This window comes from Chelonia mydas, chromosome 5 (genome assembly GCF_015237465.2).
Source record: "Chelonia mydas isolate rCheMyd1 chromosome 5, rCheMyd1.pri.v2, whole genome shotgun sequence".
In the NCBI taxonomy this organism is placed as follows: domain Eukaryota; kingdom Metazoa; phylum Chordata; order Testudines; family Cheloniidae; genus Chelonia; species Chelonia mydas.
This window is the reverse complement of record NC_051245.2, coordinates 106,314,451-106,458,629: the sequence shown is the minus strand read 5'-3', so window position 1 is coordinate 106,458,629 and position 144,179 is coordinate 106,314,451. Positions and strand designations below refer to the sequence as shown.

The 144,179-nt window shown below is 40.6% G+C and overlaps 2 protein-coding genes across 8 annotated transcripts; both read left to right on the top strand.

Moving 5' to 3' along the window:
- Positions 1-34,738: 34,738 nt before the first annotated feature.
- Positions 34,739-132,218, top strand: FREM1 (FRAS1 related extracellular matrix 1). Of its 7 annotated transcripts, XM_043547220.1 has the most exons (39): positions 34,747-35,152; positions 40,602-40,738; positions 45,487-45,611; positions 48,726-49,232; positions 54,111-54,205; positions 56,803-57,104; positions 57,621-57,817; positions 59,325-59,648; positions 61,795-61,903; positions 63,706-63,837; positions 67,085-67,429; positions 68,056-68,198; positions 69,543-69,739; positions 71,250-71,340; positions 73,707-73,874; positions 74,181-74,389; positions 74,922-75,015; positions 77,984-78,236; positions 79,994-80,191; positions 81,346-81,531; positions 84,203-84,399; positions 85,606-85,831; positions 87,916-88,060; positions 90,965-91,106; positions 92,784-92,979; positions 93,646-93,910; positions 100,063-100,477; positions 101,728-101,929; positions 102,549-102,693; positions 106,354-106,483; positions 108,455-108,527; positions 113,006-113,155; positions 115,356-115,594; positions 116,767-116,814; positions 117,100-117,279; positions 117,878-118,006; positions 122,476-122,591; positions 127,999-128,084; positions 129,180-132,218. In XM_043547220.1, the coding sequence occupies exons 4-39, from the start codon at positions 49,002-49,004 to the stop codon at positions 129,377-129,379; spliced, it is 6,558 nt and encodes a 2,185-aa protein (XP_043403155.1). In that variant the 5' UTR covers positions 34,747-35,152; positions 40,602-40,738; positions 45,487-45,611; positions 48,726-49,001; the 3' UTR covers positions 129,380-132,218. The 7 variants fall into 7 exon arrangements, 6 of the variants coding, with proteins under 6 accessions (XP_037757918.1, XP_037757917.1, XP_043403155.1 ...); XM_007053431.4 differs by lacking the exons at positions 40,602-40,738; positions 45,487-45,611; XM_037901990.2 differs by lacking the exons at positions 40,602-40,738; positions 45,487-45,611; positions 101,728-101,929; ... (9 more) ...; positions 127,999-128,084; positions 129,180-132,218 and having other exon boundaries at positions 34,742-35,152; positions 100,013-100,152.
- Positions 132,219-138,166: 5,948 nt separating this feature from the next.
- On the top strand, positions 138,167-140,018 carry CER1 (cerberus 1, DAN family BMP antagonist). Its single transcript, XM_007053430.3, has 2 exons — positions 138,167-138,700; positions 139,715-140,018. The coding sequence occupies exons 1-2, from the start codon at positions 138,167-138,169 to the stop codon at positions 140,006-140,008; spliced, it is 828 nt and encodes a 275-aa protein (XP_007053492.2). The 3' UTR covers positions 140,009-140,018.
- Positions 140,019-144,179: the final 4,161 nt, after the last annotated feature.

Sequence of the window (144,179 nt, the reverse complement as noted above, 5' to 3'; positions counted from 1 at the left end):
GCATCTCTGACAGGTATGGCATGCATCTCTTTGTAAAAGTGGCAGGTCTGAGGCTTGGCACCAGATCAACTTGGCCTTCCCTGACTTTCTGATATGCCTGCCACAGTTCCCTATCCCTTCTCCTGCATCCCCCGTGCAATCTGTTTGTAGATGTCTATGTTTCTATGGCTGGTGCCTCTTCACCCCTCAGGCCCAGGCAACCTAACGTCTCCTGTCTACTCCAGGCCGGAGTGTGTCTGGAGCATGTAGCTGGCATGGTCATGGTCATGGTCATCTGGGCAGTTGCACACAACAATGGAGAGAAGAAAGAGGCGTGCTCATCAAGACGGATAATCAGGAAAACTCATTTAAAAAATGTGTGGGGTTTTAAAGGGGGAACGTGATTTCTGATCTCCGCGATGCCTGGACAATGGAGTTCATAGTTGTGACCAGAGCGGTCAGTGTCAGACATTGTGGGACAGCTGCTGGAGGACTGTTAGAGTCAACAAAGGTAATGTAATGTCTACATTTGTGCTGCGTGGACCTTAGTATATTCACCATGGTTCAACACCGCTCCGGAAGCCAGTGTTACTATGTTGGTGTAATGGAGAGTAATCGGTGGCTGACAAATTTAAATGTAAACACATACACAACAAGGTCAACGCAAGGGAACTTACATTGACCAAACTTTGTAGTGTAGAACAATACTTTGCACATTTATTGAATTTCATCTTGTTAATTTCAGACCGATTTTATCAAGGTAAATTCAAATACGGTTCTCCAAAGTACTAGCAGTGCCTCCTAGCTTGGTGTCATCTGCAAATTTTATCCAAGTCCACTCCTTTATCTAAGTCATTAAAGAAAGTATTGAATAGTACTGAACCTAGGACAGACCCCCGTGGGACCTCACTAGATCCATCCTCGCAGTTTGACAGCAACCATTGATAACTACACTTTGAGTATGGTCTTTCAACCACTTTTGCATCCACCTTATAGTAATTTCATGTGTTGTGTGGTGTGTCAAAAGTCTTACTAAAATCAAGATATGTCTAAGCTTCCCTCCTATTGACTAAGCCAGTAACTCCATCAAAGAAGGAAATGAGGTTGGTTTGGCATGATTTGTTCTTGACAAATCTATTTTGACTATTACTTATAATCCTGTTATCCTCTACGTGCTTACAAACTAATTGTTTAATAATTTACTCCGGTATCTTTCCAGATATCAAAGTTATAAACGATAATATGAAGATGACTGATAATTTTTACTTCAATGCAAGTTTTGCTTAAATAACAACTGCTGGATTGTGCAAAAAGTTAGGAAAAGTGTAGCCACTTAAATGACTAACATTAAGAAAAAATTAGGGTTAAGACGGACTTTTCATGTTGTCCCTAAGCTCACGAGAGCTGTGAGTAAGTGTGGCACTATTTATATAGTTACCCCTTTGTCCACCACAGCCCAGATTTGTGAATCTTCTGAGCCTGCTGCAAAGCTTATCCTTTCGCCCTCTCTATTAAGGTTGTTTAGGAGGGTTTGGATTGAGGTGGATGTATTTATGCGCAGTCTCTGTTTATGTTGTCATTTGCAATGTATGGGATAGGTACCCTGAGCACTGGATGGGCTGCTAGAGATGTATGTTAAAAAGGTAAAGAAATTAATAGTAAAATAAAAATAAATATTTCCATTGTCTCACTTTCCTGGGGGAAAAAAGGGATGAGCCATACATCTCCTAACTGCATAATGAGGAAGGGATTACTGGCATGATTATGAGCCATGATTTGAGGTCATGTGTGCCTTCCCCGTAGCCCCTTTTTAAAAATATTTTTCAAACTCTATATCACATTGTTCTCAGATGACAAATGTCTCATGTTTTAAAAGGAAATTAATAAACCAGCATTAATCAGCGGTAATATACCTAATGAGCAAGTGTCAAATGAAGGTTGGCAGTGGCCACCTCAGGGGACGGATCATTAACTAACTCTGATCTTTTGGGGGACTTTAATGGGCGGCTGGCCTCAAGGGCAGCCCTTCTTGTCTCCTTTTCTATTTCAGAATGGTTTTGAGGCTGTCTTGTTTCTCTAATGTCTTCCTTTTATGCTAGGCTCTTCTGCTTTTCTTCTGGGAGAGTATAGGCCACATCCTTCGGTGTATTTTGCTTCTTAAGCCAGCCCAGGAAGTAACATCCCACTGGAATGGGGATTCTCTGGTAGTGTAGAGTCAACATAATGGCTCTTATGCCACTTGGTCTATATGCTTCTGGCATAGTAGGGGAAAGTGGCATGGCTGGAGGAAAAGGGACATGCACAGGATACCCCTGGGTTACACTGATCATCAGCTCCCACTGGCTGTTGCAACTCTCAGGCTGCTCTAATACAGGTGACCAGCCTGCACAATCACAGGGAAAGGTGAGATGAAGCCATTTTTGTGACCCCCACAACCCCTGACTTGTGCTCTGCTTACCTTAGACTCATCCCAGGATCTGAGTCAATAAATTGACATTGTTGCTTGTTGTATTTGGACAGCATTTGCCTTGCTTATCCACCAGTGTTCAGTTTCCTCATGTCTCAATTTCATTTCCAAGTAATCAATCATACCTGAGTCAGTAGACAAGACATGGGGTGCCCTTTTGCAGCTCTCATTCCCTTTGCCTTCACTTATAGGGTGACCAGACAGCAAGTGTGAAAAATTGGGACAGGGAGTGGGGGGCAATAGGCACCTATATAAGACAAAGTCCCAAGTATCGGGACTGTCTCTATAAATCTGGACATCTGGTCATCCTACTCACTGAGGTTCTGCCAGTTATTTAAAATGTATGTTTTGGTTTGCATAGTGAGAGGAAGAGGGTCACAGAAGTATTAACTTTTCATTAGTGTGTGAATGTAATATCCTCTTGCATATTTTGCCAATATTGTTATTACAAGAAACATCTACTATAGGAGTTCTCTCTTTGGTTGAGTATTCTAAATCTTATTGCATTATGTTGATCTCTCCCTCTAGGTATAATGCTGCAGTTGAACTGGGATTATTTTTTTTATTTGAGTAATGTTTTAGCGAAGGAGGTCTGTATAGTGCATAGTTTATGCTCTGTACATTAGCTTCTTGATACAGATATTTTGGCAGAAACTGTTACGATGCATCTCAAAATTCATGGCATCTGCAAACCAAGACAAACATTTTAATAATCCATCCCACATAAAATATAATTTTTATTATTGATAAGGGAACCTCAAACATTTCAGTGTACAGACAGCATCCAAAAGTCATTGAGATACTTCAAAATATCCCAGAGTCTTATGTTTTTAAAATCAGGCTCAAATTCTCATGAGAACAGGATATCTAGCAAAATTTCCAGTTGCTCATACTTCCTGCTGTGCAAGTAATACTTTGAGAACAGACTCTTTCTGGAGGCATTTCAGCTTTTACTATTATTCATGTCCTCGCTGGTACTAGCCTTGTGAAAAAGTCCTGTAGAACTTAATAGAAAGTGAGAACCTTTCTATATCACTGCTACAGAATGCCAGGTTCATTTAAAATTTAATAGAAAGGATATAATCTCTACTAAATTCCACAGGTTTTTAGAGCAATTATTATCAAACCTATTTAAGGTTTTGACGGACCCATATCTAAGTGAGCAGGTAGTGGAGACCTTTCCTTTCCCCTTGTGTGAGAACCTCACAATTGCAGTCTTTGTGTTTGGTGACACACTGCAGTAACAGTTCGAGTACTTCATCTATAGTTACATTTTATCTGTGTTTATACTGTATCACCTCACTTTATCTATAACTGTGTTATTCTGGCAAGTGTTATGGTGCTAATAGGACCCAGAAATATAGTCATTAACCATGAAGCCAAACAGACCCATTAAAAGTAAAGGAGAAATGAAGAGAGGAAAGGAAAAAAGAAAAAGTTGTTAATCTCCAGATCCTGCCACTGTCTAATAGCTATCAGAACAGGAGTGAGTGGAAGATCACTGCCAAAGGCAGCTGCACTTTACATAGTTCTGCTGTGATTTGTTTGTGTTAAGTGTTTCGTTTCAGAGTTTAGGGGAGGAGGATCGGTTTCTAATTGTTGTGATGGGGATTTCACTGCAGCTGTTATGCTTTGTTTATGCTGCATGAGTTCTATTGCTTTCCTTCTGGAGAGAGATTTCTGAAGTGACACAAAGTAAAATGTCTGCATGAAATTTCAAACATTAACTTAGGGAAAAGGCTGGCATGTTGACTTTTAGTTGGTAACACATCTTTTCTGGAGTATAAGAAAACCTGGCTTCCTTTTAATAAAAGAAAGCTAAATCCTTTTCACTAAATGCTTCTTTTTTGCTGTATCTCTTGAGATCTCCTTTGGTGAGGAAATCAGACTTTATGTTCTCTTTGTAAATAAAAGAGATTGTATCAAAGGTACCAGACTCCATCATCAATTTTTCCTCCCAGTCGGCACAACCTACAAGACCCCAGCTTTTGGCTAGCTGATTGGGTCAAAAGGGGTAACAATACAAAGATAAATAATAATCCTGGGGTCCTGGCAAACCATCTGTTCTCTTTTAAAGGTTGAGCAAGCGGAATTGCCAAGTCACATCATGGCTGCTGCATTTACCTCTGCTCTCATTGCCCTACTAGGATCTAACTAATCATTGTTCTGTCATGTGCTCTGGGAAGCTTGGAGTACAAAAGGCCCTATGTAAAATCAAGTTTTAATTTTAGATATGTAGCACAGCTGCCAGAGTGAGGCAACAAGATAAAACTACTAATCTGAACCAGGGTTTGTGGCGCACCTTAGGATATAAATTCTGTACAGCATTATAACTCATTGCAAGTGATTTAATGTTCTGTGCCTCACTTTAAAGTCAGCGCAGCTTTCTGATGAAGCATGGCTAAGTTTACCTTTTAAATAAATGTAATTGCTTTCACATGGTCACAGTAAAACCATTCAGTATGGCCTAAAGAGAGTAAGAAGGAGCAAGGAATTTTAACCTGACTGGAGACAGTTTTAGAACTGTTACGATTTCACTTGAGATTGTCTTGGGGCAGTAGGGTCCCAGAGAGCAGTGTATGTGGACAGATCTTTGTCACTGGTGCCCCAAGATTCCTGAAGCTGGAGTCTGATTTCTGCACAGATGCTCTGAGCTGATGGCCATGACATGCCCCTCAAAAGGCTGCAAACCTCTTGCCATATGGGGGAAACTCTGTGGAGGTTTTACTTTTTAAACAGTTTTCCTCTTGTGGGGTTTTCCATAGAGAAGAGCATCAGGCCCATTACAGTTACATTACTTCCTGTATCATCTGATCAAGTAATAACTTTTGGGGTGATTTTAACTGTTGCCATTTAAGATATTCCCTATTCCCCACTCAACCTTTCAGTTACTGAAATTGCTTGAGCTTTTCAGAAATTTTTACAGCAAAAGCTGCATGTTCTCAGTCATGTAGAAGCAGCTAGCCAGACTAAGTGAATTGCCACAAATGCCCTGGAGTATAGCTCTGTGAGGTGCTGTGTCAGCTGTGTGTCTAAAGACATTTCCCTTTTTCTTCTTCTCCACACCTCCACTGCCATTCCTGAGACTATTTTGGGGGGATTAGAAGGCGGGCTGATTTTATAATTTACAGATGAGTCCATGAAAAAGATATAACAGAGCTGGTATTTCATCTTCAACTGCTCAAGAAATAAATCAAGTCCCAGAGGCTTCTTTATCGGTGAGATGTCATGCATGCTGTTACTGACACAGAACAAATTGCTTTACCACTAAGCCAGATAAACTGTGGGCAGTGATGTGAACCTGATATGCGCTTCCACCGTTCATGCTTGAACTCTCTTGTGACTCTTTTGTATATAGAGATTCATCTGGTTGCAGAAGAAAAGAGAGCAAAGTGTCTCATGACATTTATACGGTTAGGTTCCTTTCTGTGTTAGAGTTGTATTTAAAGATTTGGAAAAAACAACAGACTGGAGAATGAAATGCATCAGTTCACATGATTTCTTCACTGATCTTTGTGATCTTCTGAAATAATAGAGGTAATAAATAATTTCTTACATTTATAGAGAAGGGTCCCAAAGTACTTTGCAAAATATGGGCTGTGATCCTGCAGTGCAATCCACTAGTATTCGTCACTGTGTCTGCACTTGAATGTAAGCCCAGGGTTAGTGGGACTTAAAAGTTCAGGGTCCACAGATTCAAGCCCAGAGCTTGAGTGACCACACTTGTTGGTGACCTGAGGACCCCAAATCTGGGCACCAGCTTCCACATTGCAGTACACAGACCCAGGTCAAACCACCGTATCCCAGGCTTCCTAGTCCCTAGCCCTTGGTTTGTGGTGCATTGTGGGAAAACTTGACTGTCCACCCTGGACATTAAAGGAAGTTGTTGCAGCCTGCCAACAATCTTTTGCATCTGCATGCTCCCAGCAACCAGAGCCAGCAAGATGGACGTGTTGCCATTTGAAGAGCTTCTCTTGCTTGGGCTTTCACTCTTGTTTCAGGAAATGGGCAGAGCCTCTGGGAACTGCTGCTGGACATTCTGGCAGCATTTTCTGACCTACCAAAGGCACCTGTTAGAGGAGGAGGATGATACAGACATGCAAGACATGAACTAACTGGCTGCTGCTCATGACTCTTGGTATAACTGCTGATGCCCCCTATGGACTCTGATGCTTCTGGAGCAGGGCCTCAAGCACTGCCTGGTAGGATCACATCATCATGCGGGCCCGGGGTCACGAGCAGTGGGTCCAGAACTTTCTCATGAAGAAAGCTACATGTTTTGGAGCTTTCTGAGCAGCTTGCCCCAACCGTCCAGTGTCACGACACATGCATGAGGGCAGCCACACTAGTCCAGAAGAGAGCTGGAATAACTGTCTGTAAGCTGGCTACCCCAGACTGTTACAGGTCTGTTGCTAACCAGTTTGGCATTGGGAAGTCAACTGCGGGTAAGGCAATCAAGCATGTGATTTACCCTAAAGTGATGGGCATATACAATATCCTTGAAGTAACTGCTGTTTTTGAAAGAATGAGGTTTTCAGACTGCACTGGGGCCATTGATGGGACTCATGTGTCCATAGTTTACCCTCCTCAAGAAGTACGTGAATATATAAACTGAAAAGGGTACTACTCCATTGTTAGGCAGACTCTTTTGTGGACCACAGAGGCCAGCTTATGGGCTTAACGTGGTCTGCACTGGAAAAGTTCATGATGTCAAACTTTCTCACCGATTAGGAGTCTACATTCGTGGCCAGACTGGGACACCATTCCCTTCTAATGACATTGTCATAAATAGACCTACTGTCCTTATTGTTATTCTAGGGGACCCTATATCCCTTTTTGCCTTGGCTTATGAAATCATATCTTGATCTCAGAGGCCTTGGCAAAAGAAGGTTTAATTAACCTCTTAGCAAGCTTACAACGGTGGTTGAATGTGCATTGTGCAGATTGAAATACCGCAGGTGCTGTCTACAGGCACATTTGGATTCCTGTGTCATCAGTGCTCTCTGCATTATTATGGCTTGCTATGCTCTTCACAATCTTTATGAAGTCAAAGGTGACCCATTTCCGTCTGAATAGACCTATGACAGGAATGTTTCCAGCAATGGAACCAATAGACTTAACCAGAAAGTGCACTTATCACCGTGGGAGCAGGATGCACCTGGGCAACACAAATCAGGGATGCTCTGTTCTCCCCCGTTTTGGACTTGCACAAGCCAATGCAAGACAAAGAATAGTATTATAGTGTGTGTACAACATTTACAATATATGGGGTACAGTCACATCATGCAATCTAATGTGGGAGGGTGGCAGTTGATTGCCATGCATTGTACTTATAGGTGACATAACTCCTTATGAAACGGGGAAGGGAGTGTGTGGCAGGAACTGTGGATTTACAGTATGGATTGATGTTGATAAAAGTATTGAGAAATTGTGTTTGGATACAACTGTGATGGTTTGGACCCCTTGGAAGTCATCTGATATGCTGAGATACCTCTGAGTCTACCTGTTCTGCCAGCATGGGCCCCTTTTAACCTGGCTTACTGAGCCAGGCTCTTAAAACCTCCTCTAACACACACACAGGCAGGGCCACCCCCAGCTGCAGATCAGATCTGGGAAGACTCAGTTTAAGGGACTTGCTCCAGCACTCAGATGTCCACCTCGATTGGAGTACAGTCCCAAAGATTTATTATATTCGCCTCTCCCCTTGATGTGGAAGAGGGTATGCACAATTTCTCGCCCCCCCCCCCAGTTAGAAATCATATAAATTGGGTTATATTATAAACCAGAAATAAATGTATTAACTATAACAGGTGTATTTTAAGTAGTTAAGGAGGTAACAGACAGAACAAGGCGGATTACTAAGAAAATAAAACAGAGTATACAAACTAAGCTTAATACACTAAAGAAACTGGTTACATGTGAATTCTCATCCTAAATGTGGTTCTAATAATCTTCTTCACAGGCCAGACGCCCTTCCAGTCTGGCCCAGTTTTTCCCCCCACCCTTTCAGTTACTGTCCTTTTGTTTTCAAGTATCCCTTTGGGATGGGGAGCAGAGGTGAAGCAAGCTGAAGACAATCATTGTTTTTCTTCCCTGTCTTATATAGAATTTCCATAAGGCGGGAATCCTTTGTTTGATTCCCCACGCCTCCATGGAAAAGTACATCAGACCAAGCAGTTGGTTAGTATCAGGTGACCAGATCATCCGACCCCATGAGTCAGTAGCATTATGGAATGTCCACAGGAAGGCCAAGTCTTTTCACAGTCCATTGTCCTCGCTGATGGGCCATTAGCCATGTCTGACTTTTCCATTGTAGTCCTTGAAGTGTCAGGAGTGGGAGTGACCCAAAGCAGCAAATACGAAATACAGATACACAGGTCAATATTACTAACTTCAGATACAAAAATGATACATGCATACAAATTGGATAATCACATTCAGTAAATCATAACCTTTCCAATGGTACCTTACGTGAGCCATCTTGCGTAAAGTATAGCTCAGTTATGGCATATTCTTATCATAAGCATATTTTCATAAAGCATATGGGATGCCACATCACAACAACTTCCCAGTTGTACCTTGCCATGTGTTTATCTTTATTATTTGAAATACACATTAGATGATGTGATGGTAATAAACATTCTTAATAAAATAAGCCTTTATTTGTGACTGTGGATGAATTATCCCCCCAAAAGAGAAAAAAGGTATAAGAAAAAATAATATTAGACCGTTGACAGGCAGGCCAGCTACCATTAGCACACTAAAACACCAGAAATAAACCAACATCAAAACTATTAATAAAACAAAGTGCATAAACCAAACATTGAACAGTGCAAACAGTGAAAGCAGTGCCAACAAGAAAGTCCCCTAACGTTGTGTGTCTCATGTTCTCCTTTCCCTTCCTCACCTGTTTAGCATGCACTTGGGGCTGTTGCATGTGGGTGGGGTCTGCAATGGCGTGGAGGACTGCCTGGGGTAGATTTGCCCTGTCCAGATGCTAAGTTCTGATTGCAAGGGCCATGCAACTATGGAATTGCACAAAGTGTTCCAGGTGTGCAGCATATAATTTTAGCCTTGGGTGGTGGGGCTCGTGCTTCAGCCCCAGGCCCCAGTAAGTCTAACACCAGCCCTTTAAAATGGGGTCGTGAGCCACTTTGGGGTCTCAACCCACAGTTTGAGAACCACTTATCTATGGTATTTCTAACAAGTTTACCATAGGTATCTAAACACCAACAGTACTGTAAGATAGTACTTTGGACTATTGCTGTATTATATTGTATTTTGTTTCTGAAGGAAGGGCCTGGTGTATGAACGTGAACATCAGCTGTCAGTTATGGCAGGAGCAATTGCAAGCTTGCAGTTTTCTCTTTTATTGCTTGTGGCTTGTTTTTAACAAAGTAGTTTGACATTAACATCAATCTGTCAGTGATGTTATTCTACAAGTCAGTCAAATATTTACTTGTGTTCATTTTAATCAGTATTGGCTCTGCAATCTCATTAACGTTGGATTAACGATCAAACTAATGCTAACCGTTTAATGATCAATTGATAGAACAGTACGTATTTTATTTTAGTAACTGTTGGCCCTTTGTTCAGCTTTGTATTCTGTGTAAAACTCAAAATAAATGGCATTAGGACTTGTTAAAAAACACACAGTGTTCTTTAAAGCACTTAAATGTGTTGCCTGTCAAATGTAGACCTTTAATTAAAGTGCAGTGCACTGGAAATGATTAATGTTTTCTGTGCCTTGCTCAATATACATTTCTGGGGCTATTTCAGGAGATTATGTGGCTGTGAAGGAAAATAAAATTAATCTATTTCCTTAGTCTTTTAATCCTCACATACTGAAATTTTATTCAAGAGTGGGTAAGTGATTGCTGAGTGGTGGAATTTCACTGTTATTGAATGCATACTTTTGAGGTTGTGAAGAGTGGTACCATAGGTGAAAGTGGTAACTGCGTACAGAGAGCAAAAGTCAGTGCGAGATAAGTGCCTGTCACAGACTGGCTGGCCCTTGTGCGGAAGCTGGGCTCAGCCTGGCCTGTGACCTAGTAACCCAGTGATAATTGGTGATCCCAGCTGACGATGTCAGGGAGGTTTAATTATAATAACTGACCTCAGCAGTGAGGAAGGAATCAGGAAGGACTATATAAACAGGACTGAGCACCTACAGAATCATTGAAGGTCAAGTATGAGGGGGGTGCAACTGGAAATAGCTGAACCAGTTAGAGAGCTGGTTGAGCTGGGCCTGTGCTCTTGAGAGAAGCAGTCTGGTATACCTTTAAGGAATGGATGAAAATCTAGAGAGAAACTGCAGTCCTAGAAAACTGTCCCTGGGAACCCTGTGACTTTAAGTGGGAGAGAGCAGAGAGGGCAGTCAGAGGTCTGTGGTTTATGTTTGGCTGAGGACAATTGAAGACAGATCTCAGGGAGGAGGAACGGTTTGCCTGGTGGGAGGCTGGGAAAAGAAAGACAAGGATTGAAATGACAGAGACCCAGACCTCAGAAAGGAAGAACTGTGACCCAGTGAGAGATGAGAAAGAGAGATTGTGTTTGTTATTATATGGCAGTAAGCCAGCCCTTGAGAAGGTGTGTACTATAGGACTCCAGTCTTGGTCAAGTATTGAAGAACCCCGACTCTGGGAAGGGAAACAGAGATCAGATGCTGCTGAGCAGCCAGAGACCAGTAGGAGGCATAGGAGCAGGTGTATGTATTTACAGTGCCTAACTCTTCAGTGCTTTGGAAAATTCCACCTCATTTCATCTATATAAAAAGTAACTTCTTTATAGGGCTTTTGTCTTCACTGGAAAATTGGGCCATATTAAAACACAATTGTGAGCAGTTGTGCTAGCTAGCATGTCGTTAAACCTGACTTTAGCAGTCAGGGTAGACAGGGCCAGATAGCGGTTAACATCCTGTCAGCTGGTTGTGGCTAACCCATGTTTCTAATAGGGTTTACTCATGACCAGCTCTCCTTGTCTGTGCTGACCACCGAATCATTTCTAACACAATATTAGGAAACATGATTCCTCAAGGTTGCTGTGACACTGCACCCCATATTCTTCATAGTGATATTAGTATGATATGATTATATCATAATTATGATGTATTTTATGCACAATAAGTCATGTGAGTATCATTGGAAAGGTTATGATTGGCTGAATATGATTATCCTATTTGTATGCATGTATCATTTTTTGTTTCTGAAGTTATGAATATTGACTATGTATCTATTTCATGCATAGCTATTCCTGGGCAACGTCCACTAGGCAAAATGCTGTCAGTCTAGATGTCTGGCTGGGAAGGCCCCATTCAGTTTAATGAGCCATTAGGAAGAAACAATAGGCCTTAGGAGAAGCTTAGCTCCCACCTGGTGAGCCTTCCTGTGAACACTCTAAACAGCCCATGCGGGATGGTTCCTGTAACTCTACAGGGATTATGTGAACAGGTCACCTGGTTCTGGACTCCATCTTGGGATGTCAGTTTTCTTCCACTCGCTGGCATGGGAACCAAGCTTTGAAACAAAGGGTTCCCGCCATATGCAAGAGCTATATAAGGCAGGGGAATGACATCATCTTGGTTCTTTACTCCCCACGCAAGAAGACTCCTGAAAACACCTGAGGAACAAAGACTGAACTGGGGGAAGTGCTGGATTCAGGCTAAAGGGATGTTTAGCTTGTGAATGGACCACCTGGGGATTCCAAGCTGTAAGCAAGTGCAGCCTACTTAAGAATCTGCAGCCTACTTGTATCGTCACTTAAGGTGAGGATCTGGTATTCATATCCAATCTTTTTAGTATATTAAGCTTAGTTTGTGTTTTTTTGTTGTTTTTTTTTTTGCTAGGTAATCTGCTTTGATCTGTTTGCTATCCCTTATAATCATTTACAATCATCTTTTGTAGTCGATAATGCAAAAACAAAATTTATTTAAACCAGTGCGTGGAAATCATAACTTGGGCAGAAAATGGTTGCATATTCCTCTCCACATGGGGCAGGGGGGAATTTTATGAGCTTACGCTGTACAGTTCCCTGTGCAGCGCATGATGGTATAATATTCAGTTTATACTCCAGAGGGGGTGTGTACCTGAGGAGCTAGGAGGTGCCCTAGCTGAAGCCTTCCCATGCAGGGGCTGGTCAAAGAGCCTGCCTGCATATAACTGCAGCTGGGTGTGTCCCTGCCTGTATGTACGCTGGTGAAAGTGCAGGCTGAAGCCTGGAGGGCTTGGCAGCTTGTCACAGCAGTATAGTGTACAAGAGAGCCCAGGCTGGTAGGTGAGGGGGGCTCAGTGGTACCCCAGTTCCAGGTGGCACCCTGGGGGGAACCCGTCAGTTGCATTATAACACAACCTAAATGTCTGGTGAAGACAATCCGTTACATGTTTACATATCTTTCTACGTTAGAGATGTCGAAGCAGAGACTTCAGAGGCCTAGACATGGACATCATCCCAGCAAGCCCAAGCTCTTGAGCCAGCAACCCAGTAGATGCTTGTCTTTTTGACATCGGATTAGCAAGCTATGATGTTAAACTGGGAATTTTCTTTTTCACTATAGGGGTCTTATGTTGTGGTCACATCTGACATGGCAAATGAAGTGGAAAACACAAGAATGAATGATGTCTCGGCAGATGAAATACAAACAGTAACATATGCGCTCTCTCACCTCTGAACGTACAGACTTCCCTCCTTGCCTGTTGGATTCTGAACTCCAGAACTATTTTAGGAATTTATTTAATGAACCTGATGACCTGCTCCAGTTGCAAGACATTATACAATTTTCTTTAGAGGATTTTTATTTACAATTAATAAACATACAACTCTTTGAACTTAATGGAATCTCCAGGAATTGCAGGGTTGGGAGGCTTAGTGCACTTCATCTGACCTGTTGCCAAGCCCCTCCCTACCCCTCTCCCACTTGTGAGGACACTGTAGAGGAAACTATGTGAACCTTGGAGTTTTCTTCTCCCCGTTCCATGAGAGAGGCAATCTGGCCCTTGGTCAGGGATCTAGAGGGGAGACTTTAGGACACATTGGTCATCACCCAAACAAAAGAATTATAACGATCTTTGGAAGGATCAGACAGAAATCAAAACGTCACATCATTAGTCTATAGCCTCACTGATCTTAACCACCACAAACAGCTCCAAATTATGTAAGCTTATTGTATATTTGTGATTGGAGCAAGACTGTTCCTGTCACACACTAGTGAATGGACTTTACATGGAGAAATTAGAGTAGTAAATAATTATCCTTTCATTCTGTTTGTAGATCAAAAGCTTTCATTCTGTCAGCACTGAAATATTTTGAGAAGGACTTAAAAGTGACCTGTAAAGTACTTTTTTTAAAATTGGGTATGTCCTTTTTTTTTTTTTTTTAATTCCTTGTGATATAGAGAAGGCCTGAAAGGTGTGTTAATTTTCATTTGTATTTTCTTCCTCCTTTAAAAAGCTTCTGCTTGTTGTTGCATTAGAAATATCAGGAATGTCAAGTCTGGTCTGCTCTTGTTGGGGTGGGGGCACAAACATTTATTGTAAGCTCTTACACCTTAATTGACAGGGAGGTGTGTTAACAAAGATATCCTTTCAACCAAGTGTTTACTCGAGGGAAAAGCCGAAGGATTTTAAACAGTCTGATTCAAAATCCCTTCCCCTCTGAGTTGCTGAGCTTGCAATCTTAATTTTATAAGTGTATAACTTCACTAGTTTTCCACTTGTCATAAAATCTTCCAGAGTAGACAAGACCTAGAATGAAGTAGAAAAAACTCCCTCCTACACGCACACTCTTTTAGGCTTTTTTTTCTTTAAGGAAGCATAAAAAGTGAAAATCCCACTACCCTTCCTTTTTCCATGTCACTTTAAGGAAATGAGGAACAAAGAAAATAGTTTTTTAAACCTTGGAAAGTCAGTATTTCCAGCTTGGCCATCCATCCTATAATTAAGAGAGGACTTGTGCCGCAAAGCAGCATATAGACATTCCAATAACAAAAAAATCTCTGGGCCTGATCCTCAGCCCTTTGTCTGGGTGCTTCACTTTGCAGAGGCAGTGCAAAGTAGTCAGAACCCTTTCCTAAAGCGGCAGCCAAGAGTTCCCAATACAGGTTAATGCTTGGGTGGCATAGAGCCAACAAAGGGGTTGTCAGAGTTGGGGCCACTTAGCTCTCAGTGTCTAATCCGCAGCTGGTATAGCACCAAGTGTCATATATCCAGTTTGTGCTTGTGTTTCAAAAGGGGTCTATTTGAAATTGCTAAGGAAAGGTATTGATTTTTGGGTCGAAGTTGAGGTTGTATGTTATGAAGGCATATGTGTTTCTTTACATTCAATATTAATATGTAATGAGGTTCTAAAAGAACTTCCTTGCTGTTAAGTGCTTGGTTCTTGTCAATGATGTGCTGTCACTCAGCAATATCAGATGTTTGCAAGGAGTTTTGCTTTTGGAATGGTGAACGATCTCATTTTTTAGAAAGGTTGAAAAGGGCACAGCAAATAGCCATACAGATCTAATTCAATAAGGCCTCCTAAACTTTCATTATGAAATGCTTGCTGTACAGTGAGGAGAAGCTCTTATTTATAGATACAAAATATATGGTCAACCAGTTAGGCAGGCTGGATGCTATCTATTGTTTTGTTGAGAGCAATCTACACATAGATGCTATATTGCTCACTGTGCATGGTTCTGTTGCTGTCAGGAATTAGTTTGGTTAATCCATCAGAATTAAAACTAGAGGCCCCAATTAACTCTGAGTGTAACTGTTTGAACACCCAGCTTCAGGAGAGGAACTCTGAAAGAATCACGGGTCCTTTAAGAAATATTTAAAAAGACATCTCTTATATGCAATTTACTTGTGTTTACAGGTGATGTTATCCAGTGTATGTTAAGAATGTAAAAATCGGTGTTCATTTGTGCTTACTGGTAAAAGCATAATTATAACAATCTGTCATAAAATAAAAGTAAAAAATGAGCTGATCTCTCTGGCTTTCAGATTTCTGCCTGAGCTTGGTTTAACAAAACTTGCAAGTCCTGGAAGTGTTATGTTGCAGCGAGTTCTTGATATCATTGACTTCTAAACATGACAATATAAATGTAGATATTTCTGCCCAACAGAGGATATAGCTACAATGTTGCACCATTATACCTGTTTACTTTAACAAGACTAAAAATCCTTTGGAGGGATTTTTTTGAAAGCAGATTGGAAATACTACTGATGCAAGTCCCCTGATGAATCCCAAACAGGCAGGGCCCTAATGACTTCCAAAGGACTCAGTGGGAGTGCAAGGATCTGCCCATTTGGTGAACTAACTCCTTGTGGGCAGATTCTTGGGATGGGCATGGCCCCCTGGCTCCCCGCTTTGCTGGTGCCAAAGAATTGTACCAGCAGCAGGCTGTTTAAGGCATTGCTTTTCAACTGCTTTCTGTTAACAGGCTTACAGCAGTGTTGCAAAATGTTGTCTTGGCCAGCTAAGCCAGATTCTTATTAAGCACAAAACAAACAAAAAAAGGAGAGGGATAGGAAAGAGAAGAAATAAGATGGAAATGGGTTGCTTGATCTATAGGTTATAACATCATAGAATTGTAGGACTGGAAAGGACCTCAAGAGGTCATCTAGTCCAGCCTCCTGTACTTATGGCAGGACTAAGTATTATCTAGACCATCCCTGACAGGTGTTTGGAGATTTTTTAAGAGCAGGTTAAACAATGGCAGACTCCACAACCTCCCTCAGCAATTTATTCCAGTTTTTAACTACCGTGACAGGAAGTTTTTCCTAATGTCCAATCTAAACTTCCCTTGCTTCAATTTAAGACCATTGCTTCTTGTCCTATCCTCAGAGGTTAAGGAGAACATATTTTCTCCCTCCTCCTTGTAACAACCTTTTATGTACTTGAAAACTGTGAACTTGTCCCCTCTTAGTCTTCTGCAGACTAAACAAACCCATTTTTTTCAATCTTCCCTCATAGATCATGTTTTCTAGACCTTTAATCATTTTTGTTGCTCTTCTCTGGACGTCCTCCAATTGTCCACATGGTTCCTGAAATGTGGTGCCCAGAACTGGATGCAATACTTCAGTTGAGGCCTAATTAGCACAGAGTAGAGTGGAAGAATTACTTCTTGTGTCTTGCTTACAACTCTCCTGCTAATACATCTCAGAATGATGTTCACATTTTTTTTATTTTTATTTTTTATTGCAGTAGCGTTACACTGTACTCATATTTAGCTTGTGATCCACTATGACCTCCAGAACTCTTTCCGCAGTACTCCTCCCTAGGCAGTCATTTCCCATTTTGTATGTGTGCAACTGATTGTTCCCTCCTAAATGGAGTACTTCGCATTTGTTCTTATTGAATTTCATCCTATTTATTTCAGACCATTTTTCTAGTTTGTCCAGCTCATTTTGAATTTTAATCCTATCGTCCAAAGCACTTGCAACCTCTCCCAGCTTGGTATCATCTGCAAACTTTATAACTGTACTCTCGATGCCATTATCTAAATCACTGATGAAGATGTTTAAGAAACCCAGAACTGATCCCTGTGGGACCCCACTTGACTTGACTCCCTCTTCCAGCTTGACTGTGTACCACTGACTCTCCAGGAACTACTCTCTAGGAACAGTTTTCCAACCAGTTATGCACCAACCTTATAGTAGCTCCATCTAGGTTGTATTTCCCTAGTTTGTTTATGAGTGACTGTATCAAAAGCCTTACTGAAGTCAAGATATACCACATCTACTGCTTCCCCCCTATCCACAAGGCTCGTTACCCTGTCAGTGAAAGCTGTGAGGCTGGTTTGACATGATTTGTTCTTGACAAATCCATGCTGACTTATCACCTTATTATCTTCTAGGTCTCTACCAATTATTTGCTTTATTATCTTTCTGGGTACTGAAGTTAAAATGACTGGTCTGTAATTCCTTGGCTTGTCCTTATTCTCCTTTTAAAAGATGGGCACTATATTTCCCACTTTCCAGTCCTCTGTAATCTCTCCCGTCTTCCGTGACTTTTCAAAGATAATCGCTAATGGCCCAGATCTTCTCAGTCAGCTTCTTGAGTATACGAGGATGTATTTTATCATGTCCTGGTGTCTTGAAGACATGTATCTTGTATAAGTAATATTTAACTTGTTCATTTCCCTATTTCAGCCTCTGATCCTACCTCATTTTCACTGGCATTCACTGTTAGATGTCCAGTGGCTACTAACCTTCTTGGTAAAAACTGAAACCAAGTCATTTAACCTTTCTGCCATTTCCACATTTTCTGTTATTGTTTCTCTCCCATCCCCAGTGAGTAATTGGCCTACCCTGTCCTTGGTCTTCCTTTTGCTTATAATGTAGAATGTTTTCTTGTTACCCTTTGTCTTACCCTTTATGTCTGTAGCTAATTTAATCTCATTTTGTGCCTTGGATTTTCTAATTTTGTTCCTCATACTTGTGGTGTTTATATTCATCCTTTGTAATTTGACCTAGTTTCCACTTTTTGTAGGACTTGATTGATTGATTTTATTCATTAATGCTAGCTGCAGATAATTGAAGAGCTCCTCGTTAAGCCAGGGTGGTCTCTTGGCATACTTCCTATCTTTCCTTTGCAGTGGGATAGTTTGTTCTTGTTGTCTTAATAATGTTGAAAAACTGCCAACTCTCTTGAACTGTTTTTCCCCTTAGGCTTGCTTTCCATGGGAACTTAGCTACCAAAATCCACTGTCTTTATTGTGCTGTTTTCCTGCTACTATTCCTTAGAATCTGAACTCACATTTCATGATCACTTTCACCCAAGCTGCCTTCCACTTTCAAATTCTCAACCAGTTCCTCCCTATTTGTCCAAATCAAATCTAGAACAGCCTCTCCCCTAGTAGCTTTCTCCACCTTCTGAAATAAATATAAAAAAAAGGGTCTCCAATACATTCCAAGAACTGGTTGGATAATCTGGGCCCTGCTGTTTTGATTTCCCAACTGATGCTGTGTTGTTTTCCCAACAGACAGTCGAAGTCCTCCATCACCCCTAAATCCTGGGCTTTGCATGATTTTGTTAGTAGTTTTAGAAGAAGGCTCATCCACCTCTTCTTCTTCTTCCTGGTTAGATGGTAGTAGACCCATGCCATGACATCACCCTTGCTGATTTAGTTTCTGCAATTAGCACTCTGAAATTTGGTAGGTTCTTATCCCAGAATCAGACCGAGCATTATCAAAATTACGGTTGGGTTGGAAGCTCTGATGTGCACGGTTGCAACATTCTCACTTAGGAAATCACACTATATTTAGAATAGTTTTATTAACAAAGTTAGCAAATTCACTAACACTCTAACCCAGCAAGACAGGTAGAGAGAATACAGAATGAGCTGAGCATCCATATACTTACACCACCCCTTGCAAAATAACCTGTAGTGTTAATTATCTTCCCCTTCACCATCATCACCAGGTTGTCATCCTGGCATCTCCCAAGGACTACATCTATCTCTCTCAAAGCACAGTGGCTGGGATACAACTTTTATAATGCGTTACGCTGATGCTACTATGTCTAATGCATATTCAGTAGGGATTTCTACCCCTTTTCTTTATTTGTAGTTCCTCACCCTAATAATGTTGGGGTGCTCTTCTCCCACAGGTTATTAATCCTTTTAAGTCAAGCTTATTAGCATATACGTCAATTAATAACCATGGCATTCTTGTGGTCAAACATCAGCTGAAGTCTCTAACTTAAAAATATCCCAAGCTAGTATAAACTAGCATCTTGTGAAGTCATTACAGCATACTGTCTTCTGACATCTTATGCTCTAGGGTTACTCTAGGATAGATATTTATGCTTAAGGCTTTATGCCATAATTAGTTTGGCTCAGCTATTGTTTTACAGGCCTTGAGGCTTGTCGGCTTATTGCATTATTGCCTTAACTTATACCTATGCTTCACCTAGCACATATCTATAGGCTACAGAAGGAAAAGAACACACTTGGCCAGGGGAAATGGGGAAGCATAGGGGACTGACAGCAGGAACTGAAGTTTCTCATCCCCAGGTGGTGTTTGGGATTTATCCAATGTGAGTGGGGGTGGCAGTGACATTGGGGTCCCTCACTCTGGTCCAATCTGTTCAGGACATTGCTCAGGTTCAGGACAGCAAAGGTATCACATTGGATCCTGCAAAAAGAACAGGAGTACTTGTGGCACCTTAGAGACTAACAAATTTATTTGAGCATAAGCTTTCGTGAGCAAATTTGTTAGTCTCTAAGGTGCCACAAGTACTCCTGTTCTTTTTGCGGATACAGACTAACACGGCTGCTACTCTGAAACCTGACATTGGATCCTGGGCTCCCAAGAAGGGATAAGGATGGTAGCCATGATGGTGAAGCTTGCTCCTTGTAGTTCACCTGTCTCCCAGCCGGCAATTACTGCCATTCCCCCCACCCAGTTTTTCTTCCGCAAGTCTTTTAAGAACCCCAAAAGGGAGTGATGGGTAGAATAGCCCATCCCCTCATTATTTTGGTCATCAATCTTGTTCACCAGTTGCTTCACAAACTAATTTCTGATCCACCAATTTTGGTTCATTGATTTCCAGTCCCACACTTCTCTTGTTTACCAGGCATGATTTTAACAGAGTCCTTGAATTATATCAGTAGGCCTTTGCATTTGGATTAACTCCAGTCTTCTTTCAGAGTAGCAGCCATGTTAGTCTATATCCGCAAAAAGAAAAGGAGTACTTGTGGCACCTTAGAGACTAACAAATTTATCTGAGCATAAGCTTTCGTGAGCTTCAGCTCACTTCATCAGATGCATCCGATGAAGTGAGCGGAAGCTCACGAAAGCTTATGCTCAAATAAATTTGTTAGTCTCTAAGGTGCCACAAGTACTCCTTTTCTTTTTTCCAGTCTTCTTGTCTCCCTTTTGGACTTTTTCCTATCAAAATTGTTCTCGCTTATTGTGACATTTTTATGAACTTTCACTCATTCCTTACCGTTGAGCTCACAATTAAGGTAAATTGGTAGGCTCAATTATGACAAGATACCTACACCCAGATCCCCATAGGGACGAAATCCTAGATTTAGGCACTTCTGCATTCCACAAAACTCCCACTTAGCTGGTGCCTAACCCCAAAAGAAAAAAATTCTGTGTGCACACAAAGTTGTAATGGTATGGTGATCTTCTTGTAATATGGTTCTGGTAATAGTTTTTCCTTTACACTTGTTTATTTAGAAGTGGATGCAGCAGATAGGGATGGGCTAGCAACTGTGGAAATTTCTATCCAGTGACCAAAGGCCTGATTTGTTATACCCTATCAATAAAATTACATAGAATAATTTTAAAAAGCAGAGTTATCTTGGGTTGTGTATTCAGTCTCTCATTCACTTTAATTAAATTTTTTAAAGCATTTTCTCTTCCTTCTTTTAGGATGAAAGAGCAATTAATAGAACACTAGGGACTAGAAACAGTGAAACTTGGTATGTTACAAATGGGCTTGTGAGCCAAGATCATATCAATCACCACAGTTAAGAGGTCTTTGATACTTTCTATGTAATTCCCTTCTGTGTAATTACATACATGACTTGAGTCTGAATTTAAAGGATCAAACTACAGTCTTTGGCTAGACTCTTAATAGAGTATTTGTTGTTTTCTAGATCAGATTGAGTTTATAAAATTACTGGCTTGAAGACTGAATAGTTCAGTAAATTCCATTAGTGATTTTTTTTCACTTGTTTTGGTACAAGCTTTGAACATTAATGAAGAGAACTGGGCACACCTTACTTTTACTCTGGGGGCTCATTTGATGCATATGTAGGTTTTATGTTTCCTCTCTCCCAAGTACAAGCCACCTGTTTATTACACTGGTTCCATCGTCTTTTTTAATCTATTGTGTGCTTGGCAAACTTTCTGCTATTGTTTCAAAAAAGATAGTGTGCCATGTTGGGAAGGTCACTTAAATGCCGGGAGATGTTTCTGGAGGTACCAGCGGGATTAAAGTTTTTGAGTTATAGCAGCCTATATTGACTTTTGTGGGATAAATGATCGCTTTCTTCATAAACTCTCCAGGCACAAGTCCACTACACATACTTTGTTAATGAAGAGGAACTCAATTAGTTTGGTGTTCTGTGTGAAACCATGGGAAGGGGATTTATCAAAGCCCTTAAAAGAATCCCAGTAGCAGAACAGATTACAGGATGTTAGAAATGCTTCTGTAGCATTCTGTATTGGATGCCCCCAAGATTGCCAAAGATAAAACATCTTATCCTCTGATATTTGTTGGCACTGTAACAAAGAAAGCCGGAACACTGCCGCATATGCCGCGGGTTTGGGTGGGCCTGGCTAGCAACTGGGGAACTGTGGCAAGAGGAGCGCACAAGAGTTAAAGCAGTGCTTGGCTTCAGCAGCCGAACCTCGGCCAGAAATTCAATCCTAGGTGATTGACCTGTGAAGCTGGGTTTAACTCTGCCACAAAGACTTTAGTTCTTAAGGGCTGCAATGGTCACCCAGTGCCTGATTTTACAAAAATGGAAGAGTCATTTTACGGTGAGAATAAAGCAGTGGTAATCGGACGTGTCTAAGTTAGCAGCCAAAGGAAGAGCTTATCGCCATAGAGAGCAATTCTATGAATTCAAAAAAATTTGGATCCAGTCTCTAGATACAGTTGGATTTAAAAAAAAAAAAAGTCGTGATGACTCAAAGAATGCCAGACCTCCATACTACGTAACCTCTCTTCTTTTCCCTGAGGATGAGAAAGGGATGAGAAATCATCACTGTCCACACTCCTTCCCCTCCTGCCCCTTTTGGTAGCAGGACCAGAATGGGAAGAAACTAGTGGTCTAATCCCTCCTTTTAACAACTTGCAGGGTCTTTATTGCTTCCTCACAAATGGTAAGGATAGACCTACTATGCAGCATTATTTGGCTCCAAAAGAAGTCCCTCCCCGTTCCCGTCAGGCAGAAGGATGGCAGCTATAGTTCAGTTTATTTTTTTTAAGTGAAACATTTTAAAGTCTTGCTTCAATGTTTAGGTGAAATTATAAAACTAACTGTGCATCCTGGTGGAAAACTAACCAACACGTGGTACAAGGCCTTGGGAGACCAAGAGCAAAAGGAAATAGGAAAATCCTCATGCACTCCAGGGAGCAAGCAGTGTCTTTTTGTACCATCAGGTCCTGCCCTGACATTTTGGAGCCCTCAAATCATTGGTGGGCTTGCAGGCGTTCCTTTAAATCTCTTTCATCCAGTATGGCCTGCTTTGAGTAGGAGGAGCTTTGGCTCTGTCCCCTTACTTACTGATCGGTATAGCTAAGCTCACTAATCACATGGCAGGGTATCAGATGTGCCTCAGAAAGGGGTGAAGTAACTTACTCCCCATCAAAGTAAGAATCACAATTCCATTCCAGAGCTCTTCTGGTGTGGTGCAACTATGTACTGCCCCTAACTCTGGGTTTAGCTAAATGGCTTAAGCTAGTCCTTAGGTAGTAAGACATGGCAGGGATTAAGGCACCAAAAGCTTCCCCCCTCCAGACCCTTTGTAAAATATCTCTTTAGAGAAGAAAATATCCTTAGCAACATAGTAAGGAAAAATTGTGGGGGGGCAGGGAGGAGGGATAAGTTTGGTGCATTTCATGTTCAGCAGGTTCCCTTTGGATTGCAGGGTAGCTTTGTAGTTTTGCTGGGGAAATCTTAAGTGTATCTGAAATTCATCGTGTTTTTTGGTACAGTACAATTTTCTGACTTCTTTTAGTATTTGAATATATATTGACTAAAAGGAGAAATGGGGGCAGGGGCTTATTGCACATTCTTTGAAGATCAAATTTTATGTTTACCAGTTTGATTTGGAATTTCACCCTTATAAAAGCGTGTACTGTCTAACCCATAGCCATGGAAACCACACATTCTATAATCCTCCCTTTAAATACACTCAAGCCAAATGCTTTAATCTTCCCATAGATATTGACGTTTAGTGTTGAAAGATCACTGACATAACAACATTTCTTGTGATTGAAAAAATGATAACCTTGATCCCTAAATAGGCCCACCATTATGTTTAAACTGCACATTTGCAGAAGACTGCATCTTGTAAAGCAACCAAATGTTTATAGTTCTCTCTGAATTGATAAGGCCTTCAGGCAATGGAGCTTTACATGCATGTTTGAGTTAAAGATAAGGTATTATTTAGAAGTTCTTTTAATTATCTTTTGAGCTATTAAAGCTGTTTACAGCTATAGTCTGCAGTGAGTATGTTGGGAAACATTTGCAAGCTTACTGCACTTCTCTTGCATACTACGCTGCTATTCCTGCATCTCTGCACATTTTCCTTTGACAATAAAACAAAACAGTTAGTTTGGTCTTTAAAATGGTTTTGCAGAGCTTGATGTGTAGTGGTAACAGGAGCACCTCCATACAATGAACAAAGCAAGTACATAGATAGAACTTTAGTATTCAGAAGCCTTAACCAGGATCAAGGTCTCTGTGTGGCAAGTGTTGTACAAACCCATAATAAAATACGGTCCCTGCCCCAAAGAGCCTACAATTCCCAACAACTGTGGGGAAGCTCCTCAGATGGTGTGATTTGTCATAGCTCCATTGATTTCAGTTCAAGTACATTTAATGGAGCTATGACAATTTATAGCAGCTGAGGCTGTACAAAGCGTGCAAATGGAGGAGTAAAAAGATGCGATGTAGATGCAAATTGGTCAGGGTGACTACAATTTCACATTTTGGTTAATCCCAAAGACACTAGTGTTTTTATTTAAGTGATGTTATATATGTGCAAGTCCTAGTTAATTTTTCTAAAATGATTTTGAAACTTGTCTTTATTTCTCACATCTTACAGCACGGAAACTTTATGGTTTAGACGTGATTTATTCACCTAAATGTACTTTCTTCGTATTTTACAACTATTCTACCTTCCTCCTTTTAAATTAATAGTGATAGTGTAAAGTTCCTAAAGTTTTATCAGCTTGCTGGCTGGCTGCTTGGTTTTACACATTGTGTGGGCATATTGGTGAAGATGGTTTGTTCCTTAGGAAGCAGCTGGTCTTTACTGAAAAGTCAACCTTAATTTAAAAAAAACTTTTTTTTCCCTATTCAGGCTTATGTTTTAAAACTTTCTGTACTCACCTTTTCTGAAATTGGGCCCTACAGGAATGATCCTGGGCTTTTTTTGATCTGATGGCCTTTGGTAGAGTGATCACAGAGAGAGACCAAGAACAACCTATTTTAAAGATGCTGGAGAGGAGTCGAGCCAAAGATTGTAAACATAGTTGTGGGCAAATCAGTGTGGGACAATGATTCTTCCCACTATTTTCAGGTTTCCAAAACTGGATGAGTTTTTGGAATATTTCACTTTTTCCTCTAACTTTTAACAGTAAGTAATTTTTGACCTCTTTTTCCATCCCGTATTAAGCATTTTCAAGAGGGGACCAGCACTACACAAGTTGCAGTCTCTTTTCATCTTTTGCTCTGGTCATTTCACACCTCTCTCTAATTATTTCATTGCCTCCTGCCTCCTACTGCATCAAATTCATGATTTTTGTATGCACTTTCAAGGGCCAGTTTAAGTCTAAATTGTCAACTCTAATAAGCACCCAGCATGGCTCAATAGGGGATTACAAAATGACTTTTGCACTCCTTTAATCCTGGGCCAGCTGTAGGCCCGACCAGTCCCCCAGTATAAGTTAGAGCAGCCAAAAGTTATGTCTGCTGTCAACAGCCTTGTGATAGGACAGTCAGGCATAGGAAAAACCTTGGCCTTTTCCTTTTCCTCTAGCCATGCAGTCCTTTATGCCAAAAGCAGGCAAGAAGGAGGGGCAGGAGACTCTCTTCCAAAGAGTCTTCATAGATGCAGGAAGCACAAGAACAGGTACCAATCACCTCTTATATTTAAAGTTACATCATGATGATTAAACACCCAAACTCCCCTTTTTTTCTTTACAGAGGAGTTTCCATGTGAGAAGACTGGCCAGGCACCAGTATTTCCCTTTCCTGCAGAGACATTACCCATTCATGACATTCTGATTCTGTGAGGTACTTGAAAATAGACAAAACACGAGGCCAGCTTTTGGCCTGGACTGCACTCCCTTAGCCCCACTCTCGCAGTGCACTAGGACTGTGAAACTGCCCTAAGCAAGCAGCTGGGGAATCCCAAGCTGGCATACAGCCCCTCTCAAGCCCCCAGTAGAAGGGGTATGGCTGTAACACTCTGTTTTGGTGATTTCCCCCTGGCATGACCTTTCAGGGATCACTGAACAAGATGGTATAATTTAGAGCCCAAAGGGTGCTCTAAATTAAGTCAGAGCAAAGTAGCCCCAGCAGCCCTAGGGACTGTGGGCGTGCAGCTTTTTTAAACTCCCTTTACTTCTCAGCCAAATCAAGTGAAGCTCTGTACAGCTGAGGGTCTAGCCCAAGATCTATTAGTAATTTCAGAATTATAGACAGGATTAAAAATAACAGCCTGGCAGCAAGATATAGATATTTCATTTGATTGAAGTCAGCCAGTCATTTTATAAGGTGAAGAAACATTTACTTGCCCCAATCTATATAAATCTTTTTTGTCAAAAAGATGTGTTCAGACACCCCTGCCAGTACTACTCTGCACAAGCAGGTTTTGTTTTGTTTTGTTTGTTTTTTGCATCTGCTTACTGTCAAGGGAATGCTTTTATGGAACTCTTGCCAGGAGATCTAGAATGAACCTTGATGCTTCAACATGCCATTCTTAACCTGAAATTAGTAGCATTGTTAAAAGTAGTGACTTATTTTTTTTTATAATGTGACTGTTGATGTACAAGGAGTGTGTTTTCCAGTAGAAAAGCTTTGGAGGAGAGACTGTATTTGATCTCCTCAAAGAGTGTGTTTTCTTTAAACCTTTTGGGAGGATAAATTATGAATAATATAAATTTATGGATAACAGCAATCCATATTTTCAGTCCGCAGGCCAGATCTTCAGCTGCAATGAATTGGCATTACTCCATTGACTTCAACAGAGCTACACTGCTTTACAGCTGCTGAGGATCTGGCCAGTAATTGTTTCCTGTATTTCTTTTCCTGATCTTACACATATTTTTTTAGAAGATTAAAATATATTAAATAAAACCTTGGAAGAGAAATTTTCTAAGAAAAAATATAAATCGACTCTGAATATGGACACTGGCATTGGATAAAGAGACACATTTGGTTTTCTGTGCAGGGGAACAGTTATAACTAAGTCCACAACATGCTTAGTTAAAGCAATTGTCATGGATACTGTGACTCACTGTGCATGTTTATAGTACTAAAACAACAAATCAACAACAGAAAGTGCTGAAGGATTTAAAGTTCTAAGTGAGGGCTTGATTCTGCCATCCTTAATTTCCTACTGCTTGAGTAAGCGAGGAGCCACACTGAAATAAATGGATCATTCTCCAGAGAATCCAAAGTTGAAGTCATTCTAATGAGATCTGGAACATGTAGTTTTGGCTACTAGAAGTCAATGCTCAAGTCATTTGTGCCAGAGGACTAGTGTCCTAGAAAAACAAAGGGAATGGTCTCTTACCCAAGTCACATAGCATCTAAAACATAACGAAATACACAGTATCGTGAGTCTTCCAGAGACCAGATATTCATTGTAAACTTGGCCATATCATTGACTTACATTGATATTGACCCAATCTTCCCTCTTCCTGTTGATTTAGGAGAAAGCATAGTTGTGTAGGGTTGCCTGGTGCATAATTACAGACCAGTTTTTGCAGAAGCAAATACCGTGTCCTCGTTTAACCCTGCACCACTTACTGTAAGGATGAGTTCTGTGCAGGCGTGTTAATTGTGACCATATTTGTGGAATCATTCTATTGTATTCCTCTGTTTCCTGACAAAAAATAGAAGCCATGTGCTTTTCCTCTCCATCTACTATGCTCGTCTTCCATTCGGTAAAATCCTCCCAGACTCACAAAGTGAATGTTATACTTCATACAACATCTATTTATATATTGTTTTTTCACATTAATGTTGCTATAGTTAAGTGTAAAGAGCTGTAATGTTAGTCAGCCATGTTTGTGGTGAGGTGAAGGATCCATGCAAATATAGAGTTCTATATAGCATGTTTTCCTTTTCACACCATAACAGCTAATGCTGCTGACTTGTGCAGAAGAGAGTTGGGGCCCTCCTGCACCATCCCAATAGTGTTACATACCCCTGGTCTATAAGCACAAGGACTACAGTCACACAATTAGGAACAATTTACCAAGGGTCATGGTGCATTCTCCATCACTGGCAAGTTTTTAAATCAAAATTTGGTGTGGTGTGTGTGGGTGGAGGTGGTGTTGTTGGTGGGTTTTTTTGTTTTTTTTTAAAGATGTTATGCTCTAGTTCAAAAGGAATTATTTGGAGAACAGTCTATGTTCTGTGTTATACAGGAGGTCAGACTAGATGATCACAATAGTCCCTTCTGGCCTTCAAATCTATGAATAACTAATAAATCCCTTATTTCTGTTGCGACCAACTGCCTTCCTTTGCTCCTGCCTGCAACACTGTGCCGTTCTGTCATTAGAGGGTACAGTGATACCCTGGTCTCTTGAGCAGCCGCATATTACTTGCATCAGATATAAAAGCAAGGTGGTGACAATCTCCCGTGTGAAAATTTTCTCTATAGTAATATAACAAAATTCTAGGTATTTATATTCTTGAATGAGATGGTGTGATATAGCCTGGTTATTCCTTATGGACTTTGTAGAGCTGGGTGAATTATTTTCAGTGAATGATTTATTTGACAAATCTAGCTGTTTTTTCTGCTTCTGTATGTGAATTCTTCATAGGCAGGCTTTGATATTTATTATTTTGTTACGTGACAAGTGGGTAACAAATATATTAATTCTGTTGATTGCTCTTAAACTATCCACTTCAACTATTATATTGAGTATTCACCATTAGTACTGTGCAATTAGCCAGTGCAGTCACTCCCTAATTAGATGACTCCAAAAGATATGCACAGCTTTCAAGGAGACTAGGTGAATCTTCCCATCATGACTTCTCATGTGAATTAGCATTTACCACACATTCTAGTGAACAAATATTTGCTCATTGGAATGAAGGCTAGTAGAAAATAGCGCTTTTGAATACCAACAAAACAAGCTTTTGGTTTTTATTCAAAAGAATATTTGTAACTTTGTTCTTTTTGCAGTGTTTGCCCTGCTTTAGTGAACGGGGTGGTTTCCTGATCGGCTCACAGTATAAAATTTCTACCTTCTTAGGGTCAACAATAAGCAAAAGGAATGCCAAAAAGGACTTCAAAATGACATTCATGCTATGTCCATTGGCAAAAGCAAAAAGATACAGGTTCTCTCTCTCTCCCACCTCCTAGTAACAGAGGTAAGATGTTATTTGCAAGTATAATTTTTAACTTTACAGTGAAGATTTACCAACAACTTTTTTTAGAACTCTTGTTTTAAAAACACCTTTCTTTTGTTTGCTGTAAAAGAAGGCAAAAGCATCTTGCTTCAGTTTTCCCCACTTTAGTTTAACTTCCAGTTCTTTTGCAAAAGAACAATTTTAACGAATAAAGCTTCTTACTCAGTAAACATAACTAAATCATTTTGAATTTCTCATGGGATTTTGAGATCCAATAACACTTTGCTCTCCTCTTGTATCTGAGGATCTCAAAGCACTTTGCAAATATAGAGCCCCCGTTTGGCAATCAAGCACATGAATGGCTTTGAAACCTATTGTATCTGTAACGTTACCAACTGATTTGGAGAATTGGGACTGTAGTGGGTCAGATTCTGTCCTTAATTATATTGGTGTAAATCCATTGAAGCCAATGAGATTGTACAAGTGAGATGAAGGTAGAATATTGCTCCTATGAATTAAGTTTTTTAGCACACCTGGAGGGTGGGTAAACATCATTGTCCCTATTTGATAGGGAAACTAAGATGCAGAGAGGTTCTGATTTGCCCAAAAAACTTGCACAGAAGTTTATATAAGACCTGGCACTAGTACCCAAAACTCCTGACTCCAATACTGTGCTTTACTTGAAGACCATCGTTCCTCCCTTGCTTTGCTTTCTGCTAGGAGCTCCAAATATTACCTGTTACCCATTAAAAACAAAGTTCTCATTGAAATCAAAGGAGTTATGCCTGCACAGATTTTGGGCCAAACGCTCTACACAGCAATACTTCCTCTGCTGGTTTGAAATTTGCACTGGGGGTTAAAAATCATCTTGCTAACATTGATAATTAGCTGTTATCAGTAGCTGTATCACAGGTAACTTCCTTCATTCCCTAAAGAGTAAAAGCATGCCTTTCTATCACACTAATGGAAATGCACCCTCATTAAAACTCACTTTAGGTCACAGTTACATGCTTTTCTTGTTTCAGACAACACAGCAAAGTCATGGCTCATAAATTAAGAGGTCAATTGTTTGTCACTGAAGCTGAAAATATATCCTGAAGGTTAGGCACCTGAGAGATCCTTTAAAATGTTGTCAGGTTTCTACGACAGTAGTCCTTTGAAAAGAATGTTTTTTGATACTTATCAAGGAAGAAACTTCAACAGTTGCCTTGATCACCACTGATTGGAACTCATTAGCTTGGAAACCTTTACCACTGTACTCAAATGCAAGTGGCACATATCAGTGATACTTTTTTTGTTGAAGAGTTGAAGTTAAACTCTTCTATTATGTGGTGTAAAGCTCAACAGCACTAACACACATAGCTCCAGAGGTTCTGAGGTTATGACTCTCCATGGCATAATAGTCAGAATTGGGTTAGTTATTAAACCATTATCCCCATTTGACAGCTGGGGAACTGAATCACAGAGAGATTCAGTGATTTGGCCAAGGTGTCACAGGGTACATCTACGCTGCAAAAACAAAAAAATCTGCACCCCTGCGTGACATTATTATACTGACCTCATGCCCCCCTTAGTCAGCGCTATGTCAGTGAGAGAGCTTCTCCCACCAACGTAACTGCCACCTCTCAGGGAGGTGGATTAACTAGGTTGATGGGAGAGTGTTTTCCTGTTGGTGTAGAGCATCTTCTTTAAAGAACTACAATGGCGCAGCTGTAGGCACCGTTTCAAGTGTGCACGTGCCCTTAGTGAAACAAAGGGTGTCCTTTGGGCATTTGTAAGCTTATGGGAAGTATCAAGCATGTGCCTCTAATCTGTGTCGTGAATTCTGCTCTCCAGCACTCAGTATCCTGTGAGGAGGCAGAGGGTACTTGATGTGCAAGAAGCCTGTAACCTTATCTTGTGCTGTGTTGGAAACTTGGCTTTATCGTTCACTTGTTTGGCCATCTCTGAGTGGGGAATGTGAAAACCAGTGGCTTCTTCCTAGCATGCTAGCTTAAGAAACCAAAGAACAGGTTGTATTTTATATAGCTTGCTGGATAATGCTCCAGAAAACCCATTCTAATGTGAAAAGAGAGCAAACTAACCTGCCAATAGATTCACTACAGGTGAAACTATTTTCACCCATGTAAGATCTTAGGAGTCTGGCTTTATATGAAGAGGAGGGACTGGGGAGACAAAATTCACCACCCACGTGGGAGACAGGACACAGTGCTTCAGTGAAATTGCTCCGGTTTCTGGTACTATGATGCAGTAGCACATTCTCACCTTGTTTCATCGTTAAGGGGACCTGTTCTCTTTGACATTAACTCTCATCAAAGTCCTGTCAGGTTTCAGAAATGCCTGGGCCTAATGTTGCAGGGTGCTGTGTGACTTGGAAGTCTGTCAGAGCCGAGGGCACTCAGCAACTTGCTGGATCAGGAACTCTGTCAGCATACCCACCTTCTGCAGCTCCCCACTTAGGCTGACCTGCACCTCTGAAATCCATGGGAGTTTTGCACTTGACTTCAATGGGAGTTGGATCAGTCTCTTAGTCTGCATTGCTGAACTTCATTGCTGAAGTGATGAGGACTGGAATAATCCAGTGCAGACAGGATGGGCCTGGTTTCCTGTGTTTACATAATTATCAGGAAGACCCTGGGTTTTTAGGGATGAACAAAGTGTGGGCTAGGGAAGGGCAGATCTAATGGATCCATTTAGCTGTGGATCATCTAGTCTTCTCCCACTTCCCACTCACCCTGTAGGCACTGCATAGACTTAAAATATGTTTGTAGTGATGGTCACAGACAGGGCCATCCTTAGGTATATGCAGCATACGAGGCTCCGTAGGGCACCTGAAAATTTGGGGCACCCCTGGGTCTTAGTGTCCACCCTTCCACCTCTTCCTATCCCTGTTCTGACCTTTCCTGCAGCCTCCCACCACAGCTAGCTGCTGCAGCCTGGTGAGTCTTCCTCCAGAAAATGGTCAGAGAGAGAGTAGTCTGAATTGAGGATCTCACCTCAGCCCGTTGAACTCAGTGCTGCCAGCCATGAGTCTGTCCCAAACCCTTGTGAGGGGGCTGGGCATCCACTAGGGGGCTTCCTCTAGCTTCTCCTGCCCAATTCGCCCCACACCCAAGGCCCAACATAGCTGGTAACTCTAGTCCTTAAAAGTGAAAAAGCCTTCCAGACCTATTAGCACAACATTGAAACTGTTAAAGAGCCATTCAAGTGGTAATGAAGCCATTTAACAGGCATTTGGCAACCCCCAGATATATACTGTCAGTTTCTGAATTTACTGACAAAGCCAGTTGTGCATTACTGTACTGTCTCCTCACTGTATTTTCCACTGAATGCATCCGATGAAGTGAGCTGTAGCTCACGAAAGCTTATGCTCAAATAAATTGGTTAGTCTCTAAGGTGCCACTAATACTCCTTTTCTTTTTACTCAGAACATTTTAGTCTGGAGTTTAAAATATGCTTTAAAAATATGTCATTAGTGTGTTGCTGAAGATTATAAAATCACAACTCCAAAAAAATCCTTGCATAGATTTTTAGATGCACAATCTGAGTATTCATCTTTAGCCTCAAATGCTTGGATCTTCAGACATACAGTTTTTTTTAAATAAATCCTTCAAAAGTCCACCCTTATATAAAATACACATGCGAGCCCAGGCTGCCGTCAGGCATAGGGGGCACCAGTTTAATAATACTGCATAGGGCCCCATAAATCCTAAGGACAGCCCTGGTCACAGAGCAACTTTGATGCCACTTTCAGCCAAAGGAGAGGATCTTTTCTCTGCAGAACTTGCCGCACACAGCCCAGCTTCTCGGATCGTGTGGATTTTGTCATTAAAGAACAGCATCTCTCCTTGAATAGAACGTGAAAATTAGTGTATTGTTTGACGCTTCACCTTACGATTGCTTAGGCCATTGTTTAACACTTGAAATTGAAACTCAGACATAGAATAGTAAAAAAAAATTCTTTATTGTGCATCAGGTGCATTTTTTTCTTTTACAAATAAAATCGAGGGATGAAAACAACTGATCATTATGATGATCGTCATGTTTAAAGAAAGCGTCTGGAAAACACGCTGGCTGTTCACATTTGCACCAGCATTCTAAGTCATGAAGCTAATTATTAACGAGAGAGAGATACCTTGTATATAAGTAGCAGAGTAGGTCTTCCTTCATGTAAACTGATACAGCCCATTCCCTTTACCATTTAGGCAAATATTGAAATGAAAATGGTCCGTGTGTGTACACATGTATATCTACACGATGTACATTCCCCCCTCAATGTTCTGGCATTTGTAGATAAAAGGGATTCAAAACCTCACAGACTACAGTAAGGTGCAAGACCCCAAATTCACATCTGGTGTACACAGGAAGTCTACATTGACTTGAAAGGAATTGCCTCTACTTATGCTGGAGGTGATTTTGGCCAGAGATGATAATGTTACTCCTTAAAAACATACTTGTTAGGAAACTTGCATTTTTGGTCAGCATACCTGTATCGCAGTTCTGTGGATACTAACCAGACCACAGACATGGGCATTGTGCAACGCAGAGAGACCATCCATCACAATGAATTAGAAGTAAAATATTAGTGAGCAGACATGTTCAGCAGCTGAAGCAAATTAACTGAAACCATTTATGGGATTCATAAGAGAAAGATATTCGTTCCAAATTTTACTGCAAAGTGATAAAATCTGAAGGTTTATCCAGTTCTGAAAACCAGGACATTTTCCCACGAGGACACAAGGGTGAAGTTTGAAGTTTAAAAACTTGTTACCTAGCATTTTTCCTAAAACAATTTGAGCAAAAATTGTATCATATTACAATCCACTTGGCAGGGCTTTTTCAGTCCCTTTTAATTTTTAACACTATTTTCTTCATCTGTCTCTGAGTTGTGCCTCTTCAGCAACAAGAACATCTGTGGAAGCTTTTCTTTCACAACAGTTTTAGGGTTTTTAATGTTTACAATATGTTGATCACTTTTGTTGTGTGTATTTAATGTGCTTTTTTACATGGGGGCTAAATTCAGCCTGAAGTAAATGGGGGGCAAATACATGGCCTGAAGTAAATGGGGGGCAAATACATGGTAGTTAGTGGGGTTACAGCAGAGATGAATTTGACCCTCAGCTTGTTTACTGTGAATCCTGGAGCCATAAGTCTTCTGTTTATCCATGGCATGGGTGTAGCCGAGGAAATGCATGTACCCCATATAGCTCTTCTACTGGATTTCAGCTCTGGTTTAGAGGAACACCCTGCACTGTGAACTGAGAGTATTTCAGTCTCCATGCTCTCTTAGTGCTTGGCTTCTCTGCTGAGGCTGACAACACGGTGTGATAGTGGTGGCTTTGTAACAATGGACCCTTATCCACTAGAAACAGGAGTTAGACCACTAAACTCATTTGTCGTGGGGCACCAAAAAGCCATCACATGGCAAGAACCTTTTAGTCCTCTCTGACTTGGATGGGATTCTAACTGTAAGCCTAGAGATGAAAGGTTAAGGGAACATCGATCCCAGGCCCTTTAGGCATTAAGCGCCTCAACACCTTGCCAGATTTGGCCCAGTGAGCATATCCTTCTTCCATTTCTTGTAGTTTCATATATGGGCAGTGGGAGGGGAGAGAACCTGAACTCATTACTGATCTTTATTTGATTGTAATTTGGAAGAATATTTGCAACAAACATGTTTTAATTTTAATATTTGGACTGAAATATGAATTTCACTCTCAGCCTGTTGAAATATTTCAACTGGTGGAAAGAATCTATTTTGTAGTAATCTAAACACATTACAATAGTAATGTACTTGATTTTAATTTTACTAGCCATCCTGACATGAGCTGAAGAGCTGACTGGTTATCCTTTTATGGAGGCTATGTTCTTATCTGTATTTGAATAAAGACTTTTTCTTTTAGTAGTGGAGAAGGGGTTAGGGTGGAGAGGTTTCTAGCACAGCCATTTGCTATCAAGCTTTAGCACATAACTGATAGTGGAAAAACAAAATAGTCTAACAGAACCGGAGGTGGGGGGAGGGAAATGAGCAGCCAAGAGCTCAGTTTTTAGTTCCAGCAGACTCAGCTAGCAGAAGGGAAAGATCTGGGGCTCATTGCCAGAGAAACATTTCTTAGTGTAAACATTTGAAGGCATCTTTAGAATGCCCTTATCATAGGAAGCCCGAAGCTTTTGTACTCTGGAAGTTTTCAAGTCGGCAGCAGCTTGGCAGGCAACTCCGGCAAAGAGACTTTTTAATGTGGATTTTTAGTACAAAGAAAACTAAAACCAAGCTGACCAGAAAGACTGGAATTTCAGCTCTCTCTCTCTCTCGCCCCCTCATAGGATTTTTCTCTCTCTCTTTCTGCAAGCCCTTTAAATCAGAGATTACTGGGTCAGTGACTTTCATTATCCCTCTTATAGCAGTATCCTCTTGTCTTCAAGCTCCTGAAGAAATATTGCTACCTGTAAGTATGGTTTCTGTGTCCTCCCTCTCCGATTGAATATATTGTTGTATGAATTGAATGCTGTAGCGTTTATACCAGTAGTATTATTTAGTGCCTTTATTGAATGTTGCAACAAGGCATACAGACAATATTTACAGTATTTGGGATGAAAGATTCATTCTAATTTCATATGGAAAAGAGGCACTAAGTATTACCAGTGGGTTTACCACTACCTTTAAAGATTAGAAGTGAAAGATTCCAAGTAAATCATATTCTCTTAAAATGCAATTTTTTTACTAATTGATATGTATTTCTAAACTGTCTTTATTCCACCACCAGTACGCTAATAAAGCTTTATAATTTTATATTTTGTTACTTCCCTCTTTAAACTTAAGGGTTTGAATGTGTTAGCAAGGCTTCTTTGAATTTTCTTGTAAGTGAAACACAGTGAAAGAGAGAGATGTGTTACCAAAACCCGAATATGCCTTTAATATTAATAGAAGGTAGAGTAAAGCCCTTCAGATAGATCTATTTGCTTTAGCTGGGAGACTCTGGGTTTTTAAAGCATATTTTAAGGATATATATTTTATCTTGCAGAAGAAATCTGAGTTAAGTTTTTTAACATTTTTTTTGTTTGTATTCAGATAGCTGCCTTCTCTTGACCTGAATTCTACAGACATTGATTTGTAATATTTTAAGGAAGTGCTTTGCTCTGCTCTTTCTTTGCATAGATACAGAACTAATCTCCAAAACTCAGCTTTCTGGTTGTGTCTTGTTCAGCTTCATTCCGTGTCGTGTTGAGATGCATTAATAAGCCGAGCTGCTGCTGCTAATTATACAGTACATCCTGAAAGGAGTATTCAAAAAGCTTTTTGGTATTTATGATCTGGGGAAGTCTATTCAGTGAGCCAATTAACTGATTCAGTGCTGCATAATCTGCTAGGTACAATGAGCAACATGCATCTCCAGTGCTACTATGTACCTAGTATGTCCCATACGAAGCGCGGGCACTTGACTGCTGCTGCCACTGTGCTTAAGTAGTGAACGAGCTCATGGTCTAAATTCACTTGTCCTCTTTCTTCTCCCTTTTTCTAACAGTGTCCACTAACATCCATTGTCGTTAAGCGTCTGTCCGCATCTCCATTATAATCCTTCCCTAACATTTTTAAGGGTTTACGATGGGGATGTTTTCACCCAGTACTCCAACACAGAATAAAAGCCTAGGCTCTAAATTCTTCTTGTGATCTTAAGCAAAACCTTGCTTAGAAGTTAATTGAGTGCTTTGTGATTTAATACCAACTATATGAAAAAGTTGGTGGGCGCATGATCTCCACATGAAGACTGTAAAGCTGTTTAATTGCTTCCCTCCCCTGCCTATGCAAAAATAGCAACCCCTCTCTTAAGGATAAACTGTAAAACAAGTAGCTTAGAAACTGATTACTTTCTTTTATGGAATGAATTTCTGCTGGGATAAGGGAGATATTCTTGATGCTCAGGGAACTTTCTCAGAAAATGAATTCCCCACACTATTATCCCCATTAGCTGTCTATAGTGTATGGAATAACTGTATGCTGATGATATACAGAGTTGTGGAGTCTTGGTTTGGATTTTAATCCTATATCTGAGGCCTTTCAGCTTTGAGACTTTTTTCTACTGCGGGGATTTCTGTTCTATGCAGAAATAGGCAAATAATGCTGCAAAAAGTATCCATGGGTATTAGTTTATTTTTAAATGAATATGCCTAAGTTGTGTTCACTTTCCGCAGCAATTCAAGCGATCCGGTTTAATAGTACACACATTCACGGTAAGTGAATTTTAGCATTTACACCAGATGTGAGCTCATCCAGTGAGGGGAAAAGGAAACATTTGATCTGACCAATCACATCTAAGCAATACATTTAAAATACTCATGATCAAATGGTCATTATTAGTTGAATAATGAATAAACTAAAGAAATTGTGCTCTGCTTGTGGATATCCCATGAGCAGAAAGAGAAGTTAAATTGTTCACTGAGCATTATTGACTCAGCTCTATTTACCACGATCAGTGATCCTGCAATAGCCTAATTTGCACAAGGATAACCTGCTCTCCTATATATGGTTGTCTGTGGAACCAGTTATTGTAGGTAGGTGGTCTGTGCAGAACTGGATGGCAGCAGCTCCTTCACAGTTTGTAACATGAGATCCTACGAACAATTCATCTGCCTTTTATGCACCTAGGTGAAAAACCTGACTAGGAATAATGAAATGTTTTATTTTGTCTATAGCTGCCATTATTGTGATGCCTGCAGCAGCGTTTCAAAGGGCTCTAAAAGCTGGCTTTGAAAATAAACTGCAGCTGTATTCCATCTGATTTTCATATAAAAGTATTATTCTCCAGCTGCCTAGAGCCATCGTGTGAATACATGAAGTTGGCATAGTGGAGATACACTATGCAAACATCTTGAACAATGAAGAAATTAATTAATTTATTTATTTATATAAAAGATAGATACATTGCTAAAGAATGATGCATTACACTTTTTTGTTCCAAAATTACCACATTTACCAGCCTGGAATAATTCTGATGAGAGACACCTTCCAAAAAAGATCAGCTTTAGAATGCTTGAGTGTTAACAGTAGTGAGTATCCTGTAGGCAGTGTCGTCTAGTGGTTTGACCAGGAAGTGAGCAAACCTGGGCTCTATTCCTGACTTTTCTACTGACTTACTGTGTGACCTTCAAGCAAGTAACTGCTCTGTGCTTCATTTTCCCCCACCCATGGAGTAGGAATAACAACACTTAAGTTTCTTTGCAAACAATCTGAGGTTCTCAAATGAAAGATGCTGTATACATGCATAGTATTGTTGTTAATTGCAAATTCTGATTGACCTACAGAGGTGAATGCATTATTTTAAACAATTATTTAGTGTCTCTCATTAGAATTACTTGTTTGAAGGTCACACAGTAAGCACATAGCATGATTGTAAAAACCCAGAGTGCCTAGTATCCCTCCCTCTTTCTAAGAATTGCCAGCTTTACACAAAAGGAAGTGAGGGATCACACAAGCTCCAGGATTTCGTAATCCTTTAGCATGTTGTAAGGAAGTTCCAGAGTGTCACATAGTTCTAAAACAGGGAAACCAGCAAGACCAGTGGAGGGGCTACTTGCTTTTGTCACCAAAAGTGAGGCATGGCCCACTCCTTGATGATGGGAGCCAGAATAAGGCAAAATGAAGATCCTACCCCATTTTTCCCTAGGTTACTCTTTTACCTCTTACAAGAGGACCTATAATTACATACAAGATGTAGCTGGGGAGAGAGTAGTTAGTGGGAGGTTTTAACTGATTTTCAAACTTTCCAAAAAGTTTGGTGTGTGATCGGGAAATGGGCAAAGATTTGCAAAGATTCCTATTTCTCCCAAACTGATTTGCCCATCCCTACAAATAACCATCCACAATAACATTATGCTCCCATTTGAGGGCAGAGGAATTCAGTCAGTGTATAATTCCACAGGAATTAAAAAGGAGGAAGGAAGGATAATGTAGAAAGTAATATTTTACTGGTGACACAATCAAGTTCTACCAGAAGCTGGAACATATAGTTTCCTTCAGACAGCTGTCAAGAAGATAACGCTATATATTTGTGTATGGTTTTAACATTAAGGAGCCCTGGATTCCTAATGAATATATGTACCATGGGGGTGTGAATGTTTAGAGAGTGTTGCTTTCTAGATGTGTAATATTCTGAAAAAACACCCAGGGAACCTGAGTAAGACAAGAGCCCCAGTAAAATGGATTCATCTTTACATTCCCAGCTTCTTGTGGGTAAGCTGTTTCTCTGGGGTTAAATAAGAAGAGGACAGAGACCTCCTAGTTACCTTCTTATGTGGAAAATATTTACAGTATTCATGCAGTGCAATCCAGCAGCTAGAAATTAACTGTAGGGAGTCAAATGTATTAAAATGCAAAAGGAAGAGCTGATTTTAACTGTTGGTCTCTCCAATTATCTTCAGCATAATTGTCTCTTTTTAACACTGCAACCTCTATATCTAAGTTTTAAAACTCTCTAACAGTATGAACAAATAAATGTAACACTTTAAAGAGAAGCAATGCACTAAAAGGAGCTGTGTGGAAGACGAAGTTTTGAGGGGAGGCAGCAATGGGTGTAACAAGCTTGTTAGTCTGTCAGAAACTATGACCTACTTAATCACAATGCCCTTTTAACAATGCACTGTTCACTGTATGGGATGCTGTGTGGGGTTTTGTTTTTTTTTTTCTTTAAAGAGGGCTGGGTTGTTTAGATAAGTTTAAAGTATCTGTTCCTAATTTAGAGAAATCTCATCCCTCTTCATTTTTCTTTCTATGTCTACCTTTTACAAAGTTCCAGGAGCTCTATTTGATGATGAAGAAATGGAGCACTGCTCTCTTAGGAAGAGTCCCATCCAGTCCTTGGAATTTCTCATTGTTGTAGTGGTAGAAATACAGGGCTTTCAGGGTTTGCCTACACAGGGAAAAACTGGTATAGAATACTTATTGCTCAATCGCTATTCCATGTTAGATCCCTGCCTGGATGCTCTTATTCTGCTCTTGGTGTGCTTTGAGAGGTTTCAGTTAATCCACTTCCGAAGCGGACTGTGCACTTTTAGTGCAGAATAAAAGTGACCATACACTTGTGGAATAGCTATTGAGCTTTAAATTCACACTTTCGCTATTTTGCAATACCTTCCCCGTGAATTCCCCATTTAGACCAGCCATTAGGCTTCAACAAGGGACATTGAGGTGGCTACTGGAAAATACAGCCTTTCTTTCAAATTGTGTGATCTCTTCCTCTTTCCTTTCCTGTTACTATTTTCCCCCATGCTCTCTCGCTCTCGTGCTCTCTCTCTCTCTCCCTGCCCCTCTTCCCCCCCGCCCCTGCATTCTGTTCTTCAGTTATGTATATATATACTCTCCAGTATTGACAATGCTGCTTTCTTGGTAGAGCTGTCACCCCAGGCCCAGCAGGTTGTGGGTTTGAGTTCAACAATGGGATTTAAGCTCATGTGCTTATGACTGACATTACAGTGCAATAATACAAGGCTCAGCTATGCTTCAAATATGATAAGTCCAAGTGGTCCCCATTGCTGTCTGGTAGAACTTTAAAATTCCTATGATGCTATGTATAACTTAAGTGTTCAGGCCAACGTTTCTTCTCTTGAACAGTCTAATGTCTTAGGCTTGTGTGAACTATTGCTGACTACATAACAGTTGTGGTATTATGTTGAGAACAATCAAGTCTGAAAATTAGTGACATGAGAATTAATGCTGTCTGATGATTTCCCAATAAAAAATAAACTCAGGATGCATTTTTAAACACTCCCCAGTGGAGATGCTTAAAAAAGTTCCCGTTGCTTTAGAAATGCAATTACTATTTGTAGTTGGATGTCCTCAGTCACTGCTAGGATCAGGGAATTCCACAAACAATGAAGCAACCATATCTGTGTTTATCTTAGGGAAAATGGCAAGTTTTTAAGGGCAGCCGCCGTACATCTAACTTTCATTAAACCCATGAAGAGAGTGTGAGAGAGACTTTAATTGAAATGCGTTTGCCTCCCACTAGGACTACACATTATAAAACAAACAAACCCAGGTAAGTATAATAGACTATAACTGGCAATCTGCTTGGGGAGAGGCCCAGAACCGAGCTATTATGGAAAGCAAATTCAGTTTCATCCTCAAATAGTATAACTTTGTGATGCACAATTTTTGTTCAGGAGACATTTTCATGGCATTATGATATTAAGTAAATTGAGTTTTCCACTGAATGCATCCAGTGAAGTGAGCTGTAGCTCACGAAAGCTTATGCTCAACTAAATTTGTTAGTCTCTAAGGTGCCACAAGTACTCCTTTTCTTTAAGTAAATTGAGTAATTCAACAAACATAAAACAAGTTAAGTGTGGATGAAACAGGGAATCATTGGCATTTTTGGTGTTGCCTGTCGTCATAACCAGCCTCATACTGGTAAGCTGTAGCGCAAAAAGGGCAGGTCCTTTCCAGCTCGAGGTTCTGTGATCTAGCTCAGAGTGGCAGTGGAGGGATATACGAGGAAGACCTGGATCTATCTGATACAGTTTTCTGTCTGAGGGCTATTTTCCCTGACTGAGAAAAAAGATTGCTGTGAAATAATAATTGAAGCATCATGCACCGAAATACTTATTGTCCTTTGATTTTAGCTATGTCAAGTAACATACAGGAGCTACATACACAGATAAGGGCTATTTGAAAAGGGGGAAAAAAGAGGGGTATTGTTCTCTTGCATCACAAAATGCAGCGGAAAAGCTATGCTAAGTGTCTGGTTTCTGTATGGCCTCTAATCTGTGTTTTGTGGTGAATGGGACTAGAACATTAAACAACAACTGGCCAGAACCGATTTTGTGTTAATTGCATGCTCTAAGGTGACAGCTACATAATTTAGAAGCTCAGAGTTCCTGCCTTTGCCCCTGGCTAAGTTTTAACTAAGCTAATAATCTTTTTCTTTCTTAAAGGAATTTTAGAACTTATTTTGTTTTTTAAATTTCTTTGTTTTTTCCAATGTGTTTTTTTCTACTGCACATTAATCTTTCTTAATATTGTTTGTTACAAATAAACCAAACCTACTTTCACCCCACATTAGTCACCCCCTCCCCACTGTCCCTCTCCCTTTAAAAAATGCAATTGCTAAGTGAAAACTCCCAGGCACCCAGAGCCACACACAGTGCAGATCTTATGGCCTGATCCAACTCCCACTGATTTCAGTCCTCAGCAATTAAAGTTCTTTTGTAGGGTATTCTGTACTGTAATTGGGAGCTATTGGGCCTATTTCTGATGTTATTTATGGTGATTTTACACCAGTATAAATCCACTGAAGTCAATGGAGTTACTCCTGATTTACATCAGATTAATTGTGATTAGAATCAGGCTCATAGCATGCACAAAGATTTCTGTACCATTCACAAGTTCTAAATAAGTAAGATCATGCTGGAATATTTCCTACAGATTCTTTTAAATTGCATATTGGTTATTTAAAGACTGTCTTAAATCCTGCTGTTTGATTGTGGATTTAAGACATTTTTGGGCCAAAGTCTTCCCTCAGAACAGGTGGTCAGCTCCTGTAGTCTTCAGTGAGAGTTGCACAGGTGTATCTGATGGAAAGACTGAGCCTTATTAAGTTTCCATAACACACAAGTATGGAAGGATACTATGATATTTCAGGTACGCTTTTGTAGTGCCTGGAATGTATATTTCTAGCAAAGCAACACCTGGTTTAAAAATGGCACAAATTTTTAAAAAGGAGCAGACTGTTTCAAAATAATGTTTGTGCTCCTGTTGATGTGAGACAAGGCATCCTGCTTTGAGATGATTTTATCCACTGATTGCTTGAATGACTTGCAGTAATAATTCCCAGATTTAAAATTGGCCTTATTCTGAATGGAGAACGTCATGCTCAAGGCTCTCACTTTCATATCTTTCATTTTCATGCTTTGGTATAACGGAAAAGGATCCCTTATGTCCTTTCATTTTGCAGCCACAGTGTGACTGAAAAAAACAAGGTTATCATTCTTAAAGACTTAAAGAGACAGCATTGTAATGAACAAAAGGGAGACAATGGCAGGAACATATGGCGTGTATGTGTGCACTGATATAACAGCACTGCCTGTGTAACCCACACACCTTCTAGGTGTGGTGTTGTTTCCCATCTAGTGGCACTGAGGCCACTTAGAGAGAGATATAAAATGAGTCTGCTCTACAGCCTGAGCTAACAGGCAGTTGGCTTTTAGCTCATGTGGTAGAGGCTCATGCACTAAGCTTCAGAGGCCCCAGGTTCGATCCCACCCCCCCTCCCCCCGCCCCCGACGACCAGGGTCTGTTAGTGTTACACCTTCAGGCACAATTGATTAAAACAAGCCTATGACAGACAGTGACAACAGGACAATAGGTCTATCATCCAGCATTTCAAAGAGAAGAAGCTTCCCACGCCATGCCCCTCCACATACTCTGCCCCCCACCCTCCCATAAAAAAAGCCAAGTTCTTCACTCATGTTTTCCAGGGGTAATGAGAGAAAACTGCCTAATTCTGATTAACCCTCTTCCTGCACACACACATCCCTTACTATTTGACACAGGGCAACTAGTTCTGCATGAGAGCACATAAGAATGGCCATACTGGGTCAGACCAAAGGTCCGTCTAGCCCAGTATCCTGTCGCCTGACAGTGGCCAATGCCTGGTGCTTCAGAACAGAACAGATAATCAGCAAGTGATCCATGCCCTATTGTCCATTCGCAGCTTCTGGCATATTTACCTATGTCATTGCCCTGAGTTTATGGAACAGTGTCCAGGAGCACAGAAAACAGATCAGCTCACTCTTAGTCAGAGTCAAGAAATACATGTAAGTATGATGTGGGTGAAAGCAGCATTATGACCCAGACCCTGGAAATGCTTCTTATCTGAATAGACAGTAGGGCTCTTCACTTTTTCAGGCACACAGGCAGCACATAAAGTAAACAATAATGTTCCCAAGCAATATCAATTTTTAACTAGTTCTCATCCTGCAGTCACACTGCCCAGACTCTGATTCCATCATGTCTTGCAAGCTAAATAGTGTTGGGTTCTGTTAATAATACTTCAGGGGACACACCTATCAGTTCATCCCTGTATCTGATTGTATCTTGTCTGTGGATTAAAAGAAAAGTTTTCAGTGTGAACCAATGACCCTGTTAGAGAGCTCTGAACTACTGGAGATGCCATCAGTTGGGTCAGATGTAAACCTGAGGGCCTGACCCCTTGCAATCATTGACAAAGTGCTACAGGATAGTTAATGTTCTAGTCAAACCCAAAAATCAGTAGTCATGCTCTTCCTACCTAAACACCCACTGTGTCTTAAGAAATTGGCATCTTATCTGTAACTGGTCAAAGGTTTAGAAGGTGAGAAGCAGTCCCCGTTCTATGGTAGCTGTGCCTCATTCATTCTGCATTGGCTTGCATAGGTGAAAATGTTATGCATCTAATCCACAGTCATTCTGTCTTTTGGCACTCAAAGCACAGCTTTAAATGTTGCAGCGTGGCAGCACTCATGAATTGTCAAAAGTGCGGTAGGAAAGGCCATGCTAGAGCTAGCATTATCTCTTCAACTCCCTCTACAGACTCTGTCTTCAGCCTAGAAGTTTCTCCTCAAGACTGAAGCCAGGGAGTTATCTCATTCCACTTCTTGACCTACCCCTCCCACTGCTAATGTCCTCCAGCAAAGAGAGGGTCTGGCAATAGGGAAGACCCCTAACAGTCTCCACTATAGATATGTTTAGAGGCTGGGATGAGGTGTCATTCTAAGGATACCAGGATTACAGCTGATATACTCTAATAATTGGCACTGCAAGATACATGCCAAACTTCAACAACAGGTATCCCGATTCAATTGTTAGTTATATCCATTACCCATCTGTGTAGGGTAATTTAATGCCTAATCCTGCAGCCCCTTACTCAGGTGAGTTATCCCATTAAGGGTTTGAATGACTGGGCTCCTGGGCTGTAATTTCTTAGCTGTGGAGACTTTGTCTCCTTTTGTTTTTCCATAAAGCACCATGTACTGCAGAAACAATTCAGATTAGTAAATAAATTGAAATCCAAAAAAGATGTCGAGGTGGATTAAGTAGCTGTTTAAATAAACTGCAAGTAAGTACATTTGGAGGGGTTTTTTCCTTCAGAACAAGTTACAAATGTACATAGTTATGAACAGAGAGAATATATTTCTATTCATTCCTGAATAATTGCACTTATTATGGTGATTTATTTTTGTCCTGGGTTCCCCTTGTTTGTATGTGTTAGGAAATGCTGATTTGGAAACACCACATGTAGGAACTGCAGACGGGAACTCAGGAAGTGAAACAAGTCATCTACAATGCTAGCTGGCTACCCATGATTAAATAAAATGTTATATGGATTTTTTTCTTGAAGAGAAAAGAAAACATATTTTACAACATATAAACCAATCAGGAACTTGAGTGTGAATCAAAGCACTTTGCCCTACTTGCCATCCTATAATTCAAGACATCCCAGAGCTTTCAAAGGAAATTTTTGTTTCAGCTGCCATCTTGGTGGGTGGTATGACAGTCTTTTGAGGAGTTGTGTCTACCTGCCTCTGCTATGGGTGAAATTACAAGGAAGCTAGTAATGTAGACTATTGCATCCATGGTTTTAACAGAGTAACTTGCTCATTCACTGCGATCATTCATAAATCTTCACTGTATATATTTACATTCTATAAGTCAGGTGGGCCAGAATACATTACTGCAATGTGCTTTTGGTTTTGGTCTTTCTCAGAGTTAAGTATTAGTTCACATTTGTAAAATCTGTTGTTTCCAAAGTTTTTGAAGATATTTTTCATGAAACTGTTAATCCTGTAATGATGTAACATGTGAAGAAAACCCTTCTAAGAAAAGGAGGATACTTGATTGATTTGCACTTATTGGGACACAAGGATAGAAAAAAGGTAGAGTCATATGCCAAGTCATTTTCAGTGCCAGTATATAAAAGCTTGACCGTGTCATTCTTAATGGACAGCACAGATGAAATGCAGACTATTTAAAAATACTTTGCAACAACATAAATCAATTTGTTCTCTAATCAGCTCAGCAAATTACTCGCCTTCTTGGAGTCAAATCCGGACCAACTGTGAGTGAGTCCAATTCTGGGGAAGCCAGTGGAGCTGTACTTACACCTGGTCTGAATTTGATGTGGTAGTGATTTCTTATAACACCGTTTTTAATCCAGAAAGATGCCAACACACTTTATAAATGAATGCTGTAACAAATCTTTGCCACCTAAATTTTCACAATTATCGTATGTTGGATACCACAGTCACTTGGAACTTCGCATCAATGTGGGCGTAGGATCATAGTAGGATCCTCCTACTATGAAAGCACAGAATTCCACCTCTTGAACTAAAGAAGTATTTCCATGAATTGCTAGCTATGACACACAGCTGAGCAGTGTAATTCCGTCCAGTTAAGGACAGTACACATTAGCTACACATTAGCTAATTACTGGCAATGTACCTACTGCACCACTGATGGGACTCAGCAGGCAAATACTGCAGAGCACACTGGATGCAATGTTTGAAGTACACTAGGAGGAGGAGGCTCATCAGGTCGTTAGCTGTTATCATGGGTCTCACTGTTATGTGGTGAGATGGTTCTGAACCATATTGTGGTGAAGGGACACAGCGGAGAAGAAATATATTTGGAATGTGTTTCAGGCAGGTCCGCAGCCAGTCACATATTTGTATACAAGCTTAGCTTTGCATCGGTTATGGAGGTGGGTAGGGGCAATCCTTGGTGCTCCCTACCCACATTCTTATTCAGACTTGACCAGGTTGGAGAATTTGTGGGGTTGGAATACAAAATGGGGAAGGGGTAGAAGGACCTGATGCTATATCTTTCCACTTAGAGGATTTTAAGGCACTCCAAAAGATAGATGGGAGTTTGTATAAAATCTGTTTCCTACTGTTCAACAGTCTGTTCTCCAAGACAGTAGAAGTAGCTGCTGGTGATGTGATTGGTATCTTTTCTCCAGGGATTTAGCAGGGGGTGACTGCTGATTTATTTAAGTTAGTTTTCAAGCTGGAAAACTTCCCTAAAAAGCAGATCTCATACCTGACAGAGAGAATTTCGAGGAGAGGTGAAGTGTATAAGCAGGTTGTTAGCCAAGAGTGAAAGCTTATGTTCATGGCTGGCACTTTTAACTTCTTCAGTAAATGAAGATGATCAAAGGGCAATGGCTAGGGGCGCAGTGACCAATGCATACAATTATGGGACTAATGAAAAACTCTGACAGGTTGCTGTTGCAAGTTTAAAGGACTCTGGTTGTACGTTCTTAGCCAGTTCTGTCAGAGTTGGATTTTGCTGAAATAGTCTGACCCATGCATATAATTTGAGACCAAAAGTGAAAGCTTCTAGGGTTTCAAATATATATTAAAACAAACAAACAAAACCCCACCACCCTAGGAAATAGTCAACTGTTTTCTCTGAGTTGAAGTTTAGAGGGCCCAAGTACTTAATCATGTGCTTAAGATTAAGAATGTGAGTAGTTCCATTGAGGTCACATGCTTAAAGCTAGGTACATGCTTAAGTGCCTTGCTGAATTGAGCCCAAAGTGAGTGGTTCAGTCTTGTGGTATTGTAGGAGGTAAATAATGTTTAACAATTTCCTACAACTACTGTTGGCTGCTCAATAAAATATAAAGTCAGACTGATCAGTATTGTAGGGAGCAGTGGGGCCAGTCTACTGGGAAACACTTTAGCAAGGACTTAACTGTTGCCATTAAGGAAGGGAGGCAATGAGAGGTCGGCAGTTCTGGATTTTTATCATTTTGGGGGAAAGACAACTGGTGGCAGTACAACTTTCATTAGTTTGGACATTCTGTATAAATAGGGAGTGAGAATAAATTTCTCATAGAAACTTAAGGAATGTCTGTCAGAACCTGTAGCTTTCCCATCGTGGAGATGTTTAAGAGCTTATCAGATTTAATTAAAATACAGTCATTCTCTAAACTTTGTGAAACATCTTTGATTAGTTTGGGAAATTTTAAATTCTGCTTTCAGGTGTTAAGGAGATGAGCGTCAACTAAACACCTAGCTAGCTAGGTGGACTTTTTGACATTAGAAAGACTGTTTTTCCTGAGAAGAGTACAGCTGCTTTTTAAAAAGGTCCTTCATTTATAAACATGTCATTCAAAGAACCACAGGCAAAATAAACTTACTGGTACTCAGTTTATCCACCTCAGAAGGATGAAGGTTAACTCTAACTAAGAGCTATAAGAGACATCAAGTCATTTTTATTTCCTATTGTTTTCACTGACATATTTGAAAATAATTCATTTTCCCTACAAATATTTCCCTTTTCCATTGATCGATTGGTTGCATCAGCCTCTTCTCAGGTTGCATCAGCCTCTTCTCAGCTTTGACAGGAGCAGCAACAACAATTTTAATGTTGTAGTGCAACATCATGCCATACACTTATGTTCGTGCTCCAGTTAACCTGCTACGGCAGAGCCAGTGGAGGGAGAATAAAGGATTGGGTCTTGGTAAGGTCCATTAAATTGGAGGCTAGTGATTTTTTTTCAACGTATCATTGCAATGCAGTGGTAGATTTAACAAACAGACAGCTGCTCCACTCCCCTTCATTCAGCTATACTGAGTCTGGAGAACTATTTCTATTTCCATTTGGAACCTACTTAGCTATTGTCTTGATACACCAATCAGACTAGAATCCAGTTCAGTCTCTCCTAGCTGTGTTGTCACCGCAGTGCTACCAGTAGTAAAAAGTAGTTGTATATAGGATTCTATATGTACTCCAGATTTAGTGTGTGTGTATGTATACTTCAAGTCAGCGGGAACAACTCGGAATTCATATAAGGAGCAGATCTGTTGAGTGAGATGGTGCCATTTTTAAATTATCCATTTTCTGACCACTTAATGTTGCCTAGAGGTCAAGTTAGTTTACTATTTGACATGACCTGCAGTTGTGGGACTGATGACAGATCTCTTTGCCTGTCTTTTCAATAGATGTTCACTGCTTCATGCCATTTTTTCCTCTATCTTTTGCAGGATTAGCAGACATTTAAAGCACGCTGAAAGCACATCCATCATTTTTGTCACGATTGATCAACGAGTTTTATTAAAGCCCAAAAAGACTTTGAAAGGCGCCCTTGTCCAAATTTCAATCACAAGGGCATATCTTAATAGAAAACATACAGTACGTTATTGCCTGAGACTAAAGTCGTTCCCCTTGGTTATATGGTGAAACTCTGCTGGAGAACGAAGAGAAGACCTCTTTTGTTTAGGACTTTTACTAGTTGACGGGAACTGGATTTCCCTAATAATATGAAGCCTTTTGAGAATAGCAGTTTGTTTCCACTGCTCGCTGTTATCCTGAGATGCGTCTGCTCCTCCTTTATCAGTGTCAACCTTGGGGTGAAAGTGATGAAGGGCCAGTCTGTCTTCCTGTCAGAAGATGACCTGCAGTTTTCCATTCCCAGAGAGAAAGATGCTTGCAAAGTGGAAGTTGTGATGAATGAGCCAATAACACAGAGGGTTGGGAAACTAACTCCACAGGTATGTAGGATCAGAATTTTACTGCACTGTTGTCTCTTGGGTAGGGTGTGTGTGTGCCTTAAAGGCCATGAAATAGTTTTATTGTAAGGAACAGTCATCTGAAAGGGTGGGGTAATAATGAACAAGCATAGAAATACACCACCTTTGTGAGTGAGATTTAATTTTTTATTAAAAATAGCTGGTTGGATGAGAATTATATCCCTAGTGCTGAAAACATTTTGTTCATGAATACAGTAACACCTGCACATGAAGGTGGAGTTGACCAGTATCTGGTTTCCACTGTGATGAACTAAATCAGCAGCTCTTTCAAAACTTTCTGTTAGGAGCCAGTGTGTAGCCTACCAGCTGCTTGTTTGTGTTTAGTGAGGATAACCAGTGTCCCTAGGGTAATGCATAGAAGGCTAAAACTCTTTACATTTTAGTCATGCAGTCACTACATTGGGAGCAATTAAAAAATAATCATCAGATACATTAAGCACATTGCATACAGTGTTATTTGTTTTGCTTCTCAACCACCAGATTACTAACAGATGGGAAATATATAAAAGGATTTTGTTATCTCTTTACATTTCTAATATGTAGCAACATCAAAGTGTACTTTCATCTAATCTTTCTGGTAAATTCCACCATCTGAGTTTATTAGAAAGAAGCTATTAGTAGTAATAAGCATGGACAAACTGGCACTGATAAAAGATGAATAGACGCAAAACAAACCATAATCAAACAGTATTTCCCCCCAAGATTGGAAAAGGTAGGGTTAACTTTAATATATGCAGTCTAATATATGCATAATCTTCTCCTTGCTTCCTGGTTTTGCAAGCAGAAGTATCAAACTACCCAGAGTAAATCTCTTTCTTGAAGTATTTGTGGTCTGGATAACAATTTTTTCACACCAGAGTTGCTTATCTAAACTGAACCAAAACTTTGAGAGTTACATTTTGCCTCTGTGCATGTGCAGACTGTAAGGGCAAGGGGAGAAGGCTGGAGTAGTGGTGCTGGGGTATCAGTCCTCTACATGCTGCTCCCACTACAGCTTCTTTGTGCCACTCAGGTGACTCAAAGGAGTTGTAGAAATGGTTTAACTGCTCAGGGAGGATTCTCCCAGTGTGTAAAAATCCTTGTGTGGTTCAGAGACCCTGAATTAGCTTCTACATGCCCCTCCTTTTGGACCCTTTAATGCTGGGGGCATGTATAGGAGAAAAGAGGGGAGTGGCCAGGACTTCTCTATGCCCTAGTGAATCCCCCAGGGCTGGAGTGGCTCCTTGAGAAACAGGCAGCTGGGCGAAAGTTAGAGCAGACCTAAAGATGTTGTAACTTACTTTGGGGGCTGCCTGAGTCCATTGGCTCCAGGGAGTGAAGGCAACATAATGCAACCCTGATCTGCATTCCTACCCTGAGCTGTGCCAAGCACTAGATTGGAGCCACTTCTCCAGGAGCACTGGGAATGTGTATTCACCACAACCTTACTTCTTGGACACCTGGAAAACAGAGCCAGCAGCTGTCCTCTCACCCTCACCTCCTCCTCTTCCTTCAGTCACCAGGACCCTACTCATAAGGCCTTCTCTTCCAGGGAGGTGGCAGGGGGGCCCTGTACTACCTTGGCTACTTGGAGGAGGCAACAACCAAAGCAATGAGCCTTCCTCTCCAATCCCCCAGCATCCAGAGGAGCTGGGAGGGCACCCTCTTGGACTGGTGAAGGTGGTCCTCCTTATCAACAAGCAGCAGGGTGGCACCCTCGGGTAGTAGCAGCACCAACGGGGCCACCAGGGTCTAGTCTGGTATGAATGGGCCTGCTCTGCTTTGCTGTTGGGTTTGGAGTCACATGGCTTCATCCTTGACTCTAGCCTCTGCTGCTCTTCCTTTTGCTGGAGGCTGTCTGCAGACTCAGGCAGATGTCACTGCAACACTTCCACTCAGCTCATGTTTTCGATCTATTATTTGCAACCATCAGGGCTAGAAACTTTTTTTGAAATGAAAGCTTTTAATCTAATCACATGACTTTGGGAGGCAGAGTCCTAGGCACTGGCCTAAAGTGTTAACCTAACCTTTACTCTGGTATTAAGCTAGCCCATGGTTGGTGCTGAGCATGCTCTGTCAACCAGTAAATGCTGCAGTCAGAAACTGTCTCTAGTCTGATATGGTTTATTGTCATTAAAGTGAGTAATGTAACAGGAATGTGTGACAATTTAATTATAAATTGTAATTGAAAAGCTGTTGAAGTGGAAAAAATAAAGCTAGACAGTAATTAGGAAAAGATTTAGCTCTCCTTTGTTTTACTTAGGAAATTTATAGACAATTACAGTTGCCTGTTCGTATAAAAGGAGAACATATTAGGAAACATAAAACAGATGTTTCTTTTAGCAAAGCAGATTGTGCCTTTATTTTATAATCACTATCTATCAATGGTAGGAGGCTTATGTAGAAAGGTTCTTCATTTTTTAAAAAATCTCCCTTGTTATCAGTTAAGAACAAGAACTAATGATGTCTTGTAAAAATGTTTATTCATAAGATAAACCTTATCCTCTGGTGGATCACACAGCCTAAACCAGAGATGCATGATGAAAACTGAGTTCTCAGACTGAGGCCAGATGCTCAACCTGTGTTGATCAGTGTAATGCCCTGGATTCTGAAGGAGCTACATTGATTTACACCAGCTTCGAAGCTGACCCTTAAAGTGCAACATTGAACTGTGGAGATCTAGCATGCAGGAAGGGTTTTTTAAAATTATACACTGTGCATATTTGTTGTTTAGGCAAATGGTCCTAACTTCAGCTGCGTATTCTTTCTTAACATCATGATTTGAGAACTTCAATTAACACTTTCTAGTTCGCTAATTAAAATAATATTTAAATATCATTCTACTCTATAATAGAGAACATGCATTTCACAATACTTTGATTAATGTTTGTATGTTAACCAAAGTCATCACTAAAAAGAAAAGAGAAAGGCAGGTTAAGGCTGATAAAGTTGTTCACTGTTATGCTATGGACTGAAAAATCACAAGGCACCCTTTTAGGGGTTGCTTAGTTTTTCTTAGACATAGAAGAGAGATTCAAAAGAACAAGAGATTGAAACAGTAGCATAACCACCACATTTCTCACAAGCTACTTCCACACAAGTAAAAGCTAGAACATTTGTTGCAACAATGAATCTGGTTTGATTATTTCCAGGATACTGTAGCCAGTTAAGTCTATCTTAACCCTCCTGTATCTGCTTGGAGAACAAATTAACTCTTTAGTTACTGGATTACAATATTATCTGCTGTGCACCTATTTATAAAATTAAAGTCAGGGGATATATTTGAAGACCCCCAGAAACAAATGACAATTACCACCTGGCTTCAAGTTGATATTCACATTATATTTTTAAATGTTGACAACCTGTTGCAATGTAAATACTTTCATAATATAAAAATAATGTAAATTCTAGTTTTGTGGAATTTACTGAAAGAAACAAAAGGCAGTATTTTCATCCAGCATTAGTTAATGACTATTCTATTATCTAAGGGTTGACCGATTGCTGAATACTGAAGAGCTGCTGCTTTTGATTATGGAAGGCCCAATACTTTTAGGGGAGAGTTGCCTCCTGTGATGATACACTGATGACATGCATCTTTGTCTTCACATCCAGCATTAATTCAACAAAGCATTTGAGTATGTGCGCGAACCCATCATTATTCTGCAAACCTCTCAAGCACGTCCCGTCAATGGAACTTAAGTGCGTGCTGCTCTGACTGAAAGTAACGTGTAGTTATTCTTTTTAAAATTGTAGAATACCAGTAGCCCCTTGGTGCCCAATATATCTCTGATTCTTTTGCTAACTCTGTACCACAGTTCAGGGCAACTGCACCTGTATTTCCTTTAGTAGTCCAGCCAGGGCACCCTCTTTCAGGCTTCCAGCTCCCCAGTCATTGCCTTTCTGTGTAGAGACACGTGTCTCTCCTTTCTGACTGGTGTATTTCCAGGCTGCACAGTTCCCTGCCTTCACTGTGTATTTCCCAGCACAGACAGGTTGCCCAAGGACACCTGCTTGCTTTTCCTTCAGAAATGGTTAACGGATGTAATTGCTACAGTTATAAAGAACCACACAATACTTCCTATGCAAGCCTACTTCATTCTTAAGCTAATATATACAAGAAACACTCTGATAACATATTTGTTGACTTTACTAAAAAATTACAGAGAAAACATATTAAAAAATAATAAATGAACCAGCATGCATGCTAATGAGCTTACCAGAATTAACCCCAACCCTAACATGGATTCTGGCAGAAGCAGTCCTCCAACCTTCCACCCAAGGGGAGTTCTTGGGATTACCAGTTCATCATAGTTTCAGCTCAAATGCATTATGCTCACAACATGTTTAACTCACACTTTATACAGTTTGGGGATCTTTGAGAACAGATAGCTCCTACACAATGGGTATCTTCAAAAGGTTGGCTTTGGAGGGGAGAATTTGCATTCCCCTCACCCCAAGATATTTCCTAGGAAATCCACTTCACACTTATTATTCCAAAAAAGACCCTGGATGTTCCTAATATCTTCCAGAGATTGCATTAATCTTGTCTTCCTGATAAAGTTCCATACAATCTCACAATGGTACATAACCCTTTGTATTTCTAATACAATGACCTGCAAAGATGGTCAACTTAATTCAGTGCAGTTTAACTTTTATTCAGTGAAGTTGGTTCAGGAAGTGGATAGTCTGTCACACACTGAACAACCAAAGTCTGACTCCTGTTTTGTAGAAACAAAATACAGATTAAAAAGTATCTTTGTTCTAAGAGCACTTCTCTGACAATCAGAGAACAGAAGAAGGAAATGCTGGAACCTGACATTCTTGACAGCATTTACTTATCTATTCTTTCCATCTCAATAGGTATTTGACTGTCATTTCCTTCCTAATGAAGTCAAGTATACTCATAATGGCTGTCCAATTTTGGATGAAGACATGGTCGTGCTTAGGCTGTACAGGTAAGCAGCACTGAAGCATTATGCATTATTATCACTAGTAAAACAACTGTTTTTCATGAAGAAAAAGCAGTCCATTTTTCAGGCAAATAAAAATTCTTCCATTTATATCTGCAGTAACTACTTATGTACACTGGAAGGCATCATTAACCAATAACCCACGCTGCTATCTATTTATAGTATTATCTGTCAAAATACATACAAGAAACACTCTGATAACATATTTGTTGACATTACTAAACATTGGTTTGTTTGTATACTACAGGTTTCAGAGTAGCAGCTGTGTTGGTCTGTATCCGCAACAAGAAAAGGAGTACTTGTGGCACCTTAGAGACTAACAAATATATTTGAGCATAAGCTTTCTTGAGCTACAGCTCACTTCGTCGGATGCATCTGATGAAGTGAGCTGTAGCTCACGAAAGCTTATGCTCAAATAAATTTGTTAGTCTCTAAGGTGCCACAAGTACTCCTTTTCTTTTTGTATACTACAGAAACTGACTGATTCTTCCTGTTACTGTTAATACTGACAACAGCACTTGCAAAATGCATCACATTCTGAAAGTGCTGCACAGACATTAAGGGTCAGATTCAGCTACCCTTGCTCCCACTGAGCAATGCTTTCCTCCACAAGTAATCCTTTTGACATCAATGGGATTTCTTGTGGAGTAAGGTACCATTCAACGTAAGCGAGGAAATGACAATCAGGCCATAAATAATTCTCATGATCCCTCTTTAGATATCATTTTCCTGGATGAGAAACAAGAACATATTATCTTAAGAGTTTATGCCCACTGGATTCTGCTGTATCAGGGCCTGAAATAGTCTCTGGTATAAATTAGAGCAGCCCCTTTCTGCTTTAACAGCTGTTCAGTTCCAGGCACAGAATCCTCATTGTGCCATGCACAACAGTTCTATCCCTGTCCTTTCCACTGGGGCTTTAAATAATTTGTTCTCTTTTTTTTTTAAAGGAGTATATCAAACTTGCCTTCTGCCACTCTACCACATTCTCTCTATTTATGGCAGTAGGTTCTCAGATATGATGATAATTGGAGCAACATAAGTTTTTAACGTATTTATCCTCACAACATCACTATGAGATAGTACAGTACTATTAACCCCCATTTGACAGCTGGAGAACTGAGGCACAGAGAGGCTAAGTGACTTTCCAAAGGTCACATGGGAAAGTCTTCAGCACAGCAGAACCTTCCAAGACCTTAGTCCCCTAATCATTGGACCATCCTTCTTGTCTATGCCTGAAAGGAATGGTATATAGGAATTGGAGCGGATTAAAGTGCCAAGATTGGGGGATAGAATGTTTCCCTTGATGGAATCTGTAGCATGTCAGGGTTCAATATAGGCTCTGTCTTTTACCACCTCTCTCTTTGCTTGTTACTTTCTCTTCCTTGGGTGACCTCCACTGATCTTCTCCTCCCATCTTCCCTGAGATTCAAGTCTTTTAGAATCCTGTGTCCATTTTGATGTTAAACGTGTAACACTGTTTATCACATCAGATGTGCAGGTCTAACTTTCATAAACATGTGAACAGTGTAATGTTAGATCACATGATCCATCTGAGAGAAAGACAGATCAATAAGAGGATGATACAGGGTTTCTAATTGATCTCATTAGCATGTACAGAGGAGGTACAGGAAGGCACAGCCAGATGGCAAGAGCTACAAAGAAGAAGATTTGTGGATCAGCAATAGTAAGGATGTGTGAAGAAACAGAGCAGAAGCCAGTTTTGGAAGAGGAGGAAACTGGAATAGTGGTGTAGGAGTGGGGAAGAGAGAGAGAAATCAGGTCCATAAGATAAGTGGAACAAGTTCTTGGGGAGTTTTTTAAAACAAGGAGAACAATTTTGAACTGGATTCTGAAATAAATAGGGAGTCAGTGGAGGCTGACCATGAGGGTGGCGTGATCACATTTTTTTAATACGTGTGAAAAGGTAGGATGCAATATTCTGCACCTTCTGGAGTCTGGAGATCTAAGATTTGGAGATGCCTCAGAGAAGGGAATTGAAATAATCAAGGTGAGAAGACACTGATAAATTTCAGCTGTGATAAATCTGAAGAAATGGCATACACTGGCATTGTCATAGAAATGGCATGTAAGTAGATAGCATTCCTACCCTGTGTTTCCTAGCATAGTGTATATACAATGGATAGGGTGCAAACTCACTCATGTATTTCTGGGAACACCTTTATAGCTCACCTACATGACAGCTGCCATAAAATTCCCTGAACTTGGTTGTTCCCACCGTTGTTTCCTGAGACCCCTATGTCCCTGCCCTAAATTCTATATGCTTTATAAGACAATCAAATCCTTTATTATCCTGGATTCAAACAAATAAGAAAGACCTGGTTTGGGATGAGTCCATGAAAATAACTCTGCACCTCCAAGCCAGAGCCCTCAATATCAGGGTGAGTCAGGAGAAAAGTCCTGCATCTCTATCAGGGTCATAGAACTTGACCACCTAGTTATGTGGTGACAAGGAGATGTGCAGAAATGGGGAATTTCAGAGTTGAGGATCATGCTGAATTCACAGCCAATGGAGGGAAGTTGTAATGACATATTACTAATTATTTTTTTATCCTCGACAGATTTACAGAAACAGAAACATTCACAGAAATGTTCATCCTTCAAGTTCAATTACTTGAGCCAGATTGTAATATCATCAAAATGAGCACCAATGTGCTGGAGGTCCCTGAGTTTTATGGCCTGTCCAGGGAGATTGACAAGAATGTGCTCACTTTTGACTATGACAAGAAGACAAACCTGGAGTGTACCATCAGACTTGCCTCTTTAGAAACTCTTCTACCAGCCCATGGTCAACTTGTCATTGGAGAACCTCAGCAAGAAGAGCCTCGTGGAGATCAACCTCATAGCTTCTTCCCTAGATCCAGTATGATATGCTTTAATTGTTTGTATTAACAACATTTACAAAGAGAGTGGGCAGAATACCTGCCACAATAGTTTCCTTCATATGCATTGCTAAGATCTGTTACTTAAAATGGATGTGGTGATGCAACTAAGAGTCAGAGAGAGTAGGAGGATATTAGGGATAAAATGGAAGTTAAAATGGAGGTGCTCAGTCCTCCAAAATTGGCTATGTCTTTGTCTGAAGATCTACGATAAAGCTTCTAGGCTTTGGGCATGGTGTTGTTGGATTAATATCTGAGCAAGAATGAAAGGCTAACTTGACCAGAAAGACAACAAAGAAACTGAAGTTAGAGCTGGGAAATGTCAGTCAGCCCAACACACTTGTTATTTAGGGAGAGAGAGGAGGGAAAGGAGTCCTATGCTATGTTACATTGACCTTTTACTGCACTTTTAGCTGAGCTAAATTGAGCTTTTCTGTACTGTTTATCAAGTTTATTGTTTAAACAAATATTTTACTACAGCTTCTATTGGATTATAGAGCACAGAACAAGTCAAAGGTGCGCGAGTGGGAACTGTGTTCCAGAACTGAAGGTGATTCAGAACACCAAAATGAGCTGTGAGGAATTTTTGCTGATGGGAATTAGATATCAGCATCTTGACCCTCCTTCACCCAACATTGATTATATTCCTATCAGGCTGGACCTCACAGACAGCAGAAGCAAAACTCTGCACAAGGTAGAGTTTTATACAGCTGTGTAGTTTCTGATATTCTGTCATGTTCATGATTTTATTTGTGTGAGTAGACAACGGCCAAATTAATGGGTGCCATAATTCCACTGAAGTAAATGGAGTTACACTGGGGGCAAATGCTACCCAGTAACTTGAATACTCAGAGAAGCAACCACTAAGTATAAAAAGGGGCAGGGAGGGAAGGAGTGGGATGGTGAGGAACAGGAAAAATGATTATGCATGACATCACAACCATTATCAGTAACTGAATTGCTTTGTGTAATAACCTCATAGTGAGAGCCTGTGTAGTGATTAAAGTATAGGACTCAAGGTTAAGGCTTCTAGTCTTAGCCCTGCTACTAATGTGACCTTCCTGACCAAATCACTTAAGACCAGTTTTTCAAAAGTAGACAGTAATTTTGGAAGCCCAACTTAAGATATTGAAGAACTGATTTGCAGGGGCCGTGAGACCCACAATTTTAGCTGAAGTCAATAGGAGCTGCAGATGCTCAGCACCTGTGAAAATCAGGCCCTTGGAATCTCAAGTTGAGCACCCAAAAACAGAATCACCCCAAATTAGAATTTGTCTTTAACATCTTTGTTAGTCAGTGTCCCTATTTGTACACTGCAGATAATACCACCTCTGCAACCTACATCACAGTAGGGCAGTGAGCATTAGTTAATGTCAGCATAACTACTCTGAGATGCTGTCATGGATCTGTTCTGGGCAGAGCACCCCTTTCTGGAGCTAAATGGGGAGCACAGGTGAGTGGCTCTAATTGCCCACACCCCTGCAGGTGTTGTGGGGCATGTCAGTCTAGAAGGGCCAGTGCTCAACCCTCCAGCCAAGGCCTTCTGGCTGTTTCTTCCCCTCTCAGGATAGCAGGTGAAACAAACAAAACTGTCCACAGTCAGGAACCAAAGTTAAATAAAAGCAAAAACGAAAAGCAAGAAACCCGTAGGCCGCTTCAGTGAGGGTATCAGCCTCTCTCACTTCAGAGAGCCTTGGAAATATCACAGTCTGCCCCAGAGTCCACTGGGTCTCCAGTATAAGTCTCAGTCTCTTCCCACTTAGCCCAGGGGATCTGTGTCCTCCTTTCTGCAAGAGCAGAGGCACTATTGGCTGGCAGATCTCTCCTGGGGAACAGGGAGCTCAACAGCCTGTTACCTTCCCAGGGTTCCCACCATCTGAGTGGAGTTTCCTTCCTTTTAACTCCTCCTCCAATCATGGCATGATTTGCAGCTTCAGGGGGCGGGGCCAAAGCAGCTCCTTAATAGTTTATAGGTTCTCAATGTGAGGGTCATGATTATCCTGCCCTTCCCATAAAATGGCAGGGGGAACCCAACATAAAAAAAGTTGAAAACCAGTGGGTTAGTTCTTTAGGACTCAGTTCAACAAAGGAAATAAACATGTGCTTAACCTTAGGCATACAGTATGCTTAAATACCACTGGAGTACTCATATAAAATCTTACTTGAACTATATTTTACCCTGATTCTTCTTCCTTTCATAGACAGAGCATGCATGGCTCCCTGTCCGAATCAAAGGTGCCATTCCCAACCAAAACCCCAGAGCTGCCTTCATGGCTATGTTCATCCTGGAGGTGGACCAGTTTATTTTGAGCCCCATGACAACAACAACAGTGGATGCTGAAGACAGTGAAACACCCAAATCCCTGCTAGTGTTCAACATTACCAAGCCACCCCCACAAGGCTACATCACTCATCTGTTAGACCATACCAAGCCTATCACTTCCTTCACGTGGAAAGATCTCAGTGAGATGCTTATAGCATATCAGCCTCCAAACAACAGCCATACAGAGAGGAGGAATTATGAGGTAACAATGGGACATACAGAGCCTCTTATTTTTCCCCCGCTCTAGCATTCAGTAAGTTGTCGATAGAGGTGTTCATTTGTACTAGGTATCTATGAGCAAAATGAATCTTTCTATTGATTGGGAACATACCTCACTAAAATGTGAGGTATATTTTTATTACATTTTTCTTTGAAGTCTGCTGCTGTTACTGCTGGGAATCACATGAAAGAGAATCCTGTGACTCTGGTGAGCTACCATAGACCCTCTAAAATGTCCCCTCAGTCTACTGTAGAGCTCAACCTTGACTGACCAAAATGTATCACTTAAGGGATCTTATCTCTTTACATCCCTGCCCATCATCTGTTGAGCACTGACTTCCTTTCACACATTTTCATACATTCTTACCTCTGGTACTACCAGAGTCACATTCTCTGTGTCGACTCAGCACTATTTACTGCAAATCACCTCTGCAACCTAGTGGCAAATTCTTTGTATTATATACAGACAATAGGCCTGATTCCAATCTCATTGATGTGTTTAACATCTGCTAAGTCCACCGACTTCAGTGGAGTTACTCAAGTTTCTTGCTGGTGTAAGTGAGATCAGAATCAAGCCCTATGTATATTTTATTATTTCTTTTGAATCTTAAATGGTAGTGTCTGCTGAGTATACTGCCCAGCTGTACTTCATTATGAGGTGTGTCACTAATTCTGACCCATCAGTTTACCTCAGTCTAACACAAATCAGTTGTTCTTTTGCTGTTCACTACTTATTTAGGCCAGGTCTACACTACACATTTACATCAATATAACTACATTGCTCAGGGGTGTGAAAAATCCACACCCCTGGGCAATTGACCTAACCCCTGGTGTAGACAGTGCTCTGTCGATGGGAGGGCTTCTCCTGTTGACTCAGCTACCGCCTCTTGCTGAGGTGAATTAGCTATGCCCATGGGAGAAGCTCTTTCATCAGTGTAGTAATGTCTTCACTGAAGTGCTACAGAGATGCAACTATGCCGCTGCAGCTTTTTAAATGTTGACCTGCCCTCGATCTATTGTCGTCAGAAACGCCAAATTGTGAGACTAAGATTACAGAAATATTTTAAATCCTAAAGAAATGAATTGCACATCTTTTCCAACGCTGCCCATAACAGTGTTTAGTTGTGTTCCTCACATCAGTTCTGTGCCACTGGGTTTTACTTATTTTTGTATGATGTTTTCCTCAATATTTTATTCTTGATATAAATATTTTGCTGCGTTAAGTGTTACAGCATTTAATAATAGTACACTGTGGAAGGAGAAAGAAGAGGTGAGGTAGGACAGAGTATTTTCAGAAGCAGTTTGATGAGAGAAAGAGTCCAGGAAGAGATCCAGGTAGATAGTTGGAGGTGTCAGGAGATGCGGAAAGGAGTTCATTCTAACAGTGGCGAGATATGTGAAGAGACAGGAAGTCAGAAGCAAGGCAAAGGGATGAAGAAGGAATAGGCAGGGAAATAGAGTGACAAGGTCTATGCAGTAGAATACTGTGGTACCTGAGTCTGATCCCAGTAGGCTGACAGGGCATGTCTATTTTAGTTCAGCAGGGTCATGGGACCCTCACAGGAATTCAAGCAGTAATAGCATCTGTCTGAGGAAACTCTAATTAAAAATCTGCCTGATGGGGTCACCTTCCAGAATCCCTGGGAAGTGTTTATGTTTTTAAAAACTTATTTTTATTTTTTGTACAACTTGTACTTAATTTTCCTCACATTTTTATTTACCAGCATCTGATAGATTTAAAAAGCAGAAGCTGAGCAAGGAAATGTACCCCAAAGCTATTTACTGTTGCAAAACCCCTGTGTGAGTTTAGTCCACCCTAGTGAAAATTAAAATGTGTATCTTTCCTGTTAATTTATATAAATTTACAACTATATTTAATCTTATTTTCCCTGTGTTAACTGTAAAGATTGCAACACAGGAAAACAGAGCTATAAGGTGATACAGAAAACTAGGGGTTCTAATAACATACTGAACATACTGATAACTATGGTTATCACAGTATCCAAATCCCTTGAAGTTTAGAGAGCCTAATATTTCAGTTATCTGCATGCTGCATATACTTTGTACACACCTAGACAAAGATATTTCAACCTGTTTTTTCAACAAAGGTATGTTTTTTTATATAACAGGTGGAGTTAGAGGTTCATGACTTCTACTTTGAAAGGAGTTCACCAATCACTGTGCATATTTCCATCAGAACAACAGATACAAATGCTCCTCGGGTGTCATGGAATACAGGTGAGATTGAATTTCGCTACAAAATGTATGTTGATGCAGAGATTGATTGAAGGTACAACGTTCAGGTCTGGATGCACAGTCTGACCAGCTCAAAGTTCAGGGTGTGTGGGTGGGTGTGTGGGTGTTTTGTGTTTGTTTGTTTGTTTCTCCTTCTTTGTTTTGGTGTGACCCAGTCATAGAAGCTAGAACAAATGTCAGAATGAAGCAGAATGAAAATGCAGAGTAACAGAAGCAGGAAATGGGGGTATGAGAAAATCAAGATATTCTGTATCTTAATTAAATACAGTAATGATATTTTACTTTCTGCCACTTTTTTAAAAAATACCTTCCTTCCTATTTTGTTTCCCATATAATTCCCTCTGCTCCTTGTATATTAATCTGCACAACCTATGCTCTCCTGCTGTTCAGAGGTCAGTCCTAAAGAAGTTACAGACTTGTTGTAGGAATCACTTGGAAAAATGCTATGTTCTGTGTTATGCAGCAGATCAAACTAGATGATCATAATGGTCCCTTTTGGCCTTAAAATCTGAGAGTGTGGGTTTAGCTAATCCAGGAGAATCTTTGAAGTTATTTATTGAGAGGTTGCTGTGTTGTCTTAAATCAGGCCAATGGATTCTGTTGGAGAGGGAGTTAAAAGTGGTGTTGTGTGGCTTTTCTAGCCTTATCTGCTGTTTTGACAATATTAATGTATTAATTTATGTTAATATTTATAAATTTGCATTAGTCTCAAAAACCTATGGGCACATGTATACTACTATTAAAAACATAAACTGAAAACACATCATGGACAAAATTCATGCCAGTGCTATTCCTTTGAAATCAAGCAATAAGTTTGATCTCTGAGATAGACAGCATCAGTGGCCAACCCATCTCTAACACCTGAAGATGACCGTAGCAGCAGTGTTGTCATGATAGAAGGGAGGATTGAGAAGAAGAGTCCTCAGCCTACCCTTAGAGAAAAGTACCCACGTATCTAACCCATCCTGAAATGGATGCTTAAGTAAAAAGTTGGGCCATGCACTGTGCCTTGAAGGTCAACCAACTTTGGGCTCTAGTGCATTGACAAAGGAAGTGAATACCAGAACCAAAGGCACTCCACTAACTCCAGCCTCCCATCTCCTGGACATTCAAGTCTATGAGCTCTCAATAGGAATACCTTAGCTGATTTACTGAGGCAGGAAGTTGGTCTGTTAGATAGCTGGGAACCAAACTGTTTAATTCCTCTGTAACAGAGGTCTGAGGGACATTGACTAAAATAATTAGTCTGGTGCCTGGAATGAAAGCTGATAGTAAGGCTTTAAGTTATTTTTGAAATGCCTATTTGCAGGTGTCAGGGTTCCTTCCCCACTCTGAACTCTAGGGTACAGATGTGGGAACCCACATGAAAGACCCCTTAAGCTTATTCTTACCAGCTTAGGTTAAAAACTTCCCCAAGGTAGAAACTTTGCCTTGTCCTTGAACAGTATGCTGCCACCACCAAGTGTTTTATACAAAGAACAGGGAAAGAGCCCACTTGGAGACGTCTTCCCCCAAAATATTCCCCCAAACCCTACACACCCCCTTTCCTGGGGAGGCTTGGGAACAATATTCTAACTAATTGGTTACAAAATCATCAAAGACCCATATATATATGATATATATGATATGATATATATGATAGCAGGCAATTATGTTGGTGGAATTTAATTTGTTCTTTCTCCTGACCATTTGCACAAAGCACTACAATAGGTACACTTGATAGCCTTGAATGCCATCCAGTTATAAACACACGCTTTGCTGAACCTATTCTCTGTTCTTTGTAGGCCTCGATCTCCTGGAAGGGCAGTCCCGACCAATCACGTGGCAACAGTTTCAAATAGTGGACAATGACAACATCAGGGGTGTTCGCCTGGTTACAGTTGACGGCTTACAGCATGGACGGCTCACTGTAAGAGGTAAATTGCCATTTCCTCTTTAGGGATTGGAAACAAATTATTGTATTCGATCCCCTAAAGTGGAATGCACAAAGATAGTTAGGTCCCTAGCTCTCATTGAAATCAATGAAAGTTAGATGCCTAAATACCATTGAAGTCTATGGAGTTACACCAATGTAAAACCAATATCTCTGGGAGGACAGTAAGGCCCCAAATGTCTTTATACTGGTCTATGCTGTTTGTAGAGAAGAGCAAAACTGGAGGTATTTTTACTTTTGCAAAACTCCGTATACATTAGCAAAACCAAAACCATGGTTAGTCTGGATCCAAATCTCATATGGTTTGAGCCCCACCGGTGGAAAAGATGGATGGAAAGGCCCAATCTTTATTTCTTCTTCTTCTTTATTTTGTATAAACAATTGTTGACATTTATTTCCTTCGCTGACTCTGTGTGTGTGTGTGTGTGTGTGTGTGTGTTGTGTTATATACTACAAATACACTGAACAGAAAAACTTTGTAGCTGGTTAACTGATAGGCACAAAGATCTAAATGACTGAACGGTATCTGATTTAAAAGATTTTGAAACTATGTTCTATACAGGATTTCAGTTAACACTAAGATGGCCAGCATTTGAACAGAGGGAGCAAAAACCTAGTACTGCTCTGCACGGATTTATTCCTTCCCTCTTTATCAAAAGCACCTGGACTATGTCTTTAGTTACATTAATGCTATTTTAGGAGCAGTTTTGTTTGTTACCTAATAGTTTTGCTCCCTCTGCTGTCTGGCTACTTCTACTGCTATTGAATAATAATAAAGTAGAGGGAAGTATTAAGACTGGGTATTTTTTTAAAAAATCCTCTAAAAAGAGGTGAATTTAAGGAAATAAACTATATCTCAATAAACTATTCACTCAATTTGAGTAAATGTGACCTAACTCAAATGTAATTATTTTCCTTTGCCACTAATGTGTTAAAGATGAGGCTAAAGAATAGTGGAGCTTGCTAACTGAGGAAAGCTTCTAAGTAAATATAGGTATTATTTAGAATCTGGATCTTATTCTCCAGCGGATTATAGACGTTTTTATAAATAGATCAAATTTTGGACCTAAACTCCTTTACAATATTGCTGTAAATCAAGTCCAAACTTGGCTTTTCAGGGTGCTAATCTTTGATGTAGTGAATGTTATTGCACCCCATTACAACATTCTTAACCATTCCTTATATCAGTAAGTGCAGAGGAATAGTTTTATTACTTTAAAAACATATGGGCCTAATTCTCTGTGCCATTAACACCATTTTTACATTAGTGTAGCTCCACAGATGAATATGATCAGAGTGAGGTTCCAGGAATCTGTTAATGTAGTTTCTTTGGAGCAAAAAGAAAAACTATCAATATAAAAATCATACACTTAAAAATCCTTTCTTCTTTTATTAATAGCTTTGATTATAAAACTGAAAGAATTTTAAAGATCTAAGTGATTTTTCTCTATTTAAATGTTTAAGTAAAAGAAATCCATCCTGTGGTTGAAATAAAAGAAAAATCATTAAACTTTTTAAAATGTTATTGAATTTTCAGATATGCAAAAATATAAATGAGTTCTAAACACATGTGTGCAAGACAATAAAGTAAATATTAAAAAAGGAAAATAAAAGGAAGAGGCAATACATAAGCTATCCAAAAGGATATATGTCTTATATTCCAGCAAGATGTTGTCTGGAGTCTTCCATCATAGTTGTGTATTGTTGTCATTTTACAAATAATTACTTCACAGAATTCCCTGTAATATATAAATTCAGGACTGGGCTGTGGATTTACCATTAGCCATGAATAAGGCAAGTGCAGCTGTACTGCCCCAGCAGCTAAACAGAAAACTGGGACTCAGAAACACAATCTGGGCCCTGGTTCCCTCCTTGCTTTGGGGGGAGGTGTTCTGATTCAGCCCTTTAACTGGAGCAGATTACATCTCCCTGTATACTGCAGATGCACCAGCTGGCATGTTGGGAGGTAGAGTCAATGCTCTTCCCATATTCCGGTCCTTTCCCTCCCACTCCCCACACACCTGTGCAGCCAGATGTATCTGGCTCACAGAAGTTGCTTTCCCAGCAATGCTAGTAACTCCATTCCATGGGCACACAGGGCAATCCACAACCTTGCCCTCAATAAACTTTTCAGCCATATATCTTATTTTTTGGTCTGTACAGGTCAATTAGATATCCAAACCTTCAAGGAAAACCTGGAGTTTAGCATGCCAGTTAAGCATAACTAGTTTGATAGAGATTACTAATAAAGGCAATGCCCATTGAAACTAATGAAAAGACTCTTGTTAACCTCAGTGGGCATTGAACTAGGCTCAAAATTTCTACCAACTATTTAGTATGCCATGTTATATTATTTGTCAATGCTAAGTGCCAAATCAAGGGCCTGTTTATGGACCAAAGAAGGCTTCTGAAGCCAGGGAAGTGCTATGGTGCTAAGGCATGGCAGCTGGGATAACTGTTGAAAGAGAGGCTCCATAGGGGAACTTTGCTCCTGTTGTGCACTGTAAAGTAATGTTGTATGCAACTCTCTCTGTGCCACCACACAAGGAGTTTTTTGTGGGGCATTGTGTGTGTGTGCAACCACTGGATCCACAGCTATGGTGGAAACCCTCCTCCAGTAGGGAATATCAGGGTCTGGAAATACTATTGCAGCTGGAGATGGCTGTGCTGGTGCTCCGTAGCCTTGAAGTGGGAGAGTATTCAGCCCTTGTGCCCATGAAGAGATCCCCTGCTCTAGAGACAGAATTTGACCCTCAAGGCATTTTACCTAAAGGAACAGTTGTGTGTGAGCATATAGTGCTGAGTACAATGGAGGTCCTATCCCTGTCTGGGACCTCTAGGTACAAACAAATAATAATAATTATTAATAATGGATGTTACTTTTTGCCTACAATGAAATATTGATCTGTAATCAGACAGCATATACTCTTTGGGCTTAAAATAAATTGTGAGTGATACTTTAAGGAACCGTGATAGATAGCAAACACTGATGTCTTCAAATGGTCTATATGACAGAATGGACGTTGTGGGGAGTTTTGTTTGCCACCACAGTTGTGTAACGATTAGCAAAGTACATAGCTTAGTAACTATGCTGGACCATGTTAATACTTTCTGTTTAGATAGGTTTTGAATAAGCTTTTCTAACTCAGACATGTATTTCCCCTCTTAATAAAATTCATACTGAGGCTGAATTACACATCTTCGAAATGTTTCTTTCATTGTTTTGACAGGAGGGAAAGGATTCATGTTCACGGTCTCTGACCTTAGGGCTGGGGCTGTTCGCTACCACCATGATGACAGTGACTCTACAAAGGATTTTGTGGTATTTAGGATCTTTGATGGCCACCACAGTATTCGCCATAAGTTTCCAATCAATATCCTGCCTAAAGATGACAGCCCCCCTTTCCTTATCAGCAATGTTGTAATTGAACTGTATGAAGGGCAGACCATTCTGATCCAGGGCTACATGCTTCAAGCTTCTGACATGGACTCCAGTGATGACTACATACTCTTTAATGTTACCAAACCACCACAGGCTGGAGAAATCATGAAGAAACCAGGGCCGAACCTTATAGGTAATCTAAGAAATCCACAGCAAGATGAACTTTCTTTTGTGGGGGCCAAACTATGCTCGTGGTTACCTTGGTGTAAATCCTTTGAGTTGAATGGAGTTATTCTGGATTTACATTGGTGTAATTGAGAGCAGAATTTAACCCAGAGTCACCTCAATCTATGAATATTTTTCTGTTGTACTTTCTTAGCTAGAGGAATTTGGGTGGTCAAGAGACTTTCTTGCTGCAATGATTCCTACCAAGCTGAAAATTAGAGGTTGGCACGGATGGTGCTAAATAGAGGGTGGGGGTGGGGGTTCTTTTATTCCATACCTGAACACAGAATCTCTTTGCTAGATTTGTTAGATAGTTATTTTTGTTTGTATAAATTCACCTTTTTCCCTCATCACTGGGCTTCAGAGACGTCACTGGGAATGCTTTTACTTCATATTGAACAATTATGAAGTTTTATCAAAGTTTCTGATATAAAGATGGAGTTTTCAATCTCTTTCAGTGGATGCACTGGACAAAGAAGAAAAACCTTATAACAAGTCTCTTCTTTATGAGGATCAAGATGACCAAATTTACCAGTGATTAAAATTATAAACAGCTCTATGAAATGTGCTTTCTTTTATTCTTTGATTCAACAGGGTATCCTGTCGCTGGCTTCCTTCAGAGAGATCTGTTTAATGGACTAATTTACTACCGTCACTTGGGAGGAGAAATATTTGAGGATTCCCTTGAGTTTGTCCTGTGTGATAGCCATGACCCTCCCAATCTCTCAGAGCCACAGGTATTAGGTCTGAGGATTTCTTGCAGAGTGTGGAGTTAATGTCAGGACACCAACCTACCTTCCTACAGTGGATTGTTGAAAACCCTGTGATTTTTCCCTCTTTCTAACTTCCAGTCCTAAAAGCACAGCCTAGCATGTGAAAACCAAGCTGCGTCCTTTTCCGTGTGCACATTATTACCAATAATAAAATTCTCCAGACCAAATTCTCCCCTCATTTATAACTCAGCAATCCTAGTTTCTTTAATGTTTGTCTGACGGGAGAATATTGTCAGGTCTCAAAAGCGTTAATGGAGATTGTACCAGGTGTTAAAATGAAAGGCCAAATTCATTCTAAGGGCTAGATCCTCAGCTAGTACTGTCAGTAGCCACTTTGAAGTAAATAGATTTGCACCCATTTATACCACCTGAGGATTGAGCTGACTGAATTTAATATTTCTTTGACTTTAGAGACACACTGCCAAGGTTTGTGGATTTAAAATGTGCCCTCCTGTATATTTCTGTTATATATTATACATTAGTCCATCAGTTATTTTTCTGTGTGGATATTTTTAAAAAAAAACAACAGTTCAGTGCCCTCCTGTCTTTAAGAAATATTTGACAACCAGTGCTTATGCACAACACTACAGTAACAAAACAGTGTAAATTGTAAGTAGAGCTGGTCAGAATTTTTTCTCAAAATGTGCTTTTGATGGAAAATTTTACTTTTATCTAAATTGAAACATTTTGAAAAATATGACCATTTTGAATTCTTGCAAAGAAGTTATTTGTTTCAAAACAAAAAAATCATTTTGGAATTTCATTTCCGATTTCCAAATTTTCATTTCAGAATTTTAAAATGTTAGGATTTTTTTAAAAGATTTTTACTTTTATATTTATTTTTATTATTTTTACATTATTTCATGATAATGTAATAGTTTAAAAATAAAATAAAAATAACAGAATATATAAAATCATTAAGGACAGCTGCTACTTACTACTGGTTGAAATATCTTGTCTTCTGTTTCTGTTCTGCAGGAAATTTCAAAAATATTTGTTTTAGTTCCAAATGAGAATGAAAAAAACTTTTGAAATGTCAAAATTTCCTATGAAACAGAAATTCTGAGTTTTAACCAGTAAGGCCCTCAAACAAATAATAACGAAGAATAACCAATATTACAATTGTATGCATGATGGAGGAAAAATTAAATTAAAAAATGTAGTTCCATTTTAAAAGATTTGTTCAAATATTTTAAATATGAACTAAATAAACTCTGGTGGTTTCCTTTAAACATGATTCTAAGAGCATTTAGTGTGTTTCCAACATTCTACCAACCCTATGATATTTTTCTGTATTCTTTACTCCAGGTGGTGATAGTGCACATTATTCCTGTGGATGATCAGCTTCCAAAAGAAGCTTCTGGGGTTACCCGCCACCTCACTATCGAGGAAACTAAGATAGCTCATCTAACTAAGAAACATCTCCATTTCATAGACATGGAAGCACAAGAGAGGGAACTCATCTACACAGTAACCACCTCCCCATTTTTCTCTTCTACTCATGGGTATGTGAGAGTGAATGTACACTGCTCATCACAGGAGATGGCAGGCACCAAGTGGCAGGGAAAGTGTTGGTGGCAAAGTAAGGCTGTTGCCTGTGTGCACACACTAAGTTCCCAATCCTGCATGCATGGGCCTACCTGTGAGGAGCTAGCTGCAGGATCAGGACCTAGTGTGTTAATAATCATGTGGGTCAAAGCTAAAGCAACAGGACGTGAGGGGCAACATCAAGTGGTTAAAAGAGAGTGAGTTCAGCACCAGTACCCTCTCCAATTTACCAAGAGGAAAGAGTTTTGCTTACTACCAATGTGTAGCTAAGGCTGGGGATCAACACTTTTCTGTTTTGGGCCAGACCAGCAGAGAGTCAGTCTGTAACTTAGTGGTATGGTTATCTGTCAGGTGGGCACATGGTTAATAGCCTTGAACAAGCCTGTGGGCTAATCAGAAGAACTGCAGCTGAAGCCTATAGTGAGCAGGAGAGAACTCAGAAGCCAGGTGTTGAGGATAACAGAAGGGAGATGGGCCTTTTAATATGCATGTGTGATATGAAGTTGATGTACTCAAGACCGAAAAAAGTGGGTCCAAACTGTTCCGTAAGGTGTGAATGAGATCCTTCTAATAACTATAAGAATGTGAAGAGCTTAGATCATCTTAGTAAAATGGTGACTTTGGAGTGGATCAAGTATTTTTAAAGGCCTTGCAAAGAAAATGGCGGAAGTTGTTTGCAAGAGGTTAAACAGAATAGCCTGTAGGGATCATGCTGAAGCTCCCAAAGCAAATAAATGGTCTCTTTCGAGGGGCTTTTTGTGTGTATATAAAAATTAAAATAAGAGATTTGTAATTTTGATGCAAATTGTTTGGCAAAGGCTCAGTATTCGAAAATTATGTTTCAATGTTATCAATTATTTTTGCTGTGTGATTTGTCTTCAATACACGGGACAAGTTATTTTGAAAAAATAAATGGGTTGCCTTTGCCTTTCGTTGTGCCAAGAGATTGGTTCTTAGGAGTTGAAAAAGTTCTTGTGTATCACTTTTAAAAGACTAGAAAGCTGAGTTATCAGAAATTGCTTCACATGAGCCTCTTATTTATAAGATTAGTGAAAATTTTTAAGAATTTGATGTAATATAGAATTTCTTTTATCCAAAGAAAAATGCAAATATCAAGTGATAGGTATGTGAAGGGCCAGATTCTTAGCCAGTGTAAATCATCATAGTGCCTGAGATGTGTGGGGACACTTTGGTGTGAAAGTTCAGGACTTTGTTCATTGTAAAGTAGGTGTTACTTTTTGGTTGCCTGTCCATGGCTCATGATTCCTTTGTTCAGTTTTCTGTCACAGTTTGAAATCCATAATAAAGACATTTATGATAATGAAAAAAGAGAAGGAAATGAATTTTCTTTCTATGCAGCTAGTGGTCCATTGGTGGTGTTGAAGCACAAGATTGAATTGTTTGATTTTTTCTCCTGTAAGAAGTTTTGCTAATCAGCGCATTGTGTGTGTGTGTGTCTTGGTACAGCCCCTCCGATGCTGGGAAGTTGTTTATGGTGGACAGCATCCCCAAACTAGTCAAGGATCTTTCTGCTCCAGCACTGAGATCATTCACTCAGGTTTGTTACTAAGTGATACCATACTCGAACCATACCCTGTTTAAGAACTGGCTCAGTGGTGCTGTCATTTTTCCTCAAGTCACTTCCTTTCAGGTTGTCATGAGGCTTAGAAGTGGAAACCAACCCTAGCCAGTGCTATCAGTATCTCAGTTTAACAAACTCAAAATTCAGCGAACTCAATTCATATTTTTAAAGAAGTGTCCACCATGATTGAACTCCTCTCATAAGTAGACATAGCTCCTATTGAGACCAAAAGAAGTTGCACTTGCTTGTGTTAGGGCTGAATTTGTCTCCAAGTATTTGACCTGAACTGGACATAATGTCAGGGTAAGAGATGGGTTCAAACTGGACATGGTTTGGGTTTTGCAAAACCTCATCAGTTTGATTTCTTATCACCTCTAAGATTCTTTCACATTGGCTGAACTCCTTTGGAGTAGTTCTGTGCATCCACATTTTTGTTTTAATTTTAAATAATTTAATAGAATCATAGGACTGGAAGGGACCTCGAGAGGTCATCTAGTCCAGTCCCCTGCACTCATGGCAGGACTAAGTATTATCTAGACCAGTGGTTCTCAAAGCCGGTCCACCGCTTGTTCAGGGAAAGCCCCTGGTGGGCTGGACCGGTTTGTTTACCTGCCGCGTCCGCGGGTTTGGCCCATCGCGGCTCCCACTGGCTGCGGTTCGCCACTCCAGGCCAATGTGGGCTGCAACAAGGGTGGCCAGCACGTCCCTTGGCCCGCGCCGCTTCGCGCAGCCCCCGTTGGCCTGGAGCGGTGAACCGCGGCCAGTGGGAGCCGCGATCTGCTGAACCTGTGGACGCGGCAGGTAAACAAACCGGTCCGGCCCGCCAGGGGCTTTCCCTGAACAAGCGGTGGACCAGCTTTGAGAACCACTGATCTAGACCATTCCTGACAGGTGTTTGTCTAACCTGCTCTTAAAAATCTCCAATGAAGGAGATTCCACAACACCCCTAGGCAATTTATTCCAGTTCTTAACCACCCTGACAGTTAGGAAGTTTTTCCTAATGTCCAGCCTAAACCGCCCTTGCTGCAATTTAAGCCCATGGCTTCTTGTCCCATCCTTAGGGGTTAGAACAATTTTTCTTCCTTCTCCTTGTAACAACCTTTTATGTACTTGAAAATTGTTATGTCCCCCCTCAGTCTTCTCTTTTCCAGACTAAAAAAACCCCAATTTTTTAAATCTTCCCTCATAGGTCATGTTTTCTAGACCTTTAATCATTTTTGTTGCTCTTCTGGTGGACAAATTGGAGAAAGTCCAATCTTTCTTGAAATGTGGTGCCCAGAACTGGACACAATACTCCAACTGAGGCCTAATCAGCGCGGAGTGGAGAGGAAGAATGATGTCTCATGTTTTGCTTACAACACTCCTGCTCATACATCCCAGAATGATGTTTGCTTTTTTTGCAACAGCGTTACACGGTTGATTCATATTTAGCTTGTCATCCACTATGACCCCCAGATCCCTCTCTGCAGTACTCCTTCCAAGGCAGTCATTTCCAATTTTGTATGCGTGCAACTGATTGTTCCTTCCTAAGTGGAGTACTTTGCATTTGTCCTTATTGAATTTCATCCTATTTACTTCAGACCATTTCTCCAGTTTGTCCCCATCATTTTGAATTATAATCCTATCCTCCAAAGCACTTGCAACCCCTCCCAGTTTGGTATCGTCCACAATTGTCGACCGTGTTGCTATTTTTTATTATGCTGTAGTTCAATAAATCCCATTCCTACTAACATTTGTAAACAGCCTGGCATTACAATTTACTGTATGGTTAATGCTGCAAAGCAGTTTTCCTTATAGCCTTCTAATTGGAGTCCTGAACCTGCAAGCACTTAGTCAGGTGCATAAGATCAGCTTCTGGATGGGAGACTTTGCTGATAGTTTTAGTCTACTTTAGTCTATCTTGTGATTTGGGTAAACAAAGGATGTGCAATTAGTAAATATTGCAAATGACAAATTCAGAGATCTCTGAAATTCAGAGATTTACAGATACTGTAGTGAATGTAGTATTAAAAGCTACGCTTTGATGACTGTGATTATTTAAAAGTCATTGTATAAAAAGGGTTTTGGGGATGGCATACCTCAGCCAGGCTTAGGCCCCCATCTTCTGTTTCCAGTTGTAAATTGCACCTCCACAAATCTGGGTCTTTGCATCTCTATCTAGCTAATTTGTAGTTAGAGGTGCAGATACTCAGATTTGTGCCAATAGTTGAAATGTGGGTGAAAAGATTCAGAAGGGAATTTTGTGGGTACAGATCATACCCAAAGGAACGGTCATCCTTCTGAAAATGTCCTTGAAGGTTTTAAATGACAGTTTCCCTTTTTTCCCCCCTCACTTTTTGCAGCATGCTGTGAACTACATGAAAGTTGCCTATATGCCCCCTATCCAGGACATTGGGCCTGAGCCTCAGCATGTCCAGTTTATTTTTTCAGTCAGCAATCAGCATGGAGGCACCTTGTTTGGGATCTGCTTTAATATTACAGTTCTTCCAGTGGACAATCAAGCTCCAGAGGTACATCTGTGGGTGGGAAGTGTGTGGGAGGGAGGGAGGAAGTGAATCTCTGAATATTAATGTGGTTTTATTAGACAGATAGAATACTGCTGTAACGATCCATCTGTTACTGATTGGTGCCTGGGGGCAGTATTTGCTCTATGTGTTGTGGTAAGTTCCTTACGTCCTCCCAGCATACGATAGACGAGTTATGCCTTTGGTGTTTTGATATTTATTGTGTTGCATCTTTTAATTCCAAAAGTTCTTTCTAGTTCAAATTTAAAGGTGCAGAGGGAAATAGTAATTCATCTCTTCCCCTCTGTTCAGGTATTTACAAATAACTTGAAAGTGGAAGAAGGGGGACTATGCACCATTACAGGGAGCCATATTCTGTTGTCAGATATGGACACAAAACAGGAGACCCTCCACATCTACCTTCAGAGGCAGCCGTTGCATGGAATGGTAGAACTGGATGGATTTCCCATGACTGACGGTGACAGGTTCACCTGCCAGGACCTGCATATGTTAAAAGTCAGGTGAGAAAAGGGTCCTGCTTTTAGTTTTGCATGGCTTTTAGTTTCATTGCTATTAGTTCTCATATCAAACTGGTGTTAAATTACAGAAAACACAGAGGCCAAGAGCCTCAGCTTGTGTGAGCTGGCAAAGTCTGACCCCAATGGAGCTCAAGAAATGTACACCAGCTGAGCCTCTGGCCTACAATGCTCTCTGCAGATTCTTACGTTTGCATTAAAAATAATATTATATCGTCACCACATGGTGAATGAACTGCCACGTCTGAGCAGGCCGTAAAACTGAGTCAGGAAACCATATTGTATTGGGGTGAGCAGTTGGGTAGTATTGTCAGCCCCAGTGTAAAGGGGGCCAAGCAAGGCCCTAAACACCATATAAACCCACAACAAGGGACCTAAGTAGTACATAGGCCTCTCTGCACTGGGGTGAATTTTCCATTTTGGGGATACTCATCCGTTTTCCTGCAATGCTTGCTATTCTTCTTGATGCAGAGACACGTTGTCCATGTGAAATTAGTGCAGAACTTACTTCCCACAGGTATCAGCATGATGGCTCTGAGACTCTGCAGGATGACATCCTCTTTGCAGCCACAGATGGCATTAATTCTTTAGAGTTTGTCCTACGGGTCAAGGTCAGTGTGTTGCTCCCTGTTTGTACTCATGAAAGCATTCATCCACATAGAAAATGATAAAGTATCAGTTTGGAAAGCCTTCAGAGCTCCTCAGAAATTGGAAGGAGTTAGGCTAGATGGGCTTTTTGCTGTTCGCTTTGGAGCTTATGTGACAGTATTGGTTAGAGAGCAAATTTGGCAGGTATAAGTTATGAGACATCTGCACCTGCTCCTGCTTAGCCACTAGAATGAATCCCCAGAATTAAACATGAAGTGTGTGTGTCAGATCAGTGAAAGAGAGAGTTTTCTTTCTGAAGATATAAATTCCACACTTAGGGGGACACAGCAAAGTGATATCCTTTATTTAAAAACAAACTTTTTAAAAAACAAACTTTACTTCCATATCTGTGTTCCTAATAACTCCACAGAATGCTTGGCTTTGCTTGCAAAAGCTATAAGGATGTTTTTAAACCAATATGTTTTCATTGGAATTAAAGAAAAATAACAATCTTTTGACCATTAGGTTTTGTACATGTTTGTTTCTACAAAACCTAAGTTTGAGGCTGGACTTGATCTGACAATGTCCCTCTAAGAACTTTGTACTTTGTATTTGTAAAGATAAAGGATGTATCATCATGCAACATCCTCCAGAGCACCCCACTCATGCCAGAGATGGCTCTGCAGTGCCTTACTTCAGTTTCCCCTTCCTGGGGCTTCTTTAAAAATCTCCACACAGGCTTTTTTGTTCAGTAATGCCCTTTCTACCAGGGTCCAATTTATTGGCATAAGACATAATTCCAAAATTCTGTCCTGGGGCTTCTTAACTTCCCAGAGTTTGCTCTCTGGAGCTCTTCCCAGCTTGGCCAGGCCATTCTCAGCCCTACGTGGCTGGATACTTTTTCTACTTCCATAGATTCTGCTGTCCCTGGCCTTCAGCCTGCTCACTCAAGCTCTTCTGCAGTCTTTACCACACCTTCTTCTGAACATGCCCCCTCTGTGTGCAGCTTCCCGCTGCTTTTATAGGGGAATCACCTGATCTGTGCTCAGGTGTGCCATCTAAGTAACAAGGGTTGGCTGGCCCCAGGCCTCTAGCCCTTAAAGGGACAAGGCACCCTGTTACAGGACAAAAATATGCAGAAGTGCCTGTATTTAGGTGCTAGTTAATATTAAAGCACAGTTGCTAGAGAGGAACTAGAATCAGTCCCAGTAATTCCCTAAAGCCAGAGTTGCCAAACATTTTCATAGGGGGAGCCCCCTGTTAGTGGGGGGGGGGGCACCTGTTAGTAGAGAGATCATCTAGTAAACCCTCACCCCTCCAAATCATGCTCCAGTTTGTGATCACACAATGTCCCACTAGCACAGGGAATCGCACATGTGAGATTTTTCAGTGTTGCTGTCCCAAGTGCTCAAAAATCATGAGTCAGCTCCCCGGGAATCATGAGAATGGCTTTAAAATTATGACATTTTTAAAAAATACATATGGGTCTCTTTTTATTTACTGTCAGTATTTTGAACCTTGAGGTCACACTCAGGGCACATTTTCAAGCTTTTCTTTACAATCGTAAGGGTTAGAAACTCACTTTTTTAATGAAATCTAACGTGTGATCACATGACTCCGGGAGATGGGACTTTAAGAAAACATCCAATATTGTGAGATGAGACTCATGAGAATTGGAAACACTGACTTGTCCATGTGTCTGTGCATGAGGAATTGCCCCATGTAGATGTTGTCTCCCCTTCCATACATACACACACACCCATGTGCATGCACAATTCCTCTGGCTGGACCTGAATCAAGGCAACTGCACTAAGTGATCATTTCAACAATCCTAACTGGTTCTGCAGACTCCATAATTAAATTTAGCACTGATGATACTTCTGTATTGCATTTCATCAGAGAACCACAAAGCACTTTCCATTAATTTAATACCACACAATATCTCTTTGAGGTAGATAACTACTATACCCCAATTTTATGGGTGGGGAAACTGATGCACAGAGAAGTGAAGTGGCTTGCCCAGTGTCATGCAGCGGGTTGGTAGCCCAGTCGACAGTGTCCCGATTGTCAGTATCTGGTGCTAACCGTTAGACCATAGTAGGTGTAGTTTGGCTTTGTTTTCTTTTTTTCCCTCTTTCTTTTTGTTTAATCCATTAAAGAACATCATCTGAGCTTCATATTGCTTTTGTTATACAACTTGAAGGCTTATAAAATCCCAGAATGTTAGTTGGAAAAGGCATAATTCTCCTGCCCCTATGGTAAACTCCCAACTACTATAAAGTTGAAAAGCCAAATTCACGACTGGTGTACACTGATGCTTCTCCACTGAAATCAATGGAGTTGCACTGGCTTAGACAAGTAGTGACCTTGGCCCAAAATTCCAGGCCTTTACTCCTTGATTTCCGCCCCTGCCACAGGTTAGCAGGATATGTCTTGTATGTCCAGAGGTCCCTATCTGTGCCTATCAAAGATGCATTTCAGCATGCATTAGTTTTTTGCTGGGTTATGAATGGCACTGCTGCTTCAGATAAAAATTAATTCATGGGGCTGACTGAAGCCTATTGTGTTTACTTAGTCCTTACTCAGGCAAAACTCCCATTGACTTCAGTCAGACTATTGTGACTTCATTGTAAACTCCTCTTAAATGAGGGACCCAGGATTTAATCCCATTATAAAATAAGAATTGGCTGTCACTAATTTAGAATACAATGCTTGATAGTGCAGACAGCCTGAGCTAAGACTGGTTCCTTTAATTTTCTCTGCCTTTTCATTTGTTTATTTATTTAGCCTTCCAGTATTTCCCATCTGCATCTGTCCTTTTTTTTAGTAGATGCATGTAATTCATTCCATTTTTTGGCTTATTTTCTATATCTGCAAGTCTAATCATTCACTTTGGTTGAGCATGCCCCATGTTTCCTCCCAGGGAACTGTGCTTTCAAGGACACGTGACGTGTACTTTACGTGAAACTGTGTGTGTGTTTTTCTGTTTAGGTGCTCCCTGTAAATGATGAGCCGCCTATCATGAAAGATGGCCTCATTCCCCTAATACGATGTCCAGAGGGTGAGGAAGTGGTCATCACCTCAGAGTACCTTTGTGCCACTGACGCAGACAGTGATGACATGAGACTGACTTTTATGCTGGCTCGACAGCCCAACTATGGGGTTGTGAGGAAAGCTGGTGTCGTTGTGGATCTCTTCTCCCAAGCGGACGTTGTCTCTGGAGTAGTGACCTACAAACATACTAGTAAGTGAGACTAGAAGAGCATTAGATTGGAGGTGCAGGCAGATAGCTGTGGGATCTTGTATAAATCCAGATAACTCGGGCAGCTCATCACTAGGAGAGGCTGAAAGCTTGCATCTACATTGCTGTGCATAAATAACCACATGCAAACACAGCTGTGAAACATAGTTGTGGCCCAAATGTGTTGTGTAACACTTTCTAATGGCCTGTTTGCATGGGAAAAGATCTCCTAGCCAGTTTGTAGAGTCATGGTTCTAATCCTTCTACCTGTAAATACATTTAACTATGCTTGATACCTAGACTAAAATATGGTTCCTGAACATGGTAAAAAAAAGTCTTAACTTTTTTTTGCAACTGTGAACATGTTACACATTTGTGTTTGGATAAATTAGATTATTTTTATACTCCAGAGAGGGATATAGAGATTCCACAGAACAACACCAATGATTTGGGGGAGTCCCCAACAGACACACCTGTTCTGGAGAGTTTATAATCCTTTTGCACTAGAAAGTAAATTATTTTGTGGTTTGACAGAAAACCATAGTTTTAGCAAGGGGTTCTTTTTGTTTTGTTTTTAAAATTAAAGAAACTTTTCTGGAAACTTCATAGATGGTTTGGATTCATTTGATTACATTTTGTGCTCCAGGCATTTACATGTCAAAAGAGCACTGGTGATTGCACATGCAAATCAAGGCCAGTTACCGCTCCCTGAAAGTTTGGCCATTAGAATATTCTTCAAGGGTTTTCCCTGGATAATAAGTGTTTTCCTTCTACAAATGTGTGAACACTATTGTTCCAACTCTTGTTTCAGAATCTCCAGTTCTGCATGTGCTTAGCTCATAATTTTGTGCTAGAATTGAGAATAGGCTTGACCTCTTCATCATGATTTCTATCTGTTGTTAAAGGAGAAGCTGTAATTTGAGCATGGAGGGAAGCAGTTGAATATGACAGGTTTCAGAGTAGCAGCCGTGTTAGTCTGTATCCGCAAAAAGAAAAGGAGTACTTTTCTTTTTTCAGTTGAATATGGTCACTCTTGATATACTTATTTGTAACATCATAGAGGAATTAAATGACTCTACACCCTGAGAGGTTATTTGGGCAAAACTGATGTTACTTTGGAGGTGGCATGATAGCATTTATTATTATAGGATTTAGTTGTCCATTTAGCAGTAAACCACCATGTCTGGCAGTGTCTATTTTTTGGGGCCATGTAGCACATATGGATCTGAATATTTCTAAGTCCATAAAAATATCCTGGCATGATGTTGTTGTATCTTCTTCATACGTCCTTCTGTCGATTCTGTCCAGGACCTGGATGCATTTCCATCCTCCATAGGAAGATTGTCAGTGTTTTAGGAATTATGGGCCTGTTCTCCATTGATACACAGGGGATTTGCGACAAGTAACTCCCTTCCTTGACAAAGTGGGTTTTGAGCATTAATCGGTCATGTACGAAATAGACCCCTGGAGGCAAAAGATACAAAGTAGATAATTTATAGTAAATAGCATTGATTAAGATACCATTTATTCATGTTGTTCTTTCAGCAGAGAAGGGCTGTATATAGATTCTGGTTCTATCTCTGAAAAACATAGAACCAAGCAGTTTCAGCTCTTTCATTGAATTTTGTTGTTTTTTTAGTGTGTTTTGTCTCACAATTTACCCTGAGACTATTGTGGACTGTCCATAATTGATACAAGTCACTGCTTCATTGAGTTTTGGTTTCTTGTTGTAGAACATCATCTGTAGCATGTTTTTCCAGGTGGGGAGATTGGCCTGACTCCTTGCTTTGACACCCTAACTTTGGTTATCTCTGATGGTGAAGCTGGCGTGGATGTGAATGACTGCTGTTATGATGGACTTCTTCCTCCTCCAATACCACTTCATGATTCCTTTCCAGTATATGACCTTAACATCAGTGTATTTCCAGTGGACAACCAGCCACCATCCATTGCAATTGGTGAAAAGCTTCCTCTTTATTTCTAGTCTATTATCTTATATCCTGAATATGCTGGTGTTGGCTAGAGGCTAGATTCTCAATATTTTCTAGCACCAAAAACTGACCAGACAGGAAGATAAACATGCAAAACTTTTAGATCATATCGACCAGTTTTTCACACAGGCAGCCTTCTTTCCTGCAGGCACAGTTTGTATCTAGAATTCAATTTCAAGTGCAAATCTGAGTAACTGCCCCTAGCTGTTTGACTCAGTGTGCAGATCAGATAGCTAGAGATTCAAGTACTCAGATCTGCCCCCACTTTTTATTCTTGCAAGTGCCTGCAGAAAATTTGGCTGAACCTCAGCCCTTTGAAAATTTACTCCATATGCTTCTGTGTAATAAATAGATAGAATAATAGAAATGGTCCTGAACCAAAAACCCAGATGCAAACAGCTCTGAACCTCACAAGTATTCAGAACTGAACTTGGATCCAGATTAAATAACTATCAGGGTTACACAAAACAAAAATATAGCCATAAATATCTCTCTACTTTATCCTACTACTTCTTAGCATGCACTTTACAAACTGGCCTTTTCCAAATTTAATCTGTCAACAGATTCCATTGACTTTGGGTTTTGGATCAAGATCATAGTGCCTGTCATAAAAATACACTTTCTATGGACTTATCTTTTCAGTTATAATGTCATTTTATAATGCCATTTACTGCAGGCATTGTGTATATGTTCTGTATTGCAAAAGAACATTTAAACATATGTATGGGTAGCTTTGTAATTTGCAGCCTATCACCCAAGCAATGTTCTGGAAATGAAGAATTGTCCCAGCAGGGAAATTAAACACTGATGCATGAAAAATTGTTCATTATTTGCAATTCGTAACAGCTCTCAGGCAATTAATGCTCTGACAAACAGAGGTAACAACTAATCTTGAGCAGCACATAAACCATACTTAATGGCTTGTCAGTAAAATTGTTTTGTGATTTCCTCCCCCCACCTGCTTATGTGGTGAGAAAGTGGAGTTGATACCATGATTAGAAAACATTTGTACCAGCCTGTTTGTAGTACAGTTTCCCATCAGCTATTGTGCCAATTTCTTTAGTAAAATATCCCAGTAAGTTGAGTTAAATAATACTCATCATCATATCATTTCTGTCTAGGTGCCATGTTTGTTGTGGATGAGGGTTTCTCAGCTGTCATTACCGCTAACAATTTGTTTGCTACTGACCCCGACACCGCAGCAGATGACTTAGAGTTTGTTTTGGTTTCTCCTCCCCAGTTTGGTTACATTGAAAATATACTACCTTCCCCTGGGTTTGAGAAGAGCAACATTGGTATAAGTATAGGTATGTGTAGACACAATGGCAAGAACACCAATACTGTGCATGTTACATACATGGCTAATGGACCGCCAGGCAGTAGGCTGACGTGTAGTCACGGCAGGTGCATGCTTTAATTTAGTCTTTATTGGGAAGACAGGTGTACTGAGGCTGTGTGGGAGGGATTCAAAGAGAGAATGTAACCCAGTGAACATGAAGAACTGGCACTCAGATAAATTAAGCATATTTAAGATTTACACATTTGAGCTGCAGTCTGTGTTAGAAATGATAATATATTAACCTATTTTCTCTACACTGCCACTTCACATTTCTTCTGTACTCCCTCCTTCCACATACACACTTCTGTTTTTCATTAGTAAAGTACTATTGGCAAAAAATGAATGCATCAAGATAGGCTCTAAGCCTACGTTTTCAAAATGACTAGTGATTTTGGTTGCCTCGATTGTTTGGTTTTTTTGGGTGTCCATCTTCAGACACTTTAAAGGAGCCTAATTTTTAGTGCACGAGTGTGGTGCACTTTCTGAAAGTCAGGGCTCTTACTGGTGTTTCAGGTTGGGCACCCCCAAATCACTAGTCACTAGGATCTAAGTGACTGAATGGCACAAGTCCCAGTGACTTCCAGTGGCTTTTGTGCTCCCCAGTCATTTAGGCACTTCTGAAAATTCCACCCAAAGTCCCTATTTAGGCAAACCTTTCCCTATCTACTTGCATTTACTTATTGAGGGCTAGATTGTGCAAACCACACATCTTCCATAGTGAGGGGTGGTGTAGAGCTGCAGCATCCCAGAAGGAGTACCATGTGAGGCATTTGGTCTCAGGAAGATAGAGTGCTTCCTGGAGCTCCCCGATGTATGGGAGGGTGGGGGAGGTGAAGCATGTGCCCTGCTACATTCTTTCACAGGATATAATATACTCCCCCCATGGGTGTGTCTACACAGCCCGCAACAGCAAATCTCCCAGTTTGGGTCAACAGACTTGAGCTAATGCAGCTCATGCTAGTGCTCTAAAATAGCTGCCTAGACAGTGTGTTGAAGTTGCAGCTTGGTTGCTGAAGCCTATGGAGGGGGGTGGGCTTCAGAGCCCAACCTCCAGTCCAAGCCACAACTTCAAAGCGTTGTCTAGATCAGTGGTTCTCAACCAGGGGTATGGGTACCTGTGGGGGTACACAGAGGTCTTCCAGAGGGTACATCAACTCATCAAGATGTTTGCCTAGTTTTACAACAGGCTACATAAAAAGCACTAGTGCAGTTATTACAAACTAAAATTTCATACAGACAATGATTTGTTTAAACTGCTCTATATACTAAACACTAAAATGTAAGTACAATATTTATATGCTAATTGATTTATAATATGGTAAAAATGAGAAAGTAAGCAATTTTTCAGTAATCGTGTGTGGTGACACTTGTATTTTTATGTCTGATTTTGTAAGCAAGTAATTTTCAAGTGAGATGAAACTTGGGGGTAAGTACGCAAGGCAATCAGACTCCTGAAAGGGGTACAGTAGTCTGGAAAGGTTGAGAGCCACTGCTCTACACTGCTAGAGTGAGCCCCACTAGCCAAAGTCTGTCGACCCAAGCTGGGAGGCTCACTTTCATGGGCTATGTAGAAATACCTTGTGTGGCTAGCTAGCAGAGCTGGCTTGTGATTGGCAGGAATGTAGCCATGGCTCTTCCTCCACCCCCCTCGCCACCGCACCCTCCATATTCCCTTTGGGCACTATGTACCCAGACAAATAGAGAAGCAACCGTTCCTGTGCTATCTTGAGTATCATCTCCGCCCTTATACATGCTGCACAAAGAGTGGGAGGAGAGACTTTTTATTTCTGTCACTCCAATACACCCTCATATAAGGGAAAGGCAGACTTTGGCTCTAAATGAAAAAGAAATCTGCACGAGTTAAGAAACTGTCATGTAGATCTGTTCCTGCCTTGTCCAATTTACTTAAGCCACTTCCCAAATTGGATTGATCATAAGCAGATTTGATTGGTTTGGGAGTGTAACTCTTGGCATACATCTACAACTGTAGTGTAAGAAGGAGCAAGACACTGTTCACAGTGATGTGAGATTACCTCTGTTGGGAAAAGTCTGCATTTCTTTTTGCTCTAAACCTCCTGAGCAATGTTGGATTTGAAAGAAATTGAACATGACAGGTCAAATTCATTCCTGGTGTAACTTCACCTTGAGATCGGAGAATTAACATTTCTCCAGGATGGAAGATGTGCTATTTAGGTTTGGTCTACATTTAAAAGTTAGGGCAACATAGCTACGTCGGTCAAGGGTGTCTGACATAAATATGCTGACCTAACCCCCCAGTGTAAACACAGCTATGTCAACAGAAGAATGCTTCCATCAACATAAACCTAACTTCATTTGGGGAACTGGTGTTCCCATACTGAGAGAAAAAATCCTTCCTATGGAATTATGCTGGTGTAGCTACACAAATGTAATTATGCCAGTATAGTCTCCATAGTGTAGAGACAAACTTGGTGTGTTTTATTTAGGGCCCATATTCCCTTGCTTCCTCAGCATTAAGAATGCTTAAAGATATGTTAAACCCAAATGATTTGTACCTGGAATGAGCATGGATTTACAAGTGTTTAATGGGTTACAGCGTTTGTTAAAAGGGAATCAGAATAAATATTGTGTTAACTTGTCATCTCTTTGAATTCCTCTAGGTTCATTTCAGCTGATACACCTGAAAGCCTTGCAGATAAATTATGTGCAGTCCAGGCATATGAGGACAGAACCAACTTCAGATCAGTTTATGATTTATGTCACTGATGGGAAGCATCATTCAGTGGAGACCCCATTTTATGTCCTGATCAACCCAACGAATGATGAAGTCCCAGAATTCATAGCAAGGAACATAACTGTAAGGAACGATACAAAATACTAGATATCTAATGACTTTCTATGCCAGAAAATATATAGCAGTTGCTCCTTTTTAACATACGTATTAGCATCTTTCTGAGACTTATTCCCCTTCTTTTGGTCTGCTGAGTGAAATTCAGCCCTGTGCAGGGAAACATAAGGCCTTTTCAACACACAAGTCTCATATCAGCCATTAAAATAAGGTGTTAATGTTGCACAGGCCTTGTGCTGGTGCTCTGCACAACAGTGAATTTCACCAATTACCTCCTTAACTACTTACCTGAGGAGACTAGATTTATTGTAATGTCTATGTATATTTATCTAATCTCTGGTATGTACATGTTTGTGTATATACACACACAGATGTAGCTCCAATATATTCCATGACCCCAGAACTCAGCATGCCCAGAGCTAACAGCCACTTCACTGATGAGTTGCATGATTCTCAGTTTCCTTTACAATATTCTGGTACAAGAAATTGTCATGGTAAAAAAACAACTTTCCTGCATTCTTTTCTGCTGACCAAAAGAAAAGGGAGGAGGCAAAAATAATGTTACCTGGAAACACAGGATGAAATCTCAGCCCCAGTTGCCATTGACTTCAATAGAGTCAGGATTCACCTGTCATCAGTCCCACAGAATTGATGTGCAATTGGGGTATATGCGATGTTTCACAATATTAAATTTTTTCAAGCTGTGTGGATCTGCCATGTAGCTGCCTCTTAATGTGTGTAAGAGTGGTTATGGTCAGAAGCATGACCATGTAAAAATGGCATCTTCTTACTCATTACTGGCCAGATTCTCAGTTTGGTAAAGGAGAGAGAGGAGAATCAGGGAGCTGGTTTCTTGTATTTTGTTGATCTATGAGGGGAAATTCCTGCAAATACTTACTGCTGAGCATAACAACATTTACTACTGTGCATTGTCACATTGTCTTCAATAGGGCTTCCCATAGTAGTAAGTACTGCGCTGGTAAGTAAGAGCTCAAAGAATCAGACTTTTAAACAATGAAAGAATCTTAGCTGAGGAGGTGGAGGGTTGTTTTTTCCTTTTGGTTTCAGAGGAACCTCTGATGATTTGTGGGAAGGACCTGGCTGCTCTCTGTGAGGGAAGAGGATTCCATTTCTTTAAAAAAAAAAAAAAAAAGAAACTATTCTTTCTACAGAAAAATCATGGTTATTGTTGCATTGTTTTGTTTTGCTGCTCAGGTGCAGGAGGGCCAAATGAAAGAACTGGATCCCTCTGTAATCAATGTCCTTGATCTGGATGTACCGCAAGATCATTTGAGATTTACCGTTGTCCAGCAACCCCAACATGGATTCCTCATTCATGGAGTCTATGGCAATGATGTTATGAGTTACAAAAGATTCATTAGCAGTCACCACAGTCATGAACGTCCTGTGCATGACTTTTCCATGGAGCTTCTTAAGAATGGTAAATGCAGCATTTCTTTTGCATCAGTCCTTTTGTTCCTTTAAAAATTCATAGCAGACAAAGTGGCCTTGTAAGAAACATTCATCGCTTATTCACCTGGCCTAGCTATAGTTTCATAGGAAAATTTAAGAATAGCAAATTAAATCTGAGTGGCATTTTCTGACTTCAACATATTTAATCCCTTGGGAATCCCTCAAGAAGTTCATCCTGGGAAGCCTACACCCCAAGTTTCCTGTGAGAACAATAATACAGTATTCTAACCCTTAGTGGAAATCATCTGCATGGGAAAAGGAGTGGTCTAAAATGTGCTAGCCAGTATGTTTTAATTCACACTTTTAAATGCCACTATGTAGTCATGGGTAAAAAATTGCTCTACAGGGTAGAGGTAGGAGATGGGGCTCTATTGTTAACCATGACCAGCTAACTGAAACCTGTTCGTCTACACTGATATTCTGGAGAACAATGAAGTAATTAATACGATTTCAATACATTTACACCTATGTAACTCAGATCAGAATTTGGGCCTCAGAGCACTGAGGACAAATATATTTTCCCTCTGTTTTTGTAATGTCACCATTGTATCTGATCTCCTTCCACAAAAAGTAGACACAAAAATATAATGTACTCATCCTACATTCCTCAGTCTTTCCTGGTCATGCATATTGACCCCATCTCAGTTGAGTGACCCTTCCTCTCTCTCTTTCTACTACAGACTTCAATACCCTTTCACTAAAGTTCCACTGCAAAGAACTGCAGTATGACCTCTCTATCCTCCTTTGTCCAGCCACCTGCTGGCCATCCTAGCCTGCGCTGTTTTGGTGGATAATCTGGGAACTAGCTTTGGGATGGTTATTCAGATGTGGACTAGCAAATGTCAAGGTCCTAGGCCAGTTCCCCTAGTACATCCATTCAAACATTTGACTAGCACAACTAGCTCTTGAGTGTTAGCCGCTGAGGAATGGACAGCTGTGCACGGGTTAAATCATGGACCAACATGTGAAATGGACATGGTATAGGGAAAACAAATCTGGATTTAACACATAACTTAATGGAGTCCTGTTTTGTTTTGCTTTTTAAATGCACTAGATACATTTTGCTCATTTAAATCCTTGCGATCCTTTTGATGATCCTAAATGAGACTGAAGTACAAAAAATGACAAAAATTATAGGTCTCATTTTCTACAAGAAAATATGAGGACATTTTATTATTTTTAAAACAATATTTTTACATCAGTGTAAAAAAAAACTTTATGGAAGTTGGACCTATTGCAGTGATAATGACATAAATATATTTACTCTATCCATTATGCTTATTTCTTCATTCTTCCAATTAGAGAGGAAATAGCCCAAATCATTTAATTTTTAAATTACTTCTCCAACGTTTGAGTATTCACATGTGGGGTTTGGTTATCATTCATTTGCATTACGGTAGCACCTAGAGGTGCAACTGTGATCAAGTCTCCATTGTGCTAGGCACTGTACAAACATGATAATCCCTAAGTGGACAAGACAGATAAAGGGTCGGAGAAAGGAAGTATATTATCGTGCTTTTTCAGATTGGGAACTGAGGTACAGAGAGATTAAATAATTTGCCCAAGGTCACACAGAAAGTCTGTGTCATAGCCAGGAACTGAAGCCAGATCTCCTGAATCCCGCATCCACTGTCTCAATTACAACACCAGTCTTCCCCCCTAAAGATGGGTAAGCCCTCTCTAAGGATCAGTTAAGACACAGAGGAGTGATATCTGACCATCTTATCCCCCAGTCAAGTAGAAGTTTTAAATTGGGGTGGATGGGACTGGATGAAAAATTTTTACCTTTTCAGAACAAAGATAGTTTGGAAAGGAGTTTCGTTCTTTTAACAGGTCATGCTGCTCTCTTCGAGTTGCTGGTGTACTGATGAATTAATGAACAGCTGCTGCTTACATGGCTTGTCCTCTGCTAGCTGAAACAAACTGGCTGTGACCAGAAGACATGGTGGGTTGGGGAGAGGGGGAGGATGATGGAGGCAGAGGGACATGTCATGAAAGAGATTTTGAAGGAGACAGGTTTTATTTTCTCTCTTTTTTTCCCCCTCTCCCCAGGAATGAGGCTGGTGTACATGCATGATGACTCTGAAAATCTCACTGATGGTTTTACACTCCAGCTGTCAGATGGGAAACATAAAGTCCTCAGAACCATTCTGGTAAAGGTCATCCCAGTTAATGATGAGAAACCAATGCTGAGCAAGTAAGCCACATGTTCCTATTCCAAACTGTGGGATGTGTTCAGATGAAATGATTCAACAGTGATCAAAACAGCAAAATAGTGATTAATAGGGCTATTCTGCCATAAATAGCCATAGACTAATGCCAACAAAGATGTTCCTGCATCTACCACCATAGGTCTGTTTAACAAGAGCATTCTCGATAAAGATCACAGTTGATAACAAAAATATGCCTAAATCACAAAGTTTCTTTTCATGTTGGTTTTTTATTTCATAATAAACAGCTGTTGTAATCTATATGTAGGCACATATTCCATTTGTCTGTCAGACCTTAGTTAAAATATTTATTGAAAAGCAACTCTGATCTTTGTACTCCCTCTGCTGGCCAATACATACAGTGCGATTGACTTTAGCTATCCAGCTATCTCTTTCTCCTGGCCATTGGTGTTATGTGACTATTGTATATATCAGCTAACACTGTGAAAATAGCGTAGGATTTGGGGATTGAGAAAGAACCCATTCCCAATCATCTGAGATCACCCCATGTCACTAAAAGGCTCTACAGAGTTACGGAGTAAGCTCTGAACATTCATAGTAGATTTTCTTTTCTAAAAATATTCTCTCTCAATCATAATTCATCTTCCAGTCAAGGGATAAGTTAATTTCCTCCCCTCTCATCAAAACTGTGATTTACAAACGAATTAAACTCAGGATGATGCCATATGGAGGAACACACAAGACTGATGTTTCACTCTGACTCCTGATCTTTTAGAAGTAAACTACTGCAGTTGCATTTAAAGCAAATATGATCTGTTTTTAATTTGACTAGGAGAGTGAGGAAAACTTTCCACTGACATGTTTTAATAGGCATCAAGTTTAACAAACAAAAGGAAATACTTTCTTCACACAATGCACAGTCAACCTGTCTAACTCTTTTCCAGAGGATGTTGTGAAGGCCAAGACTATAACAGGGTTCACAAAAGAACTAGATAAGTTCATGGAGGATAGGTCCATCAGTGGCTATTAGCCAGGATGGGAAGGGATGGTGTCCCTAGCCTCTGTTTGCCAGAAGCTTGGAATGGGCTACAGGGAATGGATCACTTGATGATTACCTGTTCTGTTCATTCCCTCTGGGGCACCTGGCATTGGCCACTGTCGGAATACAGGATACTGGGTTAGATGGATCTTTGGTCTGACCCAGTATGGCCATTCTTACCTTCTTATGATCCCTCTGTGAAAAGTTTCATCCTTTAACTGATGATGGTTATTGGAAACAATATTTCCTAAACTGCTAGAACTCCTTGCTAAATGCAGAGGAATAGATTTTAAGAATGTGTAACTTCATGAACCCAGAGAAAAATACGGAATACAAAAGTTAATTTTACAATTACATGATCACAAAGAGGTATATAGTACACATGAGCAAGAGTAGTGCCCATAGCTTAGAATGCAGGGTACAGTTTACATACTAGTAAAATGAAATGATGTAATCATAATTACTGATCAAATATCCCTTGATATTTTTCTTGTTTGGATAAAGTTCAGTACACCATTCCCTACTCTGTCTCTTTGGAGTGAGGTATGGAGTTGACTGCAGATAAGTGTATTTCACCTCCTGTGCCCAGATGAACCCAGAAACTGTGTTGCTTCCTTGACAGGCATTGATTAGATCTTATAATTAGTCATCCCCAGTGGGGAATATTGCTCACCCTTTGATTTGGGATCACCTTTCCTCCCCACTTTAGTCCCATTCTCCAATAGCCTGCACATGCCATGCAGCTGGGAAGGTAAGCAGACTTGAAAAGAACAGACAGGGTGTTCCTGATCTAGCCATTGATGTCTCTGAATCACTATGAGTACTTCACAATCACCTTTGCACCTTCTTCCACTTAGCCCTGCTGAGTGGAACACCTTCCCCGAATGTAAAGTCACTACATTTCCCCCCACCCCCCAAAGTCCCTCTTCAAGACCCTCTAGTCTGATATCAGAAAGAATTAGCCAACTAATTCTGGCTAGGTAGATGAAGAGTTGGGGGTCAGATAACAGTATTGTTTTAAATGTACCTATAGTAGTGCTGTGTTTTTTTAACCCACCTTCTAATACCTTTGTATGTTGCTTGTCTTCTTAGATTGTCGGCTCTTTGGGGCAGGGATTGTGTCTTACCTTATCTCTGGTTGGTGCCTAGTACATAGTTAGTGTTACTGGTATACAAGTAATAAATAATAACAATAGTAAAATTATGTGGATAGAGAGCTGCTAAGAGGCAGGTACTAGCTGAAGGGAGGGAAACAGAGAGAGAGAGAAAGAGAGACTGAGAATTAGGCTGGAGTAAAGTCTCTGGGGGAATTTAAAACCATTTTGGGACGTCCATCCTATCTGACTCTGTTTTTTCTTGTGCAACGGCAGCCACAGACACCAATGAGCAAAAGGCCATAAGCAAAACCTTACAGTGATTTGATCCTGGAGGGCTAATGGAATGTCTGAGGAGGTAATCATAGGCAACCAGCAGAATGGGCCTCTGTTCCTTGTACAAGCTCTTTTTCGGGACTCAGCCAGGCAATGATTGAACAGCCAATTAATTAAGTCCCCTAAAGGGTCAATGGCGCACCTATTGGTATGGCCACCTTGTTCATATTGCCCCTTTAAGGTAACCCAGATAATGACTATGGAGGGAGGCAGACAGAATTGATTCCTGTTGTTAGATCCAAAGTTGCTTCAGATCTGTTTTGTTGGTATTGCTTTTCACTGTTATGAGAAATCAGTCATCTCTGCTTGCTGTTTTGCAGATCTATGTGTTCTTCTTTAGTCATTCTGCAGTTATTATTCCTGTCAGCTTCTGAGTAATACGATTCCTGGCAGTAGTATCACTTGTTGGAAAGGTTACTTTTCTGTTTTCATATCAGTGCATGAGGCTTCTCTTTTTTCAGGAAGGATGAGATAGTGGTGAACATGGGTGAAACCCGAATAATTTCTAGTGCTGTTCTGTCAGCTGAAGATAAAGACACCCCCAGGGAGAGAATTTACTATTTATTTGAAAGAATTCCAGAAAATGGGCAGCTTCAGCTCAAGGTTAGTCTTTGTGCTTTAACAAAAAGCAAGCAAGCAAACAACTCTCTCTTGTTAGAACAAAAAGAAGCTGATTCTCTTTTTATCCTGAATGTCTTTCATGTTTTGGAATACACTGCTATGACAAACTGACTTGTGTAGCTGAACCATGCAAGATACAGAGGTTTTGATACTAGAGGTGGGAGTTTCAGATGGGGTGAAGGGGACGTTAAAACCATGGCAGAATTAGGGTGACCAGACATCCCGATAAAATCGGGACTGTCCCGATTTTTAGTTCTTTGTCCCGTGTCCCGACTGATGCACGGTTGGGACGTCATTTGTCCTGATATTGCAGCTTTGGCCGCTCCGGCCTTTTTTTGTTTTGGTTTTGGTTTTTTTTTGCTTTGGCAACTCGGCTCTGGCGGGGTTTTTTTCTTTTCTTTTTTTTCCTTCCCCCATGTGTCCCAATATTTTGTCCGTTTCATCTGGTCACCCTAGGCAGGATCTTCATGGGATGATGGTGGAGATCCTAGAGGGGAAGAAACCCAACGGGAGGAAGAGGAGAGAGAAGAGCTAGACCAAATGGGGGAAAGAACAACCCCAGGGACAGAGGATGGGGAGATATTTCAGGGACCAGGAAGAGAGTGGAAGGAGACCCCACAAATGAGACACTCCCCAGTGGTGCAGGAGAGAACCTATCAGTGAGAGAGGAAGAAAGTAGATAGGTGGAGAAAGAGAAAGGGAAGGTCAGAGAATAAGTGTTAATGAGAAAGAAAGAGACACTGAAAAAATAGGAATAGAAACAGGAGAGAAGAAAATTATTGACCAAAGATGAGCAACCAGAACAAAAAGCAAGGCAGATGTACTAACCTTTTCTTTTTAACTTGTTATGTAGAAAATTGGCCATTGTATTCCAGGTAGCATGATTCTGTGAGACAAGTGGGGCTTGGTTCTGGAATGACGGTGTTGGAAATGGGAGCCTCGTGCCCCATACATAGGGAGGGAAATAAGCTGCTAGGTAGATTCTGGCTTCTCCTAATATTTTATATAGGTTTGTGTGCGTGTCTAACAAGAAATATATGAGTGTGTCTGAAGCCCATGGTTTTGGTGTGTTTTGCTTATTGGTATTGTAACATTGTTTTCTCCAGCAGCAGCATGTTATGCTGGTACACATCTCCTGCTCAATACCACATATTCAGATTTTGGTTGATCTAGCATATTTGTTGTTAAATACCTTGAAATCTTCTGAAATGCAGGATATTCCACCTGACACTTCAAATTTTTCCAGGGAAGCACCCCATGGCTCCCTAATTCTCCCTGTGTCTCTCTAACTCCCCACAGGCTCCGCACTTATGCCTGGTTGGCTTTGGGCCTGAGCAGAACTAGGAATAATGGCATGAAATTAAGCAATGGAAAATGTGGGCTGAATATGAGGAAACACTTCCTAGCAGTGAGCTCTGTTAGGTTCTTAGCATCCGCTTTTCCACCAGCTCTTCTGGCTGCTTGACTACAAAGCTCCTGCCGGGTACTGCCCCTGAAACCTCCCATTAGGAAGGAGGTCCAAAGTGTGAAAGGGGAATATAGATAGGCTGTCATTGGCAAGGGTGTAAATAACTGAACAATATCTACTAATTGAGCAAAATTAACTTGGGAAAACTTATGGATAATGTTAGGTTTCTGACAGGTTTTTATTCTTTCTAGGTAGGTAAGGACTGGGTGACGCTCCAAACTGAAATGAAGTGCACTCAGGAGGAAATAGATATGAACCTTGTGAGATATGTGCATACAGGAGCTATGGGGTCCAGGAACCAAGACAGCTTCACATTTCATCTGTGGGATGGGGACAACAAATCCCCACCACTGGACTTCTACATAACTATCAAGGATATGGAAAAAGGTAAAGATCTGGGTAATTTTGCATTCTACCATGACTAATTCTTATACCAGGACAATCTGAATAAAATTAAATTGCCATTTATGATCCACTCTTAGGCCTTAACCCTTTAATGAGCAGGGTCCAATTATCTTCAGTGGAGCTCCAGGCCCGCAGTAGCATGACTGCCTGCATGGAACTCAGTGTGGGATAGGGTCTTTTAAAATTATTTGTAAAGAAGGCTTCCTAAGATTTCAAAAGGTTGTACACTCAATTAATACTTTATCCTTCACCTCATAGGACTTCAAAGTGCTTTATAAATATAGACTAAACTGACAATATCTTGGTAAAGTGGGTATTATACTCATTTTGTACATGGGTAAACCAAGGCACAGAAAAATGGTAAGTAATTTCTCCAAAGCATGTAATAAAAACAGCAAAGCTGGGAGTATGGTTCAGGACTCCTGACTCCCAATTTTGTGCTATAACCATGAGGGCTTACTTCCATCATTAGATTTGTATTACAAAAGATGTAACCTTTATTGTGGATTTATCCTTGACAAATGTGACACTGCACAATCACTATTTAAAACCATGAATTCATCTACCCCCATTAGGTAGAAACAATAGGTAAGAGAGAAATACAGATGTCAATATGACACTTTTAGCTGGGTATCATGTATCTTGCAGGGGACATTGCTGTTTTCGTAAGGCCACTTACTGTATCTAAGGGGGACAGAGGTTTCTTGACAACTGATGTTCTCCTTGCAATTGATGGAACTGACAAACCAGAAGAGCTCCTCTATGTGATAACCTCCCCACCTCAGTATGGACAGATAGAGTATGTCAGCTATCCTGGAGTCCCTATTACAAGTTTCAGCCAAATGGATGTAGCAGGTCAAGCAGTCTGCTATGTCCACAATAGCAAGGCAGCTGTTCCCCGAGATCTGTTCAGGTAAGCTTTGAAGAATTCCTTTTTGTTTGTTACTTTGGCTAATAACAAAACTGATGGAAAGGTGGTAGTGATGGTGCTGGTAGTAAATAGCTAATGGTTATAAGACAAGAGGTATTACCTCTATCTTGGATTTAGCCTTGACTGACACTATGTGATCACTACTCATCCTTTAAAACCATGAAATAAGAGCATTGGCTATATTCTTCTGCCTATAATGGTTCAAATATTGTTTAACATGCAAATATACATGGCTGATAACAACTAAGTCAGGAGAATGGGCCTCAGTAACATCCCTTTTGGAATTTCACCTTAAACTATAAAGTTTTCCTTGTTAATTGTACCACTGGTCTTAGTATTAAATTCTTCAGTAAGGAATATTTCCTTCAGTAAGGAATCAATTCTTCAGAGCGGGGATGCACATTTCTTGTAATACCTGAAATCCTTCAGAACCATGTGTTTTTTCAACTATACGTTCTTTATATTCCCTCCTAAAAAGGTAGGTTAATTATTTAATTTATCTTTCAATTTTCCACACCACACTCCATCTGAAGCCATACAATCTCTTATCACTGACAAGGGCAAAGATCCCCAGGACTGCAGGTGATGCAGACTTGTATCCCTTTTATATTGAGGTATTGAGATTCTTGCTATTTCCAAAGTGCTGTTGTGTGGATTGGAAGTCCATCCTTACTGTACTCAGACCAGATGTTAATGCTAGGCAGAAGCTGAAAGTGCATGGTGTTCAGTGTCATACAGTTTGCTAAGACCTGTGGAATTCCCAGGTCTTCCTATTTCACTTGGAACAGAAAAGTCTTTTGGCTGTGTTGAGTGGAAGTTTTATTTAAAGGGCAAATTTTTAGCAAAGCACCTAGACTAAATGGTTGGCTTGATTGCTGGGGAACTGTGTGGGGTAAAAGAATCTCGTCTCCTACATCCCACATTGTCTCTCCTGTAAAGGACACATGGTGGTAGGAGTTGTGGAGTGGCAAAGATACAAGAATCTGAATTAAAGTAGAGCCCCATCTCTGGCAATCCCATCTCCTTTCCCCCACCGCCCTCATGGGCAAACTGAGAACTGCCAGGAAGCTGAGCTTTACACAAGGGGTATCCCCCGCCCCTCCCACCCAGTCCCTGCAATCCTGCCCCCTCTCTATGTTTGGCAGATTTGCCTCAGAGAAGGCAGTTTCTATAAAAATCCCTAAGATAGAATGTTTAGAGCATCATATTCATTACATTCATTTCCCTCAACTAAAGTTTTCTAATGGTTCATATTTTCTGGAGGTTGCATGCTGAACCATGTTTTCTCTAAGGTTTCCCATTGGTTCCCCCATTCTTCTTTTGTTTATTCTAGATGGGAACCTTCAGCTCGGGCTATCCATCAGCTTTTTATCTATGGCTTTAAGATAGGTGGTTCAATCCATAAGATCGCTCTGTCTGAGTTATTATTGATTATCTCTCTGGTTACAAAACCAACTTTAATAAATAAATATACTAATAAGGTAGCCAAATTACATACTCTGACACAGCTCTCTTTTCTAAGTAGTCATAAACTAATTTAAATACCTTGGTGCTTGTTTAATCTATGAATTTGAAGCCTCATATCAGTGTAAACTCTCCCTGAATTTTTGCCAAAATTAAGGATGATTTGCTTCCATGGACCAATGTAATAATAACCCAGGTGGGTAGGATCAAACTTATCAAACTGTAAATTTGCCTTTGTCTGTCTTTTATATTCCAACTCCTCCTTATTGGTATGGTACACCACCCCAAAATCTCTCAGGACTTATATCAAACATTTAGCTGATTTATACAGCAACAGCATACATCATTTATTCTTTCTTAGTACTCTTATCTCCCTAAGAATCAAGGATGCCTCACTTTGCCTAATATGCAATTCTGTTAGTGTGCCTCTCTTATAAAATTTCTCAGTTGCCTAGCTCCTCAGCTGGTAGCATAACTCCACTGATTTCAGTAGAGCTACAGCTGAGGATCTGGCTCATTAGTATATTATTTTTTAGGACACCACCTCTAATTGTGTCACTTTTAGCATAGGGTGCTCAATCTCATGGCATCACACCCAATTTCTTTCATACTAGAGTCAGTGGTCCCACCAAATCATTGTCCACACTGAGAATTTGGGTTCAGATTTCTTGATCTAGACTTAGATAGTTCTTTCTTGCCTCTTGCTACAGCCATTCTTTGGAGCAGATTGAGTGACTGTGTCTTGCAGTTTAAGCATTTAACTAACTTCTGCCTTAACCTTCTTGTTGTCAACAGTGTTATATGGTGGAAGAGTAGTGTATGTGACCATTAGTAATGTATTCCTTGATACATATAGATTGTGCCCTGCCCTCTTGTGCTGGGTTTCTTATTTCAATACAATAGATTTTTTTTAATCTTCAGTAAGTGACATTAATTCTACCACAAGCTTTTTGAATTCTATAGTGATTCTTTCACACGCAGATGAGCATTAATCTATTCTAGTTCCACAAGACAAGGAAATAGATACAACAGAATTTGCAGACAAAAGTTTGTCACCTTCAGAGTCAGCTTGGCACTCTAGTGACAACCAAATGCACTGTCACATGGAGGATCTGCATTCAGGTCCTGAACCAGCCACACAAGCCAGCACAGACTGGTACTTTCTGGAAGCAAAGTGTCTGGAAGAACAGAGTTCCTGATGGTGTTCATAATTTACCCCAATGGGCCATAGAAAAGAAGCGTGCAACTAGAGGGAGGTTCACTATTGCACACAACCTTTTGGGGATGGTGGGGGGTATTAAGTTGATTAAAATGCAGATAATGTTCCGCAAGAAATAGTAATAAGCTTTGAGTAGAGCTGGCTGAGAATTGTCCATCAAAATGTTTGGATTTTTTTTAATTTTTTTTTTTTAACAGAAAATGGGATTTCACAATATCCACATTTTCCACAGGAAATTTTCAATTTTGCCAACATTCGTTGATTTTCCTTTGGGGAAAATCAAATTAAGTATTTCACTTTGGGTTACCCAAATCAAAATATTGTAGTTCGTTGAACCAAACAGAAACATTTAGTTTTGAGTCAGTTCTATATTAATTTGCCTGAGCTGCCACGGTGCCTCATGGGAGTTGTAGTTTAGATGCTTTCATGTCCCAATTCTCCTGTATGGGCTAGTGCTCCCAGGTTGGACTACATCACCCATGATTCATCATTCCCTTGTATGGCTAAATTGCTATAATGCCTCATGGGACTTTTATGATTGCAGTATATCCTGCAATCATCCTGTAAAGCTTGGCCCAAAGAAGAGAATGAGGCCATGAGGCATCCAAACTACAAGTCCCATATGGCACTGTGGCAGACACAATTCAACACTGAACAAGCTGAAATGAAATGTTTAGACATTTCTGAATCAAAATTATCTGAACTTTTCATTCTACAAAAAAAAAAAAAAAAGATATTTTGACCTTTTGTCCCAATTTGAAACAAAAGCAAACATTGAAATGTTTGAATTTCATATGAGGTGGAAATTCTGATTTTCAATTAGCTCTAGCTGTGAGAGCTGTTCTTATGATCACTTATTTCCATAACAGAGAATACCAGTTACTGAGCATTTTTTAACTTCCTTGGCTTTATGAAGCTTTGTGATAGTCATGAAGCAGTATGGTTTTCTGTAGAATACAAACTTGCACAGTTTAAGTTAGACGGGTGCAAACCTCTATGTGGACCCACTTATTTCAGTTGGAGTGGCTTTTCAGTTTAGCTCAAACCTGCTCTTAATTAACTTAAGCTGAACTGAAATAGATCCAGCTTCAACTTAAATAAGTGTCCACACAGCCTTTTGCACTGGCTTAAGTAAATCAGTTTAAAATGACATCTTCAATTAAACTGATGTAACGCTGTAGACAAGCTCTAAGTTTTCTGTCAGGACCAGTGGAGTAGATCCAAATTAGAGCGGCTGGTTAAATAGAAGTAAGATTGTGGTTTTTTAATAAATATGTCAGTTTGAATCACTGTAATTTATGTTCCTTTCTTTATAATTTGGCAAAGAATTTGGTTGTGTATAGGGATATAAATACTGCAGTAGATTATTTTTTTTAAACAAGGAATGATAAGAGTAGTTATATGGAGTTGGGAGGGTTAAATGATCAGATTTTTACCTTCCACTAAAGTAATTTCTTCAGTAATAAATTTCCCTGTATTGTTTGGTGCTTCTGGCCTGGAAGAAAGATTTGGCAATGCTTGTTTGGACAGATGACTTCAAATGATTAGCAACCTGACATCAGATGCTGGCAGCAGGATGCTAAAAGAACATGCTAATGTCCTCCATTTTGACACGCTGGCTCGATTTTGTAATGAGCTGGCTCTATTTATGATTCCATTTTTATCTTTTAAATGCCATGACAGATGGCAGGTTCTGCATCCAACTCTATTGCCATGGAACTTCAGAAAGCATAAAACCTTGGTAATGGTGAAATCAAACCATGCGACATGTCCTCCTAACTAAACCTGAAGTCGTCCCCCAAATTTCATCAGAGTGATGAGAATGTTGGCTGCTTTTCATTCCTAGGGGAAAGACAGAGCAGCAGTAAACCTGAAATAAACAAAAAACTGAAGTGTAGAAATAGGAAAGTATAGAAATAACTACTTCTTGGACACAGCCTGCTTCATTATCTGCCAGATCAAGTTACATCTGCATTATAATTTTGAGCCTTATTTATATGTCTAAGATGGTCACAGAACCTGTCCAGTGTCCTGTAGAAGATTCTGGACTAATTTTTCATACACATCAACTATTCTTCCTAAATCTTTTTTTTATTAAATATTGGTTTCAGAGATTTCCCAGGGGACCTTTTAGAGAGACCCTCCAAAAAGGTGGCTATGTCAATTTGCACCCCTCAGCTGTACTTGTCCTGTCTCTATAAGGCCAAAAAATGGTCTTGCGTGACCATGAAAACTGTTTTGTACTTATCATTTGATATTATTATTCCAGCGGTATATCAGATCCAGCTAAATTAGCAATAGTACATCCCCTTTACCCTGGGCACAGTAACTTCAGGTCAGTACAGACAGCTGCCTCTATATTCCCTGCTGGGAATTCTGCCCTCAGTAAACATACTTCTAACTCCTATATAGTCTCTGGCCTGCCTATATACGTTCCCATCTGCCTGATGGCATAGTGCCTGCTTACAAGTTGGTCAGCCCCTAATCATCGGGCATTGGCATAGGCAGTGAAGGGTTTTAGTTGGACAGCCTGTATAATACTGCAAGCCATTTCCATGACCTATGAAGGTCACTTATAAACAAGGTAAACCACAGCAATACTAGTTCTGAGCTTTTGGTTCTTTTAATAGTTCTCTGAGTTCAGTTTACAAGCCTCTCAACCTCCAAATCAAGACAAAACAAATGATCAAAATGTCGACTATTCCTTATTTGGCTTATGTAAAATGGCAGTCCAGTCATGAGAGGAAAAAGGGGCTAGCTATGCACCTGTAATTATGTCTGAAATATCAGTTGTACTTTCCCATGTTAATTTACACTTGTGAGCATGATAACACATGCACACAAAGTGCAGTATATTTTGGGGGGTGCAGTGAGAATAAGGGAAATATATCACCACAGAGAACAGCTCTTTGCAAAGCAAATCTTTCCACTTAGATGGATAGTGTAGTCCTTAGTGCACATTGCTATCCTCTGGGATTTGAACTCAGGACCTCTGGGTAAGAGCCATACCACTAGGCTCTCCAGCCACTTGAGGGCTGAGCTGGCTAACTAAGGAGAAGGCCTTTGCCAGTTAGGTAATGACAAAAGTAACTGAATGAAGACTTTGGCAAGTGAGAACCTTTCATCAGCATTGTGTGTAGTTCATTCACAGAAAAATTGCAGGGTAGACATACCCTAAGTTGCAAAGAGTCCTGTGCCACAGGACTCTTTGCCGCTTTTACAGAGCCAGACTAACACGGATACTTGATACCCTAAGTTGTATGACTATCCCCAGTTTGGTCTGGGTTTGAGTCAAAAGAAAAACAGGATACTGTCAGAGATCCAGTTTTTGATGTATGTTTCAGAGTCACCGTGAGGCAAATCCTTTAGTAAAGGTGTGTATTATCATTTCATTTCAGTAGATGGTGAATCAAGAACACATGCTGAAGGCTGCCTTGCCTCTCTTTGCCAGATTTATCATCAGCAACGGACTGAAGACTAAACATGGAACGTTCGAGATCACGCTGGAGACAGTGGACCAAGCTTTGCCCATAGTGTCTAGGAACAAGGGGTTAAGATTAGTGGAAGGCACTATGGCACTCCTTTCTCCTGATGTCCTGCAGCTTTCAGATCCTGACACTTCCTCAAAGAACCTTACTTTCCTCTTGGCACAGCTCCCTCAATATGGCCATCTGTGCTACCGTGGGGCAGTGCTGCTGCATCACAATTTCACCCAACAAGATGTGGACAACATGGACATGGCATATAGACATGGAGGAGGGGCTTCCCAGATTGACAGATTTACCTTTGTTGCAACAGATAGGACTAATGAAGGCTTCATCATAGATGGGAAGGTGCAAATGGAGCCTGTGGCATTCACCATTCAGGTAAGTATGGCCAACCTGCCTGTTTTAAAAAGATGAATAAAATAATAAGGTTAATTAATAGGTATAAAAATACTGGCTCCAATGGGCATAGTGCTAGTGCTTACTTGCTGCTCAGTTTCAGACACTCAGCAATTGAGGATTGAACCGGTAGGGGTGGGCTAATACGATAATTAACCAATGGAAGTCATTGCCAAAGGTTGTTATTGAAGCAAATAGTTCAAAAATGGATTAGACATAAGAATAGGAAAAAATGCAATCTTTGTTACACTAGTTGAGATGAATGTTATAAGAGTTTTCAATCCTCAAGTATTAAGGCCCCAAAGTTAACCCCAGGTGTGGTGAGGATGAAATCCCACATTTTCCCCAAAGGTATATTGCACAATAAGCTACACTCAGTGTGGCAGGGTGGTGTTAGGACTACTGAAGCATCAGTCATGGGTCACATCCGGGAGAAAATACTCAGCTTGATAGTCTATAACTGTTCTGTGATGGAAGGTATGTTTTACAGATCTTACAAGAATCTATTCAAACTTCAGCCCTGCCCTAGAACTGAACCAGAACCTTTCATTCAATTCTGCTCCATGGGGGAGTCCTCTGTTCTCACCAGTCTCAATGCTTAGCTCCCTTTGCTTGCAAGCTGGATTTCTATTCTTCCCTGGTCATGAATTCTGAATCCCTATCAGTTGCCTCCCCTTAGCCTGACCCAGTTCCTCCTTTTTATGATCTTTCCTTTGGTCTCTGGTTTCCCCCACCTTTAAAAGTTCTCACAGTGTCAGCATTAGGCCCAGGTGCCTCCGCTTTAAGTTCTTGTATAATCTGGCATGTTTTAGCATCAAGTAACCCAGACTGCACTGTATAGCAAAGCCTGAGAAATGTCAAAGTACAGATTTAGCAAAGAGGCTTCTGGGGCTCAGAATTCCTATTCACAAGAAAGCTGGAAGATGGATGGGGATGAGGAAAGTAGTTTCATGGGAAGCTCATGGGATGCAGGAGCCATGGTGGGGGCTGGCGGGGGGGAGGCGGACGTCGATGGCAGTAATGCAAGTCAGTATATAGTTAGGGATGGAGATGCAAAGGTAGCTCAGGTTGGGGAGGATATATTGACCAGGTCAGTGGGTGAGATTACCAAAGCCTTGAGTCAGATTTCAGTTGGTACCTGTGTACTCAATCTTTTTTTTTTTTTTTTTTTTTTTAGTAAGGTCTGATATTGTGAAACAAATGTAGATTTGTTATTTTTAACCTTGACTCAGGTGGACCATTTGGACAAAACTGCACCAAAAATTGTTCACCTCCGTTGTTCTTCTGATGTGGAGCGCCTGAAAAATGGCAATTATGGGATTTACATTACTGCCAGGTCCTTGAAGGCATATGACCCCGATACAGAAGAGGATAAAGTCATTTTTAAGATTTTACGAGGTCCACGTTTTGGCTACCTGGAAAATATAACAACAGGTGTTGTGTTCTTTAACCTCTTCATATGATGATCTAAAACATCTTGAGACACACTGGGGCAGATTTCAAACCCTGTGCCCCTATCAAAATATAGGACCTCTCAGCTGTGGTAGAACAAACTGAGTTCTGATTCTAGACTTCTTTGGGAGGCTGGACTATGATAAGAAAGTTCCAATACCAGCACCCAAATATAAGTCAGTAATGAATTCTGAACACCCTGGTAGCATATTTTGTAGCTACAACTCAAGAACTGCTTTTTGCAAATGAAGCTTGAAACATCAGTGTAGAACGGGACAAAGCCCTGATGTATCACAGATGTGTTATAAGCTTAATGGCAGGAAAAACAATGATAAATAGTGAACAAAGGAAGCGAATCTGTACCCAGGTCATTTGATGTGATGTCACTTGGGAACTGGATAATTGCCGGGCGGGTTAGTAAACACTGCAGTGCACTATGCAGAGGAAAGGGTAGATTTCTGGAAGATCTATGTACTATGCTGCAGAATTCGAAGAGTTAACAAAGAAAAAGTTTTATAATAATCAGTTCAAATCATGTGGCTTTTGCTAACTCTTGTTTAACTGGATTTTGATTTATCTTAATGTTTTCCCTCTTTCCCAGGTGGATTTATACAGGAAGGATTCAGCCAAAAGGATTTAAATGGCAAAATCATATTTTATGTCATCAATCCATCCTGGGAGGTGAATTCGGACAGCTTGGAGTTTCAAGTCACAGATCCCACCGGAAACTCTGCTGCCCCCCAAACGTAACTTAGATTTTCTATTCTAAACAGTTCAATACAATGTGCATGACTTGTGCATTGGGACTACTTTCTGCCTTAAGTCAAATCAGCTATTGTTGGTTTTGAAGCTGAAGAAAAAAAAATTGTATACAGTTTCACAGGTTCATATTGCAGCATTTTTTCAGGAAATTCTGAGTAAAAGACTAAAGAGATATTCCTTATGAATGACTGTAAAAGAATGGGGAGCTGTTGTCCTTTTGGACTGAAGAAATACAAAGGACCAGTTTTCAGTCAAATACCACATTTCTCACTGTACATGACCACGCACACACACACACACACACACGCTCTTATTCTCCCCTTTACATTACCCTTTCAGAGAGGTATAAAGGGGCCTAAATGTAAATGAGAACGAGGCCCATAAACTTGGAGTTCAAATACTGCCTTGGACCAGGTTGTCAGCTTCACATACATCCTCTTGCAGCTGGAGGTCACTCTAGGCCTGTGCTGAGAGCAATGGCCTCCCAAAGCAACAAATAGAAAACATCAAGTAATAAATACTGTATGGGCTATATTTTGCATGGGTACATTGAGGGGAGAAAATGCAGGGACCCTCTTCTCCCCACTCATGTGCTGCCAACATTTTAACAGGCACCCACTGAAGTTTCACCTTAGCCTATGATAAACCCCATGAATCCTGTGTGTGTGTGTGTGTGTGTGTGTGTGTGTGTGTATTAGTTGATATGATACTGGGGAATCAGTTCATTTGTTTCCCTCATTTCAGCTAACATGCTCTCTGAGAACAATAATTAATGAAGGAGACAGCATCACTTTGGAAGTAAATTAAGCTAACCAGAATCAAGACCACTTTAATTCTGAATGAGAATGTCCATACAGGGATTTAATGCAATTTAACTGATTTAGTTTACATTCACACTCTTAGTTAATTCAGATTAACTTTGTGTGTTTCTGTGCAGACAAGTCCTTAGTGAGCAAAATTCTATTTGGCTGGAAATGTTTCTATTTTATTTCTGAAAATTCAACTGAGTGTTGAACCAGCTTGTTTAATTTGAGGTGAACAAGAAAGATGGTCAGGGCTATCCATGTGTGCTACACTTGGTGTCTACAAACCAGACCCCGTGGAAGAAAAAAAGAAGTTGATTTCACAAGAACTATCTGAACATTGCTTCACCATGGAGTAGTGAGAAAAGGCATTGATAGTTGGGGCTGAAGTTAATGCAGTACCAGACTATGTCAATAGATGCCTCTATAGTCAACCTCATATGAGCCTGGCTAACCTAGGCACTTTGTTATAGCACTGTACAGTCTCAAAGGTGAATTATTATTGTACACATTTTTTCCACTATGTATGTAAAGACCACTTACCCACCATTTTGATGCAGCCACCTCTGGGGTGGAATCTGGGAACTATTGTATGTCAGCACCAGGGCACCACATTTTTTTAGGAAGGAAGCTGAAGAATAACAAAAAGAACAGGAGGACTTGTGGCACCTTAGAGACTAACACATTTATTTGAGCATCAGCTTTCATGAGCTACATGCATCCGATGAAGTGAGCTGTAGCTCACGAAAGCTTATGCTCAAATAAATTGGTTAGTCTCTAAGGTGCCACAAGTCCTCCTGTTCTTTTTGCGGATACAGACTAACACGGCTGCTACTCTGAAACCTGAAGAATACCAGTTTCTCCCATTGAAAATTCAGGAGGAATTTTAGAGAGGTAGAATGTACAGTAATTAACTGGACTGGAGTTTGGCCAGGACACCAGGGTGTTGGTTTTTTAATGAAAAACTCCAAATTTAACCTTGCATTAAAATGGTGGAGTTGGGTTTATCTGAATGTGCAATACGATGATAGCACACTCAAAAAACGGTGATGACTTGAAAGTGCATATCGTTTCAATAAAAGCACAAACATTGATTTGAATGATGCTAAATTAGTACAGGATCAGACTTTGAACATTTCCTGAAATGTGGATAGGCTGAGGGTGACTATTCTAATTCCTAGTGCTATACAGTGTGCTTTACGATATGTGAAAAAATTAAAGGTCCCTCTGTTGTGACTCTTAGGATGTAACTTAGGTCTTCTCTACATTGGGGGAGTTTCCTGGCATAGCTGCAGAGGAATATCTATTCTGCTCTATCTGTTCTGGTATAATTTAGCTATTCCAGAATAACTCCCCTGTATGAGCACTGAGTTCTGAAATAAAAGTGATTTTATTCTAGATTAATTAGGTAAAGAAAATCATCTTCATTTTGGAACTGAGTGTTCTCAGGGGGGAGTTATTCCAGAAGAGCTATACTGGAATAGTATTTGTGCTATGGCTGTGTCAGTCGGTTTCTTCATGTAGAAAAGCCGAGAGACAAGAATGATACTCAGGAAACCACATCAGATGCAGTAAGATGTGAAGACATTGCCAAAGAGGAGCTCATTGCAGGAATGATGGATGATTGACATCATGGTTTCAAAGCACTCACCAACGCATCCTCGGGGTCCTTGTGATCCACAGAAATATGCAAAGGCCTCATTGCTCTTCTTCAAGGCATACATTTATAATATCAGTTTTTATCTTTTAAGCCTCTGATATGAAACCATTTCCAGCAGCCCCCACACTAACATTATACTTGGTATATAGGTTTCAGAGTAGCCTGTCATTATGCAAGGCACTGCATTTAGCAGTATGGAGTGGAAATCTATCAACTTGGTATATAGACAGTCTGTACATTACAGACTTTACAAATTGGTTCAGAAGGGGTTTGTTTCCCCATTAGTGCCAAGGCTGTGTGTGTGTGTGTGTGTGTGTGTGTGTGTGTGTGTTGGGGATAACATCCAATAGCACTAGAGATGGTCATACCCCCAAAAGTTTGGAAGCTTTCTAGATAATGATTCATAAGTGGCATCGCTGAGGCATTCTCTCAGTTCATCTCTGACTCTCCACTCAGCCCCTTCTTTAAGCTCAACCCTTCAAGAGGGTTCATCCCATGTTTTCCTCCACCATTCCCAACTTGTGACTTTACAATAAGTCCAGCCCAATTCCCTCCTAAGTGATTCTGTGGCGTGTTTTATACAAGATTTGAATTCAGCAGTTTCTGGGAGCTGGTTTGAAAGGCAGCCAGAGTTGCCTGTGGGAATAGAGGAACCACAGGAGTGGGGCATGTTGAGTAGGTAAGGGGGCTGGATCCAGGCAGAGCTGTAAGAAGGAAGAGGCAATGATACAGGGAGAATACTGGAGAGTCACAGTAAAATAAAACTAAATGGAGGGAAGAAACAATGGCCTTATTTGAAATCAAACAGGAGAGAGAGAATCTGGCTTAGCCAAAAAGATCCTAGGATCAGATCTTGGTCCCACAGAACCATAACTTCCACTGACTTAAGTGGGAATAGGATTTGGTCCTGAGAAGATGTTCACATGTGGTTCAGTGGGTAGGGGAAGACTCAGTTGGAATTCTTAATTTATTTAACTGTTTCTCCTATCTCTAATTAACACAATCTCACAAACAAACCCACTGATTTGAAAACAGAAACTTGCTGTGTGTATTCACTGAATCAACAATCAAGAGAGAAATGTCACTTGTACCAAAGCCATAGTCAGCAGGAGGGATCCCTGTGGACTGCAAAAGAGTTTTTCACACAGATTTTCTTTCCTCTCCCTCCCCCCCGCCCACAGTCTGGAACTGAGGTGGTCTCAAATTGAAATGCAACAAGCTGAGTACGAAGTATGTGAGAATGTGGGAATGTTGTCTTTGAAAATCACCAGATCGGGGCACTCCATAGACTCTGCCTTTATTGCAGTGAAGGTACGGTTAAAAATAAAGTTTGGGTTGGAAGTGAATAATTGTCTGGGGCAGTTACTTTCCTTCTTATAATTACATGAGCTGTTTGATTGGGTCGGTAAGCAAGTAATCATGCGCTATATCAGCAAAGAGGCCATACGGTTCAAGCTGTGTTTGTCAAGACTCTGTTCTTGCTCGTACAGTGTTAATACAGTTTCTCTGACTAGCATAGCATATTTTGGTTCAGCAGCTTATAACACAGCTAGATCAGGCATTGTAGACTGATGGCAGTAAATAGCTCTAACTGAGAGTCTGATCCTATCCTCGCTGAGGTGGAAATTTTGTCATTGATTTCAGTGGGGTTACGATTGGATCCAAAATGGTATATCTCAGGCTGTTTTTCCCTTTATCGTGCATAGGATTGTTTACACCAGTTCTCAATAGGTTCTCAACCTATTTATCATTGTGGGCCGCAGATTCAGCCCACAAAGTGTTATCTGGGCCGCAGGTTGAGAACCAGTGTCCCCCGCCTAACCCCCCGCCACACACAAACCCCTATGCTCAGCGCCCTCTGCCCAGAGACACCTCCACAGAGTGGGGCCAGGAGCGGAGAGCTGGGCGTGGGATGGAGGGCAGGGACTGCGACCCCTGCCGTGCGGGGCCCCAGAACTCCAACCCTGCTGTTTGGGGCTGGACGGCAGCTGGGATCCTGGAGCCCACGACCTTTAGCGCACAGCTGAGCTGGGCCGCAGCTGTGTGCTAATTGGGCCGCATGCGGCCCGCTGGTTGAGAACCACTGGTTTACACTCTAAGGGTCATATTCTGGTTGGTACTGAGCATATGGCACTTGTAGGCCAGATAAATCAAGCCCAGCAGTAAGAATACAGGGTGGAAATTGGCATCCCAAATTCTACCTCCTGTGAAAAGTCATGGAGAGCCATGGTTCCCCCTGCTTCCTCATGTGTATGTACATGCCCACCCTGACTAGGCAATGGTGCCCATGGATAGCCCTGCACACAAACTATTCCTACTCTCAATAGAAATGGGAGCACAAAGCCCCCAAGTGAAGGGCTGGATGCTGCCACACAGTAATGCTGATGTTGTAGTGTAACGACGCACTGTTTGGGTATATCTACACCTTAGCCTGTGCTCCTCCCCATGTTTTTGCCACACAGCCCCTACCATCCACATGCACAACTCTCAGACTTGTACTTATTTGCACTTTGAACCCATGCTTGCTTGGTTTAAAGCCCAAGTGGTGTTTTATCTTGGGCTGGAACCCACCAACTCTGCAGTGAGGATACCAGCGGCGGTAAGATCTCTCAAGAGCTGATAATCCTCAAATGCCCTTCCCACAATTCCCCCAAGGGACAGACAAATTCTCCTGCAATTGACTCAATTGACTGGGAAAGAATCCCAGAGCATATCAGTGCACAGAACTATGGGATATGCTCCCCGACACACAGGTGAGTGCAGAAGCAGTAAGGACACAGTAATGCAGGAAGGCTGTGAGGATACTTTTACTCTGGCTAGGCTAACCCCAGCTCCAATCACCCAGGCCAGCTGTCTAGTGTACACTTTCAGGGAGCTATTATATCTGTCTCCAAGTGCCAGCTATAACTATGGCCCCAGATTTTGCTGAATAAAAATGCTAAGTGATGCTATTTATGTAGTGATTTGAGAAGCGAAAGGACAAGATGCGCAATAAGCTTTTATATTATGACTTTTAACCCAAAGGCAAGGTTAGAATTGAGGTTTTTTCCCTGTTTGAACTGGCAAGATTTATTTTTCTTCCTATTTCTTTTCTCACTCAAGTGTCACAGTGAACTGTACAATACTGTGTGTGCCTTTGAGACCTCATAGAGTATGGTGATGAATATCCATAGTAGGTTGAAGCATTCACTAGACTGCATTGGTTTGGTTAAATAGACTAAAAAGATTTGGAAAGATTGAGTTTCTCCATTGTATGGTATTTTCTGTTTAACTTCTTCTTAGGTTAATGAAGTGTCTGCTACATTGGGAAAGGATTTTACTGTGACTCCCTCTAAGCTCATTCAGTTTGATCCAGGTACGTGGTGGCATATCAGTTTTAATTTTACAATGAATTAATTAATTGTGAAATGTGCCATATTGGAGAGCAAAGTCTTTTAATGCAACGGTTCTCAACCTTTCTCTTTCTGAGGCTCCTCCAACATGCTATAAAAACGCCATGGCCCACCTGTGCCACAACAACTGTTTTTCTGCATACAAAAGCCAGGGTCAGCGTTAGGAGGTAGCAAACAGGGCAGTTGTCCAGGGCCACATGCCACAGGGAGCACCACAAAGCTAAGTTTCTCAGGATTTGGCTTCAGCTCTGGGTGGCAGGTTTCTTGGCCCTAGGCGTCAGCCCCAAGCGGTGGGGCTTCAGCTTTCTGCCCTGGCCTCCAGCAAGTCTAATGTCAGCCCTGTTGGCGGACCCCCTAAAACCTGCTTGCAGTCCCTCATGGGGCCCCGGACTCCTGGTTGAGAACCACTGTTTTAACTCATCAGTTGAAAAGGTAAAGCAAGGTCATTGCCAGTGCAATCTTCCCCACCCTAAATGCAAACCACTCAATGGACTGATCAGTCTCCACCTTCTATCATTTCTTGGCCTCTCTGCTGAGACCGCCAACAAACGTGGCAATTACTGCCAAGCATAATGGAAGCTTTGTTGAGGGCTTTCACATTTTTATCATTTGTGTCTGAATGCTAAATTGTGCAGAGGGACTCCCTCCAATTGCTTCTAATACAGCTCATAGAAGAGAACTCCAAATGGCAGACACAATATTTATTTTCTGAAGTGAGATGATGTAATTTTCACTATGCTCTTTTTAAAGAGACAGACGCTTATCTGCTATCCTTTGCAGAAGTACAGGATGGTAGTTTAATGAATAACAGAAATGGAAGAAGTGCTGCAGAACAATATAACTACTATCATCTACACATTTTTGACTTGCCATTTTGTGATGCGCTTCCCTGTGGCGCACTTTCCTACCAAGATGATAAATGTCCTGAACTTTCACCATGACTAGAAATCAGCTTCTCACCGTAGTTCCAAACACAAAGTGTATCTTCTTGACTTTATCAAGCTGCTGATGTAGTGGGGAGACTATGTAGATTTTGTTTCATATAGTACTGAATTACTGCTGAGAGAACATTATATAAAATTATATGCAATGATATATTCCCCATAAAAGTATAGTTAATAATACATTAAGATTGCAGATAAGTTTAAATCAAAATCCCAGATATGAACATGTCTGATGTTTGGGTCCGGATTCAGATTTGAATTTTGCAGTTTGGGGCCCATCTCTAGGTAAGCCAGTACCTGAGCTAACAGTACAGTAGTAAATGTAATGGAGTCCTATATAGTAGAATAGTAAAAGCTACACTTCAGTGCCAATTCAGGTATGAAGCATGGCTAACTGGGTAGTGAAAAGAAGGATGTTCTTGTTGTTAAGAAACTAGAATGGGATTCAGGACATCTGGATTTAGTTCCTGGCTTTCCCACAGATTTCTTGTGTGATCAGAATTTTTATCAGATAGGTTGAGATTCTCACCCTTGCTCTGTCCCTTTTGTGCCAGGTAAAATGGCCATAGCAGTGTAAAGGAGATCCTAAAAGCCCCAGAGCCGGGTTGGGGAGGATTTCCCTGGCAAGGAACTGCAGAAGGCAGCCATAAGGTCCCCCTAGCAACCCCTAATGTAGGGGTTCTAGGCAGTGGTGTGGCCAGTAGGGCAGCCTAGAGAAGCTGCTGTAATTTAGATAGGTCCCAAGCTGTGAAGCAGCCCCAGATCAGGAGGGTGCAAAGATGCTTAAAGTCACCCTAGCCCACCTCTGCCTGGGCAGAGTTTAATGCTGTGCCTCTAAGAATCTGGTTTTTCACATACAAAGAATAACTAGGCAAGAGAACCCATTTGCTTTCAAAATTACCTCCGGCTCCTTTGTAGATGCAGGCCCAAGTTGTCAGCACTAACTCTGCCTGTGCATATTTTCTAGACATAATCTAGGACTTGACTTCTGGAAATGTGGCCCACAGAGTTCAGACCGCTTCCTGCAATGCCCACTGAGATTATGCCAGTGGTGCCAGGAGTAAAATTTCAATTACAAAACATCACCATGATTATAAAAGAAATGAGAAATATCTGTGGAAACCTCAAACAAACGACACTTGTTTCATGGGAAAACAGCCTAAGCACTTATCTGCATCTGAAAAACAGAAGATAAGGGGGAGGTGATAAGCAAATTCCAACCCAACCATGTGGAGTCTGCAGTGGGGAATCTCTCAGTTGGAATCTCAGCTTTTGTTGTGAAAAAAGGCAATGCAAGCAGTGTTTTGGCTACAGAGATGCCATAGGACTGCAGACTTTGCCTGGCTATCACATAGGAAAATTTGTGACAGTTCAGTTAAAAGACTAATCAACAAATTAAAATTTGCTGGAAATGTTTCAGCTTTGGCATAATGGGGAAGTACAGGTCTAATTTCTAGGTAACTTCTGGTCTTTTTTTAGAGACATATTAGGGAGGGTGGATGGCCATAAAGCAATAAACACAATAGGTGGGGGAATCTGTTCACTTTCCTAGCACTGATTCTTCCCAATGGCTGACGGGATATTCAGCACAGAGAGGGTGGAAGATACGGATGGAATAGCAGCAACAGAGTAGGAGCAGATAAAAAAATTGTATTAAGGGCACTCCCTCTGTGGCAGTTTTGGCAGAAGAGTGGGTGTCTTCTACTCTGGATAACAGTGCAGAACCAAAGACCTTGTCATTAGACTTTTTACTTTATTGCATTTTTTAATTTAGAGGATGTTGAGACAAGTGTAAAAAAAACCAAACACACACCCTAAATGCTTTGGGTTCTGACGACCTAGGAGGTCACCTCTCCTTCACCAAATGCCTAAGATCAGCTGATGCACTCAACCTACCATTCTTTAGATTGAAACATCTAGAGGTTGTGGGCAGAGTATTTTCAGTGCAAGGCCCTTAACTGGGATATACTCCCCTCCATTGTCCGGCTACTTTGGGAAGCTAATGCTCTGAACTTGGTGCAGGGAAGTGTACATTGATTCACCCTGAGGGAGGGCAGGCCACTTTACTGTTGTTGTCCTCCCCTGGGGTTTCTACCAGAGGTGGAGGCTGCTTTAGTTTATAAGTGGTATTCCATAAGAGGTCTGCAGGTGGAGGCTGGCTATGGGATATCCTGATCTGGCATATCCCACCCCTCTTTTCCAGCCAGTATCCCTCACGTGTTGTACTGCATGAACTTCTTACACATGCTTTCCATGCTGCCTTACTCCTCTTCCCACTGGCAGATTATCCCCCTGGAAGGTCCTTTGTCTAGGTTTACACTGGCAGGAGCCCCAGATCTGTTGACTTCAGGGCATCGTGTAAAGTTATTTATTTTCTCAGGCTTCATCTTGAGAGGATGCTGGTGTTTGGGTTTATTTTTAATTTGTGGGGAGAGGTCTATGTTTATTTTAAAAACACAGTTTAAAAACACTGTGATGGACTCATTGAATAAAAATAACAAATTACAAATGAAAGTTAGTGGTGGCATAGGAGCCAATCCAAGCTGATTGAAGTCAATGGGAGTATTTACATTGATTTCAGTGGGCGTTGGATAAAAGCCCATAATCTCAGATTGGAGATGCATCTGAAAGGTAACTAGGAAATGGAGACCAAAACAAATGGGAGGCCAATAGAGGCAGCATAAAAATTAATATTGTATATATGTATCTTACTACATGCATGCAGAACATCCATCTTAACTTTGTGAGTCAGTTTTATACACAAAAATAGTACTAATCCAAAAATAGTACTAATAACAATAATGCCCATTCTGGGATCTGGGTCTGACCAACTGAAATGCAACTTTTCTGAATGGAATTGTTTAAAAGAAGGTCTTTGCATTCACCTCTAAAGCCTTTTGTTGTGTGTGTAAATATAAACATATATATGTATGATTATGATTATTTATTGATCTTTCAACTAATAACCAGAATAACCCTTTACATTAGAACTGCAATCTGTTCTCATTTCCACTGGTGTAAATCTGAAATAACACAATTAAAGCCAGGAATTACTCAAAATTTGTAACAGAGACCAGAAGCTAGCTTTTGAAGTATTGTACTAAAAGTCAGTGTAATTTCTGATTAGTTATGCAAATGTTTTAAATAATTGTAGCATCTCTAGAATTAAGATTCTAAAATAAAAAGAATACATCACATTTCTCCTTAAAATTGCAACTGAACCCCTAAATCTATGTATTGTAGCCATCATTTCCCAAGTCTAAGGCAGCTTTTTATTACAGTGTATGCACATGAACTGAATCATCATTGTCCAGGAACAAATTTGGTCTCTTAGTGTTATTTGGGAGAACAGCAGGAGTCCAGTCAGTTGGTATGAGCACAATAGCATACACAAGCTATTCTATTCTAGCTGTAGACATGTTAATTAATATTTTTTTTGACACCCAGATTGATTGAAATAGCAATTAAAGAGTAATTAAAATGTTTACTTCTGGTAGGAATGTCAACCAAGACGTGGAATATAGCAATTACTTATGACGGATTAGAGGAAGATGATGAGGTCTTTGAAGTAGTTCTGAACTCCCCTGTGAATGCAGTTCTTGGCACCAGGACAAAAGCTGTAGTGAAAATTCTGGACTCAAAAGGAGGTATTCTCTTTTGATCATCATCTTTAAAATCTGGAGCAATCTTGGCTGAGTAGCTACTTACTTTCAACAACACTTACCTTCAAATCAAAATGCTTAATTTAAAAAAAAAAAAAAGAAAACAGGATTGACAGTTGCAGACCCGTTTATTCTCTCACATAACTCTATTCTTCCTCTTAGGAAACATAGCATGGAGAAAGCAACAAGTACAAAAGAAAAAAACCTTTGCTAACAACAAGCATGTTAGATTTCAGCATACATCATTATTTTCAAAGGAATTTATTTTGAAGGTCCACTAAAATGTTTTTCTGGTGATTGTATAACAGTTGTTGCACTCCTTTGGGAAAGATGTCAGAAAAAAAATCTAACAACAGAACCCAGCCCTTAAAATAAATTCTGTAGTATCCTACTGGTTTGAGCAATTGTTCTACAATACTGTAGCATTTTTCAGTGATGGAGTGTTTTAATGTGGAAACAGATGAGGAAAATACCAATACTTACCTAGACAGCTAAATTCTTTGAAGATTGAAGAATATTCTTCTCTCTAACTGCCTAGCACAGTGCTTCTCAAACTTTTATACTGGTGACCCCTTTCACATAGCAAGCCTCTGAGTGCGACCCCCCCCCCATAAATTAAAAACACTTTTTTATATATTTAACACCATTATAAATGCTGGAGGCAAAGCCAGGTTTGGGGTAGAGGCTGATAGCTTGCAACCCCCCATGTAATAACCTCTCGACCCCCTGAGGGGTCCCGACCCCCAGTTTGAGAACCCCTGGCCTAGCAGAACAGCATTACCCATACAAATGTGAAAATGAATTTGGGTTAGTTTTGCAAAGGTCATTTTTAAAAGTTCATGGTCTGATTTTCTGTCTAGTAACTGGGATGACCAGACATCCCAATATTAGGGGCTTTGTCTTATATAGGCAATTATACCCTCCCCTTCCCCTGCCCACAAAAATAAGTGTCCAATTTTTCACACTTGCTATCTGGTCACCCTATTGGTAACACTGATGTAAATCCAAATTATTCAACTGAAGTCAGAGATTCATCAGTGTAAAACTGGTTTGAGAGGAAAATAGGACCATGTCAAAGTGTGAAAAAGAAGGCACCTATGACTGATTGCTTGCTACCCAAATGACTGATAAGGAAGGCACCTGGGACCAACTGGCTGCTGCTGATACATTGATAGGGAAAGATACCTGGGCTTTATAAGGCAGAGAAGAATGGACAGGAGAGGGAGAGAGCTTTGTGTGAGAAATAGTCAAACAGGGGGGGATTGCAGCTGGAGACAGAGAAGAGTAACTGGGGAGCTGTTTGAGGTGGTGCTGAGCTCTTAATAAGACTCCTGAGGGAAGCAGTTGGGGAAGCCTTCTGAAGGTGTCACCTGAGGATCCAGGGAGCACAGGTCCAAGAAGAGGAGCTCAGTAACTCAGAGGACTCCAAAGGGAAAGATAATAAGGAGCAGCCAGGGCGGGCTGATGAGCTGTGTTATCTGGGGAAGTTGAAGAGGAGAGGGACTATGAAAGGGAATAGATAGGCCTCAGAAAGGAGTGGTGGTGCCCAGTGGAAGATCTGAGAGACTTATTTGGAGCTTCAAAATAGACAGACCTTCAGTAAAGGAGGGTTTGTATCTGATGTGAGACTGGGACAAAAGAGACTGTGTTTGAGTGTATGGTAGGGGCATTGGTGTGTGTGATGGCCTTGTTGGACTTATTGGTTATCTCCTGGGTGAAGGGAAACTGAGGCCAGCTGCTGCAGAACCAGGTGAGGGTCAGAAGAGAGTGCTACAGAATATGTGTGCTCATTTACAGGGCAGCAAAATTTTTTTTGGGATGAGAGAAAATCATTAGGGCATAAATATTACCAAAAATGTTCATTATATCTGAAAATCTATGGACCAAGTGTGTACCTTCAACAGGTACCTCTTAGTGCATTTGATTTTCAGGGAGTTGATTTTATTTACTTGTACTAAAGTATTTATACTTTTATGACTCACAGACAATACTATACACAAATGCTCTTTCCCTCTAGGTAAATAAACAGGAGAAATGAGGACTAGTGAATAAATAGCAAATCGGCAACATTAGATGAAAAATCATCCAACTTTTAATGACAAGCTGTTTCAGTGCCCTAGTCAATGTGACCAGCTATCTGCTCATGTAAAATGAACTGACCATCTGCCATCTTGTATGCTTTCAGGTCAATGCAGCTCTTTCCGTTCCTCTGGCCAAAACAAGCCCAACTTATGGGGGACAGGCACATTGCTTCCAGTTTCCTCAGGGTCCTCATCGCCCTCCAATCCTGGCACTGTTCACTTGGAAGAAATCCCGCTGTCCTCTTCCAGAGTGATGATGGTGGATAGAGGGGATGTGTTACAGGAATTCAACTTGGTGAATCTGTCAAGGATGAGGCTTAGAGCTGTCAGAAATGGCAAAATAGTAAGGCAGATCTATTTGATGGTGATGGGATGATAATATATATTTTTTAAAACCGTGATTTTACCTGAATTTACTGTAACTAGGAAATATTTGTGCATTCAGTGGATCAGACTTAAGAGCTTTTTAAGAATATACTGTATCTTCTGAAAGCCTTGACACTAAGGAGCTGTCTATATGAGAAAGACAGATGGAGTTGAGGAAGGAAATGTGTATCAAACAACAAACCAAAATAATGCAGATTCGGATGGAGTGGCTTCTCAGCTGGGGTAAATCAGCAGAGCTCTATTGAAATTTAATGGAACGAGGTCAATTTATAGGAGCTAATCATCTGATCCTGAAGATACTAGAAAATAAACAAGGAAATAAAATTTACCTAATTTGGAAAAAAACAGTGGAGACACCTCATTAGGCAGATTTCATGTACACTGATTTGATTGGGACATGACTGTGATCTTTAACTGTTATGTAAAGAGACTATGAGCACACCTTTGTGTGTCAGGCCTGGTCTACACATAAAATTCAGGTCGATACAGCTATGGCACTCGGGGGTGTGAAAAATCCACACCCCTAAGCGCTGTAGCTGTGACAATGTAGCTCCCAGTGAAGACACAGCTTGGTGGATGGAAGAATGTTTCCGTTCACCTAGCTAATGTTTTTCAGGGAGATGGAGTTCTACAGTGACAGAAAAACCTTTTCCATTGCTGTAGGCTGTCTACGCTATGGGGTTATGCTGGCATCGCTACAGTGCCATAACTATGCTATTATAGTGGCAAAGAGTCCTGTGGCACCTTATAGACTAACAGATGTATTGGAGCATAAGCTTTCGTGGGTGAATACCCACTTCATCAGTTGCTCCAAGATGTCTGTTAGTCTATAAGGTGCCACAGGACTCTTTGCCGCTTTTACAGATCCAGACTAACACAGCTACCCCTCTGATACTATGCTATTATAGTCCCTGTAATGTAGCACATTTTTAATTGCCCACTTTCAGATATCATCCGCCTCCATTGTAGGGGAAAAAAATTAAAACCAAGAATAAAATCTGTAGTGTTTGCTAACCTAGATTATCTAACCAGCAACCCCAATGAGACTTTCTTGAAAAGCTTCAGATAGCTACCTGTTTCTATATTGTGTAGATATGCCAAACTCATTTCACTGTCTGGCCTTTTCAGGTTCATCCTTCATCTGTGTTAAGAAATGGAACCCATGTGGCTTTTAAAGTAAGAATATTATGATATGGCTTCTTCTGTGATTCTTTCCTTATTGTGTCTTACCTTAGCTGCATGTACTACAACTTTAATAATTTGATGTAGTTAATACTGACTGCACTGTCTCATTCTCTTCATCTTTTTCTTTGGGGGTCTCTTCCCCTTGATTGACAATAATTTGTGTTTCAAAATTCCTTTCCATTTTTGTGAGGAGAATTTTGAAGTTGCTTATGAATGGTAATCCTCTCCCTTTTTCCTTTTTTTTTTTTTTTTTTTGGTGTTACTTTTAAAATCAAGTATCATGGATTGGTGTCTCTCAGAGTAGAGGATGACACCTCACCAGCTAATGTAAACAAGGCTAACAAGTCAATAATTAACCAAGGGCAGACAAAGATAAATGTGATATCCTCCAGGAAGACAGAAGTCCCACAAGCTGATAAGGCAGAGCTGATGTCTGAATCACACTCTAGCCACCAGGTATGAAGACCTTTTGTTTCATATGAGTTTTCACCATCTGTTTTAACTCAAGCTGTTATCTGAGAGGATTTAACACCTCTGAGATCTCCAGTCCAACCCCACCTCCAAAATTTACTCTTCTAGTTCTTCGTTTAGACTAATTTAGCCAATACATGGATAAATTAACAACTCAACCCATTTAGCATTAGCATGTCACCATAGGCAACGACTCCATGGGTGCTCTGGGGCTGGAGCACCCACGAGGGAAAAAAGTAGCAGTCCTGCAGATCAGCACCTCCTGCCCACCAGCAGCCCCGCCGATCAGCTCCTCCCCCTCCCTCCTGGTGCCTCCTGCCCACCGTGGATCAGCTGTTCAGCAGCGTGCAGGAGGTGCTGTGCGGGAGGGAGAAGAGCAGGGGCAGGAAGAGGCGGGCTTGGGGGCTTGGAGGAAGGGGTGGAGTTGGAGCGGGGCCTGGGGAGAGCAGGTGTCGAGCACCCCCCAGGATCTGAGTAAGTCAGCGCATATGCATGTCACAATCTTTTGAAGTGAAAACTGACCATTTATTCTGTTCCATAAAACCATTTTGCTTCAATGTGTAAATGTTATTCCCTTTTTCAGGACCTGGTCCTCTCCTTTCCAAAGAGCTGCACGCCTGATTTAGACGGGCTCTTGCATTTTGAAGAAGGCACCCAAAACTTATTTCAATGTGATGGAATTTCGTGGAAGTTATGGACTTCAGAAAGCAAGGTAACTATTGTCTGCCCTTTGTGTGCATTTAATTTAAAGCTTCCCCAATGTTGAATTGTATAGTCCTTTCCACAAGGGATTTTAGTTCATTGTAATAGAGATTTTGTGTTTTGATTGATACATTCAGGTTACACTTTGGATGAGTAAAAGGGAACACTTCTTTATAAAACATTTTTAAGTAAAAGCACTTCAAGAAGGCTTAATAAAAACCTGTCAAAATACTGTTTCTTGACATGATGGTCTTAAACATCTTCAGGTGCAGTCTCATCAGTGTTGCTTCATCATTAAGCCTCAGGAATGTGTGCCTGTCAGATGTATGCAACCCCAACAGACACACTTTTAGACATGTTGGTATGAAAGATGAAGAGTAGGGGCCTGATTCACTGGTATGTTAGGGATGCTTTGCTCTGCTCTGGTGGTGCAAAGCAGTCCTACACCGGGCTACCAGGGCTTCCACTACATAGGAGGATCTCTGAGTGGTGTATCACTGCAGTAGTGGATTCTCATACCACCCTCTTCCTGCCTACTAGTGGATTCAGGGTGGCTAGGGCTCCATGCCCCCAGCTGATCTCCAGCTGACATTGGCAGCCAGCATACAGTAGCCAGGTTGCTCTAAATTATATTGCAGACCAGTCTGGCGTTCTGATGCCCTGGGTTCAGTGAAGCATCAAGATGGCTTAGGGCTTGTGTAGATGAACAGTTAGCATGCAGCAAGCTGGAATGTAAAACTAAAGTGCACTAGGGAGCTGTGCACTAACTGGCTGCATGGACCCTGCTACCACGCACTAAGAGTTCTGTAGTGTGCTTTGACCTACTTCCATTTCAAAGCAGAGTAGGCCAATGTGCACTACAAAACTCCTAGTGCATAGTAGCAGGGTCCACACGGACATTAAGGGCTTGTCTACACTGGCAAGCTTCTGCACAGTAAAGCAGCTTTTTGTGCTCAAACTGCAGACATGTACACGCTGCCAAGCCACTTTGTGCGCAGAAACTCCTCAGTTGCAGCGCTGCAAAAAAACCACCTCGATGAGACTCATAAGGCTATTTGCTCAGAGGCTCCAGCACAGTAATGCCAGTGTAGACACTCGCTTTCTGTGCTGTAATTGGCCTCCGGAGCTGTCCCACAATGCGCTCTGCTCATTGTTTTGAACTCTGCTGCACTGGAGACATGTGCCCCTCCCCTTTCAAAGCACCGTTTCTGACAGCCGATGCATGCTGTGCTGATCTGCTCTGGGACACCAAGCAAATCATTAATGTGAAATGCTTGGGTTGTTGAACACAGAGGCGTGTGTGTGTGTGTGTATGTGTGTGTGAGAGCGCGCCCAGGGAGGGAGTTGGGGGTTGATGTCAGGGTTTTCCCCTCCCCCTGCCTCAGGACTGGTTGCTTCCTGCCGCTGTCTGAACTTACAAGACAGCATGTTGACACACTCTCGTCACCCAAAAAACACTGTTGCTCCCCCACTTCATACACACACACTCCCTATCACACAACTCCCCGCCCCGCTTCAGTTGAAAAGCAACTGGCAATGTAGTAGGATGCCCATGGAACAATGGAATTGGGAAACCTGCATCATGTGATGCTGTGCCTGCCCCATGAGGCATTGCAAACCCTTCCCAAAGCACCCTGCAGCCAGTCCCACAGTGGGATAGCGACCACAATGCACTGCTCTCTTCGCCGTTGCAAGAGCTGCTAGTATGGATGCGCTCCAGCATCACAAGGAGCACAGTGTGAGCATGCGACAGCAGTTTAATTCCAGCATTTTAATAAAAGTGGTATCACTTGTGGCACAGAAACTTGCCAGCGTAGACATACCCTTCTGGAACCAACCGCACTGGACAGGGGTGGGGAAGTGGTGCTTCCCGAAACGGCCAAGCATGGCCCCGCCTACACTCTGCCCCCAGGGCCCCACTTTGGCTGGGCTGGGCTCCAGGGGGCTGGAGCCCTGCCGCCTGCCTTCCCGGGACAGGGGAGGATACAGCAGTGCCGCTGCACGCTCTCCCTCCCGGCGCTCTGGGGTTGGGGAGGCTGCAGTGGCACCACCGCATGCTCTCCCTTCTGGGGGCATGCACTCCCTCGGGCGGAAGGGGCAGGGCTGGGGGCTAGCCTCCCGCAGCCAGCAGTTCACACCCTGCCCATGTGCGCTGGCCAATCATGCCAGCCCAAGGCACGGCCTTCCAAAACACGGGGCCCAGAGCGGCAGCCCCAATTCACTGGACCCTAGGGACTCCCTGGCTGTAGGGTCTGCTACGTACTAACTGTTCATCTACACAAACCCTTAACGCCATCTTTGTACACATCTCCTTTGATGTGTGCACTGAGCACTTCTCAGACGCACCAAAGAATCGGGACCTAAAACACAGAGGAAACTCGATGGCCCCAATAGTCACTCTTCACTGTGTGAAATGGCAACTAATTCTATCTTGAATCGGTCACACAGTCTGAATTAGATTGTAAACTCTTTCGGACAAGGAGTGATTCTTAATCTCTTTGGGTATGTCTACACTGCAATTAAACCCCTTCATCTGGCCTGTGCCAGCTGATTCAGGCTCACAGGGCTTGGGCTATGGGGATATTTAATTGCAGAGTAGATGTTTGGGCTCAGGCTGGAGCCTGAGCTCTGGGACCCTTCAGCTATGGGACTCATCCAAAATGTAGCCTGAATGTATCAACTAAACACAAAACCTCTATTAAAAAAAAATTAAAATCCCCTGTGGGAAGGACTGTATAGTCCTGTGGGCCTGAGTCAGCTGGCATGGGTCAGCTGCTGGTGTTCAACTGCAGTGTAGGCAGACCCATTACGTACAGTGCCTAGCACAGTGGAGCTCCTGGCTGCTGCTCTAATACATACTATCAGAGAAGAGCAACAACAATTATTGGAGGCATGGAAAGTATGCCTTACAGTGCGAGACTTAAGGGGCTCAATATATTTAGCATATTGAAGGGAAGGTTGGGAGCTGACTTGCTCATGGGCTGTAAAGACCACACAGGGAATCAATATCAGAGGGCTCTTTAATTTAGCAGACAAAGACATAAAGTCCAGTGGCTGGAAGTTGAAGTTAGGCTATCTCAAACTGGGAATATCTAAATTTTATTAGTAAGTGTCAAGGTTCTCTCCCCACTCTGAACTCTAGGGTACAAGTGTGGGGACCCGCCTGAAAGACCCCCTAAGCTTATTTCTACCAGCTTAGGCTAAAAACTTCCCCAAGGCACAAATCCTTCCTTGTCCTTGGATGGGTAATGCTGCCACCACCAAGTGAGTTAGACAAAGATTCAGGAAAAGGACCACTTGGAGTTTCTGTTCCCTAAAATATCCCCCCAAGCCCCTTCACCTTTCCTGGGGAGGCTGGAGAATAATATAACAACCAAATAGGTAAACCAGATTCTTAAAAAACAGAACTTTATTATAAAGAAAAAAAATAAAAGAAGCACCTCTGTAAAATCAGGATGGAAGATAACTTTACAGGGTAATCAGATTCAAAACAGAGAGGATTCCCGTCTAGGCAAAACTTTAAAGTTACAAAAAACAGGGATAAACCTCCCTGTAAGAATAGGGAACATTCACAAGCTAAAAACAAAAGATAATCTAATGCGCCCTTGCCTTATTTACTTACTCTTTTTGCAATATTGAGACTCATTTTAGGATGATTTTAGGAGAAGGAGTTTTCTGATCTGATGCTTCTCTGCTTCCCCAGAGAACACACAACACAGAGCACAAACAAAGCCTCCCTCCCCCCCAGATTTGAAAGTATCTTCTTTCCCCATTGGTCCTTTTGGTCAGGTTCCAACCAGGTTATTTGAGCTTCTTAACCCCTTACAGGTAAGGAGGAATTCTAGGCTACCCTTAGCTGTACGTTTATGACAGTGAGGGTAATTAATCCCTGGAACAGTTTACTAAGGGCTGTGGTGGATTCTTAGTCACCTGAAGTCTTTAAATCAACACTGAATGTCTGTCTAAAATATACATGCAAGATCAACCACAAGTTTTTGGGCTTCATACAGGAATTACTGGGTGAGATGCTACGGCCTGTTGTGCAGGAGGTCAGCCCTGATGCACTGCAGACATCCCGAGCCCTGGCACACCCCACAGGGCTAAAGCCCTGAACCCTGGTGCACTGAGGAGCCCCATGTCCCAGCACACCCCACGGGGCTGAAGCTCCAAGCCCTGGTGCATCCCGGAACCCTGAATGCGGGAGGCATGGGGAGCTCTGGGAAACACTCTGTGAGAATTTAAACCCTGAATATAGTGTAACTGCTTTGATCTTGTGCATGCCTACTCCACTAGATGAATATTGCACCCAGTCTATCTTTTGAAGTTACTGATGTTGAATTTAAAAAACTCCTTCAGTTTTATTAATATAAACAAATGTTTGTGTTTGTTTTGATCCTGACGAAGCATGTTAAAGCAGCGCTTTAGAAGGCTGATGCTATTAACAAGTCACTCTGAGCATGAGCAATCTTTTTATTTCAGGATGTTAGCATGAAAAAATGTCCATCTGGATGGAGCCATCATGGCAGCAGCTGCTATTTCCTGATCACAGACCAGAAAGTCACTTGGAATACAGCTGCTCGGGCTTGCCGGGAGCAGTAAGTCTTTTTCAGATTCATCATTTTGTTTGGTAGTTGGGTGTTGCTCCTGCACTGAGCCGCTTCCTACGCTCAGTTGATTCTGTTAACCCCCATTCCATTGATGCTGCACAGCTGAGGGTTCTGGCCCAGTCCAAGAACTAATATAAAAATAAAAGCCCAAGAAAGGTTAATCTCAAAATGTTTGTGTTGGATGCTTACCTCCCACCCCTTCTTCAGGATTTCCATTCCTGCAATGCCTTGTTTGCAGTGGTGACACTTTCCTCCACAGCATCACTGAATGGGAAGTTGAGGGAAGTGAAGACTCAATTTCTCACACACTTCACTCTCCAGCTTGTGACCCCCCACTTTCCTGCTTACAGTGTTGCCAGCTGTTACAATTTTATTTGTGTGTCTCACAATATTTGGTGTTGGTTTTTTTGCTTAAAGCACTCGTTCTTGGAGTCATGTGAAGACATGGGAATTTTGGCTTGCATTTAAACACAAAATTTCTAACCTTCCATCTTGCTGAGAAAAGTTTGAGCCTATACAGTCTTCAAGACTAGAAGGCAAATAAAGAGAACCCAATATTAAATGGCTTAACAGGCATGAAATTTCTAAACAATTTTGTGATTTTTTTCCCTTTTTTTGAGCGTGGGGGGCTGACTCACGATTTTTGAAAGCTTGGGGTTGGCAATGCTTATAGCACAGACTCAGCATAATTCTGGGGAGGCGAGTTTGTTCATTCTCTACCATAGAATGGAATCTGGGAGAGCAGTGAGGTTCTGATCAACTTTATAGTGCTGGAGCCTAGCAAAGCATATGCATGGTGGGTGCATTTCTTCCTTCCTTTCTATTCCCTTCACCTACTGTGTCTGCATCTTTCTATCCTATAAGCACCACAAAACGCCTAATTAGACAGGGTGAGACCACATTTTTCAGCCTTACTTTAAGGGGGCCTTAACTCAGTTAAACATCTAAAAACATTAACTGGGCTCACAATTTTGTGAGTAAAAAAACCAGAGGTTGACTGAAACAGGAGAGGAGAAGAGGGAGTAAAGGAAGGGGCCAGGGAGTTAGGGAAGTAGACAGGTGTTGGGTCATTCTCCAAGAGCCCTAGTTAGGGTTCTCCAGGATCCTTTTCTGTCCATAGCAGCCCCTCTGAGTGCTGATTTCCCCTGGTTCTATTTATATTGGCAACAACATGCTCTTGCATTCATTATGACTTTGTTTTGCCTGGTGAGTAATATGAGCCATATAATGATCCTTTTCCTGTCCTCCTCCAGACAACATCCCGAACAAAGCTGTCAGGCCAGCAGATCCTGATTATCTTCTCTCTGAAATCCCTTTCACATTCAACTAGCTGGGAGGGAACCCTCCCTAAATTACATTAGTCAGACCTCTTTTCTCTGGGAAGTCCACCTTGTGTGTGTCAGTAGCTGCAGAGACTCCTTTCCTCCTGAAAAGTTGTGTGTAATATGAAAATTGAATGAGGTTAAGTGATGGTATGGAACACCACAAGGAAGAGTCAAAGTATATCAGCTAACTAACAAGCAAACAAATCTCTCATGAGCCATGATAATTTAATTAAAGCTGGATACTTCAGTTTGAGGAGGCTTTTTCATGTTAAATGAGAGCTCCTCCCCCCTCTACTGCAAATGGCTTACAGATGTGCAGGTCCCAGTCTCAGAAGATGTTTAATTCATTTTGAAGTGCTGATTGGAAGATGAGTTAATAAATGGTTTTAGTTTTCTATTCTCTTATTTCTGTTCCTGGAACAGATCAGCCGTTTCATTCCCAAAGTAATGCATGCCTCGCTCCTCATTTTACTGGCGATGTTAGATCGGTAATGAATTTACAGATGAAACAGCCAGTTTCAGAACACTGTAAAACAACATTTCACTACCAGGTTTCCATCTGGGAAAACTACTCTGTGCATTATTTACTTTTTTTCCAATTTTATAAGAGACAGTGTTGGTGGATATACAATTTTTAAAACAAAGTTGAGCTACAATGTTGCTGGCTCAATGGCAGTCAGACTCCAACTAAGGTTAATTCCCTTTAAAGAAAAAATATGTACCTTGTATCTTCTACCCCAGTGGTTTTCAACCTGTGGTCTGCAGAACCCTGGGGGTCCACAGACTATGTCTAAGATTTCCAAAGGGGTCTGCACCTCCATTCAAAAAATTTTATGGGTCCCCAAATGAAAAAAGGTTGAAAACCCAAACTTGGCTAGATAAATACGCCTTGCAAAGTCCCTGGAAGAGCAACACACTCAGGCCTTGTCTAAACACACAAGTTGTACTGGTTTAACTATACTGATGTGGTTAATATGGATGCAGTTAGATTGGCAAAATTGTGCCAGTATCCACACTAGCAGTTGTACTGGTATAACTCTAATGATAAAAAAATCACACCACTAAAAAATGTAGTGTTTATACTGGTACAAAAATTGTATGTCAACCACACCTCAGGATGGGGAGTTAGTTGCTGAATTAATGACCCTTTCTGAAAACATCCTTGCACCAGATACCTCCCATTTGTAACTGGAGACCGTGTAAACAAATTAATAGCAGCAGTCTCAGCTGAAAATACTGGGCCACATTTGGATTCCACTTAGGAGCCATAAATACAGATCCTAAGGCACAATATGGTACGTTAATACTTTTACAGTGAGTAGGATTGTCCATATCTTCATTCTGACAGGACTGACCATTAGGGAGTAATGAACCTGAAGACATTCAGATTTGGGGTTTAGCTACAAAGTGACAGGGTTCGTGTTTCAGCGTTGGGTTTTGACATAAACATGACACTCGCCCATTAGAATCTGCACACTGGATGACATATGAACCTGTTTGTTCAGCCCCTCAACAGTGACAAGTCACGACATTTCATAATAAAATGCTTCCCTTGAAACAGATTTGTTCTGTGTCATGATGGCGTGATATAAAAACAGCTAATTGCCCCACCAAACTTGCATCATTTCTGCCACACTAATTGCAGGGTATTGTTCTCAGACAGACAACGCAGACATGACAATGCAGGGTTACTGTAGAATGTTTAACACACAACAAAGAAGGTTGCTCAGTGGAAAGGAAACCTTCCATTTGAGTAACAGAAGTGTTTTCAACACTTGTCAAAGAACTGTTTATGAATCTGATTCTCTCGGCTCAATTCTCCCCTGCCTCCAAGCTCCTCTTGGCATGAGGGTAGGAGAGCTCCTTTACAGTTCCCTGATTCTGCACTGGCCCAGACCCAACAGTGGTTAGAGCAGCCTAGGATGCTGTTCCAGTTTATGCCCTTGTGGACATTGCATCAGTTGAGGAGCAGTGTAGCAGAGCTCTGCTTGCACGGGAGCCCCCTCCTTCTGATTTAGGCCACTAGGGAGTTCCCCCGCATAAGGGGAATTTTCTGGGGGCCATTTATGGCCATGCACTTTGCACTGCCTGAGTGACACAAAGGGTCCGGCTTGTACAGGAAAATCAGGGCCTCTCTTCCATTGACCTGGAATCTCCATGCGTTAGCGTTTAAATAAAACTAACAGTCAGAGCTCAGAACTCAGATTGCTGCTCTTCAGGGCAGGGATCATCTTTTTGCTGTCTTTGTATAGCACTTAACACAACTGGGTCCTGGTCTGTGACTGGGTTTCCTAGGCGCTACCATAATACAAAAAATTAAAAAAAGGTCTAAAGCTATGTCTGGGAGCTGCTCAGTGCCTTTGGCACTCCCTTGATCTTGGGCCAGCTGTGTGTCTGGCTGTGTTAACTAGTATTGGTGCTAATGGCCCCAAATGAGATATGACCGCCTGTGCTAGCCGGGTATGGAGTTGCCCCAACCATTCCTCCTCTGCTGGCCATAGGGTATGTGATTTAGGGTCTGTTGCAGCTGCTCTGCACCACCCAAGGATCTCCCTATGCTGTAGGGATCCTTCTTGTACCTGGTTAAACTGGCTATTGGGCAGTTTTAGTTTGGTATAGAGCTGCCCTGGAGAAAGCATAAAGGAGAGAGTTTAGCTCCTGAATGCCTTGCGTATTGCTGTGAACACCCTTGGCAGGCACCATTTAGCTGAAATGTTTGCTTAGTTGGGATTGATTGCTCTGAGGTGCTGGATGCTTTTGAATGCATGGTATAGATTTTAAAGCACACAGAAAAAAATGTAAATGGACATATTTGGCACCACAATGAGTGTTGTGTGTATTTTAAATAAAGTAGTATGTCCTTTTCAGTAGAGACTTTTTAATTAGGGTTTAGTTAGAATTACAGTTAGCTCCATAAATACCTTTATATTGTCATTTCCTGCCTGTCTGGAGCCCGGGCCTAGGTTAATGCTATTATCATACACGCACTTTCAGAACTGTTCTCATTTTCTTAGAGTGTGTCTAGAGCTGTGACTACATGTAATGATTAGAAATGTCTTTTCATACAAGCATGATTTTTAAATCAGTATTTGGAAGGGACCTCTCTTGAGATTAGATTTTATTATAGCCACACCAGTCTTTCTTCTGGCTGCAATCAGGTGTTTCTATTATTTGGATTGAAATAAGAGGTTGATCTCATTATTGCTATGATCACTAGGGTGTATATCCCAGGTTTGTAGCACTTGGTGAAGCAACTTTCTAGTGCCAGTGATTTAGTTTTACTGAATTTTCATGAACCAATGAAAGGATTATACTGCTGTTAAATTAAATGATTTGGTTCAAAGGTTTAGAACATATGTAAGCAGAGACCCAGCTCAACTGCTAATTGAATTAAGTGGAAGACGCTGTAAATCAAATAAGTCTTTAAAATTTCTGCTAGGACTTTATTGAAGACATTTAAGCCTGATCTACACTACAGTTTCAACCGTGTCAGGAATCTATCTGTTTATACTCCAGTTGTCCCCGATCCAGTTATAACACAGTTCCATTTTGAAGTGTAAATGAAATTTTACCTTTATTTATCCAAGGCATTAGCATAGTTCCGGGGACATGGTTAAAAGAGAGTTTGCATTACAAAATGGAGCCATAATATGACCAGATCCCTCAACATGGTTGTATTTGTAGGGTAGATGGACCTTAACTTACTGTTACAAATAAACAACTCTTGTTTGCAAAACAATACACCTACCAAAAAAACTGCATGTACTTTTAAACCCATGTTAAAGAATTTCTTGTGAAATAATTAACATTGGGGTTTAAAATATTACATATGAGTATATAATATCTATTACCTTTAAGTAATTGATTAGTGACTACACAATCTGTCCAGTGGACATGAGGTTTAAAAATAAACCTGTGTACAGGGTATTCTTTGATCCAAACATCAGTTTTCATGCGAAATTGTGATATGTGTCTTATGGTAGAATAAACACTCATTATAGAAAAGTCAATTAGAAAGATGTCTCGCTCTGTATCATTCTGATTATTCCGTCCTCTCTTTTTGAACCTAGATACTTTGGAAGTCTAGCAAGTGTGGTCACTAAACAACACATGCAGTGGCTGTGGGACTTCAGTGGCAGGAAGCCCTTTTGGATAGGCAAGTATACAAAATGTTAAGTATGACTGTCTCCTGGAGAACACGAGTGTCTTTCTATGAGCTTTACTTTGGAACATAGGAATACAGACCAACTGTCCATCAGGTCCAGTGTCCTTTTTCCTTAAGTCGCTTTTATTGAATATTTAGAGAAATGTATGAAAGGAAAGGTCCAGTTCTGCAAATCTGTATCATAGAGAGGAATTTCATCTTGACCCCACCCATCCCCAGGGATCAGTTTTAGGCTAGTGCAACTCTACTGACCTCAGTGGTATAAAGCTGTTGTAATGGAGCGGAGAATCAGGTTCAACAAATTTAGTGAGTTCGTATATTTCTGGGGCCTTGTCTAGACTAGGAAAATAGGATATGTCTGAATATCTTAGCTAACACTATTTTAAACACTGTTTATGTGTTTGGGGTGAACCAACTAACGTTTTAAAGGTAGTAAGCTGTGCCTGCACTAGGTGAAAAAACATGCTGAAAATGGTTAGCCAATGTGTTTTCAGACATGAACTATTTTCTTAGTCTAGATAAGGCCCGTATGAATGTTAAAAGGCTGACAGGAATTTGATTTCACAAGGGGGCTCGGATAACGTTTGAATCTGCATTCTTGACTAGAATGTGCTTACCAGGGAAATTAAGATAAATATCACAAGAAAAACTTGGACACAAAGTATAGAGAAATTGAGAGGTTTTGGGGTGGGTGATAGTAAGGGAAAGGATGCTGTCTCCTTGCTCACATGATGCTAATTTCCTTACCAGAAGTTACACTGTATTTTACTTGCAGACCTGGTGTGCTCTCTTCAGGGCTGTCCCTATGAGGGTGCAGGGCCCGGGGCGGAAGTGACAGATTAGTCTCTTCTGGGAGTGACCAGGCCAGCCAATTACACCGGCCTGCGGGGCCTCCCAAAGCGCAGGGCCCGGAGTGGTCACCCCGATTTGCCCTACCCAAGGGACAGCTCTGGCTCTCTTCCTTCCATAAGTCTTGTGTGTACTTCTCACTAGAGGAATAGAAGAATAGGCTTTCTTTTGTAGCAGAAGCCTTCAGACTGGAGGTGAAATGCACATCACTGACTTGATCTTTTTGGTTCGTATTAGGCTTTAATGATCAAGTTAATCCTGGCCATTGGGAGTGGAATGGAGGAGAACCTGTCACCTTCACAAACTGGAGAAGAAGTCCATCTCGCCTTTCAAAGCAAGGAAAGAATTGTGTTTTGGTGCAGAGGCGAGGGAAATGGCAAGCAAAAGACTGTAGGAAGGGTAATCGGCACAACTATGTCTGCTCAAGAAAGCTGTAAACAAAACTGACACTCATACCCATCTGGCCTTTCTTGTGCACAGAATGTTTAACTTATATTTGCAGTATTTTGAGGGTATAAGTGTAGAAAAGAAACTTCATTATCATCAGGGTTTATTTTTATACTCCTGCTAGGGTATATTAGAGTCAACTCGAGTGAATGCAGTAGCCCAGTGCTAAGCATAGCAAGGAAGGGGTGGAAAAATAGGTTCTCATTAGAGAAAGCCTCAGTCTAGATCCAGAATTCAAGCACCATCAAGTTTCAGAATGTTTGGTTCTTGGTTTTGGTTTGAGCTCATTACAACAATAAGGGCCACTTGCAAAATTCAGATCTGAATGCAATTTCAGTTTTCAAACACCCCCAAAGCATTTGGAACTGTTATTTGTTCTAATGAGATGCCCAAATTTTGTTACACCGAAGACTAAAGCCTTAGGTCTTACACCTAATAGCTATGTAAATTTATTAATTTATTTTTAAACAAAAATAAACTAACACAACAGTCAACTTGCAGGTTCCATGATTGGTGAATGTAAATTGTCTGTTGTTTGAATTCATCAGCAATAAAACCTAGAGTTTTACAGTTCTGTTAGCTTTGTTTTCACTTGCAGTTATAGGGAGAGAAGTGGCAGTGGGAGCGGTAATGGGCTCATCTGCAGAGTGAGCTCTGTTGCTGACATTGGGTTGCTGTTAGGGATGCTAGTGCTTCTATCATTGCTGTCCTAGCATGGTACCTGATCCAGAACTCACAGGAGTCCATGGGAAGAATCTAAGCAGGAGTTGGATTAGGCCCACAGTGCAGGAGCGCCATGGGGAAGGAAGTCTGCTTTTGTCTTCTCCTCACCTTTCCCATCTGCACAAGTCCAGCCACAATCCGACTCCAAAGACTTTGGATCCTAATTGGATGTGCCCACCTGGACCTGATTGCAAGTACAATCCTTAGGGATTTGACACCTTTTTTAAAATTTAAGTTTATTTCTGAGAGAGTTTTTAAAAACTCAGAATTTAATTGGAACAAAACTGCTAGAAAAATAACTTCTTCATGTAGTGTACTGCGTACACTACAGAGTTGCTGTGTCTAATGAATCTCTCAGAGTAACCTTTTTGCCTCAATACCTAACCAAATGACATCAGAGGTGAGCAATACTGCAGTACAATGAGAGTGTAAGTCACTCAAGTTGGAAGTCCTACACAAGGCCTTCCTCACCATTTAAGCTCCCCAATATGGCTGTGTGGAGGGAAAGGGAATGGATGGAGTGGCCTCACAGAGGGCATCAACACCCCCGGAACTCCGCAGAGGGGTCTCTGTGCCAGTTTGGAATAGGCCAACATGGATGGGGCTGTTGGGGCCAGGCGAAAGCAGGCCATGCATGACCAAATCTAATCACCTAACACCACCTTGGGAGAACAGAGGGGTAACTGTACAGATGGCAGTTACTGTGCAGAAGACTGTGCAGCAGCCTTGCTTCCTTTTCTGTGGTTTCATACGTGTTCCTGTGTGTAAATTCCATCACCCACCCCACTTAATTCCCTCTGCTAATCTTGAGACTTTGTGCTGGGAGAGTTGGATTTCAGAATAACTGTACAATAACATGAGAAGAAAAATATCATGGGCCAAATCCTGCCATCTTTATGAAGGCAAAGCCCCAAATGATCTCAAAGGGAATTGTGCTTGAGCAAGAGTAGGGAAGGATTTAGCCCTCTATGTGTGTCACACTCTCATTTGAACCAGCCTTAAAGTAATTGAAGAGGATTTAAGATAGCTCCATCAACAACAGTACAAACTGCGTATGCTTAATAGCCTCACTAATTTTTTTTTCTATACAATAATACAGCTAAAAATCTTGTTTCCAAGGTATTGTGAATGTTTAGCTATAAGAACCATTTACATCATTTCATATCTGAATTCTCTTTGGGCTTTCCTTAAATTCAAGGATAGAATTTGAACAGCTTTTGTATTTCTGGCAAGGATGCTGAGGTTCAAAGAATGTAATGAATCCAAACCAGGTCAATGAGAGCACTGGATGGCTCAAGGGATTGTTAGTAAGAGGGATATAGAATGCTTCCATCTAAGTCACTGGTTTGAATACATTTCCATGTCAGTAGTAACAGAAAGTCACCGTCTCAGGAATGTTCAATGAACTATGGGCCTGATCCAAAGCCCACTGAAGTCACTGCAATTGTTTTCATTGACCTCAGTGGCTTGTGGATTTGACTCTGTTAAAGATTATGGTGGGTGGGGTTGGTCAGGTTTCAGAGGACAAACTTTGCTATTAGAAGTTCTGAGAGTCCAACAGAAGGTCAAGAACTGAATGGGCATGGAGAATGAACTTATACACTCACTTACTGATGTAGTCCTTCCAGGCTGCACTTATTCTGTGAATAAACAAAGGACTTGATTCACTGGGACTGTCCACCCAGCACCTTTCACAAGTATAAAAAATGTGCAAAAAAGTTCAGTGAAAAAAAATCTAATGTATTCCTCAAGCAAGAGACTATTTTTTTAATTTGTGTTAATAAATGCATAATTAACTTTATACAGATTAAATTTGCCTTTTTTTAAACTAATTTGGAAACAGAAATCCAGAAGAGAATGTTCCAGTTCCCTGTAGTGGGTACTGCAATTGAGAAGTTTATTTACATTTTGATTTGTGTTCATTCTTTCTAAATATTAGAGAGAATTATGTATATAGTTCTATCAACATTGTAGTTCTACCTTATTTAAATCACTAGACTGGTGCTATTCTAATATTTGTACCAAAAATAGCATGTTACATGCACTATATTGACTGTTATACCTAAATATGTACTGTATACTAATAAAAATAAATCCTATATGATAGCTGCGGACTTGTCTCTTAAATACCCAAGTACTTAAAAGCTTTCTTACTGTGACAGAGACTGAGGTAATGATCATATTAAAAATGTGTTTATAAGTGATAAGTACAATACGTCTGTTGTATATTGTATACAGCTACTGAAATCTGTTTTCCTTTAATGTGTCTACCTCTTTTGGGTGCATACATTGGGTTGTTATTATAGAATTACTCATGAATATTTGGCTGTGTCTGTTTTTTAAGCAGATGAGCACTAGAATATTTTATTTTAGGAAATAAATCCAAAGAAGGACACAGGCTTTGCCAACAGATATAAGAAAAGGAAAAGTGAGATAAAGGCATGATTTCAGGTTAAAAATCACATTGAAAAACTGATTTATACATTCATAGATTTTTAAGGCCAGAAGGGCCCTGTGATCATCTACTCTAGCTGCCTGCATAACGCAGGCCACAGACACTCACCCAGGCATTCCTACATCAAGCCCAGGACCTATCTGAGCTATAGCATATCTTTAAAAAGCAAAACATTGTCTTGACTTGAAGATTGCAAGTGATGGAGAATCCACCACGTCCCTTGGTAAGTTGTTCCAACGATTACTTATTATTAATGCTGTTACCAATAACACAATATACCTATTGCTATAAATAAACCTATGGCTATTAGAAGTCTTACCATCATCTTCTTGCAGAGGCTTAGATTGTGCTGGCAATATCTTCCAGGTGTCTTTTCAGACTGTTTAGAGAATTTCCACTGCTCTCTCTCACTTTTCATGTATTTCAGGAAAAAGGGGGGTTTTCTATCAAGATTCTAATGTCTCTCAAACTATTCCAGATGTCTTGGTTTTCCCTCTTCATCTTCCACCTCACAGCAAGCCACAGAAATCAACCAACCGCTTTGCGTGGTTTCCAGCTCCACACTGAGTTTGGGATGAGTTAGATTCTCAGTTAAATGATACATGGATTCTGCCTCCATGTTTTGCTCAGGAGATGCTATCATATGTGGAAATCCGTACAGAGTCTAACAAGCTGGGATGCTTAGAGAGAAAACTAGCCATGCATCTCATTGATCTTGGGATTGCTGATGCAGTATGGATGTCCATGTTGATCTTCACTCTGCTCCCTTCATTGATATCAAGAAGAAAATATAAGTAATACTTCTGTTGCTAAAAACATCTCGTGAATTCTGTACAATCCAAGCTTACTGAGGAGTTCAGAGCAACTGCCTGTTTCTACCACACCAGTTCCATTTTTGCTTCTAAAAAGCAACATGTCCCAACAAGTCATGTACATTTGCATGCTGCACAGCCTCTTAAAGTGATAGTAAGACTAAAATAGCTGCAATAGGAAGGTTATGCTACTTTTTACTATTTTCATTCTTTACCTCAGAAATGTTTAATCACAAAATTGACCTCACAAATTTTATTTGATAAAAATATTGATTCCAAACATCTTCAAACTTCTTTCCTAACTATTGTTGTTGTCTCTGCCTCCTTCTCTCCCCCTTCCATTTTTTAGGATTCTCTACTTAAAAATGTTGTTCTGTATTTGGGTTTCAATAGATTGAAAGCTATGTTACTTTCATTCTCAAATGAATATTTCTGTGTAGATTTTCCCATGTTATTGGGGTTTTTTACTATATGGTAAGGCTAAAGGACCAACACATTTAAGCTTGCAATTCTATTGGTTCTACTGTAAGTAGAGGACAGCTTTTCAAATGTAGGCATCTAAATTTTGGCAGCAGCTTGGAATACTGCTTTTATTCCTGTTGGGATGAGCATACAGAGAAAAACATTATAAAGATGTGGATGAAATTCTGCTATACCAATTGGCAACAAAATTTAAGAACCTCACTGCAATGGAAATAGGTGACGTATACAAATTTTAAGATGTAAAAGCCATCAGATTTTTTGTCCTGTTATATCACTCACAAGCCTATTGGGTTAGTTATTGTAACTATGCTATGAAAGGCATGTAGGTAATGTGACTCTTTCTGCCTTTTTAAAAACTCAATACTCTAAAAAAAAAAAAAGAGGGCTTTCTTTGGAATGTATAATAATTGGGGAATGTACTGTAAAGTAGTAATTAATTAGTTCTGAGGTCTTTAAACGGGTTCTTTAAAAGTTTTATCTGGATAGAAGTTTAGAGGGTTGTTTGTAATTTATACTATAATGACCCTATTTAGCTCAACAGAAGGAAAAAAATTCCACCATTGGCTAAGAATTATTTTTAGGCATCAATTGGCAGTGTAACTAATTATTCAGTTTATGTCCATGATGACTGAACAATCTGAAGCAAATGAATAATGATACTTTGCATTTACAAAGCACTTGTCATCTGTAGATCTCTGTGCTTTAAAAGATTGGAAAGCATTAATGCTGACTAGTTCAAGTGAAAGCAGTGTACTCAAAAATAAAATGCTGCTATGGGGTGAAAGGTTGTTCGAATCTGAGCGTGGTATTTGCCCACAAAATTTAACATCCAAAATGGAGCAAAAATACTCACTACCCAAATACTGAAGCAGAAAAAATGTAGTTTTGTATATTTATTGCTACACGGCATTTTGTAGGAATGTGACAGTTGTTTTACTGAGTTATAATGACAGTCTCCTCTGTCCAATATCCATTGCAAGTATTTGTTATTCCATACAGTTTTTGTCTCAAGGAGTGGATTTGTAAATATTTTGTATTATTACCAAAGATTCTATTCAGAGTTTGCTGGGGAAAGATATCTTGCCTTGTGCAGGGAGGATCTGGAGGAATTAAGGGCTGAGTAGACCCCTGCATTGTACTCGCAGAGAGGCAGCATGACCCAAAGGCTAGGGCACCTGGGTGCTTTTCCCAGCTCTGCCACTAACCTGCTATTCATTTAATCTCTCTGTGCCTTAGTTTCCACCACACCCTTTTTCTGTTTTGTCTTTATATATATAAATATAACATAAGCATTTCTAGGCAGGAACTGTCTCTATGTATCTTTACAGTGCCCAGCACCCTGGGGCCCTGATTTCAGTTGAAGCCTTGAGGTGCTACTGAACTATAAATAATAGTAATAATAAACAGCATAATGCACAGTGTGTATGCCATACTTTGCTTTTGCTCTTGTGTATGTTCTTTGCTGACAGTCTTTCTGTTGACTTCAAGGGGGGTTGGATCAGGACACACACACACATGCAAGCATACACTCTCTCTCTCTCTCTGTTTCTCCTGCAAACTTGCATGTGAGTGTCTTGAGGCAATGGGACTACGCATTTGAATACAATTGTGTTTTCAAGATCATGGCCAAAGTTTGAAATTTTAAATCTGTTTTAGGGCTATTCAAGCCTAAACAAAGCAAGTGAAAAATAGCTTTGCTGGTGAAAACTCCTTTTTGTTTCCTGTTTCAATACCTGGTGTGTTGGCCAAGATACAAATATATCTGTCTAATTATCAGTCCAGTCCTGTAGCTAAATGAATAATCTTAAAATATAATTGACTTTTTTAATGTCAGAAAAGGTGTAAAATAATTTATATGGTTATTATTCCACTTGCACTAGATAGGAGAAATTTTAGTACATTATTTTGGTTAAAGTTATTAGACACTAAAAATAGGAAATTAGATTTAAGACTGTACATTTAGGGTATGTCTTTACTGAACAGCTAACTTAAGTTTTCTACACTTGAATTACCTGTCTTGAGTTAGCCCAGCTCAAGTGAGAGCGGCTGCACTGCGATTTAGCTTGTGAGCTGCCATGGCCACACTGACACATCACACATTAGTGTGTAGCGCTAAGACTTCTGGAGGCATATCTTATGGTGGTTTGCGCTGCAGCGAACAGAGACACTCTTATGAATTTTTTCCCAGTGAATTGCAGAGAAACTTGTTTTGCCTGTCTGAGCATGTGGGTAGAATTGTGGGAAAGCACTGGAGTACTAGCAACACTTTAGCAGCTCTATCCTGTGTCCACACTAGAGTGTTCATGTTAGCACTAATGATTTGTGCTACCTTAAGCTGAAGCCTATATACCCTGATGGGCTGCCCAACTGAAGTTGGAATCACCACATGCTTGAGTTACAGGTTTTTGTGTGTGATGGGATGCAAGTTTAGGGCAACACTTGAATTATAATTCAGGTTAACCTTGCAGAAAAGACAAGGTCTAAATCTCAAATAGCTTTGCACTAGTGATGTTGTAATGCACATGCATAGCAACAATAAATGCTGCAAGTCAGTGTCCCACAAGAACTTTGCAGGGCAATAGGTTTAGTCCAATTACAGGGCAATAAACTAAGCCCTCTGAGGTGAAAGACAAATAATGACATGCATTTATCATAGATCAACTAGGTCTTTAACACTAATCTTCAGATTGGCAGCACCTTGACTTAAGTCAGTCTAACAGCTTATTGATATTCAAGTGGACTCAAGGATGTGTAGACACTAAATACTAGTATTAAAATGGCAAGTATTGGTATTCATCTTCAAAAATAATAGGTGTTACAGTTTGAGGAGGGTTTTCTGTTATATTGATCTGACCTGTTGGCATGTTGGAAATATCTGTCAAGGACAATTTTTTTCTTACTTTCGAAGCTTGCATAAAGAGTTGCAAAAGGTGTGAGAGAGATTCAAAACCATGCAGGTTTTAGTTTACATTGTGAATGGTATACATTTGATAATGATGGTGCTATATAAATAATAAATTGTGCTAACAGCAGTGGTTTCTTAAACCGGGGCTATCTGAATATTGCTTATAATCCAATCGAATGTATAAATTGTTAGAGGCAAAACAGTCTTCAGATGGAGCAGTTAAAAGGCATATGTGACATAAGCCCAGAACAGCATTCTTGGGAGTTGGTGATACCACACTTTCTGCTTTGTTAATCAAAAATTATCCAGATTTATGTGACTTAATTGTCAATGGGAGTTTTGCCAGATTTTGGACTATGTGCTGAAGACTAGGCTCTATGGGAATTGCATGTCACATCTTTGAACAGCTATTCTGAATGTGGAGGTGTGAATGTGTATGAACAGATATATTGCATCCTATTGCTATTTAATGAATTAATTGTTAATACAGTTTTGTTAAAAGTATGTCCATTTTATTCGTGTACAAACATGTTATTTCTCCCTTACACAAGAGAGAGAGTGATATGGTGAAAAATTTACAAGATGCTGTTCTCATCCATGCCAGTGATTCACTACAGTATTTGAGCTTCAACAAGTCTCTGAGGGCCAAATTTTCAGAAGAGTGCACTAAATACAGGTTCCTCTATTTTTGGTTGCCCAGTTTGAGATACATGGGGTCTGATTTTCCATAGTTTCTGAGAACCTCAAATCTAATTCAAGTCAGAAAATTAGGTCTTAGATAGGGTACTTTAATAGCCAAGTCACCCAAAATTAATTGATAGATCTGAAAATGTGAAGCCTCTAAATTAGGGATCTCTTTTGAAAATGTGGGCCGGTATCTCTGTGTAAGTCTACAGATCTATCTTCATGTTTTGAAATAGTTTTATTGCCCTTGCTTTCTCTGATATTTCATCACAACAGGACATCCCTTTTTTGATTCTGCTGTGATGGTGTGTGGGGGGGAGGGTATGTGAAAAAATATAAAGGACATGTTGAATGAGCTAATAAACATTCAGGAACTTTTCCACAGTTCCAGACTACAGCTAAACAACTTATCCAAACATTTTTTTCCAACTAATCACCCCCCTGGGGAACCAGGTTTTAGATAGGAACTTCTAATACACACACCCAGGAGTAAAAGATGGGTTGAATTAACACAAATTCCCTTATCATAATTATAATCTACAGTAAATGAGTTTAACTGGTTACCCTGGGGTCCTCCCCTTTGTACCCCCCACCCCCCAGCATCCACAGAATGGCTTCAGTCTCATTTATAAAGCTAGCAGACTACATGCCGCTTCCTTTGCTCACCTGAAACTGCAGGACGATTAAATTAAAAGTCCACACAAGTAAGATTAGTATGTTTCTGCTGCTGCTTCAACTGCTTGTGATCTCAGGTCTTGGAGCAACAGGACAAGGTGGAGAGCTGCAAAGGAGCAAGAGGAGGAGACTTCAGCACCTTTCCTACCAAGATAAAGATTTACTTGAAAGAGAGGACCCTAGCAAGTTGCTGGTGCAAGATCTCATGGATTATGAAGAAATCCTAGAAGAACCAAGTTTATTTGTAGCAGCCCCAGAGCTGGCAGCAGAGAGCAGGAAGCAAGGAGAAAAAAAATCATCCAGATTTATCCTTCCCTACGTAGAGCTTGATGTGTACCGAGATCAGGGAAGCTGGACTGCAACAAAAGAGACCTCCCATTCTGAAAACATGAGACGTTTCCTACCTTCCCACTCAGTCAACAAGAAGGAAGCTGAGCCCCCCTACAGGAAAGATGCTAAAAAATTCTGGGACCATTTCATGTTAAAAAAAAATTCAGCTTCTGAGGAGGTTGTCCTGCCAATCAAGACCAACGAGATGTACCAGGAGACCTGCAGGACGCTGCCTTTTTCCCAGGTAAGAACAGGTCTCAGGCAAGAGCCCCAATAGCAGTATTTGCTCCCATTATTCTGCCTTCACAAACTCCACTCTCATGTGTCATCTGTAATCCCTGACTAAGGAAATACAGGTCAATTCCACTTGCTAGCAGCAAGACCACTTCATAGACATCCAGTGGTACTGAAGAAAACTTTTGCTTTAGTTCAATGAGTCACATTGTCTGAGCACAGATCTGGGAACCAATGTAATCAATATACAATGATTTAGCCTGACAGCAGGAAGAACAGTAAGTTTATTTATACAGTCAGTCTCAGTGCAGTTATTCAGGGGTTGGTTTGTGGTTTTATGGCTAAACTCAAATTCTTGACCAGTTCTACTAAAAATGAGGAGTAAAGCCTTGTCTATACTAGAAGATTGTACCACTTTAACTATACTGGTATTGTTAAAGCAAAGTTACACTAGTATAAAAGTGCTTATATCAGGTTAGTTGATTCAAGTCTGGGATGTGGAATAAGCTATCCTGGAATAAGGCATCTTTATATTGATATAATTGCATCCACACGAGGGCTTATAACTATGTTGGTTAAAAAAAACTCTAGTCAAAGAAGTTATAACTTCCAGCATAGACCAATGCTTAATATAACGGACGTGACTCAAACTTGGTAGTAATTTTTCAAACATAAAGGCCCTTTGAACCAAATACGATATACATAAATGTAAAGGTATATATTATAGTAATACTATCCAAGTAAGTGGGAAATATCACTAGGTAACTTACTGTATCAGAAACTCTTTTGTTTTAATTTTGTTGCTACTTAAAATAATTTTAAATGATGTGAGTGCTACAGTAACTAACAGTAAGAGAAGAAACTTATATATTAGTTGAGTGAGCCTATCTTCCATTATTTTTGTGTCTACATCTTCCAGAAAAGTCCATGGGAGTTTTGAATGTGCAAAGAATGGAGGATCAGGGCCAACAAGTGTTTACAATGCCAATGCTATATAGTAACTGCAATCTGTTTGCTCTTTCAGAGTATTGTGCATGAGAACTGTGAAAAGGTGGTGGTGCAGAACAACCTGTGCTTTGGAAAGTGTAGTTCCTTTCATGTCCCTGGCCCAGAAGATCGTCTTTACACCTTTTGTTCCCACTGCTTGCCTACCAAGTTCACCATGAAACACTTGGAGCTGAACTGCACCAGGTCTGTTGCTGTTGTTAAAGTGGTCATGATTGTGGAGGATTGCAAGTGTGAGATTCAGAAGATTAAAGATTCTGAAATTGGACCCCTACATTCAGACTTGAATTCAAATGTATATGAGCACAATTAACCTGCTCAAAAGCACCTTTAAACTCCATAATCGTTAGCATCTTCAAGAAAAAAATAACTATGATTTTAGTCAGATACCTCCATCAACTGTGTGAAGATGTAGATTATGTCTTTACATCATGTATAATCAAAAAGAAAAGGAGTACTTGTGGCACCTTAGAGACTAACCAATTTATCTGAGCATAAGCTTTCGTGAGCTACAGCTCACTTCTGAGCTGTAGCTCACGAAAGCTTATGCTCAAATAAATTGGTTAGTCTCTAAGGTGCCACAAGTACTCCTTTTCTTTTTGCAAATACAGACTAACACGGCTGCTACTCTGAAACCTGTCATCATGTATAATGTTACCTGAAATGTGCAAAATGTTTCTCTGTGTGAAAGAGAGGGAGAGGGGAAGCATGGTGTGGAAGTCTAATCTCTTCAAAATGTCCCATTCTTGCTACACTGGGTCTGCTCCACTGTTGTCAGCAATGTTGAGATCCTAAGCGTATACGATCCAAAAGCTGCCACCACTGTTTTAAACACCATGTTGATTAGACCTGCTCAGAGCCAGACTTTTCTCTGCAAAAAGAGGTGTGTTTTTTTACACTGAGATAGCTAACTCAATGTAATAGTGGAGTAGTAACAGCACAGTTGATTATTACTGTGATGTAGCTAGTCAAGGTCAGCCCCCCCGCATGGGGTTAACCTTGACTAGCTGCATTGAGGTAAAACTACAGCGCCTTGTCTCCACTAGCATTTTACACTGAGATGGTGATCTTGAGTTAGCTATCTCAATATAAAATCACACACTTTTTTTGCACTGAAGACAAATCTAAGTCTAAGCAACAATGCAACTTAAAGATAGAGCTAGTCTAATTATTTTCATTGATGCGTTTTTGTTTTTGTTTTTTCATTGTAGTGGGACTTTTCAACCTAAACAAAAAATGTTGCTCAAGATTTTCATTTTGGTCAAAATGGTCTGTTTTTTTTTTATGAACAAAAATGTCCCTTAAAAACAACTGGCATTTTCTGAGCATCTTTATTTAAAACGCTTGCAGGAATTGGTGACCTGATCTATAACAGGTATTCCCAGTATTGCTAACACTGGTGGAGATGAGCCACCACTAACAACGGTGGGAAATCTTTGAGAAATATCCATAGCATAAACAGGGTTGAAGGTGAGATACAGTTAAGGAATAACACTGAAGTATCCAAAACTAATAATTATGTTTATTGTGACTGTGTTTCCTGAACCATGAATGTTATGATCAAATTATAGTTATAAAAGGCTTTGAAGATGGGCACTAAGGGCCAGATTTTGATCTAGACATCGACTTCTAAGGAGTCAGTCCTGATTTACACCAGTGTAAGAGGAGAATCAGGTCCTATATATTATTACTATTACATAAGAAGAAAGAATCTTTGTGTAACAAATACTACTAACAATAGAGTATTTTTAAATGTTAGAAAGCATGAAGCAGTTGCCTAGCTGTTGACATGTTTGCACTGGAGGACTTTCTGGTGATGCTGAAGACAGCTCAGTAACTGGGTGGGAGTGAGATGGATTAAATACTCATTTAGGGACTGGTTTTGCTGCTGTCATTCATGTTCAATAATACCTTGCAATGGGACAGTGAACGGAGTAAGGTATGATTCAGATGAATAAAGCTACCAGAATCAACTTTAAATGATCAAGAATGTTTCTTAAAATTCAGTTACATTACTGTGCAAAATAGATGCTAATGTGACAAGGAGGAATGGAACGTTGTTGTGTGTACTTTATTGTCATCTCTATGTGGGTAACTTACAGGATCTTTCCCTGCAGTGTGATTATTTGAATATGTTCACTTGTTATATGAATAAGTCTGAGGGATACCCCACTCAATGAAAGGTGACTTACAAAATGTTATGAATTTTCAGGAGCAAAATACATTTATGAAAGTTGAGATTAATTGTTCTGCTATTTTTGCAAAGTAAATGAACCTGAAATTTATAACCAACATTTTTGTAAAGTAACTTGCTTTAACTGTGACTTATTCTGTAAAGCATTTAGGGCCTGATTCTGATCTCACACTGATACCAATCAGAAGTAATGCTATTGAAGTCAGTGGAATGACACCAATGTAAAACTGTGGTGAGCCAAAATCAGGCCCTTAATAAAAACCTTGTAAGTAGGAGGCATATGCCTGAATCACTTTGATTCCCTATGTGTCTCTGTGTCAGCCATCCTTGCTGTTGCTGCTTGGAATGTACCTTACATTTCTAGAGCTAACTGACCAACAAGAGAGGTGGCTAGTTTGGGCTTTGTGGATAGTCAATTATCCTTGTCTATAAGGGAGCGGGTTTTTTGGTATAACCTAAGGTGTTAATTTAAATGGATAGTTACACAGGTAGAACTCCCTATGGACACAGTTACTGTGATATGAATGACTTTTTTCATTTTCATTTATGTTGCTTGTGAAGGGGTTCAAGCAAAACCAAAAAGCCACTCTAACACCACAATAGGAGTGTCTGTGCCGGAGACTATAGCAGTATACTATGCCTGTATAACCAGTAAAACTATCCCATGTAGACCAGACATGATTCTAGTCCTGGCTCACTCAACACCCATGGCTCTTAGCCCAACTTCTGGCTTCTCTTCTCCTTCCTGCTGCTTCCTGCAGCCCTGGCTCACCAGCCAGCCAGCCGTTCCTCTAGCTGCTTTTCAGAACCCTAGACTTCATCCAATTTCCAACCCTTCCTGACTCCCTTGGGAGCACCAGGCAGTCTGTTCCTGTATTATTCCTAGACCTTCTGATCAGACCCCCTGCTGCTGGCTTGCCAACAGCTCACTGTTGGATGATGGGAGTTGGAAATCAGAAGTAATTCTGCCAATCACCACCCTGTACTAGTGAGTTCCTTTGCACACATACTGCAGTGCTATTGTAAATCTTATCTTTAAAAACAAATAAATAACATATCCTTGGACTACAGCTCTTCTGAATACATGTTTACTAAAAATTGTGTTTGAATGACCGCTCAATTGCTGATCTTGAATCTGAATTGTAGCAATAGTTTGTGCATAATACATTCAGCCATATAATTAGAAGTGTGCAATTATCCTCCTGTATATATGAATCCGCTTTTAAAGAGGCAGCTTACCTAGATCATAATAACAAAAAAAAGGTGTACCAGATGCAAATCTTTCCTCCCTCTCCTTTTGCACCAGTGACTCTAATGTATAAATGGTGTCAGGCCAACCATGAATGGACTGATTATATGGTATAGTTCTAACTGCAATATATAGAGTGATAAAGGTTCATGATCTCTGTTTAAAAAGCGTTGTTCCTAATAACATTTTATTTTACACTTTACATCTGAGTTTTATAATGGTGACCAACTTTGTCAAGCTGGGAAAGTGAGCCAGCAATCTGCCATTAAGTCTCTCGCCACAGGTGTTTGGTCCAGGGCTTCATTTGTGAGCTTTAGTAGGCACAGGTTATAACAAAAGGAAGAAATGCTTTTTCCATAACATGAAGTAGTACTGGGTATATAGGCTTTGTCTCCTCAGAGGATTCCCCTCTGCTTCCCAGGTAACTGTATTTAATGGTTTCCCATGTTCTCTCTGAGTGCGAGTGCCTGACTATGCCTTCTATCCCCCCATTTTTTCATTATTCCACACACTGTCTACATGTGGGAGACCTAAGCAAAAAGTGAATTCCCAGGTTTTTTGTGATCATGGAACACCTCTGCACCCCTTTATCTCACCATGAAACATTGTAGCTGTGCAACTCTCATTAGTGTTCATTTTAAACCAAGTTCAGGAAGAAAAGTTATTCCCTCAAAATAAACAAAACATCGGTATTCCCAGCCTTAACTCCCACTGACAGGCAAAATTCTGAGAAAACAGAGAATGTCATCAAGCCATTGTCACAGTGTCACTAGGTTATTGTGCATCTGACAGTAATTGGTATTTTCTCTTAAAGCCCCAGCTCCTGGAGTCATGTGAATATATGAGAATCTCAGCTTTCATTTTTTCAAAAAGTGTTTAGCCCACCTGGCTGAAGAAAAATGAAGAAGATGTGACTTTAGTGTACTTTAGAGTCTCAAAAACAAGAAGGCAAACAAAAAGAACCCCACTTTTTTTTAATCTAACTCATGATTTTGTGGGGCCTGACTCATAATATTTTAATGTAACCTTTGGGTTGGCAAT

Excerpts from the sequence above, each read along its gene's own strand:
- CER1 (XM_007053430.3), top strand. The coding sequence starts at position 138,167 with ATGTTTCTGCTGCTGCTTCAACTGCTTGTGATCTCAGGTCTTGGAGCA. Across the intron at positions 138,701-139,714 it reads GGACGCTGCCTTTTTCCCAG|AGTATTGTGCATGAGAACTG; the intron begins GTAAGAACAGGT and ends TTGCTCTTTCAG.
- FREM1 (XM_007053431.4), top strand. The coding sequence starts at position 49,002 with ATGAAGCCTTTTGAGAATAGCAGTTTGTTTCCACTGCTCGCTGTTATC. Across the intron at positions 78,237-79,993 it reads AGTGACCTACAAACATACTA|GTGGGGAGATTGGCCTGACT; the intron begins GTAAGTGAGACT and ends ATGTTTTTCCAG. Across the intron at positions 122,592-127,998 it reads GCTCGGGCTTGCCGGGAGCA|ATACTTTGGAAGTCTAGCAA; the intron begins GTAAGTCTTTTT and ends TTTTGAACCTAG.